The sequence below is a fragment of the Melospiza georgiana genome, chromosome 6 (genome assembly GCF_028018845.1).
Source record: "Melospiza georgiana isolate bMelGeo1 chromosome 6, bMelGeo1.pri, whole genome shotgun sequence".
In the NCBI taxonomy this organism is placed as follows: Eukaryota; Metazoa; Chordata; class Aves; order Passeriformes; family Passerellidae; genus Melospiza; species Melospiza georgiana.
In genome coordinates this window covers 56168831-56290726 of record NC_080435.1, presented here as the reverse complement: position 1 = coordinate 56290726, position 121896 = coordinate 56168831, and the positions used below count along the sequence as shown (strand labels likewise).

Below are 121896 nucleotides of genomic sequence, written 5' to 3'. Positions count from 1 at the left end.
GCTGGGCAAAGAACATGGCTTGGTGGAGTTTCTGATTAACAAAATGCAGCAACTTTAATAGGAGACTTCAACCCAGCATAACAACCCTCCCTCAGCTCTTCTCACTTTCCCCCTGCCGCCTTCTAAAGGTGGTTATCCCAGAGGTTATCTTAACCAAAAAAATGCTTGAATGCAGTTATCTGGGGAGGCACAGTTTCAAAGAGAGGACACATAAAAATAATTAAAAGCAATATTCACCTCTCCACTTCAGAGAGCTCCTGTTTGAGCTCCAGAGGGATGAGAGGGAAAGTAAGGGATGCTTCCTAGAGAGCAAGTAAGGTGAACCAGGACAGCAGAGGGGTAGGCTCAGGACAGTGGGGAAGGTAGGAAACTGGAGCAGATTGTGGCAAGTGGGAGACGTGGTGGGGAAGGCGAAGCAGGTCTGTAGGTGGGGAAGCAGGGAAGCAAGGGGAGCGGGGCGGACAAGAGGATTTTGGAGAGCGGCTAGCCAGCTGGCACACACATAGCAGCTGCTGCTGTGTCAGCCTAGGAGAGTAGCTGCAGCTGCACGCTGGCCATGAATAGCAGAGGAGCAGCGTGCCGGCTGGCTGCTGGAGGGACGGGGGCAGCGGGGCGCTGAAAAGGCAGGGGGAGGCTCTCTGAAAGCTTTTCTGCACGGGGAAACTTGACAGCCCTTTGATTTCTGAGCTGTTTGTTCTCCAATTGTCCACTCCAGTGGATGAGCAGCACGAAAGAGTTAAACGGGGAGAGGGGGGAGGGAGAGAAACCGTAGGAAAACTTGGGTCCTAAATGCAGATCTGGGCTTTGATACTGTATCCATAGCACGCAGTTGTCTGCATGTATAGCTTTCATAGTTGTCAGCGGGGATCAAAATCACAGGGTGCTTAAACTAAAGGAGAAATCTCCACGCAGTTACCCTCATGTTTGCTTGAGCCACCACTGGAGGAGGACATGATCCAGCACTTGGCCATCTGTTCCGTGTGCAGCACATGTCACTCCGCAAGCCCTCCCGTGGGAGCTCCTGCGGGGCTGTGGGTTCACGCAGGCTTTGTGCCTCCCCACGAGGGTGGGTGCTCACACCCCGTGCGCTGTGCCACGGCCGTGTGTGGTTCTGCACAGCTGTGGGTGCGTGCACCCCGCACACGCCTCTGGGGCCGTGGGTGTCGCCAGCCCCAGTGTTCCTCTGGATCCACGCGTGGGAGCGTCCACCCCACACACTCCACAGCTGTGGCTACACACACTGTGCGTGCTCTTTCACTGGCATGGATGATCCCATGCTCTGTTCTCCTCCATGGCTACATCTGCACATACCATGCCCCTACATCCCTGGAGGCACAGCCAACCATTGCCATCGTCCGTGACTGAGTGCACAGTGTTCCTCCACAGCTGAAGGTGATCCCCCCTGAGCACTCCTGCACAGCTGAAGGTGATCTCTGCTTGAGCACTCCTTTAAAGCTGTTGGTGATCCCACCCTGAGCACTCCTGCACAGCTGTAGGCAATTCCCCCCAAGCACTCCTGCACAGGAGTGCTAATTCCTGCATTATTGGGGTACTCCCACCCCAAGCATTCCCTGGCTGTATGTACCCTTCCATGCCTGTCTGCACATTCCCTGGGCAGTTCCACCCTAGCGTGGGCGCACACATCGCCTGCTCCCTTACAAGCAGAGGTGCACCCACCCTACGCCTCCTCTAAGCATCCCGTGGCTATTCCTCCAACACCGCGGGCTGGGTGTCCACCCCGCGGGTGTCCCGCATCTCTCATCCCCCTCCAGCACCTGGCGGGCCCTGCTGCGGTCAGCGCAGGGCGGAGCGAGAGCCGCCCGCCGCCCTTTAAGAGCCGCGGCGGGAGCGGCGCTGGCCCCACCCGCCGGCCGCGGGGCCGGGCCGTCCCCCTCATTAATATGAAGGCGGCGGCCGCGGCGGCGAATGGGTAATGAAGCTGTCACTCCGGCACCTACTTGTTGGGTGTCCGCGGAGCCGAGGCGCACAGAGGGCGAGCGGAGCCCGCGGGAGGGGAGCGGCGGCGGAGCGCTCCGGGCGGCCCCGCCGGCAGCCCATGCCCTGCGCCCCCCGGCGCGCTGCGGGCGGCTCCCCCGCCGCCCATGCCGCGAGCGGCCGCCGGTCCGTGGCCGGTGGGCTCGGCGGGCTCCTCTGAGGCGGCGGCGGCGCGGAGCAGCAGCGGGAGCAGGAGGCATGCGGGGCGCCGGCTGGCCGAGCCGGGTCCCCCGCGCCGCCGCGCTCGGCCTGGCGCTGCTCCTCGCCTCCTGCGTGCAGGTAGGGACGGGGCGCGGGGGGCTGCGCTCCGGCCGCGGGGGCCGCGGCTGCCTTCTGCCTGCTCCCTTTGCACCTTGCTCGTTTCTTATTTGTATTTCTGTCTATAGCGCTGTGTGCGTGTATGTATGTATATATATGTACACATATGTATATTGCCCCGGCGGGGTTCAACCCGCAGCCGGCGAAAGTTGTCGTGGGGAGCCGGGGACCCGCAGCACCGCGCTGCTGGTGTTGCCCCCGGCCGCGGTAGTAACGAGGCTGTCTCCCCTTCGGTTTTTATTTTTAGGTGTCCCGGTCCACGGGCTATTTCGAGCTGCAGCTTAACTCGGTGAGGAATGTAAACGGCGAGTTGTTCAATGGGGAATGCTGCGATGGCATGAAAAGCCCCGAGAACCTGGACTGCTCTCGGGACGAGTGCGACACTTACGTGAAAGTCTGCCTCAAGGAATATCAGGCCAAGATCACCCCGGTCGGACCCTGCAACTACGGATTCGGATCTACCCCCGTTCTCGGTGGAAATATTTTCTATTTGAATAGCAACAAATACTCGCACCAAGGCAGAACTCCCGAGACGGGCAGGATTGTTATTCCCTTCCAGTTCGCGTGGCCGGTAGGTCTTTTATCGCGTTCTCGTTATCAGCCTTTTTTTTGTGTGCCGTTCCCCCGCGTCTGCTCCCGTCGGCGCCGCTCCCGCTCCCCCGTTATTGAGCGGGGCCAGCTGCCGGGGCGCTGCCTTGGGCGCGGCCGCCGCTTCCCGGGGCTGCGGGGCACGGCCGGCGGCGCGGGGAGCGGGGGCGGCTGCGCGGCAGGAGCCACCGCGGGTGCTGCGGGAGCTCCGGGCTCGCTGCGGGAAGAGCCGCGTGCGGTGGTGGCCGGGCCCCAGAGGCTGAAGGCAGGCAAATCACAATACCGGGGAGAGCCCCCCCGTCCCCGCCCGCAGCAGAGCCCGACGGCGCGGCCGTGGCGCGCTGGGCTCGCTGCGGGGCTGCGCCGGCAGGGGGCGCTGGCGGCGGGCGCAGCGCGCGGGCCGGGGCGGGGGCGGGGCGGGGCGCGCGCCGGGGGGTCCCAGCACCTGCGCGGGGCGGAGCCCCCGCACCTGGGCCGGGCCGAGCCCGCCTCGAGCCCCGACACCGCCGCTGTGCCCGCCGGGCTCGGTGTGCTTGAGGGGCTCGGTGTCCTTGAGGGGCTCGGTGTGCCCGCCCGCCCGCCCGTGCGGGACCCCGCGGCCGTCCCCGCGCCGCTCTGCCTTCCGCTCCGCCGCTCGGGGCTTTCAGCGTGTCGCCCCCACAGCAGCGCGCTCTCCCCTCAGGCCGCGCCGCACGCAGAGTGGTGCGGGTCGGAAGGGACCTGAGGGACCGAACAGTGTGGGCTGGAAGGGAGCTTAGGCACCGACCGGTGTGGGTCGGCAGGGACCTCAGGGACCATCCCGTTCCAGCCCCGCTGCCGTGCGTAGGGACAGCTCTGCTAGCCCGCGTTGCTCAAAGCCCCGTCCAGCCTGGCTCTGAACGCCTTTAGGGATGGAGGACTGCAGGCAGCGCTGCTGTTGTCCTTGCAGCCTGCATGCATTGCATCCTCCTGCTTTTGGGGGAGCTGGGTGCGGACAGCGCCCGGCGCTGGGAGCGGCCGCAGGCAGGGAGGGAGGGAAGGCTGGGCTCCCTGCCCGGCTGCAGGCAGGTAGGATCCTGCAGGGAGTTTCACAGCTGTTGCCCTCAGCCCGTCCAAGTGGGCCACGGGGTGGAAGCTGGCAAGTTGCGAGGTGCTGAGGAATGGGGATGGTGCAGTGCCCCGGCGCGGTGCGGAGATGCGTATCGGAAACCTCGGTACCTGCGGGGTGCGTTTGGCACCTGGTGACTAAGAGATGAAATGGCCCTTGCTGACCTCTCAGACTGTAGCTGGCAGGATCTCGGTTACTTGGAGAATGCCTGCTAGGAATGGAGACAAAAACGCTTCATTTGCATTTCAAGCTAAAGGAAGCCAGTCTACATAAATCATTTCACTTTCTGTGCTACCAGGGACCCTCCAACCTCTGATGCTCGTGCCTCGCAAATTTAGGACTGAGTTTGCTGCAGTTAAATGTTTAAAATAAAGAAGGTAAAACGGATAAATTTTTCCATGCAGAGGCACTTAAGTTCTGGTTGCCAGGTTGGGGTGTTTTGATGGCCTTTGTTGGTCCTGTGCCCTCTTGAACTTGGAAATGTTCCTGTTAATGGGGATAGTCGATACCGTAAACCCAGGGTATTTAGAACTGTGTTCTTAAGTTATAAGATCAAAGAGAAAATTAAGATTCTTTCTCCTCTTTATTGGCTGTTTAATACAGACTTGATGAAATCGTAAACTCTTCAGCAGGAGATTTCAGTAACGTTAGCACCTCAAACTTTGTATGTTATCTGCATGAGGAAGTAAAGGTAATTTAACTCACGCTTTTATTTTGCCAGTTTCTAGTATTGCTACTTGAAACACAAGGAGAGTTTGATAATCCTTGCACTGCAGGTCCCTAAGCCCAGCCTCGTTTGAATTTTTCTCTGTTGGAATAAGCACATTCTTACCTTGCAGCTGCCGGATATTGTTCTGTGCTCACCCAGTCCCAAGTAAGGCTTGTTTGACCTGCCTCTTGCAGGTGAATTAACTCAGTGTCCCCAGCCCACACTGCCCTGTCTGCTCCTGTTTCTTGTACCGTTGGCTCCAGCATTTTGAGGGAATTGAAATACTCAGGGTATTTCTTTTTTCCACCATTTTTCCCCTGCAGCTGTTGCAGAGTGGGCTGTAATTTATTTAAACAGTGCCACTGCAGTCTAGTGGGTGGTTAGCTGATTTTTGGACGGTTTACTGAATACTCTCCCAGCCCACCCCGGGTTCTAAAAATAAGCTGTGGAGTAGTTTTACTTACAACAGCCTGTGGATACACCTATGGAAAGAGGTCCCTCCTGTATGTTGTAGTTAGGTCTTGAACTCGGTTCAGTCTGTTGATGGGGCACACAGCATTTTTGTCAAAGCTGTGCATAAGCTGTGTAGGCTTTGCAAGGAGAGGCTTAATTGTAGTGCTGGTTTATCACGAGGGGGTTTTGAAGTAGATTGAGTTCCTGGGTTAGGTTTCAACTCCCCGGGGTAATTTCTAAATTACTCTTAAATAATATTCTTTCTCTCTTCGAGTTTGCCACTGAGAAACAATAATATGGGCATAGTCTTTTCCTATGACTTTTATTTTCGCTGTACAACTGTAATGAAGTTACTGTTTCTTTAATGTGATGGCAAGGAGCAAGAGTAAAGAGCATTGGAAATTGTGTCCTTCACTTATGAAACAAATTTGCTTTGGCATTGGGAAGAGGATTTATTTCAGTAGTTCTAGCTGTAATTTTTGAGATTCATGGTAAGGAAAACCACCATGAGTATATGCAGAGTTTTTAGTGAACCTCACCTGAGTGGTAACTTCCTCACTTAGACACTAATGCAGTAATGTATAAATTGCTCAGGGTGGGAGGGAGTTTCTAAAGTCTGTGTGATACCACAGTGTCCCAAGCTAGCAGTAGCTGTAAAGCAACTAATTTCTTGAAAAGTGATTTGTTTTGTTTTACTGTTTTTTTTCCTTTTTTAATTTTATGAGGTAAATCTTTTAGTTTGGACAACTGTCTTTTCTGTAAAGCTGCAGTACCAGAGTTCAGTGACTTCCAGTGTTTGAAACAGTGTCAGTTATCCAGCTTATTCCTATTTCCTGTCCTTCTTTTTTTTAATATCATTAGTCTGATCTCTGATTTGCAAGAGGGAGCTTGGGATACTGCCAGAAAGTTCTTAAAATTGCTACCTTGGGATACATCATCCACAGAAATCTGGCAGTGGGAGAGGCTGAGGAACAGCTAGAACAATACAGCTGTCTTCTTCACCCACCTACCTCACATTTTTTTCTTTGCCTCCTGCTGTAAAACTTGAAGCTTAATGCTTGTTTGAGATTGTTAACAAACAAATGATGCAATTAAAATTTATGTGCAACTTTAAAACAAAGAAGACAGAAGAATTCAAGTAGCTTTGAAGTTGATTCTGATCAGTTACAGTTTAGGCTTGTTAGTCTTGAGCTTTTTTTTTTACCCCTAGCACAAAGTTGTTTGTTCAGACACTGAAGCTTCACAAATACCTGGCACATTAATATTTATCAGTAGCCATTGGCAGAATTTTAGATTTGGGGTTAAGCGAAGGTTGCTTCTGAAGATGGTGTTTTAAAGTTGGTTGTTCTGTGGGATGGGCTATGTGGAACCATTTCTTGTACTCCTTTGCAAGATGCCATGAAATGGAGTTGTGTGTGGTTTCTCCCTCCACCCTGTTCTTTCCCTCAGGGAATTCAGAGTTTTTCCTGTACCGTAAATGCTGGTATGGCATCCATGACTTCAGTTAATTAGTCATATAGAGGAATTGTTCTGACTAGTTGAGGATGCTGAAATCATGTATTGCAGTATGCACCATTGGCTCCTCTCAGCCCCTGTGTTTTTGAGATCCTGCTGTGACTGACAGCACACCCATGGGCACTGCATACTCTGAGCTCCCCAGGTGAACTTCAGCGTTCAGGGTCCTGGAGATAAGCAGAAACAAGCATTTTCACCTCTCCTTTTCCTTGGTGCTTAGCTAGGACTCTGTAACCAATGTGGAGGAGAGGTGGTAGAGGTTCAGGCAGCCCTTGCAAATTCCTTGGATAAAGGGTGCCTTCCCTGCTAGGATTTGGAAACTAATTGATTTTTTATTTTTTTTTTGGCACTTAGTGTTTTTTCCTATTTAGAGTGTGACCGTAGCACCACTCTGTAACCTTCTGAAGTAATGTTAACTCTCAGGTAAATAAAATATGTCAATAATTTTAAAGTCCAGGCTGTGTGTGAGTTTCATCTGTGTGCAGTCCATGTGTGGTTCTCATCCAAATACCTGGAGGGGTTGAGTCTTGATCTAAAACATACACAGGAGTGTGAACCATCAAATATGTAAAGCTGTTGAGAGGATAGCTTGGCTGCAGCAGTAAATGTTAAATTTCTTAGAAAGCAACCTGCCCCTTCCCTTGCCAAAACCTGAGCAGGAATACTTGACCTTGAAGCTTTTATTGCTTAATGGGTACAGCATTCTGCCTGGTACTTCCTCATGTCTGGTTAACTGTAGGACTCTGCATCAAGCTCTCCCAGTGCTTTTAATTTGAGAGATGAAGGTGGTTAGGGCCCTGGAAGACATCTAGCCTTCAAGCTCATTATCTGGGATCCTTGGTGCCTCTAGGGAACCAGATAGCCTGGCTGTAGGAAATGCTATTGTCTATTTTTGTTTGGCTGGTAGACCCACAGTTGGTCTACCTCCTGTCTCAACACAGCCATCAGTGCTCTCTGATCAGGATCTTGAGGCTTTGTAATGAAAATATCCTGGATTAGATTACTCTCTGCTCCCTGATAGAGTAAACATGCATCCTGTCATCTTGGATGACAACCCAGCAGGACAGATATGCTTAAATTAGGCAGGTTAAAGTTAGGCCAATTAGCACTGGAAAAACTTGGGCATGGCTGTACCAGGGGAGCAGGAGGTATGTTTTTTCTTATGAAAAAGGTTACAATCAGGAGAGATACACAGCAAGATTTACCTGTAATTAGTTGTTCTGTGCTCCATTAAAACTCCTTCTTAAGGAAACTGCTTGCAAAAGCACAGTTCCAAGCAAGACCTGAGGGCAGGGAATTAGAAGTGAGAGGAAGACCTTATGCCAAAATGTAAAATTCACGTGGTTGTGATAGGCTGTGATGTGCATGCATCACATCTGGTTAGCTCAGGAAATCAGGATGGAAAAAATAATCTAGTTGATAGCTGTATATTCATGATCTACATAAATGTTTAACGTCTTACTTATCAATAGCCTTTTTTCCCCAGATAGAAGGCTTTGCTTTGACTTTCCCTCCCCAAACTTGGTGCATGCTTCCTACCTCTGTCTGCTTGTCAGCAGGCTCTGGGACTCCTGTGGAACTGCCATGCTAAAATGTTTCAAATCTTCCAAAACACCTGAAGTCCTTGTGCTCATAAAGCCTTCCCCTGCTTGTTGCAAATCATGAACAAATACACTGTGAATCAGAAAACATGGATCCATGTTTCCTCACTTTTGGGGAGGTACCTAATGGAATTTATATGCTTTCACCTGCTCAGTACTGCATTTGCTTTGAAGCCTTTTTGATCAGAAACAAAAGGTTGAGGAAATGGTTTATTATAAAAATGATATCCATTTGGTTTCAAATGACACAAATGCAAAAGGTAGTTTTCAGGTTTTGTTTTGCTCTTTCTTAAAAGAAGATAATGGGATGATGTTTTAGAGAGTGACTTCAGCAATGCTGGGAAGTGACAACTCCAGTTGATTTCAATAGCAGCTGCAGGTGTCACCTCTAAAAAAGAACCAAGGCCTTAATGGTGACCACTTCAGAACCACTCTTTGAAAAAGGGATTTATTATTGGCATGCTGTGTGTGCCAGCAACTATTTGCAGCTTGCCCAGAATAGAAAGTCTAAAGCCTTAAGTTTCATGTAACTATAGGAAATCTGTCTTCTAATTTTAAGCAGAAGTGCTCTTTGCACTCTTAATCTTTCATGCATTCATGTCACTAAATCTAGAATTTCTTATGTCTTTGAAATAAATATGCCTCAAAGGACAGTATTCTGCTAACTATTTAAACTTTATACCTTGAAGTTCTGGGGGTTTTTTGAATGTCACAGAGATGGTCAGATAGTAAAGAACACTTCTATTTATACTCCTTGAAAGTTTCCTTAAATAAACATGTGCTTATTTATTGGAAACACTGAGGCTGAAGTCAAAACTTGCAGACGGAGTCCCTCACCTCCCAGCCTGACACACTGACAGTGTGCTTGTGCACCTCTTGTCAGCTTTCTAATCTTTATTCCAGAAGGTGCTCCAGGCAGCCTATCTGTGAAATGCTACACTCCCAGCCACACAGCTGGTGTGGGCATTAAATCTTTGCCTGAAAATGGAATAGGTATTAAAGCAGTCAGGATTACTCTTACACGAGAGGATGTGAGGTAGAAGCAGAGCGTGTTTGATTCACTGCAGTGCAGTACAGGCTTTGTGTCTGGGCTGTTTAAAGATGTTACAAATGCTGTTTTCTCAATTTAAAAAATCTGCTGGAGACATAACCACTTGTGGCTTTAATCTTTAAACAGTCGGGTTTATCTTGAATGTAGTTGGGGTGAAATTGTAATTGGTTTGTGTTATATCAGAATTGTGATATTTGGCCTAATTAGACTGTGTTCCCACTGTATTTTAGGTGGCTTGAATGATCCTGTGAAGCTCAAATGTGAGTGTAGATGTTGAGAGGCTCTGTGTGGCAGAAGCTGCCCTCTGTGTTTGAAGCTACTGCTTGTATTTCTTTCACAAATGCAGCTTGCTTTAGAAACTATTGCAGGTTCAGTGTTTTTCAGTACAAAAGCTGCAAAAAATTAAGCTTTTGTCAAACAATTAATAATGTAGAACGACTACCTTTTCATGAGACCAGAAATGATCTCATGAATTTTTAGTATATTTGTTAATATGTATTTTTGTCACAAATATTTTCTTGTATGAAGGGAGATTTGAGACAGATGTGTAAGGTAAATCATGATTTTGTTTTTTAACTTTGAAAATTACTTTTGTGCCCTGTGGCCACCTCTGTTGAGTAATGCCTTTGAGTCACTTCATGTAGATGAGATGAGTGGAATTCATCTTTTTTTGTGCAGTCTGACTCCTTTGCTTGTTTTTCCTCTAGGTGTTGCTTTGTGTTGGCTCTGAAATACGTGCTATGGGTGTACTTTAAAAACTACTCTAAGTTCATAAAGCAGCTATGATCACACTGTATACTTAGTCATCTGCAGGAGCTTTAGGTGACTGTGTGCCAGAGATCTTCCCTCCCTGCTCTTCTGAAAACAGGCCCAGTGTTTTGTCAACTCTCTGTGGGTCCTGCTTGTTGCCTGCTCTGTTTCAGCCCTGCTCAACCTGAAGAGGAGACATCATCAGAAAGTGACCCTGCCTTTTCTGCCAGCACACCCATTTGCTTTCCCATGTTCCTCTGCAGTTCTAGCTCAGTAATTCTCTGGTCTGGAAGGAGCTTGAGAGCATCAGCTGGGAAGGAGAGAGGCTGCTTCAAGGAGTGAGCAGTAAATACTGGCAGTGCTTCTCTCTCCTTGATGCTTATCCATTTGCTTACCTGAAGGAGAGTTGCTGCTGTTCCTTGGCAGTAATTCCACCATTCCCTCCCTCTCCTGCACTGTGCTAAACCTCTGATGGGCTTTTTGCTAGAAATCTGCTCTGGCTTTGGTCAGTGGGTGTCTAAAACGGGTCAGTCTCCGGTCAGAGGTGACGGCTGGAGGCATGTGCTGTGTCCATTCAGTGCTTTGGAGCTGCTCACAGGAGGTGCAGCCTGACCTCCCCACCCCGTCCCTGCTCTCAGGGCTGGGGCATGAACCAGTGTGGGTTGGTGAGAGCCTCTCTGCCTGTTCATGTTAGACACCACTCACCTTCTGTCTCCCTTGGGGTGGGCAGCCCCTCTGGGAGCTGCTCCTTCCCCTCTGTGCACCTGAGCAGACCTGTTGGGAGGGACAGAGCTGGGGAGAATGCTGTGATGGCTCTGGTGTAGATCACCAGAGTCAGGGAGGGGTGGCCATCCCTGATGTAACCACTCTTTGGTGCCTTTGCTTACTGTACAGGAAAAATACTCTAAATGATTGAGTGCTGTCTTCAACAGTCTGTCATGTGCCCATTGATACTGCAGACAAGCAGCAGTGCTAGACTAGGACTGAACAGATGAGTTTATTTTTTGATTACTCCAATGCTTTTGCTTTCTTTTTTATTTTTTTCTGGTCTGATGGCCAGACTGTGCTTGAAGATAGTTAATTTTAGAAGTCCAGTGTGTGCAACATAGTAGACACATTTCAGCATCACCAAAGACTTAAATGCTATTGAGCTTTGAGAGAATTGCTTGCTATTTACCTGAAATGTCACTACCACTGTTCTTGCTATTAACCATTTTCCCTGTTATTATATTAGGGGAATGATTTACAGTTATAAAATGTTGTTTAAGAGTTGAGCTATACCTTATGCTCATTTGTTAAACCATTCCCAAGGGTTTTCTTCATAGTTGTAACTAGCCTTTAATTTGTATATAAAGGAGAAAAATGAAATATTTATTTTATTATTACTGTTTCAGATGCTAAGCAAAGTGTAAAAAGCATATATAACATAAGGATCTTCTGATAACATGAGCTCTGAATCATATAGTAAGCCTGGATTTTATCTCTGGTTGCAATGACTGTTTGCTCCTCAGTAGGAAGCTACATTAGATGGAAGGGACAAGGCATTTCAAGGCTAAATGACAATCTTAGTCTTACTTGATTAGAGCTTGCAGAGGTTGCTAAGAAACAGCCTAATAGTCCTTGAGTAACCAATTATATGCCCCTAGGACAGATGCACAGGTGCTCATTCTCTGAAGTTGTTTTTTTTTCTTTTTTTTTTCAGTTGGGTTTAAATTTTTAAATCTGAGATAAGGCTGGAGTATTAGTACACAAACTGCAATCTGTTTACATCCTGCTTTGGGCTTGAAATTCCTGATTATATGTGTCTTGCTTCCAGCAGGATGTGTTCTGGTGGGCTTTGTTTAGTATGTTACAATTTGATTATTATTGTTACAGTGCTTTTTCTAGTTCCACATATTCCACTGTGTCTCTAGTCTCTCCAGTACTTTCTAATACTGTGAACATACCATCTTAAATAACTTTAAGCATTTAACGTTCAAACTGGATAAATTTTACATTTTCAGACTCTTAGTGAATCTTAATACTGATGCAGTATCCTATGGTGGGTGGAAAAATATCCTTACCCCTTCATGCAAATTGGAGAGGATTATTGTATGAGCTAACACTTAACTAAAGCATCAAACAGGGTTCTTCCTTTTTTTCTTGCTTTTTTTCCCTTTTCCTGAATATGTATGATGCTGTTTATAGCATTGCAAAGTTCAACAGTCTACTTTGCAGAGACAGAATCTATACTTTTAATGTAATAGGTCCTGGATTCCAGCTGGAGAACTTAAGATCTAATTAGGGAACTTGTTCATACTTGGAAGACATGATTGACATATGCTCTAAGCAGTAAGTTGAGAAATATTTAAATAGCTTAATTATTGATCTTCAGTTAATTTACTGAAGTAGAAGCATTTTAGAGTGTGCAATTTTTGATACTATTTAGTGTTCTTCCTACTGACTGAGGACAATTTTAACAGCACTTGTCTGGCAACCTGTGCTACTGCTTAATAGTTTTAGCTGCTGTTTCTTTCTTTTTTTTTTTTTTTAATAGTGGTGATTTTGACAGTTCTGACTCTCTTATCAATGACATGATTTTTGTTGTGTCACAGCATGGAATTTCTGCTGTAACTGGGTAGATGTAATCAGCAAAGTCTACAAGTCAGACCATGTGTCCTTAGACTGTTAAGGGCAGGTATATCCATGTGCTGCCCCTCAGTGTGACTGGTTTTGTACACCACAATGACCTGATAGCACCCCTGTGTTGGTTATAAACTGTTGTTTAAATCTTATGTTTATACATAGGCCCAGAATATTTTAGTGTTGTGTTTGGCTGTTGGGCACCTTTGTAGAACAGTATTTTTCCATGATTCATCCACACATATTGGTGCTTTCTCCTATCAGAAAGTGAGGAAGGGAAGGAAGTGGGGAAAATGAAGTGTTTGGACTTGCACAGACGTGTAAGGTGTTGGCTGTCAGATATTTAGTGTTCCTGCAGTGCCTTCTGATGTTTGCTGTTCAGCTGTGATAACTTCAGGGTTCTGGGGAAACTGCCAAGCTATAAACCACACATCTCTTGTTCTAGAAGAGTGAAGGTCAAGTGGTTGCCCAAACCCAGCTGGTGGCAATTCTTCAGAGGTTAATTTGCAGAATTCAGATTCCCTTTATCTAACACTGTGTGTCCTGGGCTTGGTCTGAGGGCTGTCAGAATGTTAATTGTCACAGGCTCAGGCAGAAGTACAAATGTTGTGTATCACCAGAGCTTCTCAAGCTGCTCATATCTACTCCCAGATCACTGCAGATGTAGGTTAACAAAATAAGCTTTGGCTGACAGGAAAGATAGTCTTGGCTTGTGGCAGCTTGCTACCAGTGATAATTTGTTTGTCCCTAAGCCATTAGGATGGATTGTGAAGATTTGGTACTCTGTGAATCTTCAGCTTGCCAAGGAATGTGGAGAAAGTTGGAACAGCAGGGAGTCAGTGGCAAATGAAGTGCTGAAATTGTAAAGTAGTCATTGGGACATATTTTTGATTTATGGCTCCAGCTTTGGACTTACAAAATTACTCTGGCTTTTTTTAATGTTGGCCTACTTTCCATGGCTTTGTTGTGTTCTCTATTGATACTCATGCTTATGAGGAAAGCTATAACATTGTTACCCACCAGAGGAGCAACTGGGGGTCAGCAATGAAATAAATTTGAAGACTTGCTGATATAATCTCCCTTTCATAGCTCCCAGATCCATGTTAGTGGGAGGAGAAGGGGGAAAATAGACGAGTGTTCTGAATTTGCATGCTTAGAGTAAATTTGCAGAGCCTGTGCTTACTTTCAAAGGCTGCTTCATGTGCTTTTCTACCATTGTTACAAAGTTTTCCTTCCAAAGGTGTTCCCATTTGTGGTTTTTCTCTGATTTGTAATAAAGTACAGCTATATCAGATCCCCTCCAGTTTACAGGAATCTGAAAGAGATGATTGAATATTGAAGTTCTGATGCTGCTTTGTTGGGATTGATCATGTCTTTGTTGTTGTATATTCAAATAGCTTGGAATTATGAGCTACATAGGTTATTTTATGCTTTGTCTCTTTGCTGCTGTAAGCAATTAATTTTTAATAGTAATTAAATCCAGTGTAGTGGTTGGTGCTGCAAATGTGATGAAGATTTACTGTAGCCACAAAGCATTGCTCGGAAGATTCAGCCCTGCTGCTGGGATATGATTGAAGCATTTGTCTCAGGAATGTGTTTATGAACTTAGTTTTTTCACAGCTAAACTCTGACTCTACCTTGTATATTTAACTGTGTGCATAATCCCTGTTTAATCCTTTATTCAAGTTCCTTGTGTGTGTTGATCTACATGAAAGAACTTGCACCCGCTCTTGGAGTGGTGACTCTTATTTTTCTGCTCAACTTATTCCTGTAAATTTGCAGAGAACTAAAATAAGGCATTTCATTTCTGATTGCTTCCCTACCAGCCTCTTTAGCATGTGCAGAAGCTGACAACTGAGCTGCTATTTTGCTGGGGGCTGAAATGAAGGACAGCTTAGGTGTGTTTTCCCTTTCTTTGCATTAATGACACTTCTAGGCATGAGCAGTTCTACGCTGTTTGATAAGTCTCTTGTGGAAATGTGGAGTTCAAATTGACTGAAGCTTTTGTGTGACTCAATGTAGCAATAAAAGAGAGACAAACAGAAACACAGAATTTGTGGTTTTATTGTGAGAAGGCCTGTGGTGATGCCTGTGCTGAGAACCAAAGCCATGGGAGGAAAAGAATGGATTTTGTTTAGAGTTGCATGAGGGTTTGAGCCACCAGCTGCTGCCACCACTGTGGCCAGTGGAGTCTTTGTTTGGTGTCCCCTTTCAGCTGTGGCTGCTGCTGCCCAAGGAGCTCTGGAGGTGACTCAGTTGGGTAGGACTGATGAGGGAATTGAGGACTTAAAAACAGTGCCACAATCTCTGCTCCCTTGGGAACAGTGGTTGAGCGTGGGCCTCTCCTCTTCCAAAGGCAAGACATCTAGAGCTCATTAGCTGCATTTGGTTTTGTGGGCATTTGCTTTTTCAAAAATGAAGGAAAAGATTGCAGTGCTATTAGCAGCTAATGTTATTTTAAAGGGTTAAGATTAAAATACTACTCTGTCTTCCTGGGGTCTTTGCATACATAGAACTTGGGGGCATATCTGGGTTTTTTATATATTTGCTTACCTTCTTAGTATGCATATTTCCAATACAAAAGAGAGTGCATGCAGGTGTTCTGTGTTTAGAACAATAATTAAAGTATGTTATTACATAGTTAGTTTAATTCCCTCTTGACTTCAAGTTGAAATTATAATGATGCATGGCTTCAAGTGCCCAGAGGACACTAATATCCATGCCACATGGAGTGCAGAGGGGAGGGGAAGAGCAGTATTAATTACTAGTTCATCTTTGAATTCTAAATATTAGCATAAAACAAGTCTTGCACTAACCGTTAATGGGTCTTCATGGTTGTTACATCCACTTCAAAAGAGACAATCTAGCAATGCTTTCATTAATGCAACGAGAAAGTTTGTGTATAATGGGCTTAATTTATCTTGGACTTCTTCCAAAACTTTAGGAAAAGAGTAGGATGTGGATACTTGGTTAATATCAAGTTTGTCTGAAACAGTTCAAAGGTGGTAGCAAGGCTGAAAGCTTCCTCTTAAATCTAATGGAGTGATGTTCAGATGATCCCCAAGTGTCTGCCTGGTACTGTTCTTGTACATGTCTCTTTATCTAAAAGTCTTTTGTTCCCTAATTTCATCAATACTTTCTTCTGTTCTTTGCTATTGGATTAACTGGGTGGATTTCTGGAAACTCCCAGTGCCAGCTCCAGCTGTGGTGGAAAGGACTGGAACTCATGAGCTATGATGTCATGAAAGTATCGTAAGATGTAGCTGGATTATTTTCTGTAACATAATGATTGGGCAAAATGTGTGTTGATACTTAATCCTGTGATCCTCTGTCTAAACCAGTGGATTCTGATTTTTTGTTTTTTTGGTCCACTAAAACTGGATACTAGCAAACATCTGCTGGAATTGCTACTCTGATCTTGTATATAATTTCTGATTTATTTTCGTTTCTAATCTCAAAAATCAACACTTTGTGTTCTCCCTGAATAGGATGGAAGGCTGTTATTTAAGGTTCAAGTGTGTTTTCAGGATTGATGCACGTGGGGTTAATTTCATTTTCCTTTCTGCTGCTTTTGCTCTAGAACTCTCAAAAAGAGAAATGCAACTGGGGGATGTTAACTAGGCTCTCCTGTTTGAGAGAGGCAGAATATAAACTGTGATATTTGTTTGACTGTTATCAGTAGGCTACTGGGATGTTGTCTCTTCCTTTTATATGATTGTAGTGTTCCATTCCAAATCCTATTGCTCTGGTTGGTAGCTGTTATACTTAAAATAGTGTTGGTAATTGGCTGCCTTCTCTACTTAATTTCTTCTAAGGTGTAGAGGAATATCCTGCTAATGCTATTTTATAATCCAATATACTTTTGAGAAACCACACTGGGACAGGCACAGTAACACCCATATCAAAGGATACCCAAATATTTAACTTTTAATCAGACTACACAGAGGTTTAGTATATATAGATATCTTGGGTAAATTAGCAGAGGGGAGCTGTGCCTGTAGGAAGAATGACTAGTGATTCTTCTATAACTATTTAGTATTCTGTGCTCATCATTAGCTCTTATCAACTACTTGAAACAAAGCAAAGTGATGAGCAGGGTGGTTTAAGACTGTTTTCAGCTGGATTTTACCTTGTGTACATGTCATTCTTCTCTATGGTGTTGATTTTTCTTTCACAGTGGCCATGTATAAACAGAGCATTGCTGCTGGGGCTGGGACAAGCTCTCCTTTTTTGAGGCTGTTTTCCACATGCCTAAAGCTTTTTATGGGATGCTAGGATTCTGCCCAGCAGATCTGAGGAGGTTGGAATAGAATTGGTGAGTTGGGCTTCCTTTACCTGGGAGAAAAGCAGCTTCACAGAGCTTTCAAAGGTTATTGAGTTTCTGCAAGTCTTTTCTCAGGACTTGTTGGAGACCTGCAGGAGAAGGCCTTATGTGCTTACTTGACAAAAAATTTAAAGGCATTTTTGCCTTACTGGAGAGTGTGAAAAAGTTGAAATGAAAAACATTACCAGCAGTTGGTTTACCTGTATATAGAAATGGCTCCAGAAGACCTGTAATGTCTTAATTCCTGATTCTCTACTCCTGTTTATTTTGGTCTAAAATGCAGTTCCTGAGGTCACTAAGGATTCTGATCTCTGCTCAAATTCCAAATTTGTGTTGTCTGAGGCCTGGGCTGAGCCTGTAGCAACAGCCAGGCACGCAGACATTGAGGCCCACCCAAATGGCTAAAAGGATGTATCTACTGTTTCCATTTATCAGGAGTGCTACAGGGGTCCATGCCAAGTATCTAGAAGCATCTTTTGGAAATCTGGCTAATTAACCTGGTTTGCTCTGAAGCGATTGGTTTTTCTGGGATCTTGTGTAATGACAAGGATTCCAGATTCCATGTGTGATTTAAAGTTGTGTTTTATGGAGAGTAGTGTTGTATTTGGGGTGGTTCAATGAAGTAAGGGAAGTCCTGCAGCAAGTCTTTGAGTGTTTTTAACTTTTTATTCCCTTTCATCTTTTAACTCCTAACAATTTTTAGCTGTAATTTCCAGACTGTCTAGGATGCTCTTGCCTTCACAGCTTCTGTGCCAGTCATGCTAAACCAATCTTTGCCTTTCCTATTCTATTCTTCCCCTAATTCTCTCTGGAGAATAAAGATGCTGTTTTGTTCCTTAGGCTGGTTCCTGAGTGGCTGAGAGGCCCAGCTTTTAATGGGGGAAGTATTTCTTGCTTACTCTTCAGCTGGTATGGAATAACATGTGTGGCTGGTGTGACACTTGGCTCAGTGACACACGTAGACAGTGCAGAATCACTTTCTCAGTGGAGGAAGGCTAATTAGGAATAGCACTACCCTTCATCTGTGCCATGTGGAAGCCTGTAGGGATTGGTTTTGGCTAGTGTCAATAGAATAGCTAAAGTTTGGAGAGGAATTATGAAATTATTTCAGTTGTTTTTCTGTGTAAACCTTGGTATACCAGTCTTCTCCAAAACAAGCAGTGTTTTTTTTTTTTTCTTATAGTTAAACCAGGATTTTTTGTCACAAGTGTGCTGATGAATTTTTGTGTGAAAATTGCTATGAAATCATTAAGCTTTATTTTCACTTGACACTTGTCAATCTTCTTCTAGTGCAGTAAGTGCTTGCTGTATTTGAGCATTTCTGTTGTCTTGCCTTGAATGACAGTATGTTCTGCTTTGTGTCACCTGACTTAATCACTATTAAAAGGCTGTCTGGATTACCATTTCCTCAGGGGAAGTTTCAGAAGCCTACAGTCTTCTAAACCTTTATTCTAAATAATAAGATCTCCCAGTTAGTAGATTTAGCTCAGCTTGTCTCTTTTATCTGAATAGCATTTGTTGCATTCACTGCAACAGGTACCTGACTGAATAGCATGCATGGGTTGGTGATTTCTGCATTTCTTCTATTTCATGTGACATTTCAATGTTGCAGAAAGGAGAATCGTGATTAGATTTTTCCATTACGTCTTTTTCTGTCATGGTTTTCAAATAGAAGTTCCAAGATAAAATTATAAATTTGATTTAGAATTGTGCTTTGTGTCTCCTGGCTTCCTTTTCTCCCTCAAACACTGCTTGGTCACAATTTTGATTATCCTGGATAGATGGTAATGGCTCAGGCAAGTGTGCAAGGTTCCACAGTGTAATTGTTTTATTAATTTTAGCACTGTCTTGTTTTAATGTCAGCCATCAGAAAAAGTGAAATGATTGCTTCAAAACCACACCTGTACTGGAACTGGAGTTCAGGGAATGTAAAACAATGTTCATAGGATGTCAAGGGCAAGAATATAGAAAACTGCTTGTCATTGTCCCTAGCTTTGTTTTCAACATGAGAGCCTCCAGAAATAGTTGTGGTTGCTCTCTCCAAAGTATTTGTGCCAGTTTGCCCTTGGACCCACAAAACTCTTAAAACCACTTTTCCCTTGGGTCACCTGTGTGTAGATTTTGCCAAGTTCTGCCTAAAAGTCTTCTCTGACTTCATTGCTTCTGGCCATGACTCCTGTTAGCTTCCTTTCTTATCTTTTAGTTCTTGCCAAGACCATGGAAATAGATTATCTATTCCTGACCCATCCCTGGTGCCTATTTGAAGCATTTCAGCTTTGGTCACATACTCCTGTTGTGTCTTTTCCAGGCTGAGGAGTTTTGGCCAATTCTTTCATTTTTCTCATGGAAATAACTTGATTCTTTATTACTTCTTTGTGCATTTCTCTGGACTACAATCCCCCTCCTAGAAGATTTTTGTTTTTCTCTAACTTCTTTTCCTATCCAAGGTGCTCTTTTCAACAGACTTCTAAATATTAAGTAGTCAAGACACAGAAAAGAGTGGGAGGTAGATCTCTTTCTGTGATCAAAGAACTTGAGTTTGTGAAGGGAACTCGCTTAGCTGGGAGAAGCTGCATGGCTTTGGTGGATTGAAGGACTAGCTGGTTATGGTTATCAAAAGATCTATTTAGTGAAACCTTGCATATCAGTACACATTTGCACAGAAGAGCAAGGTCACAGGTGTCATTAAGCCAGGGTTGTGATGGGCTCTATGAAAATTAGTTTACATTCAACAAGGTTGGAAGTTAAAATGAGATTTGCAATGCTGTACTCCTACTAAAGCAGAATTCAACAAGAATTGTGAAAGACACCATGGAAAGAGATGAGGATAAGAAGTTTTTGAAAGACCACCTAGAATTTTATTGTTCTAGTAACTAGAATTAAGTTACTGGTCATTCATCTAAGATGAAATTAGTTATTTTTTCATAAGCATTAAACTTGCTTGTTCATTTGGGAAAAATCACCTTTCCTCCTTGATGTATTGATTAGTTTTATGAGCCAATACTTTTGTTGAGACTTGTGTCACAGAGGAGGTGCCTAGGAGTGGCATAGGCAGAAGGCATTTGCAGTAAAATAGAAGTGTTTCAAGAAAACTGACAGCTTATAGCATGGGTTGGTATTAAACATTGATATTCTTGTTTCTTGCTGGAAAATCTCAAGAAAGGCAAGTTATCATGGAGTCCTCAGTAGCTGAATTTCCACTGATGGCTTCTTTTTTGTTGTTCTGAAAGTATATGGCAGATGACTTCTAAGTCAATCCTATGGTGTTTGCTGAAATTTAAGTGGCCACAGTTGGCAGCTCAGACTTCATAGTTGGAACTTAATCTCCCTGAACACAGCAGAGATGTGTACATGCTGGAATCAGGGGAAGGGGGATGGATAGGGTGGGGATGAACAGCAGACAGCTATAAAAAGCAGAGGCAAGCATTACTGCTGTTCCCTTGGACTAGCATTGCTGCTATGTGTGTAATGGTGAAAGGCACTGCTTTAAAACAGGGAGGGGCTCTTCCAGGAGCTGAGAGGAGTCAGCAGATGAGCTCCTCTTCAGATGAAATCCTCCCATGACTGCTGCCTGGTCACATATCCTGCAGGTTTTTTAAATGAGAAGCTGATTTCTTGTTTCTGGTGCTGTGAAAACTGTTCCTGGGGTGCCTGTTTCCTTTTTCCTCAGGGATGCTGCTGCCCTGGCTGCAGCAGCTGTCTGACAGGTGCTATCAGAGGTCAGGGCCAGTACTGAACCAAATGTGCCATCTCTGACTTGCCATTTGTCACAAGGTTGACTTGGCTGAGATGTGCTTTGAGTTTCTGTCTAGGGTGCTAAGTTACAGGAAAGCTGTGGAGTCTTTATTCCCATGGTTTAGTTTCCCATATGCAGATGGATCTCCTGAGGGCTCTCACTTTGCTTTTGTGTGGTCTGAGGTGACTGCATTAATGTCCTGCCTTGAGGAGCTCCAGTCTGTCATGGCATTTTGGGCTTTTGTGAAAATGTTTCTGTTTCCTACAGGCATTAGCTAAAGTTGTATGTGACCTGAGATGATTTTAAGAGTTCCACAGCCAAAATGTTTGATGTTCCTTGGTATATAAAGACCCCCTTCACAAAGGGAAACTCCTGCTGCATTCTGCCACTGCAGGAGGATCAGAGTATATTCAGACTTCTGAAGATCTTACTACAAATGTGTTCTCTGGTAAGATATGTCAGGATCCTGGTGGTTTGATCACCCTGGAGAGAAGCACACTGCTCCTGTTTTGTAAAACACTAGGCACTGCCAAATAGATGTTGTAATACCCCTTTGCATTCCTCCTTCAAGTTGTTTTATCTTTCAGATGCATGCAGCTGGTTGTTGATAGGATTACCTCCACCTAGTTGCTGGGTAATTTTCTTTACCTGAAGTGAGTCTCTACCTGGGTGTTAAACTTAATATATTAACTCCAGGACTGACTCTTATTCACCTGTTGTTTTTATTTGTGCTCTTTTTGCAATGAAATTATCTTAATAGTCTAGATTTCCCTCTGCCACCCCCACATGCACACACACACACACACACACACACACTCCTCCAGCTTAGGTTTTGCTTAGTTTGGTGGAGGAGTGGAATGAGTGTTCAGACTCATGTGGGAGGTGATATCAGCCTGTTGTCTGTTAACCATGGCAAAAAATAGCCCCTCTCAGCCCTCCCTGGTTTTGCAGACTTCCTAAAGATTGTCAGGTGGGGCTAATTCACAAAGAGTTCCCCTCACACAACAGTAGGGCTCCAGAGTTTGTAAACATCATCTTGCTTTTGTGACTGGGCCAAGAGGAGTATAACTGCACTAATTGCTCTCAAATAGAAAGCTTGAACTTGCTCAACTGCTTTCTGCTATCTGCTGCTGATGTTTGAAGGACTCTAACCCAGTTTTCCACTCCTAATAAAATGGGGTTGTTTGGCCCTGATTTGCAATGGGAAGGTTTAGGACTCACTATGCTCACTCCTTAAAAGAAAAATGAAGATGTAAAGGATGATCATCTTTCTGATTTTGGGTGGTGGATGGTCTCTGAATTCAGCAAACAAGCTTCTTGCATGCAAGTGGCTGAAATATCCTTCAAGTTTCAGAAAAAGCCCTCTACCCTGTTCCTGTCCCCAAACCCCCATGTTCACCCCAAATCAAATGGGGATGATTTACTCCTTCAGTAAAGGTTCCTATTATGGCTTTATAATATCTGTTTCTAAAAGATAAACCTGCACCCCTTAGACTTGGATTGACTGTGAGTCCTAGATCATCTCAGAATCTTTCTTCATTTTTTTCCTTATTCATTTTCCACCTCTGGGTTATTCAGGAGGAAGTTGTATGAACTTGCTGCAGAGTTCCTGGGGAAGGAAATGGAATATGCTTGCCTTGAAGTCAGCTTTTTCCATGGCAAGCAGGCTGCCTGGGGGAGGGGAGAGGTGCTGAAACAAAAAAAAAAGAGGGGGCAAGCCCTTAGACCCGTGCTTGTCTCACTTGGCTCAAAGTTTCTTATGAAAGCAAGTGTGAGAATTGACTGTGCTGATCAAGACTTAATGGTCTTGGCTGTGAGAGATATTGGTGGTGGCTTGTTCCAGAAGTCACAGAAGTTAACCTGCAGTAAGACTATGCTATCCAGTGTTTGGGCGGTTGAAATGTTTGAGTACAAATGTTTCCATTGAGGTTTGAAAAGAAACAGTATTTTCTGGAGATGAGACCCTGCATTTACTGTGTGACTGCAGATCAGGAAGATAAGGTGGGCTTGGGATTTGTTTAGGAGCAACACTTTTTTCTGCTTCATAGCTGGTTCCTAAATAATTTTGCTGTGTAGACAATCCAATCAGTCCTTTTATTTATGTGAAGTTAATAACTTCTTGCCTGTTAGCATAAAAGTCACAGTAGAATGTTATTGATGCGGAAAACTTCAAGTATTGATTTCATCTCATGCTTCACCTTTGGCATTTTCCACATTGTGGGTTGGAGACTCTTAAGTTCTATACCTGACTGAAAATGCTGCCATCAGATTGATCATCTCTCTTGGGATGAAAATTCTGACGTGACTGGTTTGCCAGAAAAAGCCCCTACCTTTTGAATGTTGATTTGCAGATACCAAGGTGATAGTAACAGTTCATGAAAAGACAGTGCCAAACCAATATTACAGGTCTTGTTTCCCCCCTCCCCAGAAAGAAGGTCTCTGGGATAGTATGGGGAGTGTTTTGTTTAGTGTAAACAGAGGAATAATGCTTTGAAGTTGCTTGTGTCAACACCAATCCTGAGGAAAAAAAAAACACAACTGAGGCAGCATCACCAGGATCAACAGACTTAATTTGTATCTTTCCAAGCTACTTGGCATATCTGTTTAGCTAACTCCTACGGAGTGGCTCTTGCATAAGCTCTGCTCTCCTGCAGAAGTGCACTGATGCTCTTCTGACTTGTAGCCTTTAACATCTTCTGAGTTTTGATGTGATGAGCACAAATGATGATGTTGTGTGTTTAATTCTTTCAAGAAATAAACTTAATCACCAGAGTCAGTAGAATCAAGTCTGTTTCCAGTGCTGTATGTTCCATACCCCCATCCCCTCCCCCTCAAATCAGTGCCATGGCCACTTTAACAATATTTTCTAAATATTTTGCTAGTACTGGTTGAAATGAGCAACAGATAATACTTCACAAAGCTTTTTGTAGAGATCAGAGCAGACTGGAATATACATGTCCTGCTGTTCTATTAGCCTACAGCAAGAGTTGTGTGCAAGTTAAAGCAGAAGGTGTGGTGGTGTGTGTGTATTATGTGTCAGGCTTGTGATTTTGGGACATTTTTAGGATACTTTTGTAGTGTTTTTTGTTAGATTTATGCATGAACTTGAGCACATTTACATCTCTGTGGAAAACATGTTCTTAAATAACTTTCAAGCAGGTCTATTAATATTTAAGATACATCAAAAAGCCAAGACACTGCTGGATGATGTGAGGGGTTAAATATTTGCTGTATAGGTACTCCTTAGGTTCTGGACAAGAGCTAAATTAATGCAAGTTCAGTTGCTGATTTCTGTAAGCACAATTTAATAAAGATGTCAGGTGTCAATGTCTCTGCTATGGAGGAGTTACTTGCAGCTGGTGTCAGTGGATGTGTTGGTTAGTTTGTGTTAAGACTTGCTGTAGAAGAGTGCAGATGTGACTAATGTCAGCTGATGGTAGAGTTTTCATAAAACGAGTATGGCCAGTGTGAAGCTGAAAATATCCTTTAAAACTTATATCCATTAGTGTTATTAAACTTCAGTTCTTACTCTGGTTATTAGGTAGGTTTACACTCAGGGTGAATGTATGGATGTTAAAATTTCCACTAATAAATCATTTTGGTAGTAAAATGTGTTTCTGATAATTCAGCCATAACTGGGAAGCTCTCAGTGCTGCATTTTATGAACATATTTAGTAACACAGATGCTTTTTTGTAAGTTTTCAGCTGTTGTTTTACAGTGAAGTGCAAAATTCAAAGACATGTAAGCAGATCTAGTGCAAGACTTGGTACATGTGGTAGTGGGAAGACTGAGTTTTTTGAACAAGTGGGTTAAGGACCAGTTTTCTCTTTTGAGGTGCAGTAGTTATGTGATGATCCATTGCACTACCACAGGGAGGAATTCCTCTTTCAAGTTATTGGCCAGCTGGAGATGAGGAAGGGTGACAGGTTGAGTTGGTAACCTTAACTATCTTCTCCAGAGGTAAAATAGCCATAAAAATCAGTTTTACAGTTGCATTCTTGCTGTGTCTGTTTGGGGCTTTTAATGGGTGGCTGCGTAAACTCAGCAGAGAGCAGAAGTTGCACAACTGAGAACTGTCCCAGCTGAAACTGACAGTCCAGTAAATACAGATTTGTCTATCAATACTGTGTAATGTCATTTGATTAACATCTCTTAATCTCCTGCAAGTGTGACTGCAAGCCTTCCTGAAAGCTTACACCCCAAATGCTTGCTCATGTGTGAACAGCCAAGTGCCAGCCTGGTCACCCATAAAAGTAGGCACAGGGAAGTGAAAGGATTTAAAAGGCTTGGTCTTCTCTTTGCTGTGTAGGTTCTTTAAACTTATTACATCTGGGCTGTGGTTCTTGACCAGTTGGGAAGAAGGTCAAAGCAAATGCTGGGGACCAGGCCTGTGGGACCTGGGGCTTGCAAAGCCACGAGGAGGCAGCATGAGCTGTGTGGGCTCCTCCACATTTTGGAGGAGCAGCTCTGCACCAGAGCCATAGCTGCTCATGATGTGCTATTAAGTTTTTATTAGATCATAAAGCAGTATTTTCTGCTCCAGAGACTGTGCCAACTTAGACCATGAGGTTTGCCAGCAGAGCTGTGGGATTTCTTGTCTTAAGCATCTTAAAATGCTTATTTATCCTCATTCACACTGTCCAGCACAATTGTGCTGAAACAGTGCATTGCATGCAGCTCTTTACCCATCAAAATTCCTTAGCATCCTGAGTACAGATACAGCTCTGCTTTCAAATGCTATGATGGGAAAGCATAGATGACTGGTCTGTTTCTTAAGACAGCACATCCATGTTAAATTTTTGCTGCCTTTTGTGGGCAGTCAGATGTAACAGCCAATTTGCAGTAGGAAAGACCAGCCCTCACATAAGTAAATGGACATCTTGGAAGGACTTGAGCACTGGTCTGTACTTCCAATACAAATCAATGGAACAAGGAAAACTGAGGGATATGTTAGTAGGTGAGTAGTTAAAAGTGGAAGATGTGGATAACTTTGGACTTTGCATTGATTTGCAGAATTTTGGATTAGTTAATAATTTTGATACAACATAAGGAGACATGCTGTTGCCAGAAGATGATGTTAGGGCAGTATTATATAGAACTTATTTTTTCAACTATTCAATCTGTGGGTGTTTTTTTTTCAGGTAGCAATTAGGAAGAGGGGTTGCAGGTAATGTTTTCAGAGTACAGTAGAATCCTGTCTGCTTTCCTAAGTGCTGAGACTGGGGAGTGCAGGGATTTGGAGGGTGAAGCGACTAAAATGATCTGCTAGTGTTTATCTTTAGAAGTTGGATGGAGTTGAGCTGTGCTGTCTTTTGCTTTCTTTTGCCCTTTGCTTTCTCAACTGATCTCTCTCAGTTCTCCATTTCCAAGGGCAGTGCAAGCTCAAGTATGTCTCTGTCCAGTATGGTCACTGCTGAGCTCCCTTTCTCCTTCCTTTCTTTAGTCTAATCTAAATAATCACCACTAAACCTGTTTCTGTTTCAGTGATGTAAAATTATCTTCCCTAGTATATGTCTGAAGCTTAAAACACAGTAGAAAGACTTATTTTCTAAGGCTGAGTTGTGGTTTGTATGTTAATGTAACTGAGCAGTGGAAAATAAACACTTAAGTGCATTAGTTCTGAGTAGAATGATTGTGCTGCAGTCATGGAGGACCTCAAACAGGGAGCCCTTCTGCTTGGGGTGCTGCACTGATCCTATTGCTGCTGCTGCTCTAAAATGGGGAGGTTTCAGTGTTATGATCAACCCTCCTTGGTGTGGAGTTGAGGGGTGTGTAAAGCACATAAGGAGCTATCTCAAAATTAAAACACACATCTCTTGATGTAGCGCTAAAATAGTCCTAATGACCCTGTGAAAGATGGCTGAATTCTTACATAATCCTCTCCCAAAGAGGGTCCTTGCAATTTCTTGGCTGAATGTCCCCATACCCATGTAGATTTATAGAGCATTAGGCTGTGAACTGTGCACACATCAGAGCTTGGCTCTGTATGAAGATGTGTATAGGAGGATTTTAGGATAGTGCTGCAATGACTCTTTTCTGTTCTTGATGGTTTTACCTTGATTTTGAATGTATGTGAGGCTCTCAATGTTACTTGTAGCACTTGGAAACTATCAAAGCTGAATGGTTTGACAGCTATTCTTGTTCAACTCAAAGCAGTTAAAATTTACCTGTATGCATAACTTTTTTCTAAATAAGTTTAGTATTTGAATATTAACATCTGTCCTACATTTTTGATCATAAACCAAGAAAAATGCCTGAAGCCTTGGTTTAGTGAAGTAAAGGCTTCTTGTTTTTTCTAAATCATTTAAGAACTGTCTGAAATCATGGGTTTTTTCTTTCCTCAGGGAAAAGTACAGTGCCAGGTGTGCTTACTGTAATAATTGTTTCTGCTGTGTCTTTTGTAGTTCTGTTTTTTATGCTACCCTTTCATGAGAAAGAAGTCTAAATTTTTGATGGATGCAGGGTGAATTGTGTATTTCTTCTTTTGATATGTTTTTCTGTAAAACAGATCTGGTACAGACTTAGTCTTTCATGTGCTTTCTAAAGAATGGCTCTCATTCCATTTTAGGGCAGGTGGTTCAGTTGTTTAATTCTTAAATATCCCAGCTGTTTCCCAAGGTTCAGAACCTCATTTCATTTAAACCTTTTAGGGCTCCTTCTGAAGAGCATTTCTGTGGCTAAGCAAAGCTGAGCATTAGATGCAGTGGGAGGAGAGTAATAATAATTCAGTCCTCAATATGTGTGTGTGTGTGCATGGAATGTTTTTGTTTTGCTGGTAGCATGGCTTGTCCCACAATGTTTAATGCTGTTATATTTCATGCTTTTGAGAAGATGCTTTCAAGGGCTTTCACATGACAACAGAGAAGTGAAATTTGGTACTGCTTTCAGTTGGCTTTCTTGTAGCAGTAATATCTGCTTATTTCAAATCAGTTTGTCTACTTATAACAGTTTTTTATTACTGTCTAATTGGTGTCTTGTTTTTTTTCAGAGGTCGTTCACATTAATATTAGAAGCATGGGATTGGGATAATGATACAAAAGCTGGTGAGTATTTATGTAAAGCTTGGAGTTTGTACTTATTCTGTGCTGTATGTGTGCAGACTGGGGAGAGGGGAAATTGTATCCTGCTGCAATCAGCCATCCCTCCAGATCAGCTCTAGGCAAAGCTGATGTCAGTAAAGGGCATGTACAAATCCAAACAGTGAGTATTGGGTTAGGAACTGTGAAAAATTATTGCTGTATAGGAAAAAGAATGGACAGTTGTAACAAAAGGATGTAATTACAATGACTCTTGATAATTAGCTCTAAAAATGTTTACAGATCATGCTAGACCCTTAATTTTTTTAGAAAAGGGAAGATAATCTGTAGAGTTGCACTTCAAATTCTCCTCAGTCTGCTTGTGATCAAGCTATGCAATAATTTCCATGATCATGTGAGCAATTAAACGTTCTTGCTCCCCATAAGAGAAGTACTCGATGTTTTTGTTGAAATTGTTCTAAATAATGGTATGATCCCTTCTCTGTTTCTTCTCAAGTACCGGAGCTCAGCATTTGCAGACTGAAAATGCAAGGTAATACTCATTGTCAAGGCAGGGTTATTGATCTGAAGTGAAAGCAAGATTATTTTATAAATATTTCAAAGTCAGATCAAGGTGCTGATTGCCAGAATGCTGCTAAAGCAGGACTCCAGCTTGAACCTACACTCTGTAAATGGTTTACAAATATGTCCTAAAATAACCAATACTTCTGGCTACAAGATAGACATGAACCTCAGGCTTGCATTGTGGTTATTGATGGACTGTTTCATTTCAGTTGGGATCAGTGTAGGGGAAGGTGTTTGAGCATTAAGATAGTGAAAAGGTTACATATGTCCCAAATCATCATCAGATTCTGTATTAGTAATGGTAAGTTTTTAGTTTAACTGCTACCTGAACCCCTTTTCTGTTGGAGTTAAACTTGTCTTGTTTAACAGCTCCTTTAGCCTTTGTCTATTGGCTGTGTTTTCTTTACATCTCTGATTAATGTTGCTGTAGCCCTTCAGTTGAGCTTGTCCACAGCCTTCTTGAATGGCACTTCCTAAAGCTGGGTGTGGTATTCAAAATGAGATCTTGTGTGCTGAGCAGACTAAGCCCAAATCTTGAATAAATTTAGACATCCTACATAGTAACAGATTGGAGGAATTCTCTTGAATGCTTTGTTTAAAATATACTATGTGGTGTTAATTAATATAAATGATTTCCAGCTTGGGAATAATTTATTTAGGTACAGCTAGTACAGCAAATATTAGAATATTCATGTCTTGTTACAGAGGGCAAATCAAGTCATGAGATGTTGTAGAAAGGACTGAACATAGAGACAGCCTATCCTGTAAATCATCTGTATGCATTCAAGTGCTGGATTTAATTTTTTATTTACCTTTGTAATAAATAATAGTATTGTTAATTTCTTAGAATTTGCTGAATCCTCTTGCAAATCTGTAGTTTTAAACTCCAGATTTCTTTTGAATACACTTGATAAGAAGACAGTCATCTCAGGCTTGTGTTAGGTCTTTGTTATGCTTTTTAGTTAAACAAGCTCTAACAAATCTCTTTACTTTCATTCTTTTTTTTTTTCCCTGAACTTGAGGCCAACAGGATATAGAGTGTTTTCTGGAGGCCCAGTGTGCCATCTCCTTAAATTAACAGTTTCTATGAACTGTGGGAGAGTATATAAGTGTCAGATTACAGTTTAGCTCTATGAGAAACTGCTGATGGAAAGTGAACTTCCCTTTAATTTAGGCTGCCAGAGAGAGGTACTGCAAAGCTGTATTGCAGCTGAAAGCTTGAAGGCTTGTCAGGTGAATTTAGGAAGGCTTTCTTGGCCTGTAATTTGGCAGAAGACTAGCGAAGTGCTTGTCTTGGTTTAATGTTTCTGTAGTCAGTTTTCTGATTTTGTGATAGAGATGTGTTTTTTAGCTGTGCTTCAATTTAGATTTGCATATAGGATTCCTAGGAAGAATTCCTTAATGCTGAAGGTTTTCTCTTTTTTGAAGGATCTTGGCAGTAGGTTTTGCCTTGTGAATCTGTCGAGACGCAAAGATGCTTCAATTCAAAGATGTATTTTTGCAAGCACCACCCAACTGCCAAACAGGCACAGATCACTAAAAATTCACATGTTAGAGAAGAGGAAAGGGAATACAGCAGCTCCTCCGGAGAAAAGACCATATCTGGTCCTGGAGGGGTGAAGTGAATGTCTGTGGAAAGCTTAACTCCCTGTCAATCCTGAGTGCTGTGCTGATCTGGGGATCAGATTACGTGGATCTTCTGTTGCTACTGTAAGATAGATTAATCAAAGTAATTGCCAGAGTCTGTTTATAAACTGATTAATTAGTTCTAGAGTCAGGTTTTGCTTTCCTTTAATGGGGATGAGTAAGGCTGAAAGTTAAAAGTAGGGTCTGTGTTCCAGCTTGGATTCTAAAGTGGGTATTAAAAACCAAAACAACAGCAACTACAAAAGTAAACAACAAAACCCAAACAAGAAAACAAGCAAACAAAAAACCTCCCCTAAAACCTAGAGAGGCTTTCACTGAACAACTTGAGGGTTCTAGAGCATTTGTCATTGTTCCCTCCCTGTGTCCAAGCATCCTGCATTCTTCTTGCACTCAGTAAGGGGAGGGGGACTCAGAGCTGACCTGTAAAGTACCATCTCAAGAGCAAGTCTGCCACAGCAAATGTTTCCCCTGTACAAATTCCTAGAGGGTCTTTCACCCCCAATTCCTGAACTGCTGGTGTGTTTTTCTCCTCCTGTGTGCAGCAGGGTTGGCTCAGGGGTAACCTTGTGGCAGTGTAGCGTTACCACTTGTTTGCTTTGGGAGGGTGGAAGAGTGGGAGAGGAAGCTGGCTTAGATACAAAGTCACTGCAGAGGGCCTGCTCACTGTCATCTGTCACAGCAGCTCCACTTCCCAGGTAAGTCACTTGACCTGGCAGACTTCAGCAGAGCTCTGGGCAATGCCCAACCCAGCCCTGCCTTGACAAGGCAAGCTGGCATCTTCACATGGGAAGTAACTTTCCATTTGACTCTGTGTCTGCTGCAGGCATGCAGTGGTTGCTTTGGTCCTTCCCATTAACCTGTAGGAGACTCATCTGTCCATAGTGCTCAAAAGATATTGCTGAAGAGAATGTGCTTCCTGAGAGGGGCACCTCCTGCTCCTTTGGGTGTGAAGTTGATGTGATGTCGCTGTGTTCCCTTACAAACAACTGCCAGCATCCCCTTTTGTACAGCCCTGTTGGGAATGTCTGACCTCTGCAAAGGGTTGGGGTGCTGATGGGCAGTGTTCTTATTTGTGTACTGCACAGTTAAATACTCTTCAGACAAGGCTTTCTATTCCAAAAATCAGGTTCTCTGGGAATATTAATTAAAGAAATAGCTTTTAGGCATTATCTCCTTTTATGCAAACATCTGTACCAGTATCTGCTTTTCTAGAGAGGCTTGTAGAAAACCTGTTAATCAAGGAAATTGCTTGCGGGCTGTTTGTGTGTATGTAAATTTGAGTAATGAATGATGCTTTTTTGACCAATAAACAGAGAAATTCAGTTGTGCCTTTACTGAGAGCTAAAATAAGAAGTGTGAACCTCTTAGGTGAACTTCTATGGCAGAGTCAGATGCAGGGAGCAAACTTGTCTCATCAAAACAGTTAGGTGTGAGAGGCTGGATCTCTTCAGACACGCTCTGGTATTGTGGGGGAGGAAGGAGAAACCTTGACAAACATGTTCCTCCCTGTGTTTACAGATCTCTCAGGAAGATGCACCTTCTAACAAGGATCAGTGTTAAATTTGAAGTTAAACAGAACTCTCATACTTACTCTGGTACTTAAGAATTTAGTATTAGAAATGAAATGACTTGGAGCTGCTTCCCTCATGCCTTTTGTGGCTCAGGGTAAATTACCTGGCTTGCTTATTTAGGCTGTTAAACCCTACTTGTACTGATACAAGCTTGAGGAAAAACCCTTAAGACTCTGAATACATTCCTTTTCAGAGGAGCTTGTGAAGATAAAGTTGGAGTGTTCAAAAAGATAAAAAGAGCACTCTTGGGTTATTTCCCTTGTTCTTGACCCCTGGTATCAAGAGGTCTGTTCTGCATAGGTATATTTGCAGTAGCTGTAATGCTTGTTCCAGTTAACTGGGTCTGATGAATCTCCATTAGCCTGAAGATGCCTGATAAGAATTTTATTATATGAGCCACTTCTTTAATCTCAGGATCTGTTCTTCAGTCCATCTGATGCACTTAGAGGAAATGCTTTCACAGCAGTGGATGCTGCAGCTGTTTATAAGGAGCCTATGTTGCTTTTACAGCAGAGAAGCAGCTCCACAATGTGTATTTGGTTCAATTTTGCTTGACCATCCAGTGATTCAGCATGTTTTCCTTTATAGTTTCTCCATAGTCAATGGAGGAAAACAAGATTATTAAAGGATGCTGAGATCTGCCTGGGGAAGTGGTGGTGTCACCATCCCTGGGGGTATTTGAAACACGTGTGGATGTGGCATTTGGGGACATGGTTTAGTGTTAGCCTTGGCAGTCCTGGGTTGATGGTTGGGCTTTGATGACCTTAAAGGTCTTTTCCAACCTAAAAAATTCTGTGATTCTATCTAATAATTCAACTTTTAGTGGTGACTGGTGTGGTAAATATTCTGTTGATCAAAAATAAAATGCAGGCAGCCTTTTCTATCTTGCACATGCTGCTGGATGACAGAGCAGTTTCTGCACAGGAATGGGAGTTAAAGAAGGGGGATAGGCCTCAGTGTGTCTTGGCCAGCCATAAAATGTTTCATGCAGTCTAGTCCAAGCAAGCATGACTTACAGCTTATACATTGCAATACCACTTTTAATAATAAAGCAGAGAGATACTGTGAGATCTTAAAAACTGGAGTACCTTTCAATGCTTAGTTAAAAGGGATTCTTTTTAAGTTCAATGTTTTTTAATTTCAAGAGGAAGCATTTTTATAGAAACAAGCTTGGAAAAGATGCCAAGAAGGGAAGATACTTTGGAGAGTCTGATACTTCTGTAATTATTCTTTTCTCTTAATATTGGAGCAGCTGAAAACACTTTACTAAGAAATGCACAAGATTCCTCTGAACTGTCAATAATGTTCTGGTTGAGAAACAGTCACTCCTTGGGTTTTGTTTTCTAAACATATGAGGTTAATGAGTTCTAGAAAGCAACTGGGTAGGTAAAATGAGTTTGCTAAAGGTAATAGCTTAGAATTGCTTGCTGCCAGCTTGACTTGTTCTATACTGTTAATAATTTGAAATTCAGGCTTTATCTCCCTATCATCTCAGCCTCTTTCTGTGTGCAAGTTTTTGATTATTCATTTCTTTTAACATGTATTTTACAGAGTCTTTAAATAAAGAAAATGAGTGCTGAAGCTCTAAGCTGGCAATATTACAGCTATTTCATAAATGTGTATGAAATTAATATGTTCAAGTGAAGCTTGTGTACCTTTTTCTCATCCTTGAATAGCATTTGTAGTTCCAGATGCAATTTGCAGTCACCCAGAAAAGCTCTACAGCAGGGTGGTACCAGATTTGAATGGTGAACCCGTTAGAAAACTCCTGCCACTGGAGTTGCTCGCTGTCTGCCTTTACCTCAATCCCCAAGCTTTGCTTATTCTTAATATTTGCTGAAGCAATTTTGTCATTTCATTGTACTGGCTATAATTGTCTCACCTCCTGGTATTGAAGCTTCTATACAAAGAATTACATGGATAAAGATACAAAATGGATATTTATGTAAATGACAATACTTAGTGTTGGCAGTTTCTGTAGTGTCGCAGCCTAGAATCCTCTTTTCCCCTGGGATGTGTAATTCTTGGTGCAGGTTTGGCCTCAGTGAGAGGAGCCTGGCAGTAGCAGAGCTGCTGCTTTCCATGGGGACAAGGCAGGATGCTCACAGAGTGTGCTGCAACAGGGATCACAGTTATCAGGAGTTCCCCTGGGGCTGAGGATAAGGAGGATGCAGAGCTGAGAATGGCCCTTGACAATCCTGAGTTCACTTGTTTATTTCTTCTCAAAATGTCAAACACTAGCTGTCTAGTGTTCTATGGCATGGTTGTTAAAGATGTTTTGCCTTTATTTTAAAGTGAATAATAAAATGGGAACAAGCTAGTTTATGTATTCAATGCAAGCCTAAAGGAGCATTCACTAATGCTCAATAATCTTGCAGCAAATTTAAAGATTGTGGTTTGCTTTGTTTTTTCAATTAAACTCACAGCAGAGAACTTTATCTCAGCTATGAAATTATGCAGATCTTGCAATTTTATAAGAACAAAAAGGAGGCAAGAAGAGCCTCAGATCAAGATAAAGCTGCTAGTTGTCAGCATGTGGGTGTGGTATGTTTGGCTGCCTTGAAAAATAAGCTATTTCCTATGGATTATGTTCCAGGGTTTTTTAATATTTCCTTTGGGACACTTTTTTAAATTGGCCTTCCTGTAATGAACTTTGCAAGGCAAAGGAAAATTCAGTTATACAGTAGATCTTTATCATCTTAACATTTTCTTTGCTTGGTTTTCCCTTAACCAGTTGAGTACTTCTGATTGGATTCCATATGTCCTTGTGTGCTGTCAGACTTAACTCCCTGTTGAATTTACCTTTCTTTCCAAAAAGGTGAAAACTTGTTGATAGAGCGAGTGGCACATGCTGGCATGATCAACCCAGAAGATCGATGGAAGACCCTGCAGATCAATGGTCCTGTTGCTCACTTTGAAGTGCAAATAAGGGTGAAATGTGATGAAAATTACTACAGTGCTCTGTGCAACAAGTTCTGTGGCCCTCGAGATGACTTTGTTGGTCACTACACTTGCGATCAAAATGGAAACAAAGCCTGCATGGAAGGTTGGATGGGAGAAGAATGCAAACAAGGTAAATATGTTTGTTTTGTCTTGGATTAGCCCTGGTGTTTGTAGAATAGGTGTAAACTGCAGTAAGAATTTCTGTGGTGTCAGTACTGTAGCATATTAATTTTAGGACTTACAGGCTTTGTCCTATCAATACAAATCTTTAATTTAAACATCCTCAGTGAAAAGTGGAGCACAGGATACAGTGCTTCTGATGTATGCTGTGAATATACCTGAACAAATCTAGTATTCAGGGAAACATCCATTTACTAATTGACTTTATTCAATGGTGGTGTTCTTTCAAAGCAAAATGATGCATTACATCTGTTAATGTAAGATTTTATTGAAGTGATATCATCACTTACACAGTAGACTTCAGTGCTGTAACAATGCACCCATAACACTGTTTCTGCAAATGAAACAATTTTAAGTGAAAAGTGTGCAAAGCTGAAAGCTTTTTGATAGCTCTTAATGGGAACAGAAATTCAAGTGTAGTTGTGTCTTTTAATGTACCACTCAATCAAATAGCTCTGCATTTTACCTTCAGTAATTAGGGCTAAAATTATTTGATATAGTCTTCTTTCTGCTGAGGGCTTTTTGGTTTTGTTTTCTGTTCCTTTTCAATAAAATGCTTGTTAATGATGGGAAGGACTGTTTTTACAGCTTACTCAAGGTCATGTATCACTTAAAGTTTGGGATTTCCAGCACAATACCAGTCTTACACCAGGTTTTAAAAAAACAGCTGCATTTCATGAAAGTTTGAGTGCTGACACTCCTGCTGCAAAGCTTTTTGGCTGTAATGCTGCTGTGTTCTGTGAAATAACTGTCTGGAAGGAACAACTATTGGAACATGGCAAAGGCAATCTGCTTTGCACACATAACAGACAGGCTAAATGACAGGAGCCCTGCCTGAGGAGCTCCAGATTGCTGCTGCACTAATGGATACCTGGCTGCCCAGACTGATGCCCAAATCTTTTTGTGTCTACAGCTGTGTGTAAACAAGGATGTAATTTGCTCCATGGGGGCTGCAGTGTACCTGGGGAATGCAAGTAAGTCTGCATGCTTGGGTATCTTTTTTTGGGGGGAGGGGGGGAAGCACTGATCTCTCAAGTATCCTCGTTGTATATTGCTACTTCTCAATAAGTCTACTTTAAAATGGAAAAATTCTGTACAAGAACATGGATAGAAATGGATTTGAAGTAGAGGTCTTGTGTCTAAGAACTGCATATACTCTGAACTGTTTTGTGATGCTATGCTATTTTTTGCCTCTATAGGACTAAACAGATTTGCTTCATGTAGTTCAAAACTTATTGAATGAGAAAATCAATATTTTTATTATTATTTTCAAAATCTTTAGGATGTTTAATCTCTATATATTTGTTTCTCTCAAATGGAAGGGGAAAGCTTGCTCTTTGGACTGTTAGAGGAGCAAATGCTCACAGTCCTAGAGCACTCAATTACATTTTGATGGCCAAAATATAAATGTTGCTGTTTCAAGAACAAAAGAGGTTTGGTAAAATAGAGACACAGTAGCAACCCCAGCTTAAACTTTCTCTGCCAGGTAAATTTTTTTGGTCCCTAAATGTGAGAGAACAGAGTGAAATGTTCCCTTAACTTTGTGGTGCAGCTGAAGCAGGCTGTGATAGCAAGGGCAGTTGATTGTTTTCCTGTAAAGGTTCAGGCATTCAATGTAGTAGGTCAAGGGGAAGTGGGTGTTATTTTTACTCTGGCTGTTGAAGAAATGGGACAGGTCCACTTGCAAGTTTGGGATCCTGTGTGAAGTTGAGTTTATTTGTGGTCAGAGTGGTATGCACCATTGTAAGGGTGGATTCACACGGTGGTTCCTGATTGAGCTGTGTTGAACCTGCTTGATTGGAACGATGTGAAACTGAGCTGTGGCTGCCAGAACCCCTGAGAGCTGACAAATACCACTTTGTGACAAGCTGTGACAGTTTAAGGCAATTTGGCTTCATCCCTCTGGCTACTGCAGCCTCCACAGAAGTGGCAGAAATGGGATGCAGATAGTCCAGCTTAGCTGGGCTTGAGCTGCCAGTTCATGAACTGTGGTAGGTGACACGCAGACAAGTCTCATCCTGCTGCAGAACCTCATGTTTTTAACACTGGGGGATGGCAGATAACAAAGCAAACCTTAAATCCTTGCAGCACAGAGTGGTTTCTTACTGCCCTGAAACTTGCATCAGATGCTGCTGACTTCTTGGAAGGTTTGTAGTCTTGTAGCCCTCTGGTCTGACTGAGAAGTGTAAATTTCAAGTGCAGGGCTTCAGTTTGTGTGTGGTTTCACTTCTCAAGCTATAAAAATGGCTTAAAATTTTTTTTTCAAGGAAGATGTTTAAATGATGGGTTCCCTTTTGTGTAAGAATATTTATATATAAAGTTATTTGTCATTTTTCCATATCACTAAGTATCTTCCTTGTGATTTCAAGTATTGGGTGCTCCTACTGCTGTTGGGCATTTTTTGTTAGAAGTAGAGATTGTTGTTGAGAGCTGGACCAGTATCATTTCTGCCTGAAGAAGAAACACTCCTTCCCTTGAGCCTTCCAAGAATGCATTTGTTCCCCTTGAGCCTATTTTAATGAATTTTGATTCATGTAGGGGTTTCTGGTGTCCTGTAGGTGTCAAAGTAGCATCCTAGGAGCCTGTGAATATTTGCTTTTTGAATGCAAGAAGTCTTTGACTAAATATGTAAAAGAAACAGATTTAAACAAGTACAAAGCAGTACTTTTGGTTGGGTGTTTTTTTTGTTATTTTTTTTTTTTTAATGGGGGTTGGTGTAGTTTCCTTTTTAACTTCCTTTTCTCTGTGATACCTGCTGGACGTGAGAAGGCAGAAGCTGGAGAGAAGGTGGGAGGTTTCAAGAAGGGAATATAAAACCTGGGTGCTGTTACCTTTTCAAGGGGGCTGTCAACAGGTGATCTCACATGGCAAAGCCTTTCCTTGCAGCCTGGAGCTGATGGGAAGAAGCATTTGGGGTTGTAAATCCAGGTGTTCCCCTGCAATCCACCCAGTTAAACTGAGCCCACAAAAATAACCCTGAATCTACTGAAGAACTCTGTCCAGGTATCTTGCTATTGTGATGGGTGATTCTCTCACCTGGAAGAAAGCACTGAGGGAAGGAATAGTGGATTATTGTGTGCAGTTTATCTCATTTCTTGATGCCTGTCTGCTCAAGTCAGAGCTGTGATCAGCAAACTGAAGGAAAACAATGGCTTTTCTCTGTGTGGCTACTCTTTGTAATATTGCAGAAAGGTCTTAGCTATATTTTTAATGGTGATTTGGTAGCTTGAGTGTGTTCACACACAGGCTTTAAATTGTGTTTTTAAATAGTACTCTGTCATAGCTATTAGACTATATTGGAAATGTTGCTTTTAACCAAAATGGATAATATTTTCTGTAGAAAAATGATGCTGGCCTAAAAATAAACAAGGCTTACAGACATGACCTTTATCTTCAGCTGTACAAAGGAAGCTGTTATTTAAAAGAAACTGCTATGTTTGGTGCTATTGAATTTTAATCTAGATTCCTTCATCCTGGTTTCTGGACAGCTGCCACTGTAATTTAACAGGTGAAAACAATGTCCTTTTTTAATTCAGAAAGAAAATGAAAATGTGAGAAAAAATATGGGTGTGAGGTAGTTGGGAACCAGCTGGTGCCAAAAGCTACTTCATTGCCAAAATTTGCAGTGCTGTTAGTAAATAGAAAAGCTGGAAAATGGCTTCCATCTTCAACTTGCATAAGTGTGGAGTTAACTTAGAGGTTCCAAGGCTTCAACCAAGGTCTCAAGAAAAGATGTGTCCTCCATCTTTTATGTTCCAGTGTAATTTAGAGGAATTCTTGGATTAAAAGTTACACTACAATCAGAAGTAGCTGAATGACCTGAGACTGTTAATAGAGGCTGTGTCACTGGTTCTGGGTGTGCATTATCTGTTGGTCAAGTTCATGTACCCATATGCTTTTACAAAGTTACACTGTTGAAATGTTTTTCTATTTCTTCTTTGTTTCCATCAAATGGAAAATAACTAGGGATGACCAGAAATCTCAAAATGACCTGATGTAGGAAATGATTTTGTGGTGTGGCTGGGTCTAGGTGTTGTATTTTTGTCATTGTAGAGGCAATTCAGCAAAAATAAAAGTTTCCTGAATAAAGATGAAAAAATACATCCTTGAGGAAATCAAAAGCAACTTAGCTGATGTTGCAAGGATGGAAGAATGCCACCATCCCAAAGAGAAAACAAACCAGTCTTTACCACAGTGCATAAAGAAAGACAATAAACTTTGGTCTGTAGTGGCAGGATAAATGGTCTTTCTTTTTTATTGACTTCACTGGGCCAAAGAAATAGGAGGGCTTATCAAAGACACAACATTGCAGAGCCTTGATGCTGATACTCTTTGTATGTTTTTGCATCATTTAAAGTACTTTGTTAAATCCCATTAAGCTGTCTGGAGGAGAATGAAGTTTGATCTAATGGCTCATATCTGGCTTGGGTTCAATGACCTCATGAAATTAGCAGAGTTGAATGTAAAGAAACCACCAGTGACAGTCTCTTTCCTTGATTAAAACTGCTGACCTGGGTATGTTTGGTACCACTCATAAGCTGTCACTAGGCTTAACAGCTCAATCTTTCACTTCCTTGTTATCCAGAGTGCTATGGCTTTGGTTGAGGTCCAGATAGGCCTCATATCTGGCTTACATTGTCATAGCCCTGCCAGGATGTGGTATTTTCAGAAGTCTTTCTACTTTTCTTATTGCCTTTGAATGTTGGTTTCTCATCTGAAAACAAAACAAGAGACGTTGAATCCCTAACACTGCTCAGCTTGTGTTCTGCAGCCATGGTAAGAGCCAGGTTTTGTCCTGGGAAATGCCAGTCTTACTTTCCACAACTGATATGAAAACTTCTTTAGAGTGTGCAGACTAACTGAAATGAATTAGAAATGGGGTCATTAATAGTACTCTAATGTGAATTCTGTGCAAGGTGGACCAAGCAAGGGCACTATTTTTAAAAGAACTTTTAATATAAATTAAGATTTGTGTGGTTTGAACTGACTTGTTCTAGAACTATCTGTGACAGTTTTAGTTTTACAGTTTTGGTGATTTTATGTTTGTTTGGTTTTGTTTAAACATGTACCTTATCTTTGCCCCATGGAAAAAGTTTTCTCAAGCTTTCTGCCCAGTGCCATGCCTTTTGTAGTCCTTGTGTTCCCCTTCAGCAGTCCTGCAGTGCCTGCAAAGGCTGTGGGCATCTCCCAAGTGATTTTGCTCCCTTCATCTGTCACTTTACACACCCTGCTCAGCTGTTATCCGGTACTTTCTTTAGAGATGCAGAAAAGCTGGAGCTGCAAAATGAGCTACAACTACCTGGAGTATTGGTGGTGTAAAAAGTGTTCTAGTGAGTCTTTGTTAAATCTTAGACTTCTCAGAGGCTATCCAATATCACTGATGTCTCACTTGTGGTTTGTGATAGTTGGGTGGATAACATATTTAACATCAATGCTGGGCAACTATGTCTAAATATTTTATTTAAAAAAACCCAACATCTGGATTCTTGTAAATTCCTTCTTGGGTATAAAGTGATCTGGTGAGGCTTTTCAAAACAGGTTGTTATTGAAAGACTGTAGAGGACTAGCAGAAGGTCCTATCGAGCTGAAAGAAAAAGGAAATAAAATTCCAGCTTCTAACAATTGGGAGAAGGTAAGAAATGGGGATCTTCCACTGGTGTTCCTGAATGGAATTTTTAGAAATCTCATAGGCTGCTCTGAGCAGTAAACTAGAAAAAAACTTGGTTGGAGCAGTGTGCTTAGCTGCTTTGGCATCTGACCAGCTCAATTCCAGCAATGCTGCACTGCCCATGATCCCTAAAAAGTGTGAGGCTGCTGTTTGGCCCTGCAGGAATGCACTTGGTACCATGACTGGGACATCTCCTGTCTCCTTTTTGGTGTAAGATATCCTATCACAACTTCAGGTCTCCAAGATCTTGTAAAAGTCTTACCATTGCTGTGTCTTTGCACATGTTGAGTTCTCCTGCCTGGTGTTACAACTAGTGTGCTTTTTTTTTTTTCTTTTATGTCCTAATGGTGAGGCCTTAGGGAATGTTGGCAAGCCTTTCACAAGTAGACACCTTAAGTTACATAAAGAATCTCATGTTTTGCTTCTTTATTGGTCAAGGAACTGAGGCATGCTCTGCATGAGTGGGTTGGAGGGTATAGAACATATCCTAAAGGTGGATCTGCATCCAGGAGAGGTGAGTGGGTGTGCAGGAAGGAAAAACATGTAGTGCTTGAACTTGTGTCTGCAGCAGTGTGGAGGAGAGCAGCTGAACTAGAACAGTAGATCAAAGCAGTGCAGAGAACTCAATATCACACTCCAAACACTTCAGGACTTTTAATTTTAGACTCTCTAGTCTGTTCTTGTGGCCTGAATGCCTGTTTGCAGCTGGAACATATTGGGTGTGCTCCTGGCATACATTGTCTGATGTTACCTTAGTTTAACCTAAGAGGAATCCAATTCCTTTGTTCCAGAACAGCTCTGTGATGTGAACTAACACACCAGCAAGAGGAATGATCAGGCAGTTCACGTAAAAAGCATGTTCCTGGTGTGAACCAATGCAAATACAGGCACACCCTTAGAGCCACTTATGTAACTTAACTGAGCGATGTTTTGGCTAAAAACTTTTGAACCATCCCCTCTTTTAACTTGTTCTCAAACTACTGGAGTTCTACAAAGTACTGGAGTGAGACTGTTAGCTTTCAATAACTTCCTTTATTAGAGGAGAAAAATGTTTGTAGGGAAAGGTTTGTATCTTTTGGTGTGATAAGAAGGCTGGGGGTGAGAGGAAAAGATAACAAGCTTTCAGGTAATTAAATTATTTGAGCTCATTAATGAGTATGTTTTCCTTTGCTATTCACAAAATTATCTTGCCTATTTTGAAGGTAGGAAAGTGGGCAAAGTGCTTTTGTGACAAGTTTTAGTGAATGAGTACTGTACTGCTTATTAACATTGAATCCAGATGGCTCAGAGTTGTAGGATCTAACAGCTGGGCAATATTGCTGCCTGCTGTGCAACAAGTAATCTCCTAAAAGTTTAAACAGACTTTCTTATGGTTATTTTAAGTAAATAACTAATATAAAGCTATTGTTCTGGCCTATGCAACACCATCCTGTTCACGTCACTAGAAAATTTAGTGGTTTTCTATTTAAGAGGGCTATTTCTCCCCCACCCCTGAATGATGCATTTTGCTTCTGCTCTTAATGTCACTGTTTTTGCTTTGTTTTCCTGTATTGAGATTTTTGGCCCCAACTTCCACTTGAAACATGATTGGGAAGAGGCTCCTTCCAAAAAGTCTGCTTATCAAAAGGTGTAAGAATACCTCACAATGATGTTGTCTTCACTCTTTGTATGATGAGCAATATATCAGTGAGGTGTAACCTGTGATATTTAATGGTTTGAACCACATTGCCTACATCCTCCCTAAGATTTTTTTAAAATTTATTTTTAGGCCCCATATTCTTGCAATGACTTCAGGAATAGACTTCAGTTTGGTGGTTCAGGTGTATTTCTGCATGAAGTGCTGACAAAGCTCTGTAAGTAGGTGTAGAACAGAATTTACAGAGCTTTTTTTTTAAGGTTAACAAGCATAGATTAGTCATGGGATGAGGTGTGCAATACAAAGTTTCTCAGTTGAACTTTCTGCACAGAAGGATCAGGATTCTCAAATAACCAGGAGAATAAACCACATATGAAGATAGTACAGAAGAGCTGAGTTTAAGCTGACCACTGAGGGCACCCTGATTTTCTGCTGTGGTGGCAGAAGCATCCTCCTTTTGGATGAGGAGGAGTTAATCATTCAAGGTGCTGAGGAGCCATGGTTCACAGACCTTCAGGATCTGAGTACATCTCTTCACCTTTCCATATCACTTCTATAATTGCCACTGTAGGATTTGACATAAATTTATGGAGTCTGGACAACATCTCCAGGGTCATGTAGTCCCCTCTTTCCCCAAGGAGGTCTAGTTATTCCTATCTAGTTAGTTCCATCTGATTTGGAAACGTTCAGTTTCAACCTAGCTCTTACTAAATAAGAGTTGTTGTCAAAACAAACTTCCTCAAAGGAAAGCAAAGGCCACTGTCAGCTTTTTCCTTAATTAGATCTCTTTGAGAAGAACATAAGGAAAGCATATTTCTATAGAAAAATTCTCTATTAGACTTGATAAGTTTTGGTTTTGAATGACCCCAGGAAAAAATAAAAACACCAAATGTTCTGTTTCATGCTTTTTTCCCCCACTTTCCCCACCTCTGAGTACAGATGTGACTGTGAACTGTGTGTTCAAAGTTCTGACTTTGAAATGTGTGTAGTGATGAGTGCTTTTGTAGGATTCCCTGATGTCAAATTTACCTCTTTAAATGCACTGAAATTTACTGTAGAAAGTCCTTTATCCTGAAATTTAGCTGTTTGAAGCCCCACTGAGCTGAATTATTGTGGCTTTTTCTGCTTGACAATGACAGTAGTATTTTTTCTGCACAGTTGCAGTTTTTCTGATCTGCCTATTGAAGGCTTGTCTAGAATTTTTGCTCATGTTAACTCCTGCCCACCCCCACCTCCAGCCTTTTGTTTGAATTCTCATTTTTCTTTTGCCCCCAGACTCTCATCTAAGGAAAATGGATGCTGTGAAGTGTGCCTGTAGAATTACCAGATCTCTTCTCCAAGTTGTTGGTTTTGAGATAACCAACAATTGTTCTTCTCTCCCAATTACACTCTGTTGTGACCCAAGGGGATGCTTTAGTCTGGGAGCAGATGCCTGTGCTTCAGCCTTCCATCAGGAAGTTACTAAACTGTAACAATCTATTTATGGTAGCTTCTTTGTACTGCTAATAACCCAGCAAGGGCTAAGATTAAGCCAGGTCTGATTTTTGTTTTGCGTGTGCTGGACTGTGAAGACAACTTTGAGCTGATGAAGTCAGCAGAGGGGAAGGACAAAGGAAGTAGAATCTTGATTCCAATAAGAATTTTCTTTGTCTGTTGAACAATGAGAATCCTTATAGATTCTCTATATTTGGCTTTCTTATTTTGTCAGATGTGAAGAATTTAGAATTGCTTTTTAGTTGATTCTTGACTGGGATGGGAGGGCAGGGAAGAAGTAACTTTAGCCCACTATTAGCTGCACTGACTGTTTCCTTTTGGCTTTTGCACAAGTAGTTGGTACTTGAAAAGGAATTCTGGTTTGAATTTTTTTGGTTTTTTTTTTTTCCTAAATGATGTTGAATTTGTGTTTATACCATTTGGACTTCTCATAGTAAATCATTAATAATTTTCATCTTTGTTTTTTTTTCTTGATATTTTTGTCATAAATGACACGTTCATACCCATAAATGACATAGAACATACCAATTTCTGGGTAGGTTTACCTTTATTGATCCCATCTTGCTCTTGGGGTGGGCTGAGATCCATATCAGCTCTATCTTTTCAGAAGGAAGTGGAATTAACGCTGCTCTAGCACCTGTTAATGTAGGATGCGACCAGACTTCCTGTTCAAGAGGAAATCCTAATTTACTCTTCCTTGTATACTGAAGGCTGATCAGCTTACCACATAGTAACCTTTTGACTTGTAAACATTATGTTCTTTTGGACTGCTTTTAGCCTCTGGAAATCATTTCCCTCAGGCATGGTGGTAACTCTAACAGTAAACTTTGGCTGTGTTGAATATCATGAAAAAGCAGCAACTTTTTTTTCTGCTGAAGTAACTTTAATGTCACCAAGCATAGCTAGAAACTCAAGTAGGTGCTTAAGATGCCTTCAAGTTCTCGAAGGTGGCTGTACTTTTCTTTGCATTCTTAAGCACTGCTGCACTGTCAAACAAAGAAACTTGTTATCCATGGGCTATGGAGAATAAATTGAGTTACTGTGATTATTTGCTTTGTGATGCAGACTTTCAGCTCTTGAAAATGCTTGTTGTATGTGGGTGGGGAGTTGGCTCTGGCTGGGATAGTCATGGTGAATCACTGGCAGTAGTGCCAGGTTTGGCATGGATGAAGATTTGGGTCAGGGCCAGTAAAGTAAGTTGCAGTGCTTTTTTTATTATTACCATCCTCTGAAAAGATTTTTCTGTCCTTGAGGAGGAAGGAAGAGATCAAATTTAGCAAGAGCAGTATTTGTTTCCTCTTGCTGCTGCTGCAGCCAAAGAAAGAGGCTTCTAAAATGTGAGTGTTCTCCAGGCTTCTGCCAGCCCTGCTCAGAGGAGCATCAAGGCCTCTGGGCTGGGTTCTCAGCTGAGGCTCTCCTTGGAGATTTGGAGCTTTTCAGGGCAGGAGCTGGTACTGGGACAGGAGCTCAAAGTAACTCTAGAACTTGTATGAAAAGAATGGTCTTGCAGAGATTCTGCATCTAGAGTCCTTACTTCCAATGTAAGCAGTAAGGGTTTAAATACTGTACTTCCATCACAGCTTGTTCTGCTCCTCTGGGGATTGATCCAGGATACTGAAACAGTGGAAGGGGATTGATTCACAAGGAACCAAGACTCCTCATTTACCCTTCTCTTCCTTGTCTTCTCTCACTGCCCCCCCAAAGACTTATTTTATGCTCTTTTATACTATTTAAATCACATGGATAATAGAATGGTAGTGTCCAATGTAAAAAATGTAGTTTCATTTCTAATGTTTTTTTTTTCCTCTAGACAATAGGGCTGCACTGCTGTGCATGTGCTCAACTCTCATTCAATGTGATCTCTTTATTGCTAGTATGTTTTTTGAATTCTGTATAAGAAATAAACTCTTAACAGACAGAGCATTTCTTTTGTTGGCCCAAAAGAGCAAGCTTAATATTTCTTGGTAATTTAAATATATGTGAAATATAAATATGTTTTTAAAAATCATTAGCCTATGCCCTTCCCCCCTGTAGCATAAACAGTTGCTTCTTTTAATGGAGTTCTGATACAGATTAACATAAAGATACCAGTCTCAGAAGAAATCTTGTGGGGAAATTTCAACTCTAAACCAAATGAATTATTAATGGCTTTTGTTTCTGTTCTCACTCCTCCTTTCTCCAAAAAGTACTTTTTCCATAGTGCCAGTAGAGAACACTGAGTATATAATGGAATAAATCTGTGAAAAAAGGTTTTCTTGAGAAACCAGGCATTGAGAAAATTGTCAAGACTGCTGCTTTTCTGGCTGCCCTGGCCTTTTAAGGCTGTAGCACTCTATAGCAAATTGGCTATTATCTTGAAATCTCTCTTTACAGAAAAACACTGTGGTGCTCAATGCAGTAAGCCAGCTGTCTCCTGAAAATCAATTTCAGCTTTCTTGTATCAATCACAAGTTTTGTCCTAGTGTGAGATGATTATGTGAAGATGGGACTTCTTGTGAAAGACCAACTAATTCATGTCCAGTTCTCATAACGTGTAGTGCTTGGTGGTGTTTGTTGCCATTGTGTGTAACCCATCTGAGCAGGATGAGTTCCCATAAAGGATGTTCAACAGGACTAGTTGTGTCCCTTCTAAACAGGATAAAGTGTTGTTATCTGTTGCACATTGAACAGTTGGCCTTGTTCTTGAGAATGGTAAGTGTAGTGTTGTAAATACATGTAATGCTGATGATGAAGCATCATGTTGCTAACTTTTAACATGTGAACTTACATCTTAGGTGTCATTATGGTTGGCAAGGACAGTTCTGTGATGAGTGTGTCCGCTACCCAGGCTGTGCTCATGGGAGCTGTAATGAACCATGGCAGTGTAATTGTGAAACCAACTGGGGTGGCCTGCTCTGTAACAAAGGTACTTAACATTAATGTACAGGAAAAATAAGTTAAATTGCATGATTAACTGATAACTCATTAACCCCTTTTCTTTTCTGCTAGTGTGCAACTACCCGAGTGTTTCTGTGCCTTAATTCTTGTGTGGCAGATGGTGCCTAGGCATCAGAAATATAGGAAGTTCAAGACAAAAGGCTTGGAATTGTCCTGACTCTTCTAACTCCTGCAATTGTCTCTTGTTCATTCTTCCCTGTTCTGTGGATAGTTACCAGATCACAGGCTAGGCACTGGAATATGGGGATGATGTGGGTGAAGGATGTTCGAGCCAGAAAGGCATCTGTGTGTCTGGAATGGTGCGATGTGTGTTCCCTGCTGACTGAGCCTGTTCTCTGTGCAGATCTGAATTACTGTGGGAATCACCACCCGTGCCTGAACGGCGGCACCTGCATGAACACGGAGCCGGACGAGTATCGCTGCGCCTGCCCCGACGGCTACTCGGGCAAGAACTGCGAGATCGGTACGTGGCACACCTCTCTGGGACACCTGCACTGCCCCAGCACTGCTGCATTGCACTGGGATGTGCTCAGCCTCTCCTTTCTGGGGCCTGAGCATGGCTGTTCACAATATCACCAAACACAGCAGAGATGCTGCACCAGTTTCCCTTTAGATAAGACTGAAACTATTTCTTCCCTTTGACTTCTCTTCCTTAATCCAAATATGCAGTTGGGCTGTAGTCTCATGAAATAGGGAAAGCCATATGTCTAACCTGTTGCCTTACTCCCTGCTGCCCATTTTCTTGTCTTCTGGCTTGCTGGCAGGCATGCATCTTTTCCAAGCTGGGGACTAAGAAAGGTGGTGGTGATGGACACCTCAGCTCCTACTCTGATGTGGGGCTTTGGCCCCATTTTTAGTTTGCTGAATGTGTTGACTATGCTTTTTAATCAACTGAAACTTAATCTTTTAATGTGGGACTTCTAATATATTTAGATTAGTAATGAAATGTTAACTCCTATGGAAATGTGCTCAAACTCTCTTACAGAGTCACCTTGAGCAGTCTGAACAAAAAGTGTCTTCCTTGTGCCTATTGGCAAAATGGAGGAGAGCATTTAGACCACATTTGTGAGGAAGTATGGCTTTGCCTTTAACAGATCTGTGTCTTGAAAAACTGCTTCCTATCTCAACCACATACAAAGATAGCATGTTGCTTTTTTCTATCTGTGTATGTGTTACTCTGTTACACAAAGACCAAAATGTTCATGTTCTAGGGACAGTTTTGGTCTCTGGAGACTTTTCTTGGTTATTCTCACTTTGGAGATAAATGGACAGCGTGCAGTTTCTAGTTCTTTCATATTTTGCTTCATATAGTGGTTAGTTGGGTGCTCTTTTTCTTTGTCATGATGCATTGTTTAATCCTTTTTTGAAATGTGATATTCACAGCTTCTCACTATGAGTTTTGCTGTTCTTGATAGTTAAAATTTTAGGTGGAAAGAACCTTTTTTTTTCCACTTCATTGCTTGGCCTTAAGTTCACTAAACTATTATAAGCAGAAGGTTTTTGGAGTTAATCAGGATACAAATCTTTGAACTTCCTAGAGCTCTATGTGGTATTAAAGATACCATCAAAACTTAAATTTTGCTTCAGCTGGTAGATCATGATGTAAGTTTAGGCTAAAATGGAGGAAATCTTGCCATAGCTTGTCCTGAAAGCTGTGGGGGAGTAACTTGTCTTTTTAGTGAGGAGACAGTGAAAAGGGAGCCATATACTTGTTGAGATCTACAGTGAATTTTAACAGTAGGTTGGTGTGTGAGCTGCCTTAGGTGCTGGTACAAAAAGACTTCCTTGGCTTCTGAGAGGGGAAGTTACCAAAAAGAAGTTACAAAAAGCTTGTCCCTCCTCAACCTGATGGTTTTGTGCAGCCTCTGTACTGTTACAGCCCTACATGGAGTGACAAGCAGCATCACTGCCTGTGAGCACTTCTATTCCCTGCTGTTTCCAAGAGCAGTGCTAGAATGAAGCTAAACAGACCTTAAACTACTACAGCTCAGACCTCTGCAACAGACCTCTGCATACAGGTCTGTTTTTTCTCACTGAATTTAAAAGAAGTGCTGGAGTGCTCTGGAGGTGGAAGTGCATGGCTAGAAGCAGAGTGTCAGTGGGGAACTTTGCTGGAATTTAAATAGAGTGAGTTATCTGTGCTTAGGCCTTCAAGTCATTAGGTGGGAAGGATGATACATCTTCAGTGAAATCCTGCTTCATTTTCATCCTGGGAATCTTAACTCTCTGCAGGTGGAAGAGGAAGGCTCCAAACTTCTGTACTGGTATCTCTCCACTGTTATTTATCTAAATTACTTTTACCCAATGCAACTTTTAACTGCAAGTTCTCCTTAATTGGTACTGGAAGAGTATTTAGCAAGAATTTCTTTCCTCCTTTCTCCCCAGCTGAGCATGCTTGTGTATCTAATCCCTGTGCTAATGGTGGAATTTGTCACGAAATTTCGTCAGGCTTCAAGTGTCACTGCCCATCGGGGTGGAGTGGACCAACATGTGCTATTGGTGGGTATGGGTTTGCTGGTGACTGACCTGTTGGGTTGGAAGGGTTGATGCTTGGTGATAACATGCTCTGTGGGTGTGGAATTTGGTGGTAGTCTTTCACTTTCCCTGTCTTTTAACAGCTGAGCATTGGCAGAGTGAAAAGAGGTTGGGTTCTGTGCAGCCCACAGTATTGACTCAATGCAGCTGAGATCTGTTATCAAAAAGTTATCAGAAGAATAGCTGGACTCTATCCAAAGAAATGCCTTTTGCCAAAGCTTCTTTGTCAATTCCTGACTTAGCCTGTCTGAAGCAAAATACAGAATAGTTCCATTTTGAGAAATATAAATGTGAAGGTCAAAGGTTCTCCCTTTCTTTAATCACAGAAAAGTAGATTTGCACACTTAAATGCTTAAGTGTCTGGTTCAGAGGACAGAGAAGTGGTTGAAATGTATTGTGGGGCTGCATTAGGTTTGCATGTTGCCTGTAATTTGAACACAGGTGGCTTACCTGTTTTCAAACAGCAACTGTCCTCAAAAAAAAAACAAAAACCAACCCCAAAAACCAAACCAAAACCCTGAAAATTACCAACCACTGAACCAAAACTAGCTAAATATGTGTCACAATCTAAAGACATGACTTTCAATGATCATGCAAATCATAGGTAGGTTATCTGATTCTTGTTTGAAGATGTTTGCTCATCTTCTCTGTCACAAAAATGTGAGAAATCCTAACTAAAAAATTGGGTTAGCTGTGTTAGTCTGTGCCTAGGCTTCTTTGCACGTTCTCCCCCTTCATCTCAAGCTAACTTTGAAGCAGAGCCTGTGAAGCCAAGCTTTAGGCTGTGTGATGGAGTCCCCCTTTGCCTTTGCAGATATTGATGAGTGTGCCTCGAACCCCTGTGCTCAGGGAGGGACCTGCATTGATGGTGTCAATGCCTTCGAGTGCATCTGTCCACAGCAGTGGATTGGAGCAACTTGCCAGCTTGGTAAGTAATTCTACAGCTTTGGAGACCACTGGAGATTATTCCTAAACAATGAATAACTCTGTGTGTTTCTGGCATGGTTTTTGTTGAAGAAAATGTAGAATATGTGTGTTGTTATTGGTATCTTAGCTTCTCTTTAGCAGATCTCAAAGCCAGAAGTTTCAAGTGGATCTGTAAATATTTAAGCCCCAATTTAAGCTTACTTGTAATAGGTCTTTTAGAATGCCCCATAACTTTTCTGTTGCAAAATGCAGCACTGGTGATGGTAACTCCTTTTCCATGGTGGCAGAACAGTGACTAAGCTTGTGGAGGCCAGAGAGGGATTTTCCCTGACTAACAAATTGCCTTTTTGAGTTTGGCCAAGGGAAGAGTAAGATAACATGCATGTGCTACTATGGGCAAGTGTGCATTAAAATCCTGTGGTATGTAAATGGTTTTAGTGCCCTACCAATGTTTAATGTGAGCTTCTGATGCTGGGATTGCATGGACACTTTGCTTGGTGCTGTGGTAATCTGTTTCTGGGTTTGTTCTTTATTCTATTCTTTATTTTCTCTTCTTTCACAGATGCTAATGAGTGTGAGGGGAAACCCTGTGTTAATGCTTACTCTTGCAAAAATCTCATTGGTGGATATTACTGTGACTGCATTCCAGGATGGACAGGAGTAAATTGTCATATCAGTTAGTATTTCTTTAGTATGTATGTTGACAGTAGGATGCTTTGTTCTTTAGAAAAAAATATTATAAGTGATAGTTTACGTACTTTAACAAGAAAAAACACCTGTTGTCAGGATTTTTCTAACTTATAGCAATGTAAATTGAAAATAGTATTTGAAAATGTATTTTGAAAGGTAATTAGTATTAAAGTGATCTTAGAGATACACTTTAATAAATATTTTGACTCTTACATGTTTCTGAATAATATATACTGATTCCATTTAAAATACTTTAAGGCTGAAATGTTTGATATTAAATTATATTGATATCTCATGTGGTAGAAGTATAGAATGTCATTTTCTATTGGTTATTCTCAAAAAATAAGGATCTTTTTAAGACATCGAGAATCTTTCCTTTCCATTGGAACATGTAGAAAAGAAGCCTTTTTGAAAATCACTTGTTCTCCATCTTTATGCTAAACCTATACTTTACAGCTTAGTCTTGCAGTCTAAATTCTAATGCTTTGCATATTTTATCCATAGATATAAATGACTGTCATGGACAGTGCCAGCATGGAGGGACTTGCAAGGTAACTCTTGTTCAATACATTCCATGTTGAAAATTAATCTTTGTCTGACTGGTTATGAGTTTTATAGTTTGCAATTAAAGTTTGGTTAAATAAGTTCAAATGTTTAAGATGTAACACTGTACTTGTAGAGTCTTGCACCCATTTCACATAATAAAATTCTGTGGTGCTACTGCTGTTCACAAATCCAGAATACAGAAGTAACTTGCATTTTTGTGTGCCAATTTTGTCAATAAACAAATCCTTCTTCTTTTTGCTTATTTTCCCTGCTCTGTGAAGGATGAAGTGAACGGATACCACTGCTTGTGCCCTCGTGGTTTCACAGGAAAAAACTGTGAGATAGAAACCAACGAGTGTGAGAGCAATCCCTGCCAGAACGGGGGCCGCTGCAAAGACCTGGTGAATGGATTCACTTGCCTGTGTTCCCAGGGATTCTCAGGAGTCTTCTGCGAGGTGAGGCCAGTGCAGACATTGCTGCAATGCTTGTCATGGACTGAATTCCTGAAAGAAATATATCTCTGAGTTTAAATGGGAGTAACCCAGAGCTGGAGCGTCACTGCCTGCTGTAGCTGTTACCTGATACTCTGAATAAGCAAATTTGTTGTGCAGTGCTGTCATAGTAGCTGGAACACTTGAATTTGCAGCCTGATAAACTGCAAGTTGTTGTATGTAGGTGTTGGCCTTCCTAAGGGCTTTAAGGCTGTGCAAGTATTCCTTAAGCTTGAAATGTTTTCTTTTGCAATTTTCAGGACCTTTTATCCTTTTGTTACACTGGAGTGCTTTAGGTTCTCATCCTAATAATGCTGAGGCACATAATTGAATTACCCTTCAACTAATCCTACTGCTATTGGCAGGAGTAGAATAATTATATATCAATTATTTGTATTATATGTAATGGTGATGATTAACATAATTACTAAAGGAAGGCAGATAGACAAGTATTAGCTCTCAGAACTCTGTCTGAGATCATTATAGGAACATGGAGTTCTAGTGCTTAAGGACTCAGATCTGAAATATTGAAGTCTTAGTGGTAATTCCTGAAGTAATTCATGGTAAAGATATTCCTCTTTTCTTGGGAGGACATTAGGCTTTTCAGGGTAAAATTATTTTGCATGAAGTATTCACTTTCTGACTTTTGCTGATAGTCACATTCATCTGGATGTTATGCTTAGTATCAAGTGGAGGCACTAGGCTAGAATTTTGTTGGATTAGCTCCAGAAATTTTTTGTGGAGGATATTGGAGTGATATCTCTTAAACACTGAACTAATTTTATTCTATGTTATTTGCATTATTAAAGAAGTAGGGCCCTCATTTTAGTCAAAATTTAAAAGGACTGTAGATACCAACCAGTTTAATCAAACTGGTGCAGCACCTAATAGCTCATAAACTGTTTCTGCATAAGGATCATAACTTCAGTGCTGTACTCTGGGCTGATTCATACAATACTGTGTAATTAAAGTTTTAGCAAATGTGCTTGAATAATAGGGGGGAGTTGGCTGCTTGCCTTGTGTGCTGCAGGAAATATCTACCATTGATTCCAGATGCTAAAGTACCAGCTACTGAACTTGCATTGGGAAGGGGAAATTTACACTAATGGAAGGAAACAAATGGAGACATCTGATAGAGGAGATCTGAGAATCTTTCTCAGACCATAGCTATATTTTTATAGCTTGCTTTGAATGTTGTGTGGGAGCACGAAATGGTTTGCTAAAAATTTTCTGTTGTGACTGGAATTGTATGTGCTTCTCTGAATTAAATACTTAACACCATTTGTGTTCCTTCTCCTTTGGCTAGTTTGGCATTTTTCTCCTATTTAGGTACTGAACTGCTAAAAATAGGGATTAAAACCTCTATTGGCCTTAGCTTTTCAACTTTACAGACATGAAATTATCTTTCTCCCAAGAGAGAGATGTGAAGAAGGAAAAACTAACTGGAGGGGGAGAAAAGCAGTCCTTAAGAAAAATAATTTGGAAGAAAGATATGTGATGTAAAAATGTCCCTTTTGAGGCTGCTTTGTGGATTTTGAGACCAATTTAGGGCATCACGAATCAGTGATCTTGTGTGTCAGTCTAAAGCAGAAAGCAGCAGAATGGTTTTGCCACAGCAATGTTCATGTTAAATGTTGTATTATGAAGGCAAAGTTTAAATTTTGCTCTCTGGATCAGATGGTCAGATTTCAAAGTGCATTTCATGTAACTGTGTAAAGTGGTGTAGTGATGGTACTTTTTAAAATAAGACCTTGAGAAGCTGAGTCTAACTAGACCTACTTAGAGCAGGAGGTGGGGAGTAGCTGACCTCTAGAGGTCCCTTCCAAGCTGTGTGGTTTTATAATAAATTCTATGTGTTAATTGAGATGGGAAGAGAATTTGCTCTAGGGGATGGGGTTTTATTCAGGTTCTCTGCATTTTAAGTCTCTTGCAGACAGAAAGCTGACAAGTGCACTTGTGTTTAACTTGCCTTGTGGCACTTGGTATGTGGGTGTGAAGGACAGACAAGTGACTTATAATGATCCTGAGAAGTTGCAGTAAGGTGTCTCCTAATGGCTTAAGTAATTATTCACTGAGTTATTGCAAATGTGCTTATTCAGCCTCCTCCAAAGGAGTACTTTTTTAGCAGTGTCAGACATGCTTTGTATTAGGATAGACTAAAGTAAGCTGAAGTTTCTGTCTTGCAGGGTGGAATGCAATATTTATGATTCATAAACCTTAAAACTTGAGGTTCCTTGTACATTCATCTGTGTCTCTGGCAAAGCAGATAATGCTGCTTACTCCTGGGAAATGAAGCAGCTGCTGCTAACTGTGGTCTCTCTCTTACAGATGGATATTGATCTCTGTGAGCCTAACCCTTGCCAGAATGGGGCTAAATGTTATGATCTGGGAGGAGATTATTACTGTGCCTGCCCTGATGACTATGATGGAAAAAATTGTTCTCATCTCAAGGACCACTGCAAGAACAATTCTTGTAAAGGTAACTGCTGTTGTCCACAAATCTGTCTTGGTGGTGGTACATTAAAAAAAAAGGCATTTTGGGGAATAGTATAATGCAGAAATGTTTTTATTTCACTCACTTAGACTTCATAAAATAGTGAGGCAGTGAGAGGAAGTGCTCTTCATTTATGAAGAGCTTGATGGTGACTTATAAAATCATAATTAGTTTTAATTCTTGTAAAACTTCTTTTAAAACTAAAATCTGGTTGGTGATAGAGATCATTAGTCTAAAGACCTCACTTCTTTTTCAGTAATAGACAGCTGTACAATAGAAGTCTTCACTAATGCTACCCAGGAAGGAATCCGTTTCGTTTCATCCAATGTTTGTGGGCCTCATGGACGGTGCATTAGTCAGCCAGGAGGGAATTTCACTTGTGCCTGTGACAGAGGCTTTACTGGGACATACTGTCATGAAAGTAAGTAGGAGCTCGTAAAAGATTATTCTTTTTGCTATAAATTTATTTGAAAGTTAGTGTTATGAAGGTTTACAACATAAAATAAAACATTTAGATGTCAGTAAAGTTGCAAAAGGTGCTGTTTCAGATGTACTGCTTGAAATTGTTTCTTCTGGTAGCAGTCTTTGTAGAGTAGTGGTTTGCATTTCCTCTGTGATAGAAAACTGGTTTTAGTCCAGCTTCAGTGTAAATGTGTTTGTAGCCACTACCTTTATGCACAATCTTACAAGCTACAGATTTCTCCAAAATGAGAACACAAAGAGGGGAGCAGAACTTGTATTGCTGGTCTGGGTGTTTTTAAACCCCTGAATATTATTGCCAGGTAAGTGTAATGCTCTGGTTGGACTTGACTTGTTATATGTGAGACAATACAGCCAGAAACCCTATCAGGCTTGAAAACAGATGTTTGAACTTTTTTTTTTTGCATGTACAAATGCAGCAATAACTCTGTGCTGCTTTTCCTAGAGACAAAAGTGTAGATCAATCCTCTGAGTAGGTGAAAACAGCTTTGAGCAATAATTGTTGACTTTTTGTTGCAGATATCAATGACTGTCTTGGGAAACCTTGCAAGAATGGTGGGACATGCATTGATGAAGTTGATTCATTTAGATGTTTCTGCTCAAGTGGCTGGGAAGGAGAGCTGTGTGACACAAGTGAGTACTGCTCAGTGTTGCAGGGCCAAATGATGCAGCCTTGTTGTAACAGAGATGGTTGGCATGTGCTCAATAATGGGGTAGTTTCTCTGTTCCATAATTGTTTTACTTGCAGAAGCATTTTCAGAAATACCTCTAGGTAGCTGCTCTAAAAGCCTCAGCTCCTTTACTAGGAGCAGAATCTGATTCTTTGGTATAGTTCAGCATTCATTTCAGGAGGAGAAAACTTTTTGTCCTGGGGACAGGCAAGAGTGCTGGCCAGGAAGTGAACTGGGCCAGTTCATGGTTAAGACACCTCAGAGGAAACTGCAGTTGTTTCTTTTTCTGCTCTGAACGAAGCCTGTTCTAAAACATGATGGCAAGGACTTGCTGAGACTTATTACAGGACATGCATCAATTAAGATGTGAAATACTTTCTGAGCAGCTTTTGGCAGCTATTGCTGTCAGAAGAGCCTTTTGTGTGGTCTAGATGAAGTTTGTTCTGGAATAGTTATGTTCCCCCTATTAAAATGTTTATTTCAAGTGAAAGGAGCTTTCTCTAAAATCCATAATTGTGTAAGTATGTCTAATGTGTGCACATATGTATGTATGTGGTTAAGCCACCTCTAATGGCTGTAAATCTGTATTTTAAAACAGAACAAAGGAGCCTTAGCTGGCTCTCTCATCTCCCAGCATGTCCTGTGCTGGGGCTCCTTTTCTAGTGGTCCCTAGTAGAAAGCTCTTTCTGAAGTTCAGAATACAGCTGTTTGTAAAAACCAAGCTACTTTTGGTGCTTTAGTGGGAAGCCATACTGAATGCTCCTAAGCTGTCAGAAAGTCATAATTCATGTTGTTCTGTATTAAATCAAAGTATTTTCCTTGCTTGTATAAAGATAACCTCATAATAATGAGGATTGCTGTCTTCCTAGGTAGTACAAAATGTATTTTCTTTATAAAGAGATTTTTTTTTCTGTTTTCTCATGGCCTTGGCTGAGCTAGATCATCTAATTTGAATAACTGGATTTTTTTTAGATTTCAATGACTGTTCTCCTAACCCATGTCACAACGGTGGCCGATGCATTGATTTGGTAAATGACTTCTATTGTGAGTGCAAGAATGACTGGAAAGGCAAAACTTGTCACTCACGTAAGTGTTCCTTGCTTTGATCTTTTAGTACCCAAAGATTTATTTTCTTCTCGTGGGACTGGAGTTCCTGAAATTTAAAATAAAACAATCACAGTGGAAAAAATAGGTGCACTTTCCTTACCCCTTCCAGTTTCCCAGTCACAAAATGGAACATTTAAAAAATGTATTCCTTCATGCAGTGAAACAGTTTCGTGAGAGATGTCCTTAGCTTCCATTCTTTGGGTTGTTTATTGTAATACAGCAAGCAGAACAATGTGTTTCTGATACTGGTGCATTTAAATACAAAGTTTCTTTAATTTTGTGATTTAAAAGTACCTTCAACAAGACCAATGGAAATCAAAACTGCTTTGTTGTGCTGTGTAGGTGAATACCAGTGTGATGCAAACACTTGCAGTAATGGTGGGACGTGCTATGATGATGGGGACACATTCCGCTGCTCATGTCCTCCAGAGTGGATAGGAAGTACTTGCAACACTGGTAAGCTTTTAAAATTTTCTACAGATGAAGCAGAGAAATGTTTATTTAAGCAACTGTTTAGTAAACAGACACACTGTTCAGGCTGGCCAGTTCAAAGCTGTTCTAGTTGGGTGGTGACTGAAATTTAAATAATTTCTTCCACTCACCTGACATGATACTGATTTTTAGGAAGCAGTTCTTCTCTGACTTCTTATATGGTCTTTTCCATAGCTTCTCTCCTAAGCAGTTTTAGAAAACTTGGACTTGTGTCTTGACTTTTCTCTTGGTCTTTAGAGGCCCTATATAAAGATTTTCCTGGGAATTTATTGCAGAGTCCCCAGGTTTGTGACTGTGAGGTGTATGAGCAGGTATACCAGGAAAAATGAAATTAAGCAGTTCTTCCTGAGGGATTTGCAGAGTTAATGCCTGCTGTAGTGAACTACTTGATTTTTTTTTTTCCCCTTTGGAGACTGAATGTAGTATCTGTGGTGCATCTTTCTGAAAATGAAACTTCCATTATGATCAGGAAGTCGAATGAAGATCATTTAATGGAGTTTTTCTACTTTTTTAGATACAATTGCAGCTTTTAACCAAAACCTGAGCTTTAAGTACTTGTGTTTTATTGCAAAGAACACCTCACAGCCCTGGTAACTCACTGCCAAAGTAATAATTTAGCAGTACTTGAAGAATGCTTACACAAATGGGGCAGAAAGGAGGTAATTCCTTTTTATTAAAATTTCATGGTTCAGTTAAACAATTGAATTGGGACCATGGTGAAGGTGGGTGAGAGACTGTCATGTGATTGAGTATTTCTGAAGGTTTTTTGATATTTTGTAAGTTTTTAACTGTTGACTTAAATGCTGTTTAGGACTGTGACACTGACATACCCAGATGATAGGTACTCTTTGTTTTCTGGGCTAACAGGCACTTTTTCTGTTTTCAAAGCTAAAAACAGCAGCTGTATTCTGAACCCTTGCATGAACGGTGGAACGTGTGTTGGCAGCGGGGATTCCTTCTCGTGCATCTGCAAGGAAGGATGGGAAGGACGCACATGCACACAGAGTGAGGCTTTTCTCCTTCTTCCCCTGCATCCCCCTGGGATATTGGGAGTGTCTGGCAGAGAGCTGTTAACTGAAACAAAGCAAGTTTATGGGGTTCATGTGCCAAAATATCTGAATCATTCAGAGTGGGAGGTAGGTAAAGAAGACGATGCTCGAGTAATGAATGGAGAGTTTGTTGTGCTGCTTTTTGTATCCAGTCTCTGCCAAAATAAGACTCTCGACATTCTATAAAAATATAATTTTGGAAATGTGTGCAGAGCAGAAAAAATCCTCACAGAAATAATAATTTTAATAATGAAGAGTATCTGGAAGGCAGGCAGTAGTGTATAAGCTGTTTTCTCTGAGGATAGCAGTTAAGTACTTTGGCATACCAAGACAATGAATTGGCTAGGTGGAGTAAAGCCTGCAACCTCGATTTTTATTTTTTCCCCCAAGGTGTGACTTTGGGAGTGGGAGGGAAACTCTAAATTTGAGTTCTGTTTTTATGCTGCCTACTGTTGATATGATAATTGAACTTTTTTTTCAAGTGTGGAAGAAAACACTCATTTCTGTATATTTCTTTATTTATCAAATATAGTGGCTTCTGAACTATAGTGTTATATTTTAGAAAATAAATTGTGCCACTATTTACACTAGCCAATATTCTTTTTTCTAGATACCAATGACTGCAACCCTCATCCATGGTAAGTACGTGAACTCCAGTCCTGTACCTATTGTGAAAATACAAATGAGCACAGTAATACGGATTTACATTACAGATTGGAACTAATTTTACTCTAAAATAATTGAAGCCAGCCTCTGTAAAATATCTTATAACCATTTTTTTTTTTTTGCTGTGCTGTATTCCTTGACAGCACCAAAGACCACAAAACAAGCTGAGTTGATTCATGTATGAACAAATAAAGTAGTCTCCATGGTGGAACTGACCAGTAAATTACAATGATAGGAAGTGAATCACATGCAATAACATTTGAAGCATTTGTAATTGGGTAGAGTAAAAAATGAGAAATCAAAACCTGTTAGTTTACTGTAAATAATTTTAAATAATATAAAAATGTCCTGTTGAACCAATTACTATGTATAAACATTTTTAAAAACAAAACTGAATTTTTGGGAGAGAAAATGGGACTATTTTAAATACAGAGGCTGCTATTTATGATTGAAGAGGGAAAAAACTGATGTGGATGAAACAATCTGCCTTATCTTTCTCAGTTATCTGCTCTGATGCCATCATCTGTGCTTCATGTATTAAAAAAGCAACCAAATTTAGAAAGCCTTGGACTTTCTTTGTATTTCCTTGAAAGTGCTGTTCTACCTCTCTGAATTCTGTGGATGTGCTTCCTCATGCATCTGTAGGATGTTGCTGTTTAGCTGCAGACTTGCTAAGCAATATTGTTTATCTAGCTTTATGCTTTTGCTCTTGATAGAAATACATTGTCCCCCTAAAGAGCAGCAGAAACTTTAATTAACAGAGCTTTAATTGACCAGTGAAGCAGTGTAGATGGCTTTTTAAGCACCTTTTTTATTCACAGTTACAACGGAGGGATCTGTGTCGATGGAGTGAACTGGTTCCGATGTGAATGCGCCCCTGGCTTTGCTGGTCCTGACTGCAGAATCAGTAAGTACCTGGCTGGTTGTGCCACTCTGCACAAATTGGAAAGAACACCTGGTGAGCCTTTTTACATTAGCTCAGCTGAATTCCAAATAATGAAGCAGAAGCCACCTGTTGGCCAGGTATTGATACCTTGTAAATAATAGCAGGTTATGGTCTGTTACTCATTTCATTAAATGGCACTGAAATGAGTTGGCTTAAATCATGCTTAAAGACTTGATTGCTAGATTTTCTTGGATAATTCTGAGGTTTCTGGGGTGCTGGCTTCAAAGAAGCTTAAATTTTAAATATTTCTCTGTTGATAAATATCTTGTTGGTAAAGATGACATATATCTGAATGTGTTCCACCTAATGTAAGAAACCAGAATGCACTGAGACATTCCAAATGGAAACAAAAACATTGAGTGTAGTGCTGGCACATGAATAACAGAAGTATGATAAAGGTCTTTCAAAGCTAGAAAACAAACCTGTTACACTGCAATTATTCTGAAGGGTAGAGGCCAAAAAGAAGGAGAAAAACAGACCCTAAAGTATTTTGAAGTGTTGTAGAGCAAGCTGGTGGGGGATTTTTGTTGTTTGGTTGGTTTTTTGCCTAGTTTTGGTTTTGTCTTTTTAAAGGAATTTTACCATTTTAACTTTAATGGATATATACCTTTTTTATTTTTTTTTTACTTTCTGCTTCGGAAGCTCAGACTTTGTATATTCTGTAGCCTCAAGGCTTCTGGGCTTGGTCCTTCCACTCCTTCAGTGTGATGATGTGCTTTCAAGTTCATCCTCATTCTGGCATAGAGCAAACAAGCCAGCACTTCTGGGTGGAAGGCAGCACTTGTGGAAGCATCAGCTCAGTGGTGTCTCAGTTCAGAACCAGGCATGGCAATCATTGTGTGTCTAAATCCAGATACCCAGAAAGGGATATTGAATTCTCCTTGCCTGCTCCTTTTCCCCTTAAGGCTAGGATGTCACAAATACAAATACTTTGCATTTGTAATGGAGCTGCAGACATTTTTTTACTTGTTTAGACTGGTATAGATGGAAGGAGTAGCTTTGAGAAAAAATGCCTTTTGTGACTGATTCAAAAACAGAGTTAAATCACCTTTTTCAGCATACAGAGGCTGGAAAATCTTAAACTTATATAGTGTGAAGACAGGAGGAAAGAGTAATTGAACCCTGTTGAAGTTTAGATCTTAGTTAGAAGATCTTAGAAGTTTAGATCACTTTTGAAGGAAGTTAAAATAGAACCAAAAGCCCTCCCATATCTGTTGGATTGTTGTACATTGCCTACAAGTGTAGCAATCTCACTATTGCCATTTTTCATGTTCATTTTCAAAGTCCTGTACTTTAAAATGAGCTGATATCATGTATTGGACCAGAACTGGTGTTTAAACAGTTTTCTCTGGGGTTGGAAAGGGAATTCATACTCAATGGAAGAAAACTTTCAAAAGATGCTTTGGAAGAGAGATGTTTCTGGTTGAAAATGAAGCAGTTGGTGCCTGTAGCTCACAACTTGATGTGCTGGTTTCTGTTGCATAAATCAGTATTGGTCACTTCCCCAGGATAACAAATGACACATTGCTGTCCACTGAATGGACCATGCTTCCCTGCCTTTTTCCATTGGTTTCTGTGGCTAAGCCTCTGAATCTTTGAAGGTTTCTTAAAGAGGGCTTTATGCTAAGTATCTATGTATTTAATTAATCTACTCAGTATTTCAAGGTCATTAATGTTCATCAAACGTGTGTTACAAACTAAACTGTTACTCTTCTGCCTTTTGGTCACTTGTATTGTGGCAAGTCACTTCTTTGAGCATTGTTGAGCAAGATCATTGTTCAGCTCTTGCACTCTGATAACTTCATGAAAACACATGCTTTTTTTTGTGTGAAGCCTAAATGTCTGAGATTAGTGCCAGAACAGGATGTGGGACTTGTTCTGTAGCTGAATGTGGACAAGGCATTAACACCTTCAGCTGTCCAACACCTCTGCTCTGTGAGATCAGTCAGCATATGACTGCTGTTTTGATTACCAGAACTTCAATTAGAGTGCAATTATGAGAAATCTGTTGCAGTGTATTGCTGAAATGGCAGGACTGTTTAATTACAACATTAATTCTGTAGCCATACTGTCCCCTGCTTTTAACGAAAGGAGGTACTGTTAGATTACACCTCAGTGAATTATTAATTACAATGTCCTGTGTCCTTGTCACTGAGTTTTACCTATTTTCTGTCCAGATATTGATGAATGCCAGTCTTCTCCTTGTGGGTATGGTGCCACCTGTATAGATGAAATAAATGGATACCGATGCACTTGTCCTCCTGGAAGAATTGGTCCTAGATGCCAAGAAGGTATTCTGATATCTGCTATCAACCTTTACCCAAAACACAATAGAGCACAATGTAGACAGTATAAAGTTTATACAATAGTCTGATATGTAAGGAATAGTAGCTAATATTTTTAATTTAAATTTGTATAGTATTTATTATATAACTTGAAGTGTCTGAATGTGCTTTTTGGGTTGTTTTTTCTCTTTAGTGATTGGAATTGGAAAGCCTTGCTGGCTTAAAGGAATGACCTTTCCCCATGGCAGCCGGTGGGAGCAGGAGTGCAACAGCTGCCACTGTTTGGATGGACGTATTGACTGCACCAAGGTAGGCATTTTGGCCTATTTTCTTAAAAGCTAAAACAAACTCATTGTTCTTGATGCACAAGTTAGTCTTTGTCTCCTCTAAATTTCCCTTGGTTTTTTTTTTTTTTTTTTAAGTTGCTTCCTGTAAAAGCAGTTATGGATTGTCCTTAGTATCATGAGTTACTGTCCTGCTGTCAACCTGCTAGAACAGGCTCTCTAGACCACTTGTAGAAAATAAAATATGAGCTGGAATAAAGAATAAATAAATCACGCTGCTGAAGCTTTGCAAACACAGTTTTAGAACTCCTAATTCTGTGAAATTGAGTGAGTTCCATAGGTGGGGGACATATAGGAAGAAATTTTTCACTGAGTATTAACTGCCTTTTTGTATTGTTCTTCATTAGCTTTACTAATTGAGAGCTTTCAACCTTTGTATGTTTAGTGTGAACTAGATCCTAGTGGTTTTGTGACTGAGGAAAAGACCTAAATGCAGTTTGAACATGTGCCTTAAATTCAACTCATCCATGTGTGGTATTTGATTTCTTCCATGTGTAATGGAACACTTGCAGACAATTGTGTTTTAAGAAATCCCTAAGTTCCTAATAGCTGTGCAGTATTATGTAGGCTCTTAAAGGCTTTGTGGAATTATAGAATATCTTGAGTTGGAAGGGATCCCCAGGGATCATCCAAGTCCAGTTCCTGGAATGGAGCTGTGTTTGGAAATTGCTGCACCCCAGTAATTTGTGGGTACCAGCAAACTGTTACCATTTGGGAGCATGGTTGGAGTGGTTGTGCTTATCACCAATGTGCATCAGCTCTCAACATATTCTGCATTCTCTGGCAGGGTCTCAGTTGTGAATATCGAGGAAATTAATCTTCATGTTGATATTGCTCTTTCTATATTGTAGAAGCCTAGAGGACTAAATTGAAATAAATACTTTAATTTCTGTATAACTCAGTTAAGTGGGACAAATCTATAAACTTCAAGGAGATATGCCCAGTCAGTGGTTTCTCAGATTATCTTTACACAGATTTTTACTCCTGTGTCTGTACTAAATGTCCTTATTTTGTGGAAGAGCAGATCCATCTGCTAATGAACTACAGCAGTATCAAAAGAGAGATATTTTTCTGTGTGAATTGTTGATTTGGATTTGATGCATGAGAGCAACTACCTGTAACAGTGCTTCATTCTTTTTATTTCCTAGGTGTGGTGTGGAAAAAAGCCTTGTCTGTTACACAAATACTGGGATAATTCCAATAACCAATGTCCCATGGGTCAAGAATGCCAGGAGAAGTATATGAAATGCTTTCAGCCACCATGCACAGACTGGGGAGAATGCAGTGCCTCTGAACCTCTGCCTATCAATATCAAGTGTCTGCCTAATTCTGGGTACTTGGACAATGACTGTGCTAGAATTACTTTAATTTTTAATGGAGACAAAGTCCCCCAGGTGAGAATGGAATTCTTAATGAAGTGTGGCAGTATATGTAGGGATCTATTCTATGTCACAGCATGCAAGATTAAGGTTTCTAGTATGAATCCTTGCTATTATAAGCTTGGAAATTTTATTACTAGACTCCTGTTGCTTTTAATTGAGCTTTTTCTAAAGGGTGAGGCAAAATTTGGGTTTGTACTGAATATTCCATCTTCTTGAGTCTTGAAGAACTATTCACATTTCAAGCTCAGACTGTACTAACGTATTCATGCAAGCTCAGTTTTTTGCCCTTCAGTCAAAACCCTGTTCTTCACTTTTCTGCCCTTTCTTGCTCCCCTCTTTGCTGTCTTCATCAGTTCTTAGCAACTGTAAGAACTCTGAAGATCCTTATTTTTACGTGCTATTTTTTACTTGAACTAAAATCCCACAATCTCCCTTGCTTCTAACAGGGCACTACAACAGAAAATATCTGTTCTGAAATCCGGTATTTACCAGCTACAAGGACTGTTTCTAGGGACAGAACTCTGATAATATTGTGTGATCCATCTTACTCCACAGAGAATGCAGTGGAAGTTGCTATTGTAAGTATGAGACCTGTGTGTATATATATATACAAATGTTTTCTTAATAGTTTTTACTGGGGAAGAAGTTGTTCAAGCTTGTTTCACTTGAATGCAGGTGGACCAATCTGTGGCCTAGTCTTGTCTGCAAAGCAATTTTATGATCTCACAATTTCCTACACTGCCAGAGAGCTGAAACTGCAGGTTTTGTTAATGACAGATGGCTACTACAAGCTCATGATAAATTACTTTAAGGACCAGTTCAGCCCAAATTAGTGAACAGGTGCCTACTTGTTCTGTCAGAAATCTTGGGCTCTTGACCTTCTCAGTAAGGAGATATGGTTACAGGTGGCTGGATTGTTCTTGTGAAGAGGTTTCTGCTGTGCATTCAGTGTATGACTGCTTCAGGGACGTTCTTTAAACACAAGGTACTAAGTGAGAAGTGAAAGAAGGTGCAAGTCAAGTAGATGAAAGTAACTTTTGCCCTAATGAACTAAAGACTTATTTTAGATGCATTTAAAGCTCAATCTTTCCATGCCTGTGTATAGCTTAGTTTTCAAGAAAGAGTTAATCTTCATGGTAAATGTTTATCCAGGCAGAAGCTGGACTGTATGTCTCTGCTAGTACTGTAAAGAACATGCTGAGCCATGATGCAGGGACCAGAGTGTATGGTATAAATAGAGCAGACTGTTATTAGTCCAAGCTTCTATCTAGATAATCCACATGTCTTGAACTGCTCCAAACTATGACTAAGTTTAGCTCATCAGTTTGAGTAACATGGAAGTCACTGCTTATGCTTTGAGGTATATTAAATTAACAAGTAGGTGTGCTGCCCACCAAGTCTGACACTGCATCTGCAGTTTGGGTAGAGCCAGCCATGCTGTTGCTGTGGTAAGCTTTTACAGAACTGTTTGTAGCTACTGTCAGGCAAATTGAGTGAACTCAATTAAGATATTGCTAGATTTTAAAAGTACATTTCCATGGTTAGGTGACTGCAATAACTTGTTGCTTTCCCCCTTCACTCCCTTTAGTCCTTTGTCCCACACCAAGATGAACAAGATAACAGCCTCATTCAGAATGCTGCTAACACAATAGTCAATGCCATCACCAAGCGACAGAACAGCACGGTCATGCTGGCAGTAACTGAGGTCAAAGTGGAGACCATCGTTGTTGGGAATTCATCATCAGGTAAGGTTCCAGTGCATACCTCCTCTGTGGTGTGTTTTTTGTTCCCCTGCTCTCAGACTTTTCTTATCTTTCTTTACATATTGGAGAAAATTATCCACTGGGTTGTGTTTTTAGTTGCTGTTACTAACTGAAGAGAAAGCGCCTTTGAGATCAAGATTCTGTGCCTGTGTGCTCATTTAAACTTGACCTCATCCCTAAGTGACATGCTCAGGTACTCTTGCCATGGTTTTGGCTTTGACTTCCAGCCCAAGCACACCTTTCATAAGATCAGGAGTTGTTGTGTGCAGTTCCAAGCCTGTCCAATTCTCCTACATTAACCTTAAACCAGCCTCAGCCCTTGACGCTGCTGCACTGAGGCTGTGAGGAAATGAAAATTCAGGGAGAGAGAAGGTGTGGTGTGATCCCAATCTCTTCTGAAGTGCTCATGTGCTATTTATTTACCTCAACCAGAGTTAAAGATGTCTAGTTTCTTCCAATACTTGGCCATGATGTAAAACTTTGCTCTCTTTTTCAACATGTGTTTCTCACTAGTGCACAGCTGGCTTGAAATGTAGCATTCATTCCTCTTCAGGAGGATATGGTGTGATTGGAGAGCTTTATCTCCAAGAGCTGTGCCAAACTGAGTTGTTGCAGGTTTTGCATGCCTGTGTTCCTGCCTGGGGAGGCAGGAGATGGGCTTGTGGAAGACCGCTGGTAGGCTCAAGTTCAACCAAGCCCCAGAGTGAAAATCTTACAATGGTAGGAGGCTCTCCCAGCTTTTTCCTAGACCTCCCCAACATAATCTTCTGGAAGATCTTCCATCCATAGCCTAAACAATTGCCTGGTTCCACTTCCCTTGCATTTTCCTTCTAGGAAATGCCTTTCATCTGTTAAAGTCTTGGCAAATGCACTGTTTCCTCAGCTCTCCTGAAGGAGTGTGCTTGCCTTAAACAGCAGTTGTGTAGGAGATAAGGATTTGAGCTGGGATTTTGGCATGCCTCAGCCCTCTGGCTTTTCTGATTGCTTATTAAATTCTAGGGCTAAAGGGCTACAGATTACTTTGCCTCCCACCTCAATGAGATTTAAAGAGTCTCCCAAAATAGTGAATTAATTTGGGTTCTCTTGCAAAATGGTTTCCAGACTCCTCGTTTTAATATGGGTGTTCAGTATTGACCACTGGCCCTTAGTTCTTAAGTGAAGTTGTTATTTTTGGTTTGGTTTATAACCTGGTTTTGGTTTTTATTTGTTTTACTGCTGCCCCTTAATTGGTTGAGGTGGGTGAAAAGCTGTCAGAAAATGTGCTTGAGAGCCCTATGTGTTGAGAATCTCATTTCTGTGGGGTGCTCAAGTGTCTAGGTGGAGCTGATAATTTAGATGCTTCATTGGCTTCTCTAGCTTTAAGAAAAAGTAGTCTGAATTTAGAATCTGTATGCCAAAAATTCTGTATAAAGAACCTGTTATTAAGTGAACTTGGATCTATGGTCATATGATGAAATAATAGATGTGATAGCAGTGAGAATGCAAGCTTTGTGTTCTAATCTTGGAGAAGCTGTAATAAAGAGCTTCTTTTTCTTTGAAGTATTTCTCCCATTCATGATTTAATGCTAGGTTGCTTATGAAAAATCAGGAGAGAATAGCAGTTACTCATGTGAGTGCAACCCTTCCCATAACTGTTAAAATACAATTTTGACATCCCTTGAGGCCAGCCATGTTGGCAGTGTACTCACCTTCCTGTAGCAAAAGGAAATGTTTGAGAATGTGTCACATTCCACATAAGAATGTGCTCAGAAGGCATTTGAACATTGGAGGGGAGGACTGTGGTGTTGAAACATTGCTTGTTTTTGTATAGTCATTTCCAGGTTATTCTGTAAGCAGATATCGTAAAACTGCTGAGGGAATTTGTTTGGACGAGGCATTGGAGTGGTGGGTTGACAGCATTTGTCTGCAGAGCTGTTGAACAGCCCTGTTGCTCTCTATAAAAACAAAGCACCTCATCTGTTGTTGCCCCTTACCATGTGTGAGTTTTTGCTTATCAAGAACAGAAAAAAGCTGTTTTACTCTCCTAGCTGTACAGCTCTTGAGGAAGGGGGGGCAGAAGAAATCCAAATATACATAAAATTTTCAGAAATATTTTCCTAGAGAAATAATCTGTGTCTATGTGGGAGAGTACTATAGTGAGATTTGGATTGAGAGAGTGGAGAAAAGCAATTGCCTCAACAACTTTAGTTTGTTCATTGAGCAGTGAAGACTCTTCTCCCTAGGGCAAATATTCTGGTATTTCATCCTGAGGTAGAACAGGAGTTTGCTGAAGAATTCATGACCAGTTCGGTTACATAGCCCTAACCTGGATGTTTTTGGAGATTATTGATACATAAATGTCTGTAGACACTGATGGTAAAGGACTGTTCTTTCTGATGATAAATGCAGGTGCAAGTGCCAGTACTTCTAGGTGCACAGTACTCCATTGTCTGCCTGCTGCTAGGATAAGGTTTTTCTTAGCAGAAATTAGCAGGATTACTCAGGTTTTCTCAGACAACTTTGCATAGATGCTAGAGAAAGATGCTACTTAACAAAACCAGTTTGTCTGTTGGAGGGGACAATAGATCTCAAATGGAGCTTTCCTCCCTCATCATTAATCATGTAAAACTAAACTAGTAAAGAGCACTTTCAAATGGACCTGGTACATTCAGGTAGTTATTGTGCTGTAAAAACATCTTAATTCTTTTCTCCTAAAAATGGTTCAGGTGATCACCTGTAGCCAAGTATGGCTCCTTCTCTTGCAAATGTCCAGTGCTATATATCTTGTTCTGTTAACACAAGACTTTTATTTCTTTCCATTTGCCCTCCAGATTATTTGGTTCCAATTCTTTGTGCGGTGTTTAGCATTGTGTGGCTGACTTGTATCATCATCTGCGTGTGGTGGACTCGGAAGAGGAGAAAAGAGAGAGAGAGAAGCCGTCCTCCCAGAGAAGAGGGTGCCAATAACCAGTGGGCACCTTTAAATCCCATAAGAAATCCTATAGACAGATCTTACAGTAACAAAGACATTCGTTATGAATGCAAAAACTTCATATCTCCTCAAAAGAGAACTTGTGATGCGGTGGAGGAGTATGTAGAGTATGAGGAAGAGGAGGATGAAGAGGAGGAAAGAGATGAGGAAATGGACAAATTCCTCTCTCACAAACTCGCAAAGCCTTTGCCGATAAAGGTGTCTGACACATCAGAGAGCAGTCCAGTAAAGAAATCCCACCAAATAGGCAAAATGGACAACAGATCTGTAAAAAATGTGAATGCATCAAACTTTGAAGGCAGTAGAGACTAACCTGTATTTGGGATGTAGGCAGACTGCGCCTGCGCTTGCTGGGGAGGGGAAAAATTGACATCTCCACTTTGCATCAAGGACTAAAAATATCTGGAGTCAAATGTTCATAGTTTCTTTATTTTCCGTAAAAAAAATAAATAAAAATAATAAATAAAATTTATTTTGTTTCTTTAGCCTTGTATAAATTATTCAATGACTGTCAGATGAAAAAAAATGAGTAATCTTTGATAGTTGCTATTTTTGTAAAGTTTACTTATAATACACTCGCTGTGTGGCAGAGGAGAGGTTGTATTTTCAATATGTGTAAAGTTTATTACAAAAGACTGTACACTGTTTACAGAATGTATTTCTTTTTATTACTTGCTCTAATTTAATGGTGGCTTTAAAACCTCCTGGTTGAGGAAATTGTGTGAACTTTAAACTGCTTTCTTGACTTTGAATCTCTATTAATGGCAGCTCACTGCACTTGTTACGTTAGTAGCTTCTGTAAGATTTTTTCCAAATTTGCCTTACACACTTTGTAATAGGAACAGAAAAAAAATTATAGAGATCTTTCAACTGTGGTTTAAAAGTGGCCTTTTTATTTCTGTTGAATTACTTTAGAATTGCAGTATTGAAGCATGTGACAAGTGCCTTGAGATTAAACTTTTTCTATAGCAACTGTCAAAGACTGCCATATCAATATAGTAAAATTGTGAGAACTCTAGGTTCCCCAACTGACACAGTTTATTTTCTAATAGTGAAAGTGCTTTTTTGTAAATATGTAAATATTAAATGAATCACTCTGTATATTTGATTTAATAAGTTAAATATTTTGGTCTTTTTTTTTTTTTACATGTCATTCCTTTTAATTTATGTTGCAGAAAAGGAGGTTCTATGGCAGTTTATAAGACTTTTTTTTGGTATTATGTCCAGATTAGAAAATAATGTTAATACAATCAATGTTAGGAATCTGTTGGTCATTTGTATTTACATAGGAGCATAACCACTTATGTGTAAATAGATCCAGAAATGTTTGTTTATCCCCATGTTCAGCCCATCTCAAGAACACTAACGGGTGCATCTACTGTACAGTACCAACATAGAGAGGCATTGTTTTTTCTTTTGTGAATATGTTAATTACATGTGGTATTACTTTTTTTGCGTTTAAATACAGGCCTAATGAAGGGAACAATATTTTCCTCAGTCTTGTTTCTGTTGTGCTTTATTCATCTTTCACTCTAAAGGAAAAAGGCTGGCAAGCTCAGAGGATGGGAGTACCTCAGTAGAAATGGTTAAATGTTTTGGAAGGCTTATGCTTTTTTTTTTTTTTTTTTTTTAAGGCTTTTATTATTGCTGTTATCTGGGCAGACTATAAGTTTATTTTAATTACTGAAGAAGCATAACACTACATACACCTAGTTACCCTACCAATGAGAGGAACGGATGTCTGAGAGTGTAAACTCTGGCCCACGAACAATGTAAACATGAATGTTTTGAAACCAGTTATTTTATACAGGAATGCAGGATTTGCTTTGCAGGATCATCTGTTTTAGTACATTTTTTTGACATGTTCTTAAAAAAAAAAACCTTTCAGAAAAGAAACTATTTATTAAAGCATTTTATAATGATGTTTGTTGTAACTTTTTTACTTGTGCTAAATATTCAAAACTTATTTTGATAACCTGGTTAGGAGTTAGTTTAGAAAAGGGTACTATCCTTCTCATGTTCCCCAGTATAATCCTGAGTATTTAAACCAAAAACACTTTTTTTCTGCTACTCTTGTAACTTTTTGTACTGTAATGCTGCTGTCTTCCATAATCTAATAAAATTATTCCCTCATTGTGTGTAAGATACTTCAGATTGTTGTTTGCTTTCTAAGCGCTTGGAGCTCAGATGAGACCAGGCTAAAGAGAGGAGGAGTGAAAGTCCAGGTTTAATTCCCAGTATTTCCCATAACCCGAGTGTGCAGCACTGATCTCCAACATTTCCTGAGCCACAGCCAGCCTGTGGAGGAGGTGCTGTCCCCTGGGCCCCAGGGACACCTCCAGCTCTCCCTGCAGAGCACAGGGCTGTGTTTGGCTGCCAGCAGTGGAATTGTGGATGATCCCTGTGGGTCCCACCCAGCTCGGGATGCTCTGTGTGTTCCACGTGCCTGTTCTGCAGTGATTCTCCTCCTGGCTGCTCAGTGAAGCCTTCTCTGAGCAGGGCTTGGCCTCCTGGGTGAGAAGAGGGCTGGCTGAGCCTGCAGGGGCCTGAGGAGGTGTCCTTTCCCAACTGAGTTGGATTTTGAAGTAATTCCTTTCTCTACTGTGCAGCCATTCTGAGTTTTTACATGTCATGCTCCAATCTCAGTTGAGTTCTATTCCTGTTTGTCTAACAATTCCTTTGTATATGATATTTTACATAGTAAAAGATGAATTCCTGTAAGATAATATGGAATATAAAAGATTAATTTTTCCTAGTAGCTATCAGCATTTGAGAAAGAATTCTAGATTCTAGCAAAGGTTTTATTTTAGTCATCATACAGCTACTTTTTATTGCTTTTTCTTGGAGTATTTGCTTGTCTTCATTGTTACAGAAACAACTCTCAGCTAACTCAGTCCTCAAAATCTAATTCTGTTACCTTTCTCAAAAGAAGAAATAAGTTTATATGTGTTTGGAATAAGGTCACTGCTGTTCTGTCATCTGGTCATGAGCTGTCTGACTGCTCCCAAAGGTGCTAATTCTGCTTCTTGCCAGTACTGAAGTAGCAAGGGGGCACACCAGTGGTCATCACCCACTGTTTAAACAAAGGGACTGATCCCATGTCCAGGAGTTGTTCCTCTGTGGATTCACAAATAAAGCACAGGCAAATGTTCAATTTTGTAGTGCTCTTTCCGTGCCAAAACCAAGAATGATTTGACGCCTCCTTGATGTGATGAGTGAGTTATGTGCACTGAGATACGTGAAACACGATTAATAAGTTTAGGAGGATAAACAAACAAAAAGTAAACTTTCTGACTTCCACAAATTAACCTTGATCAATTTTATGCAGATCTTATTTCTATGCTGCTCTTAAATTACTTGTATGTCTCCACATGCCTCATCTCACCTTATTCAGTAGTTTTGTTTCATCTTGATTTATTTTTACAGATGTTGCTCTTGCATCTCAACTTCTTGCTGATGCACATGTGCTAAGCATTATGGTGCTGCCAGAATCCTCTCTGCTACAAGAACTACATAATGAGGCACACTAATAAATGCACTCTTGTGATTTTTCTAAGCCATGAGTAGTTCTGGGTTAATTTTTCTTCCCTGATGCTCTTTCCAAGACCTGATGTTAACCTGAAACACCTGCTGAGCTCAATTTTTCTTTTGGCCATTTGCTGTTGTCTGGTTTGTTCTCCAGCAGGCCACGTAATTATTGCTCTTCAGATCAGACTGTGCTTGCATGGCAAGTTAATTTATCCAGCAAAATAACTCACTCTGCCCATACCTTTCCAAGAACAAGCTAAGGGTTGGAAGGCATTTCAGTCACTGCCCTGAAAGCTGTACTTCTAGATATGGGGAAACTTAAAGGGATGGGGTTAGCATGTAACAAATTTGCAGAGGAATTTGTTTTAGAGATATGATGTGTGTGACTGAATTGAACTCTCATTGTCATTGAGTGCTGGTGGGCTGCCCTGGTGCTTTGGATGCACTGGAGAAAGGATGAGCCTGAAGAACAGTCCAAGTAGCTTGTGAGCTGTCCTGGGCAGCCTAGTAGTGACCTTTAGGAGGTTTCTTGTGTCTGAGGGGAGTAGAGGTTGTCTATCCTCAACACTAAGGCTGGTGTTTGTATCAAGCTTAGATTATTGCTCTTGCTGTGAAAAAATTATGTGACTCTCTGACCTGCTCTGTTCAGTGCTGCAAAGCAGTCTCTGACTAGCCCTGTGTTCTTATTTTACCTCACAGGTGGTGAGGTATAGAATGGGCTTATAAAACAGTAAAGGAACAAAGGTCCCCTTAAGAGATGACTAAATCCTTCCCAAGTCCATCCTTGTTTTACTATGAATATGTGGAACTCTTTGCTTTTGCGTTGTATAAATGAAACTCTGTATATTTTTCAGTGTGACAGAGACTTAATCTAAGTGCAAAAGTGTCTCTTCTTCAACCACTTGATTGTAAACATGTGCTTGCAATCAAAAGTTTATAAATTAATTGTCATAGACAATATTCTGAAGTCGGAAGTTTTGGGGTTTTTATGAGAATCATAAGGTTTCATGGTTCATTGGGTCACCTTTTCCCTTGGAAAAGCTAGATTGCATCCATCTAGGAAATCTGGATGGTTTATACAAATCTCCTTTTTATATTGTATTTACTATTTCTAGAGCAAGAAGAAACAGACAATGTACAGGGCAGTGTACATTACAAATGAGCTGAACAGAGACCCACCTGTCCTGCTTCAAAGTTAATAATCTGGGGTTTCCTGCAGACATCCAGCATCATTTTGTAGAAATCCTTCTCAAAGGATACTTTGCACTGTCTTTATGAAAGGAGTACATAAATCAACTGCCTTGAGGGACCAATGAGCCAGTCTTTAGAAGCTCAGAAGAAAAGCTCTGTTTATTTTTCCCTGGCAACAAAGCTGCTTCGGGTTTTGTTCTAGATGGGGAAAAAAAAACCAGGGAAAATTTATGCAATATTGAGGAGATGTCATGTTTTTGCTCATATTACTGTACTCCATCCATATTACTCTTTATAAGCACTGAGACACAAGGAATGAATGTGCTTTGCTGAAGTCAAACTAAGACTTCTTGGTTTGCAGTGGTGGATAAGGCAGAAGGATCACTTTGCAGGTGTAAATGTGATATTCTGTAAGGATACAAGACTATGAGTAGGGAGGCACCATGTTTTCTGACCTCTGGGTTCCCAAGAGAGGCTGTTGCTTTCACATATTCTGGCAAAAAGAAGAACCAGCAAGCCAGCCAAAGGCAAATCATTCAGCCCTGTTGGTAGGGAGAGACTTGTTAAGCTGTGGGTCTTTCTCAGCTGCTATCCTATCTTTTCTCCCACCCATCTGAAGGAGGCTTGGTTGGAGGGGATTCTCCCTGTGGCAGATGTGCTGTGCTGATAGGCTGTGAAAGGAGGCTGGGCAGGAGCAGTGGAGCAGGTTTGGAAAGTGCTGTGGCAGCGGTCTCAGAAGGCCTTTGAAGGCCTGGCCATCAGCCTGCAGGCATAACTCTGGGCATAACCCCACCTGCTCATTAGTGCAGCCCCACCTGTGGGTGGAAGGTGCTCAGCCAACAGCTGCACTGGTGCACATCAAAGGTCCATCTGCTGTAGCATCCTCTGTCCTGCAGTGGCCAGTGGAAGATGCTTACAGAAAGTGCAAGGCAGCAGCAAATTGCAGCATGAGCCCTTCTCACACCCATCCAGCTCTTTCAGTTAGTAGTTTAGGGTCATATTTGATAGGCATCTCTCCTCTGTAGCATTATGTTATCCTTTTTGTGCTTTTTTATCATGTGGCATTGAGTTCCACAACTGCACCATGAACTGGGTGGAAAAGCACTTCATTCTGTTTGTTGTGAACCTGCTCCTCAATAAAGCGATGTAAAACCAGAAAACAGTTGTTCCCTCTCCATCTCCACAACATTTGGGAGCCTACAGTACAGACAGCACTTTCCCCCTAAGTCTTGGAGTTCAAACTCACAGTCTGTTCTCTTTCCACTTGCAGGCCTGTTCCAGGTCTCTGGCTGGTTTTCCTATATGACCTCTGTGCCCTTCTAAATTATTCTCTGTCCCTTTAGAGTCAGGTTGACCAAACTGACCAGTATCTGATGTGTGGGCACCCCACAAAGGCCAGCACTGTTTTATACTCTGCTTAGATCCTTTCTTGACCATCCCTGGTGCAATGGTTTCTTTTTGATCCATGTTGGCCTCAAGGCTGATGATGAAGAAGAGGTGATTGTTTCATGCCTTGGCTCTGCATGCTCGTGGTTCTTGTTAGAGCAAAGCTGTCTGAATCCCAGTGTTGTGAGTGCTGGGATCCCTTGAGAAGCTCTCTCTGCCATGTCTGTCTGCAAGGAGCAGCACTGGGATGTGGGGGTCCACAGTGGGCCTGGGAATTGTGATCCTGTTTATCTGGGGCAGGGCTGGAGTGGGTGGATATGCCAATGACAAGGATTTGTGCACACCAGGCAGTAGAGGAACAAGCCCTGCAGCCTCCCCAGCAGCCAGGAGGCTGAAAAGGATGTGGGCCTCAGTGAGTGTGGAAGAAGACTGTGTTTTGGGGAATGCTACATCAGTAAGATCTAGAGGTGAGGGTTACATGGGTACCACACTGCACTGGTTCATCCCTCTTCAATTTCCCTGCTGCTGAGGAGCTGTGCCACAAGTGACAGCTGGCACAGCCTGTCCCCAAATGGTGAACCCCCAGCCCTTCACCCTTCCAGGTGAGGCTGAAAGGGCCACAATAATGCTGCACCACCATCACCATGTGTGGTTTGCTGCTGGGGAGGCAGCAGGGAGGAGGAGGAAGGGGTGGGTGGCTGGTGGCCACTGCCCTGTGCCCAGCCCTGTCAGACCTGTGGCTGCTCAAGCTGGAGGAGCACAGCCCAGAGGCTCCTCCCCACCATTATCTATCAGCTCTGGTTCATCACTGGGCTGCCTCTTGTGGAAAGCTTACCCATGTGTGACAGCTGCTTCAGACAGCTCATTGCTTTAGGAGCAGAAGGAATCCTCTGGCAGGGCTTTTCTAGATCCTGATACCTGCAAGTGCTGCAAAAAGCAGCTCAAGATTAGTTTTGTGTATCTCTTTTCAAATAAACATGTAGGTGTAGCATCATTTCAAAATAGTGCATGATAGCTGTTGGGAAGAGGGGGTTGTCCCTCTTTTGTATCTTTTTTAGCTGTGGGCCCCGGGCCTGACCTCTCTGTGGGTTAGAAATTCTGGGACAGTTTGTATCTGTTTCTCCTTTTGCCATGTGGCTTGTCTGAGTGCTTCCCTCTTTGGTGGTCCCCTCAGTGATGTGTCTGCATGGCTGGGCTCCACTCCAAGATCCCCCATGTGTTACTTACAAGGAGGTGGAAAGGGCTGGGAGAAAGGGCTGCTCAGTGCTGGACCCCCACTCAGCCTGGGCAGGGAATGTGCAAACAGCCCTTTTTCTGGCTGAGCTGGTGTCCCTGTCCTGCTCTGCCTTTTGTGGGGCTGAAACTCCCCAGGCAGGGCTGTCCCTCCACAGGGCACTGCAGCTCAATGGCTGCTGCATTTTCTCATCCCCACCTCCCAAAAGAAAACAAATGGTGAGTGCAGCAGCTTCTCAATGGGAGGTAAAACTGCTGGAGTTGAACACTTGGACCCGTTAAAAGGTGAGTGTGGTGAGGTGTGCTGAGTCTCGGTTTCTCTTCCTTTTTTTTTTTTTTTTTTTTTAATTAAATGATGTGGCACTTGGTGCCATGATCTAGTTGAAGTGTTAGAACATGGGTTGGACTCTATGATCTTAAAGGTCTTCTCCAACCTAAAAATTCTGTGATTCTGTGATAACCAAAAAAAGAAAGAAGAGAAAAAATTGAACAGTGAAGAGCTCTGCTCTCTCAAGACATGCACTGGGAAGTGCAGGGGTGCTGCCTGGGCTCCCTGGCCCACTGGGATGTGCCTGGATGCCACCCTCAGCCTGGTGAGACTCCCTGGCATGGTGGCACAGGGACATCCCTCCTGCATGGCCCCGAGGCCCTAGGACAGGGCAGGTCCCCAGGGGAGTTCTGACAGTCTGCTGACATCGCTTTCAGTGCAGATAAAGCAGTGAGGTTATCTCAAGTGCAGCAATATCCTCTGCAAAAGTGAGGAGGAGAACCCTCTTTGCACCGTGTCACCCTGGATCAAGCCTGTTAGTGGGCAGGGGTGGTGGGAGCAGGGAGGCAGCACCTTCTAGGGGCATCCTGGCTGTGTGGGACCCCCAGCACAGGGCAGTGCAGGCAGCACATGGCAGACATTTCCCAGCCTGGCTGTTTGGATTTTGCTCTATATTTAGTGCCCCAAAGCAGTGCTTTGATTCGCAGTGCTCCCCAGCACCTGCTGCTCCCAGGGACTCTGGTGGTCTATATGGGTCCCAGCGAGGCTCGGGGTTCAGCTGCTCCCTCTGCATGCCTAAATTTGGGTACTAAGGGTTGGAGCTGCGGGTGCTATATTCTGCTGGGGTTTGTGTTTCTCCTGCTGCGGGGCACGGTGCTAATCTGGGGTTTGTGGGCAATGTGTTTTCAAAACAAGGGTGGCTTTGATTTGCCAGTTTCTGGTTCAGCTCATCTGAGCCATTAATCGTTTTTCAGAGCACAGAGAGATTAAAACTTATAGAAATAAAATCTGAATATGGCTAGCTGCTTCTTCCCAGCAGCAGATGCCTGCTCACACAGTGTGTCTGGTGCAGGACATCCCCCATGCAGTGGGAGCACTTTCCAAGGCCTGTTCCCTGCCCACCAGTGGAAAGGCTGAGCTCTGATGCTGAGTGTGACCACCCTGATGTCAAAACCTCCAGCTGGCTGTGACAGCTCAGTGGGACACTGCTACAAGTGGCCTTTTAAAGAGCCTGGTCTGGGAATGGGCATAAACACTTTTCCCTTTCATGCTCATTTCCAGGACAGGTAATTTATGTATCTTAGTAAGAACTGGCAACCATGTCCATGCTTCTGTCCCTTTGTAATATCCTGTTGTTGCTTTCCAGAGAAAAAATACCAGCAGACATCCAAGGTTACTTCCTTGGCATGCTCTGTGTGTTTTCAGCCTGATTGTATCTGTGCTGTGTGGATGTTTCCTGACGTGCTGCATCTCCCCCGCTCTTGCATCACAGGCTGAGCATTAACTGTGCATGCTTTGCTGCAGCAGACCTTTCCTTTCTGACCACAGCTGCCTCTCACAGCCTTGCTCCAGGCACATCCCCTCCTTTGTCCAGCTCCCACATTGCTCCTCAGACTCCTCATGGTGCTGGATGGACCTTGGAGCAGAGCAGGAATGATGAGTGACTGTGGCACGGATCAGATGCCCACACAGCTGCTGGAAAGGGCCCTCACTTCTCTTATTGCAAGACAAATGAGGTCACTCAGAGGTGGCTTTAAAAGTGGCCCTCATGGCAGGCTGACTGCTCCAGATGTTGTTCTGGGTGCCTGCAGCAGCTGGATGAGGAGAAGTGCCAGGATCCTGGTGCACTCCTGGTTCACTGAGCTGCTCCTTTTGCCCATCCAGACCCTGCAAAGTGTGAGCCCAGGTTTGTTCCTCATTGCTCCAGGATGCTTTGGCATTCCTTGAGGACATCAGAGCTCATTCCCCTCTCCACTGCCAGGCCTGGGCTGTGGCAGCATGGTCCAGCCCCAGCACAGGGCCTGTGTGTGATGCTGCAGATGAAAGCTGTTGTTTGTTTACAAGCTCTCCTCAATTAGAACTCATTTGCTGCTCACACACTATATTTAAAAGCTCATGTTTAAATCAGCACTGGTGATTTAGGAGTGCCTGTTTTGTTTTCTTTCCTAGATACATATGATAATTCCTCCACCTGTTAAAAATCTGTTGCTAATATTTGCCGTCAGGTTTTATTTATTTATATTTTTTAGTCCCCTGCCAGGATAGCCAGAGGCCTGCAAGTGTTTATTTAACTCTAGCTGTTTACTTCTCATAAATCTCTCTGCCTGAAAATCCATTTGGGATCAGGCAGGAAAAAAGCTTTGCAATCACGCTGGATTAGATTAAAATAGACAGAAAGTTTCAGTTTGGGCATTTGGGCAGCCCTGGATCTCTTCAGAGGAACTCTCAGTGAGGCTTTCCAACACACAGCCCCATGGTATGGAGGGGATGAGTTCATGTCCTGGTGCCATTTTGTCCTCCAGTGTCCTGGCCAGTGCAGGTGTCCCAGGAGATGGGACAGGGCAGGAGCTCTTCCCATGGGGTGCTTCCCTGAGCACCCTCCATCCTCAGGGAACTGCTCCAGGCAGAGCCACCATCCCACTGGGGTGTATGTGACCTCTTAGCCTTAATTTCTACAGGTCAGCTAAGTAAGGAAAAATAGGATTTTAAATTTTTTTCCTCAAGGTTATTGTTTTTTAAATTTTCCTGTATTTTTTTTTATTTTGTTCATTCTTCATTAATTTTGTTAATTCATTGCAAACTTATCATATAACTGATGTCTATGTATACCTTTTTTCAGAATATCAAATCGGTCTGGTCAGATTCACCCATGGGAGGACAACTTTAGTCTTTCAAGGAAAGTTTTGTCCAGATTGCAAAACCCTTGCTGTAAAAATTGTACTGGGTGTGGGCACTTGTTTAACTGCACCTTTACATGGATGAAATGTGTGAGAGCTCCTGAGCCAAATTCTGGTTTAAAGTTAGGAAACTCAGGGTAAGCCCAGGACGAGAAGACAAACCTTCCTCACCGTGCAGATGAGCTGATCCAGCAACTTTCCAAGGAACAGGATCATGCCCAACGTTTGAAACCTGTGGCTTTGGGTTCCATCAGTCATCTCTTTCAACAAAATCCTATCCTGTCATGGAATTATTTGTAGAATTATCTTTTTCTATAACTTTTTGTCCACCTACTGAATTTTTATGAAATAGAATGTTTGCGGAGACCAAGAGGAATTTTCCAAAGGACTACGGACTGGGATGCTGAAACAAATGTTCCCATGTATGTATCTGATTGGGACACACATTTCTTTCCTCCAGACCCCTGGGCCTTCACTATATTTCATGCTTTAGCCAAGGGCCAAATGTCAACCCCAATTTCCCCAACTTCTACACTTTGGAAATCAGCAGAATCATTCTGGATTCTCTGCAATGTGCATGAAAAAATTTCTTTTGTTCCTTTCATAATTTTTAGAACAACTCAAATGTCTTCAGGGATTCAGTCAGGAAGCATAATCTTGAATAAGATAGAAACAAGAAAGTCAAGTCCTTGTTGTATCTTCCATGCTATTTCCATCTCCAATGTATTTCCTCTCTCAAATTGCTTCTCTCCAGAGTCACACTCTGCCAGAGATAACTAGGTGGCAGTGAGTGAAGAAAGGAACAGCATTGTCTACAGCTTTGAACCATGAATAGCCCTTGGAAAAACAGCAGCAGAGAGAGATACAAGTTCAGGTTGATAAAGCAGGTTGCCAAGTGACTGAAGGCTTGATCCTGTTTCGCTGAGGCTGGCGGTGCACTCCCATGGATGTCGCGTTTGTCGCTGCTCCCAGCCCATCCTGGGTGCCATCCCCAGCAGCCTGGGCAGAGTGGGGCTGTCAGCAGCTCTCTGGGGATGGGGATGGGGCTGGGTTTGCTGCAGCTGCTGGTCCAGGGTGCCAAGCACCCTCATGAAGCAACGTGGGTCAGCTGAGGTTCAGCATCATGCTGGTTCTGTGCAGTGCCCTCTGGCTTTGTGCTGTTGGCAGAGTGAGCACAGATGCACACACGTATTTACATCATGTTTATGTACATCAGGGCCTCAAAGCTGTATGGAAAAATCCCAGAAACAGCTGCCATTTGGCAGAACCCAGTGATGAAGACTGAGACCCTTGATAATCTTCATCCTCAGCTCTGGCTCCATCAGCCAAAGCCCCCTGGCTGTACGAATCCAGGCCCTGGTGCACTCCTCAGACAGCACCATAGGCTGATCCCATGCAGAGGGATCCCCTCCTCAGCCCTGTACGAGACCCACAACTGTGCCTTCAGCAGGTGATGGAAGAAAATGAAGCCATTTAAGGCCATTTTAACAGCTGCCCTCTTCCCTACCACCCTCTTCTGCCTGCTTGGTGCACATGACATGAAACATGGGGCAGCCCAGAGCACAGCCCCTCACTGCTGTCACTGAGACCAGCTCTCAAAACCCTGCCCCAAAGAAAAACCACTTTATTTCAGTGCCTCCGAGGGGGCTGGATGAATAGCTGAACTGCAGCAGCCTAATGGCCTTTGGAGGGGGGTGGGAAGCAGGATGGGACACGCAGCAATTTGCAGGGAGGCGTGTGGGGAAATGTTGTTGCGGCGATGAGGAGCGGGAGATGGAGTAACAATGGCTCCAGTTTACATTGTGCAGCGCCGGCGCTGTGATCTGCTGCCAAGATCAACCCTGCAGAGAGGAACTTGAAAATAACACGAATAGTGTGGCAAGAGAGATACCCTACAGCATATCCTGCTCCCTCGGACTTTGCCTTTGAGTCAGGAGTGAAATATTGGAGCTATTGTGGTGAAGGGAGACTTAAAAATAGAAGGAAAAATTGCCGCTTTTTCTTTTTTTTTTTTTTTTTCCCTCCAAGGGGACATTGTTTTTAAGTTGTGCTACTTCTAGTTTGAGTCAAGAAGGAAAACACTTGAAGGCATTGAAAGGGCTAGAAATCATGTCACTCATCAGCTGTGGTGTGAGAGCTGCCCCTTATCTCCGTGGCCATAGCAATGCTGCTGCTCTGGTTACTCTCCCCAGTGGGTTTCACACTGCTCCTGCATTACTCTTCACACTCAAGATCCTTTCAGAGGAGGCCTGGTTAATACCAAGAGTCTCACAAAAAACTAGTGCTGAAACTCAGGTGAGTTAGCAGCATTTCTGTCTGCACATGTGTATTACCTGCAGGGAACAGAGAGGGCTGGTGCCCGGGACTCCTGCACAGGAGGCGAACCTGAATTCCAGACAAAACCTGGAAAATCTCTTCTGTCTTGCAAGAGCAACAGTCTGGAATCAAAGTGGGTTTAGGGAGTTACAAAGTTTATATTTCTTGCAGGGCTTTACCTCATTTGGATTCTTTTGCTATTACAGGGATCCGTGGGCTGGTAAAGCTTAGGTTTCTCTGGGTTTTCTAAGAACTGCATTTATATCAATGTGAGATGAAGCAGAGCAACATCAGATCTGGTCACAGCCATGTGAATGCTGTTTGTCTACTGCCTTCAGAAACAGCACTGCCCTCTGTGTTAGGCTCCTGGCTGGGTGCTCCGGGATGCTGCCAACACCAGACCTATTGCAAGCGCCTTTCTGGGAGCACAGAACGCTCCCTCTCTGCTTTTGAGCTTCCTTGGGAGTGGAGAGGCCAGGCTGGGATGCCAGCACACCACAGACAGCTGTGGACAGCTTCCAGCCACGCTCCCAGGGACTGTCCCCCCATCCCAGACTCGCTGCTGGCCTTTGATGAGTGACTGCTGCCACATGGGGACAGGGCTGCTCCCCTACAAGGAGAGAGCTGCACTGTTTGTATAAATATAGTACGTGACATGGATGTCTGAGTTTACCAAATTCGGCCCTTTCCCACTGGTAAACTGTGAGAACCAGCAGGGTCGTGGTGTTTATGGCCAGAAGCGATTGCTAAATCTGGATTTACACCGATCTCTGAGCTCAGTCACTCAAACCCAGCAGCTTGTTTCACTGAAGCTCCTGTTGCTCTGAAGGCAGTGGGAGATGGAGCACCTCTTTCTCTTTGTCCCACAAACTGGTCATCATCATTGCTCACTCATGTGCTTTCCTTCTGGCTCAAAAATCCTTCTCCTTCTCTGCCTTGGCAATGTTGCAGACCCATGAAGAGCTGGGAATATATTCACCTCTTCAAAGCATATGTATCAGGCTGTCTCTCAATCCTCTTTGCTAAAATTAAGGAGGCTATGAGCCCCTAAGGTGTGCCTTTCTCCTCTGCCTCTTACCTCCATGACAGATAGCATATATCCCTGCCAATCAGCACCAGAAACCTGGTCTCCCACAAATGATTTCCAAAACTCAGGATGGTTCATCCTTTCCTCAGACCTGTCACCAAACTTTGGGGCAAAACCCTCCTGTGGCTGAGATCCTATGGGCAGCAGGGGCTGGGCAGGCATCTCCAGGGTCAGTGGCCACCCTGGACAAGGAGCCAGGATGGTTTCTGTGGGATGGTGCCCAAGTGCAGGGCTCCTCCAGGAGCTCAGAGGAGCCACCATGCAACGGCTCATTTCTGCAGCAGATTAAATCAGCAAAAGGAAATGAATAAAGAACAAGCAATGGGTTTCAAAAGATGGAAAGAAAAGATAGTTTTTTTATCTGTGTGGAGCCTGACAAAATACCCGTGTGCTGTTGGGAGATGGCATGACTTGATAAATGTGATGAAAATACAACATGAGGGCAGAGAAACAACTCAGGGCCCAGCACTGCTCTGGATATGGGTGTTGGCATCTCAGACGTTATCCTTGACCAGCCAGGACAGGTTTGAAGGCAGTGCTGTGGGGAGCAGCCTGTGGTGTTTTGAGTCCATGCTGGAAGGACAGGCATTGACTCAACACTGAAGGTGGAGCAGGCTCTAAGCATTACTGTGAGGGCTTTTCTAATGCCATCAGAAAGGAAAAGGATAAAAACACCAACAGCATCTGAATGCTGGAGGAACAATGTCTCTCCATCTAGAATCTGACTATTTGTGCACAGTTATAGCAGTGCTTTTAGGGACTAAATCTCTGAGAGGAGACTGGGGTGAGAAAGTTCAAGATGTAGGACTTGACAGCCAGTGCTGCTCACTGGAGAAAGAGGTCTCCTCTCCATGTGTTTCTTAGCTCAACACCAAAAGGAACCCCTCATGAAGCCTTCTTTTTGTGTTCAATTTGGTGAGCAGAGTGGGCAGACACCTTCCAGCTCCCTTCCACCCCAAGCAAAACCCAAGTGCTGCACTCACCTCACTGTGCCTTTGGCTTTGCCCGGGGTGGAGAAGAGCCAGGAACACTGGTGATGTGCACCAGGGACAGGGAGAAAAGCCCCCTTGCTCCCTGGCCAGGTACTGGTATCCACTAGGACAGAACAAATAGCAGCTCAGCTCATCTCCATTTCTATTCCCTGGACACAATTATTGATCCTCACTGAATTGTCCTTTGAATTGTCCTTCCTGCTACAGAAAGTCCTCTGTCAGGTCCTTTGTGAAGTTTTATTCAGTTCAAACTTAGGCCACATGCTGGATTTCTCATCAGAATGCACCTGAAATTCTGACAATAAGCAAAAAAACAAACAAGTAAAAAAAAAGGGAAAAAAATCTCAAGGCCAAAAAATCAAAAGCCCCAACAAATCTCTCCACCCACAACTTGCCAAGAAAAACCCAAGGCCATAGTCAATAACTCCAAGGAATTCTGAGAGACCTTGCTCACAATCACCAAACAAATTCTTCCTGGGAATTATTAGCTCGGTTGGAAGTGTTTTGTTTGCCTCTGTGCAGTGTTGGGTCTCAGGTGACAATTTAAGAATCCTCTGAATCCTAAGAAAGAACATTTCACCATTTGTTCCAGTGAAGAACATTTCACCATTTCATCCACCAATCCACAAAACAATGTCACTGAAAGGAGGCATTATATGGGGTCTGTTGGGTTATCAAATCATTCCTCCTTTAAAATATAAAGCCTTTGCACAGAAATACTCACACTTACCTTGCTGTGAATCCTTTGGCTTTCAGAAAAAGAAACATTTAATATTTGTTGCTTTCAGTCTGGACAGGAGACCAAGAAGCCTTCTCCTGCAAAGCTGTTGGGATGCCACAGAGCAGCCCATGGCTTACAAACATGACAAAATTGTCTTCCTTATGAGTAATAAATAATAAAAAAATACCTCTCTCGGGTAAAGGATGGAGGTGATTCAGCAAGCACTTCAGCAATGGCCTGGGTGGCATTAATCAGCTCTCCTGTCAGAGATGCTGTGTGTAGTCATCTCACAAACCAGGCTCGTGGCAGCAGCTCCTGCACCTCTGAGTCAGACACAGCTTTGAAACCTCAGAGTGTGAAGTTTCCCAAGTGACCTCAGAGTGGTTTCCCAATTGGGGAGTTGAGTGCAGAGGCTTTGGAGCCCACACATCTGCAGTGGCACTGGGACACCATCCAGCTGGTGAGTCAGGGCTAAAGGGCTCTCTATGCAGGACAGAAAGGCCCAGGAGAGGAACATGTGTTAAAAACTTACTGCATAAGGCCAGCTTTTAGTGCAGCTCCTTTCTCCACCTTCCCCATTCTGTCCAGAATCTGAGTTCTTGACGGAGAGTTAATGAGAACTTCTGAGAGCACCTGCTTGGCATCTGCCCATGCACAGAAACATTGCAGGCTTGCTCCCTGGGCCTGGGCTGGGGTTTGGGTGTGGGACAGCTGTGAGGGAGGGATGGCCAGCCTGCCTTTGACCTCAGAGCATGCCCAGCACCCCAGCTCTGTGCTGCTGATGTGGGCCAGCCCCCATGGGCACTGCTTTCCACAAACATTGTGGTGTGCAGATGCTGTATTCATGGAAAGCCCTCAAATTCTGGAGGTGCAAATGAGAGAACCTGTCTGGCAAGTGTTCCATGGCCCAGGAATTTGGATCCCCTCTAATCAGATCTCCCCTGTGTGCCTGCACTGGTCCTTCAGCTGTTATCCTCTCTGCAGAGTCTCCTTCCTTCCAGTTTGTACTGGTCAGCCTGCAGTGAGTCCTCCCAGTGCCAGTCTGACATTTCTGGGAGTGCAGCCACTCCAGGAGCAGCGGAAGAAAAGTTCCTCTGAATATTCTGCTTTTCAGGAGTTCTTTCCTCCCTATTGTGTTGTGCCATGAAAATTGATATCCCCTGGTTCACTCTCCAGCCATCCTCTGCTTCCATTTCTGCCTGCACTCCCCAGGGATGGCAGCCAGGTTGTCTCCTGTCAGAGGTCACCAACAGCAGGGCTAATACAGCCACAGATCTGTGGCACAGCCCTCCTGAGCCTGAGCCCAGACCCCAAAGAGCCTGTTTGGGGCACTGTTTGGAGAGAACTTGGAGAAGGCACCAAGGGATGCTCACAGGGTCTCTGCACCCTCCTGCCTCCCACTCTTCTCACACATGTTCCCCAAGGAGTTCTCCCTGCAATCATATTGATGATAAGTCAAGTGGATGCACATATTTGCAGCCCTGTGTCCTCAGTTTGGATACCTGTGGCCTTTTAGTTTAAGAATGTCCATGAAGGGGGTGGGTGGTGCTTGTTTCTTTCTCTCAGGCTTTCCCATTCCTCCCAGCCCACAAGTGGCTTCTCTCAGCTCTGCCACTCCTTGTCCCTCTTCCTGGCAGCAGAAGTGATGACACACTTCACAGGTCTGTGGGAGAAGTGAGTAAAATTATACAGGACAAGAATTTCCTTTGCTGATGATATAGAGGGACACAATTTACTTATCTGAGTTTGAAATATTGTTTCCAAACCAAAGCATTATTAAAAAAAAAAAAAGTTTGAAATCTCCTTGGAAAGGTACAAGTGGGACTTCAGATGTCAGAAGAACATTTTCCATCAATACAATCAATGCTCCTTATTCCAGGCTTAGTGTTTTCTGAAGTACACTGCTGTTTGTAATAGAATCTGCATTAAAAATTAATGAAAAGTTGTTTCAAAAGAAAAAAAAAAAAAGGTTCTTCTTGATAATCAAGATAATATCTTGACCTTGGCAAGAAAATGCCAGTGCAACTTCCTGCAAAGTCACTTTTGTTTGAAAGCTACATGTTCCCACAGAAAGTTTGAATTTATTTAAGGAATGGCATTTTCTTTTCCTTTCCTTTTTTTTTTTATGTTACTGACAGATTAGGACTCAACCTGATTATTTGCAGGCAGCTGTCTAAATAAGCTATGACAAAAATGTCTTCTTGTGACACTGAAGAATGAGCAAAAGTATTTTTAGTCACTGAAGTGGATGTACTTAATATCACACATTTTCCCTCCACGCTTTTTCTAGTGTATTTCCCAAAGCTACTGGGCAGCACATGTCTCTGCTCAGGAATTTCATCACAGGGATTTTTCTTTCCCACCTGAGCATCCTGCTGCCCAATTGTCCTATTCTCATTCTCTCTTTTCTGCCCCTATGTGAGTTGATTGCTTCTTCCCCCTCTTTTGTCAGCCTGATAACCTTTTCAGGATCCCAGTCATTTGTTCACAAAGTATGTATTGGTGCCCACAGGCAAATTTTAAGTCCCTAAATCCCCTCTTAGATGCCTCAGTGGTGCATTGAATGTGGTTCAATAGCCTCTTAAGAAACAGACCCTCCATAAAGAGCCAGGGGACAGGCACATCCCTTTCTTTCCACTGCAGTTTGCCCTCCAGGATGAATGGGAGCATCCCAGCTTGCAGCTGATTATTTTTTTAACACTTGGACACATCTGCCTGGGAAAGTGACTGCCTCCCTGGGCTCTGCACGTGTTTGTGCACCAGATGTAAGTCAATGGAGGGCAATTCTCCAGAAAAGATCCTGGGCATGTGTGTGAGAGAAAGAAATTGCAGGGAGGCCCTGATGAAGCGAGGAGAGAGGCCCATGATTGACCTTTTCCAGAGAAGGAGGAGGGGAGGGCAGTGGAGAAGTGGAAGCCAGTTCAACCACAGTGCCCTTCCTCCTCCTGCAGAAAGGAAAAGCAAAGGAAGATGTGAAACTCTGCTTTCATTCCCAAAGACAGGGCAGACCCAGTCCCTGAGCGACTCAAGCCCTGCAATTGTCTCCCCACCTTTGTGCAAACAGCTTGTCCCTTGCTCAGCACGTCCCCCTGTGGCTCAGCCACCATGGCAGGGCTTGGCAGTGGCTCTCCCTGCCCACATGGCTTGTGCTCACTCACAATGCCTCAAAGGAACCTTATAAAAGCTGGGGCAGGGATGGTGTTTGGCCCTGCAACCCCTGACCCTCCAACAACTGGGTTAATGATTGTGGTTATCAGATACACTGGCTCAGCAGTGCATCCATCACTGGGCTGACAGGGATTCAGTCCCACAAGGGGAGGCCCTGAGCAAACACATTCAATCTCAGCCCGGCCAGCCCCCAGCGTGCCTCTGCCCCTAAATCCAAGAACAAACAGAGAGTTTCCAGGGGAAGAGCTGCTGTGATTTATTGTCAAATAATAGACAAGATGGACCTGTGGATGCTGACAATGCCTCAGAGGCAGGACCAGCCCATGAGATGCAGCTTAGCTGTTGATGCTCCTTGCAGCACACTGAGAGGGGGGCAAACCAGCAGTGGTGCTTCTCTTTCTCTTTTGCTTTACTGGGTTCAATCCTGCAGCCCAAACCTGAAGCCAGCAGCTTGCTTTGCTGAATCTAAGGCTTATTCCTTGCATCTGTACTGCTCCAATGTCCCAGCTCTGCACTAAAACCTCCTGCCCCATTTGTTTTCAGTCTCTGTCCAGGACACTGTGACCCCCTCTCCCCAACCTGACAGTTCTTCCACCCATTTTCAATAGATTATTCTGCAATAAATCACAGCAGTCCTCACTGATGATGGAAAACTGTTTGTTTTTTGATTTGGGGGAGGTCCATAAAGATGCTGCCAGCCACAGCAGCCCCAGGGGTACCAAAGGGAGGAAGATGAAGTTGGTACTGTGACAGCAACAGTCCTGGGTCAGTTCATCCATACTTGGACCCAGCACAAAGCTTGCAACTGCTGGCTTCTCCCTGTGTTTTTGAATATCACAGTATTTTCATGGTGAGAAAGGTCTGAGGCAAAACGCTGAAATACATTTGCTGAGCTCAACAGCTTTTTTTCTGAGAGGCTTGGAAAAATCTGGAAGCATTTCCTCTGAAGAGGCAGTGCAGAAAGAAGCCTGAACCCAGAGTTTCTAAAGACCAACCTCTCCTTCTGCTCAAATACCACAGAAATTCCCACTCCTCTTTCATTTTCTTTCCTCATCATGTCACATGTGCATGGAGCTGACAGCAGAGAAGCATTGGGCATATCTCAGAGTGGGAGTTTCCACCTTCACAACCCCTCCAGATGAAAGGAGAGGTCCAGATGAAGCACCACCAAAGCCTGGCTGCCCAGGAGCACCAGGAGACAACTGACAAAGTGGGGTATGCATTAACCAGCTTGGTGTGCCTCTGCTTTGAATAGCAATTATTTCAAATATGGCCAAGGTTAATTAGCTGCTCCTGGTTGCCACTGCCTGGTACAGGCCACCCTCTGTGACAAGGGCTGAGTACAGAGCAGACCTGGCACTTGCCCTCACTCCTGATCAGAAACTGGGCAGGCAGTACCAGGCAGGATTTGGAGGGATAGAAAACACTGTGATGAAGTTTTTATCTTATCTTGGATCCTTCAAGCAGTCCAAAACTTTGGCTCAGCTTTCTCCAAGCTCACTCCTCAGCAGATGACAAGAAAGCTGGCTGTAGGATAAGGCAGCACAGGCAGATCGTGGCTGATGGGTGCTCTATAAAGTGCCTCATGCCAAGGTGTGTTGATGCTCCCTGGGCAGGCTCACTGGTGGCCAAAACCCCCTTCCCTGGGGTTTACAACATGACCAAGTCCAGTTTTTGTATACTGTGCTGCTTGAAGGGAGCAGCTGGCCTCAGATTTGGAGCTGCAATGAATGCACAGGATTTCCCCTACACTTCTCCCTTCTCTCCATGCTTTCGTGGGATCCTCAGGGAAGCAGAACACGGCTGTCAGCACAGGGAGGAGAGCCTGATCCATTTCTGGGTAGTGATGCTGGAGTCCCTGGTCCCACGCTGGCAGGGTCCCCAAGGATCCGCTGTGCTGGGGAAGCTGCGCAGCAGCGCTGCGTGATAAGAGCAGATAAGAGAGTTCCTGCTCTGATTACAGCATGACCAAACAAGTTTCCTGATCCCATACCTAGAGCAGCCACTCCTTGAGACAATACTGTTATCCCAGCAGGGAATGTGCAGGCAAGCAGGAGCAAACCAGAGCTGCAAGCCCTGATGCCCCATGGCAAACAAACGTCACGGTGTGCCCTCATCCCGGGCAGCGTGCAGGCTCAGGGACTCAGGCAGGGAGATTTCCAGGGGAAACAGCCTGGCAGGGCATCAGGCTTGGAAGAGACAGGGAGAGGAGAGCCTCAGTGAAAAGAGAACAGGATGTGAACCAATGTGGAAAGTATGACAAAAAGCAGCTAAGATTACACAGCAGCAGTTTGCAGTTGGGTGCCACAGGGGAGCTGAGGCTTACAGCCATGCAAATGTTCCTCACTCCATCAGCTCTTCCCTTCTCCTCCAGGGATGCTATGACTGCACCATTGGGGTGGTCCAGCACACCCCCAAATAGCTCCAAACCACTATGGCCTGACCACCTAGTCCAGGAAAGCTCTCTGCAGCTTTGCAAGTGTGCTGTGGGCTTTGTTGGCTTGGCTTCCAGGGGAAAAAAATGGCAAAATGGATCAAGCTCTGTCACTGCAGCTCCTGCTGTATCAGGACAAGCAGGGCTGGGAAGTTCTCAGAGATGGACACTCCATTTGCATGGGCACTGAGCTGGGAAAATGTTCTTACTCAACATTAGACACATCACTATCAGGCTGATATTGGTATTTTAGGGTAGATCATATGCTGACCTGTGGGGAAAGACTTTGATGAATTAGGACCCCACTCACAGGGTTTTGCCTGATTTCCCTTGAGTCATTGAGGGAAATCATCACTCTCCTTTTAAGTGATCACAGGGGTTTCTGGTAATTCATAGCATGAATTCATAGCGTGACCCAGCAGCAGACTGAAGCAGAGAGCCCCAGACCTGCTCAGGACTGTGCCTCTGTTTTTGTCTATACAGTTACTTGAAGTAAACAGGTTTGATTTTAGGGGCAGACCTCTTGTGCCACTGTTGTATATTCAAGTAATCACACAGACACCATGGGATCCTTATCATGTTCATATGGCAGTGAGGCCATCGGGGCTAAGGCAGTTGGGAACTGGAGCACAAGTCTGATGAGGAGCAGCTGTGGAATCTGGAGTTGTTCCGAAGAAAAGAAGGCTAAACGGGGAGATTATTGCTCCCTACAACTACCTGAAAGGTTGTAGATGGGGGAAGAGTCTCGTCTCCCATTTGACAAGTGATAGTGTGAGAGGACATGGCCTCAAAGTTCCATAGGGGAGGTTTAGATTGGATATTAGGGAAAATTTCTTCACTTTAAGGGCAGTTGAGCATTGGAACAGACTGCCCAGGGAAGTGGTGGAGTCACCATCCCAGAAAGAATTTAGGACACGTGTAGATGTGGCAGCTGGAGACATTTTAGTGGTGGCCTTAGCAGTGCTGGATTAGTGGTTGGACTTGATGATGTTAAAAGTTTTTCCCAACTTTAATGATTTTACGACTTTATGAAACCAATGCAAACACAGCCCGAACAAGACCCATGCCTGTGTGACTCGGTGTACAGCTGAATGTGGTTTATGAACCTCTTGTTCTCACAGGCCCAGTGAGTCTGTGCTGATTTAATTTGGGTGCCCAAGCTGCATCCTGGACAAACAGCACCACGTCATGCCAGGTGGGCAGCCAGGACAAAGGAGCACACAGGGACCCGTAAGACCATGGAATTTAGCAAAGCCCACAAGAAAGAGCTTTCCAGCTATCTCAGAGGGCTCATTTGCATGGGGAGAGCTGGTTTCCTCCTCTGAACTCTTCCTGGCCTGCCTGAACAGTGCCACCCCAACAGCTCCCCAGGAATGTTTTAATAGGGACCACTGGGTAACACTTGGCAAGTCAGAAAGGTGACCAGAAAAAACACCCTGAAGTTGTTTTTTCTCCCATTAAGAGCTGATTTGCATACAGAGGGATCACCAGGGGTTTCTGCTGTTCCTCAAGCCGACTTCTGCAAGGGACTCATGAGGCAGAGGCAATCTCTTCCCCTCAGCAGCAGTGAAAGTTCTCTGCTAAATACCTCTGCAGCTGTCCTGAGATGAAATGGTTGAACACAGGCTTTGTCATGAATCCCCATGGGTTGCTTAGTCCTGTGAACACCTGCTGGGTGAGGTACCTCCTTTCACCCTGAGAGCTGGGTCAGCAATTGTGGTAGACCTTCTCCTGGTGTTTTGTCTCTTGGGAATTGCACCTTGGCAAGGGGCTGGGAGGTCGGAAGAGAAGAAAATCGTGTGTGTCATTTGGCCAGCTCAGACCTAGGAGATGAGGAGGTGTGTAGAAGTAAAACACATTAAGGAAAGACTCAGATGGTGGCAATGATTTCTACTTTACTGAGGAACCACCTACTGAGTTTCCTGATCCCTACCACTGCTCAGCAGATAAGCAACTCCAGTGTCAGAAGCTTAGCAATGGTAATTTATCATGTTTGAAGGTGCAATAGGTCTCTCTAGATGTAATTAAGTGCTCCCTCAAAGGAAGGGACTATTGCTAAGCCTTGCAGGCATGTTTACTTGACCACAGAAGGCCCTCATCAGAACATCCAGTACTAATATATTATCACTAATGATGACAACCAACAATTTCTTCTCCACATGAATTACAATTACACATTCTTACTTGGCTGGAGAGTCCAATTATCCACAAGGAAAATTTTTCTCTCATACAGGACAAGAAATATTAGCAATACCTACAGGTTGCTCTTTCCTATCTTCTTTTTTTTTTTTTTTTTTTTTTTAATTTGCCTCCTTGTTTTCCACCTCTAATTTGTTTCAAATTATTTCCAGCATTATTAGATTGGTATGAATGATCATCCACCACTTTTCTCTTTTCCCAGCCCCATGTGCCTTTAGATTCTCCACATTTTTACAGTTGGCCTGAAGGCAATACTTGATCTCTCAAACTAGCCACCACAACAGAGTTTACCAATCTTTATTTCATCACCAAACACTTCTTCAGCACAGCATTTGACATCTGAGCTATGTGCTCCTCTCACATCAAGTTCACCTTCTCAAAATGTTCCTTTTCCAACAAGCACATTTTAAGGACCTCTGCCCTGGTGTCCCATGCTACATCCTACACTTGACATAACAAATTGCTCCATAAAGATCATAGGAGGCTGGAGCAGTTTGGAGGAAGGCTGCTTATCTCAAAGCAGCCCAGTGAGCTGGAGGAGGATATTCCCCATGTGTAGCAGTGATATTGTGACAGAGCCTCCAAAAGCAGTGCCTTAGGAGGCCTGTGACCCAAAGGAACAGCAGCAGCTCCTACCTGTTGGAGGTGAAGTGTGTTAAGAGGCACTAGTGTGAAGGAGTTTTGACTAGACCACAAAATGGGCGAGCTGACACAAGAAGGAGGCACTAGGAAGGCCTGAAACTGCAGGAGAAAGTCATGGCAATCTCAGCAGCCTCTGACAGCACTGATTCCCTGAGCTGATGTGGGGTAAATGGGGAAGTGCTGTGTTATCTGGGCACAAACCACTTCCCCAGATCCTCTGTGAATCATCTTCTGAAGGGCACAGCCCAGAGCTCAGCAGCGCCTGCTGCTACATCCCTCTGGACTGTTCCTGAAGGAGGACAGAGGGCTGGAACCACCCAGGGAAAGCACATCAACACCCAGCATGGCAGCCATGGTCCAACCTCGCTGTCCCTGGTAATGAAACTCCTTCTGAACAAGATTTTTACAAGAGAATCTACAGGCAAGTCAGGTTTGCTCTGTTACTCTGCTCCATCACTCGTCTGTTTCCATCTGAGGGATGGAAACACAAGTGTGTCTCCCTGTGACCAAGCTGCCTTCTGCTGTGATGCAGAGCCCACACCTCAGGTGTGCTCTGAGATGTAAACCTGCTCTTAGGTTGTGTGGATGCTCATTCTAGGCCTCTCCTAGTAAAACTCCTCTTTTATTTCTATCTTCCCCACCACCCCCAAATTGTTACATGACTAAAAAATGCTTAATCAAGCAAACTGGAGCAGAGCCAGCACTGGGCCCGTTGATTGTTTTGCTGTTTTGATGTAGTGAGGAGAGCTCATCTCTGAGGGCAAACTGAGGTTTATGTGTCCCCAGCACCCCCAGCCACAACCAATATTCCAGCCAGTGTTACACTCTCTACTCTGATGATTTTGCTGCATCTTGTTAATCAAACCTGCCTCTCTAACACTTCCCTGATTAACAAAACTCTGCAGCTTCATCCTGCCATCATTCCCACTTCAGTGCACTGAAACCTGCTGGCAACCCATCCCAATTTCAGCCACGCAGCTGGCTCTGACCCTCAGAAACGGGGGCATGGCAATGAGGAGGGGTTGTTGCCTACAAAACAGACCTGGATGTCACCCACATTCCTCTGGGAGCCTTCCCTTGGCTGGCAGGCCCTCCTCCAGGCCAGCCCGGGGCCTGTCCTGCCCAGCAGTGTTATTAGTAAAAAAGTTGCCCATTTTTTTTAAAGGTTGCAGAGTTCACAGTTTGGGCCAATTGCTGCCACAGTGGAGTTCTAACTGGTTGTTGTTGTAATCACCTGTTGTTAATAGTTTTTCTTTAACTACCTGCTGTTGATGGTTGGGAATTCACCATTTTGGTCGAGTGGCACCCTGCTGCTTCCTGGAGGATGGCACCCAGGACGGTGAAGAGGAGGGGACATCGGGGTGGCATGCAAATGAAGAAACCCCTCACCAAACCTAGCAAAAACCCCTAAAAACAACAAGCCAACACGGAATTGAGGGGTCAAAGTGATATCTAGAACGTGAGGAACAGAATCCAGTATCCGCTAAAACCCTTTTTACCCCTCACCCTAACCTAGGAAAGAGGACCTTGAATGAAACACTGGAAATCTCCTGATGCTCTCATGAGGACGGAAGCCCCAGCTCTGTCTGCAGACCAGTGGACAAAGCTGCACTTTTCCTCCTCCTCCGTGCCACTCCTGGAAGCAGCGGCAGCAGCAGCATGAGCGTGACCTGTTGATTCTTCCCACCCGAGCTGATTTTAATAAAGGCATTAAAAGGAGAAAGGTCTCTTGCCCTATTTATTTCAAGCAGTGCCCTCCTTCCCGCCAGGCCGGGGCTGGGAGCGCTGGAATCTCATTCATGCATCTGCTGTAGCACCACTGCTGCCAATCCAGTCGGGCTTTAGGAGAGAAGAACATGATCACTTCAGGGGAGCTGCTGGAGTCACTGCACAAGCAGAGGAGACCATCTAATCCTTGCATTCCTGCAGGAAAGAAAGCCCCCAATGAGCTAAACATAAATGGCCAACGGTGTGTGTGTTATTTTTAAGTCCAGAAGCCTGAAAGCAAGGTTTAAAGGAGACTCTCATGGCATATTTTTCATGAGCTGTCTTAAGTCCCCTTGTCTCTTGCCTGGATTGCGTCAGCCAGCAGTGACATATTTTGGTGCAGGACCTGTCTCTGTCCCTGCTCTCAAGGCACTTTAAGCCTGGCTGGAGCAGGCAAACTGAGACACGGAGCAAATGCTGGCTTCCATCTACATATCCTGTCATCCAGGATTGACAGAGACCACAAAGTGGCCTCATAAAGGGATAAAGTTAGATGATATGGCTGCCTGATGTTCCATGTTACACCCTGCCTCTCGTCCCCAGAGCTGAGGGGAGGCTCACTGTGCCCGTGGTGATGTCCCTGCCAGCAGCCAGCTGTCCCTCTCCAGCCAGAGGCACTGAAGCAGCTCTGCTGTGCCACACCACATCTTCCCTGCCACCCCAAGCACTGACTGGGACCTGAGGATGCAAAAATTCAGCACATATCCTCCTTCCCCTGCCAGCTTTGCTGGCCATGGAGCACCAGAGCTATGCCAGTGTTCACAGCATCATTGCTCCTGCTCCTGCCTGCTCAGCTCCTATGGCTGCCAGAGCATTCTGTGTGTCCTGGCCAAGACAAAAATGAATGAATTCACACTATGGGTGTGTCTAAGTCCCATGTTCAGCAGCTTTGTTGCTGTGTGGGGCAGAATTGGGCGGTAAAATATGAGCTGCAGCTGCAGAAGGCTGAGGGAATGCACCCAGCCTAGGCAGCAACCTGCTGTCCTTGTGCTCTCTCAGCCATAACTGGGCATCCCAGTAGGCACTGGCACTGCATGGCACTGAGTAATGGGTTCCTGTTCAACCTTTTCTCCACTGAAAGCAGCTGCAGAAGCAGTGGAATGGTCCCCAAAACTCTGACCCACTGGTGTTTCTATATCCCAGTAATTATTTCTGACAGCAACATTATTTTGGTGAGATGGCTTCAGCCAGCTGACATAACCATAAAGTATAACCAGCTTTGGCTTTTGCAATGTTTCCTGATCTAAAATGAATATTTTTGTTACTGTGCAGATGACTCTTGCTGAAACAAGCAGCTATTCCATCTGGGATGAAATCCAGAAGGTAGCTGGGATTTTGGTTTTTTGGAAGGAAAGATGACTTCTGGGGACAAAGAAGCCCAGGTCTCTCCACATATAGAAAGGATTGGGGCTGAAGTCAGAAACTGTCATGTCCTGGTGTCAATGAATGTGAGAGGTGATGAGAGGCAGCCTCAGGGCTGAAGGATGAGTGTGGTTTCAACCCATGTTTCAGAATGGCCTCACCAGTGCATACTCAAGCATGTGCTGACACTTTATCCTTAAATCCCAATATCCCTGCTCTGTGCATGCTGCTGCTCCCACCCATACTTCTCAGTATAAAGAAACAAAGACATATGACAATGAAATTGTCATTAGTGCTTTGTTTTTGTATGACAAGCCTCCTCAAATGAGCTTTTTGATCTTTTTTAACTTTGGCTGCGACATCCTCCCAGTTGCTCCTCTTTTCAGCGACCTCATGTTCATTTCTGCTTTTCCTAATCCACCTTTTTCTGTCCTGTCTTTGATCATCTGACCCCAGCTCTCACAGTCAACACAGATTATAGGTTGGGAAATAAGGTACACATTGCTCTAGCATCAGACCAACTTCTGAAATTCCCTTTCCTCCTCTACTGCATCAGGCTGGCACCTGTGGGGCAACTGGCTCAAAAAGGGCTGATGTGGAAGCAGCATCCCTGCATAGACAGGGTAAGAACCTGATCATATGGACCAGTCCCTGCATCTCCAGAAGTGCATATCTAAAAGCAGCAGAGACTCAAGGGTGGCAGCACAGTGTTCTGCAGAAGCATTAGAGCTTCTAATAATGGCCTCATCCCTGCTGGCTGAGACATTGGACATCATCTTCACACTCCCTTGGAACAGAGGACTGCTTCTGATAAGATGAAGGAAAAACAAAGGAAAGGAAACACCAGCATCATTTTGGGGACGGAGGTGAGAGGGCCTTGTGTCTGAGTTTTCAAATTAGTTGAGTCATGAGAGTGAAAGAAAATCAGTTTAAGGAAGCCAAACTGATTTAATTAGCAATATGATTATGAGTGCACTGCCTTCCCAGGCATAGGAAAGGTTCTCATCTTCACCAGTTTCATTAAAATAATGACTCATACCCCCTCTTCCTCCCCACCACCCTCGCCACAGGTCCTCCCTCTCCCATGCCTGTGACCGTGCTGGGATATGCCCTCGATAATCTTCTGCTATCCTGGGGGCCTGGGAGGCAGGAGGGCCATGGAAAGAATCCCAGCGTTTCCATCTGTCGAATTCCCGAGCGGCAGAAACCCGACCCCGCACGGAGCGGGGACGCGCTGCATTATTGCTGCTGCGGCAGAGAGAGCCCTTGTCATGCATTATTAAGTGAGCTCAGAGAGGGAGAGACACCGACGATGAGAGGGTGAGTGAACCTGAAAAGTGGAAAAGTCAAAACTATCCTCGTAATAAAAAATAAATTTAAAAATAAATCCAGCCCCTCAGCAGCCGATGCGGCAGCTGCTCCCACGGGCAGGGCAGAGCAGGCACAGCGACATGACAGCCATGCTGATGGTTTGCTGCAGTAGCCTGGGGTTTTTCCATGGTTTTAGCCAATTTGTAGCCTGTGTGAAAAATGAGGCAGTAAATGCTAAAGTCTGTCATACACTTGTTTCTGTCCTAATTTGCTCAGTGCTGAGGGAGCGGGAATACTTTGCTATTGGATGAGCTGCTCCAAATCCAAGCCTCACAGACATGGGGTGGCACTGCTGTCACCCAAGGCTGCTGGACACTGTGGATGGTCAGCACATCCCCTCGGTCCCAAAGCATAGGTGGGAATGGTGGCAGGGCCCCTGTCCCTGGCAGAGCCCTACCATGGCCACAGCACTCCTAAACCATCTGCTGAAACTGCCTGGGACATTATTGAATGTGTTATGCAGAATACATTTGCCTGATCCCAGCCAAGCTGCTGCCCTGTGAAACTGCACAGTGTGAAGTACAGAGGAAGGGTGTGGATGCAGGGTTTGCCCTCTGGGACTCCATCACCCATAGAGGTGGATGGGGTCTGATGTGGGGTGAAAAGGAGACCCCAAAATTCACCTGCTTCTGCAGCACTGATCAGTGTCACAGCACTGGGGGCTTCAGGAGGGCTTCAAGCAGCAGCCACCACTGAGCCCACCTGAGGGGAAAGGCCTGGATCAGCCATGTACTGTTGGGCAGGTATGCAATCTCATCCCAGTCTTTCCCTGAGCCTGTTTAGTGATGTTTTTATGGATGCTTTTGCCAATTTTCCAGCCCACTGGCAACTATTCCTTATATGGAAAAGCAAGAGCATGGACAAACTTATTGTATTTCTAGCTGCTTTTAATGAAATTTAATAACTTCAGCAAGGAAGCAGAATCAGCCCAACTAATTTTTTGTGAACCCAGAGCCTGTAACTGGAAGGCCTGTCTGAAGCAGAGCAAAAATGGCCTCTCTTGTTATTTGCAGAAGAGGCAAAATTGCAGAGGGCCAAGTATTGCAAAACCCCAGGTTCTGCAGAAGGTGATTTATAGTTACCTGCAAAGATGTGACTAAGGAGCTCAGGAATCCCAAGCTGAACAACAGCCCATTGATAAGCCCCAAGACACTGCAGGCCAAACTCTTGGCTACCCCCCAGCTGACCCCTGGCAGTGTCCTGCACTTGCCTGAAAGGCAAATGTGTGCAGGGGAGAGACTGGGGAGCCCAGGGCACTGCTGCAGGCCAGGGGCTCCACACGCCAGGCACTCCACATGACAGGGCTGGTTTGTTTTTGTCAGCAGAGGATGGACCAAACCCATTGCTGGAGGCAACATCTCTGTCAAGGGGCTGAGGGTCAGACCTTGCTAATAGTGTTGTGAGTTTTTTTCAGGGATGTTTTCTTTCCACTTGTGCTCCTGGAAATGCAGAGGCACATAAATAGAAAAGGACAAATCAATAAGCCTTTATGAGCCATGAAAAAGCTTTCTTCTCACTCAGGTAAAATCTTAGTTGTGCTCTTTATGTGGCTGGGATGATTCATTGAGCTTCCCTCTCCCCCACAGGCAAGCAGAAATAAACAGGAATGCTTTCCAAATTCAGGAAGGGCATCCTCCCTCCTTCCCTTCCTCCTTCCCTCCCTCCCTCATTTCCCCAGTATAAGTAGATTTTTCTGCAGACAACTCAAATGGTTATCTCTGAAAACTTCTAAATTCCTGGTCACTTCACTGCAGCACAGCCTGGAATACTGCTGGATGGTCATCCTGACCATGGGTATGTCCCTTCATCACACATTTCTCTGTGTGCCAAAACACCCCTCCAGTCCAGTCCAGTCCAGTCCAGTCCAGTCCAGTGCCCTGAGCTCCACTTTTGCTGTCGCTGTGGTCAGAGGCTAAACTTCCCCTGGCTGCAGCGGGTGCAGGAGCAGGTTTCACCCAGCACACCCACCCCTATCACCATATGTTGCTTTCTCTGCTGCTGTGTTTTCCTTTCAGCCCTATCTGCTCCATCAGACGGAGCTGGTGGCGGTGGCGAGCGCTGTTTGCACAAAGGCGGTAATTCAAGCCCTGGCGGGAGCTGTTTTGGCAGCGTAGCCAAGGCACTGCTCCTTGCTCCAGCTGACCTCTCTCTGCAGCCCTGCCTGCCCTCCTGGCTGGGTGCAGGTGGCTCTTAGCCCAGCCTTTGCCCCTGCTGTGCTTCCTAAAACCTTTTTCCCGTGACTCACTTGGAGATGGAGCAACTCCTGCCCTGCTTAGTAGGACACCTGAAGGTGCTGTCATGGGACAGTTCACACCCTCAATTATTTTTAAGACCCTGTGGGGCCAATTGTGCAAAGGCAGCAAACTGAGCCATTAACATAACACACTTATAACAGCACTCAGAGCAGGTGCTGACAGGGATTTGACTGGTGTAGGTCTTGGCTTGGGCAGGAGAGTCAAATGTTGCTCTCCGCACATCGTGACCTGCTATCGGTGCCTCCACCACCTCATGCTGCCAACAGGTATTGCAATTCAAAGGAAATCATGGCTTTTTTGTCATGTGACTGCCCCATTTGTTGGTAAATCCTCACATGGATGGTATCCAAGCCCTTTTGCTCATCCTTTGCAAAGGCCTGGAGCAGTGCTCCCTGGCCTTCCCTTTGCAGAGACTTTATTTTGAACCTCTTGCCACCCTCCAAGGTCTCTGCAGTGGATTTGCTGCTCCTGACAAGCTTGGAGAAAGTACAGAGTGAAATTCCCTTCAGTTGCACAGCTCAGTTCAGTTTATCCCTGCTGCAAGAATTTCCAGGATGGAGAACAGTCAGATCAAAGAGAGACAATCCCAGCTGAAACATGCACGATTTGCATATTCCATTAAAAAAAAAAAAATCAAAGGGGAGGGTGTGTAAAATATTTGTGCCCTGGAGCATATACATTGTATGCCCCAACAAGATGCTCCATGTAGGCCTTATACTTATTTACTCTGATGCTTAATAACAAAAAAAAAAAAAAAAAAAAAAAAAAAAAAAAAAAAAAAAGCTGTTGTAATTTGCACATCCCCAAAAATTCTGGCTCATCTGATAGGCAGACCATACCCCTAAAAACTCAGGCAGGCTTTTGACAAAATGCTTACTTTTGAAGGTCAAACTAAATACATTCCTTGTGCAGTGGGAGGTCCCCATTGATAGAAATCTTTATTGCTCTGGTTTTGCTGTTTCATTTAGCATTTTATAGGCTCCAAACACAGGGGAGGTGAGTGGAAGATACATGGATCTTTCTCTGCCAAATTTTAGAATGGCACTGTGAAAAGTCAAATTGGCAAAGCTGAGTTGGTTTTAGGCTGAGGAAAGCGTGGGCTAAGAATTTAATTCTGCTTCTGGCTCTGTGGCAGCCAGCTGGATGACAGTGACAAGGTCACTGCTCTGTGCCACTGTTTCTCCATCTTTTAAAACAAAGTTATTGATCCCTTTTTATAGTATTTTGAAACCAACTGCTGGAAGATCTGTGTGAATCAGACACCATTACCATTAGCATTAATATTGTTGCTGCCTTTTATTGCCCCAGTGGTGGCTTCTAAGGCTGTGAGCCCATGTTGCTCTACCCAGGAGTCTGAGCACAAGGTGAGTGATATTCCTGAGTCCATGACTGTGTCCTTCTTTCCACCTATCAATTCCAGCTTCTCAGTGTGCACTGAGTGGCACTGCCTTCCAGCAGGAGACAACAAGTAAAAGAGCAGGTTAACTGGAGAGGTGGGTCACGGGGCTGCTCTGTTGACCCCTCTCCAAAGCCTTTCTTCCAGCAGTGGTTTGCCCATCAGCAGGCCCTGGGGGATGCAGGAAGGCTGCAGGGTGGCACACAGAGAGGAGAGGCAGCGGAAGATGATGAGTGCACGCCCAGGTGGAAAACACCACTGTGTACAGAGCATCTCCTCCCCCCTGGGACTGCCCCAGCCCATCCCCAGACAGGAGCACAGCCCTTGGCTGTCCGGTGCAGAGCTTTGGGCTGAAGGAGACACAGTTCCCCTTTTCCCTGTGGGGGTTTTCTCTGGGTAAAGTCCTCCTGTACCAACGCCCCACACTGAAGCACCCACCCTGCCATGCACTCATCCTGCAGTCCCATGGCCCTTCTCCTTCCCCTTGAAGGGACCAGGCACTGCAGCCATGCATGGACATGCCCTGGGGAAGATGCTGGCTGCCTCCCATGAGTGTTCCTGCTCTTGGCACTCCACAGCAGCCCTGCACTGATTTGCTTGAAGGCGACGGTCGAGTCCCTCATAATTTATTGAAAAGCAGCCGGGTGCTTTTTGCTGACTCCCACTTCTTATGTGGCTCACATCAACCCGGTGCCAGCAACAAGTCATTGTTGGGAATACAATTCCTCTCACAGAGCATCTTCCAAGAAAAAAAATAATACTCAGGAAGAATGTACCTTGAGCCATCAAGCGTTTTAGCGCTGGTTTGTTTGCCTTTTCCCAACAGCCTGCCTTTAAGGTACATCATTTCTGGCATCAGGTTTCCTCACGTAGAGACCATTTAAGTACTTAAGGTGCTCTCTATGTACTCAGCCAAATGTTTTGCCAAGAAACCTAGAATTTCTTTGCTTTAGAGGCATAAAGTCTTCCATCTGAGTCTTAATTACAGGGTTGAATACACAACGAAACGGCAGCTAAGCCCCTACATGTATGGAATGTAACACCACTTCACTGCGCCTCACCTGAAAGACAACTTGTAAAAAAGCCACAGATGAGTAATAAACTGGAAGAACACTAATAAGAAAAGAGAAAAGATTTAAATAAAAAATCTCCCTCCAGTAAATAATTAGATTTTTTTTCTGATTTCGCTACTCCTGATAAAAGACAAAGAGCCCCGTCAGGAAGTGACTCCATCTGAGAATCTACTTCCAGAAAATGTGGTTTTAGTGGTCTAGACCATCTTGTCATGGCCAGGGGAAGTGAGTCTGAAGCCATCTGCATTTGAAGCACTCTGATGTGGCGGGTGACGAAGCTCTCTTGAATCATGCTCCTGGAGTGGGTGTCCCAGGGGAGGCAGAAGGAGCAATGGGGTTCTAGACCTTCCTGAGGAGGAGGAAGCCCAAAAGCCACTGCTGCTGGGATATGTCCTTGGTGCTATTAATGATCTGTGGTGCTGGAAGTCAACAGGAAATTTTCCTGGGTTTCTGTGGGCCGGAGGTCAAACCAATCTGCAAGTCTCATTCTGCACCTGGGCAGGGGCTGAGATATCCTTGAGGATGTGGCTAACACAGATGCTGCTCCAAGGCTGTCCTGAGGCTCTCCAGGGCACAGCAAAGCTGTGGGCAGTGGTCTCATGGCCAAGCTTGGGCTAGCCCTGACCATGGTGGCACTGTGCCCACCTGCCTCCAACTCCCCACCACACCATTTCTGTCTCAGGAGCTGTGCCACAGCGTTTTGGGGTGATAAAACACTGTGGGTAAAAGGGATTGCCCAGCTCCAGGGAAAAGGAAGGGGAGTAGGGAGTCCCCATCCCCTGGGAAGGCGAGGGGACAGGCTGAGCTGAGGCAGTGCATGGGTGGGGAGCTCTGGAGAGGCAGCTGGGCTCCTCCTGCCACGGCAGCCAGCTTTGCCTTTCCCCTCCTTGTGGGTGCTGTGCCACATGCCACAAAGAACCCAGTGCCAGAGTGAAGCCCCCTGGATAAACACCTGGCATGGCTGGCCCATCTGCTCAGAGGCAGGCAGGAAGACAACAAACAGCAAGATAAAGTTATTGCTTCACAGAAATGTGTGCTGCGTTTCTTAGCTGGAGAAGCCTCATCAAAGCATACCTTCAAGCAGGGAGCATGCTTCACCCAGAGCACACAGTCTTCATATTTAACCTGTAATTTAGTTGGTTGTTTTATTTTTTTTTTTCCATAGAAAGATCAAATTAGCTGCTTTAGCTCCATCCCTAATTAAATGTCTTTCCTTTTTCCTTTTTCCAAATGGCAAATTCCTGCGAATTCAAACAAGTTATATCACCTGGCAGAATTAATTTTTAGTCAGGACATGCCTGTCATTCCAAACAAATTAGATATCTGAAGGGGGAGGGTTTAGCTGCATTTCTGTGCACTAACCAAACCAAGCAGTTATGATCCACATGGGGCCAAAAACTATATTCTTCAGGTGACAGTAACCCTTATGCATACCAGCACCTTGCTCAGTCAGAGTAAACACCCATTGTGCCCAGCATATAGTGCTGTGGGTCTCTGAACCCATGTTTAATGACCTTGTCAGGGAATGTGTGTGCTGTACTCTTACATTTTTAAGACAGCATAATGGTGCTTTTGTCTTCTGTTTTTTCCTGTGTGGCAAGCTGCAGCTAGTCTTCAAACTTAGCTTAAAAACTTCACTTATTACTTCTGGACAGTTCTCTAGCCACTTCTGTGCTTACGTTTTTTTTTTTTCCTTTTTTTTTCTTTTCTTTTCTCCTTTTTTCCCATTTTCTTTTATTTTCTTTTATTTTTTTCTTCTTCAGCTGAGTGTCTTAGCAGATATCAAACTTTCTTTTTGGTGCTGTAATTGATACTTTGGGGTCCAGCTGTGAGTCTGTGCACATGTCTGTGCACATGTGCATCTGCAGGCTCACAGGCTCCAGTCCATTGGACATACATATAGCAAGAGCATAACCTGAATACCTAAAATAAACACTAATGCTCCATTCAAAGGGCCCAGGTGTTTAGTGTCTCATTCAGGAGGGAGGTTCACTAAGTGGCTGACTTTTAACATGTGTGAAAGTCCCACTAAGTTAAAGACTCTGCAAGGTTTTATAGACACTGAGAAGACTGAAAATGCAGGATTCATGACTGAAGTGAAGTTTTCTCTCCTCCCCACCTGTAGAGGCTGTTAGGAGAAACTTGAATATGGAATGATAGGAAAAGGGGAACGAGGGAGAATGGCTTAAGCTGACAGAGGGCAGGTTTAGATTAGATATTGGAAAGAAATTCTTCCCTGTGAGGGTGCTGAGGCCCTGGCACAGGTTGCCCAGAGCAGCTGTGGCTGCCCCATCCATGGAAGAGCTCAAGTCCAGGCTGGATGGGGTTTTGAGCAATCTGCTCTGGTGAAAGCTGTCCCTGCCCATGGCAGGGGGGTTGGAGCTGGATGAACTTTAAGGTTCCTTTCAATCCAAAGCATTCTGAGGTTCTTTGACGCCCTTTTTGCCTGTGTTTGTCCTGGTGTGGACATGGGTGTGCAAAGCGCAGGTACAGCTCATCAGCCTGCCCTGAATTCATGGCTACAGAACAGAACAGCTGCTGTTTCAGGCATGCAAACCTGCAGTTCTGCTAGAGAAAAGGACACTTCATTACAGATAAGATAACAATCTGTGTGTATAGCCCCAGAAAATGGATACAGAGACTCCATAAATTTCTTGGGGCTGCCAGTGGAGCTGGGAGGTTCAAGAGGATGTTTGGAATTAGGAGGAAATAAGAACTCTTCAATCAGAGCAATGAGAAAGAAGACAGATCCTTTGATGACTTTTCTTAATGCAGCTGGGGATTTTCCATAAATCCTTATATTCTTTTTAAGCGGTTTTAATTACCTGAGAACATGAGAGTGTCTGTGATTGTGGCATGAGAGTAGGATCCACCTCACAGCATTTCAGATGTTCACACCACTGCTGTCCTATCAGAGCTCCCTCCACAGCCCTGTAACACAGACTAAAGGATGGCTGGAATTATTTTGGGCACCAATTTCGGCATGAGATAGATCCTTCTTGAAGCCATTGATTCTAAAAAGACAACAGCAGGTTAGATGGTAACCAGATAGATGGAGGCACCTGGAGCTAGGGAGATGAATTTCACCCTAGGTACAATTTAGGTGTTGAACAGGTCTACCAGCCAACTGCTTTGGCAGCAAAATTTGTAGGGAAATTAGTCAGGGAGCTGGAGGAATCTGGCTCTAGGCAAGGAACATTTCCATCTCCTGGCAGGAAGAGAAGGCACTGGGAAGCAAACTAATTGTGGATGAATATTAAAATCCTAATGGCTCCTGAGGTGCCTGTTAACTTTGCTAAAACCTGAACGCAAGGGAAGACACAGAATGGGCCTTCTGAGGATGAGTATGAAGGTAAAGGGAGCTTTTTTGTTTGCTGATTTTTCTTCATGCCCTCTGATGCCTTTTGGGAGCCAGCATCCCACTGGAGGGGAGCTGAAGCAGAGGGACCCAGAGCTGAGTCTCAGCCATGGAGGGCTGCTCCCCAAAACCACCTGTGAGCATGCTCAAGCATGCTGAAGTGAGGGAGGGGGAATCCTGGGAAATCTTCTTCTAGGATATGAGATTAGCAGTGATGAAGTCCCAGATCAGCTGATTTTCCAGGAGACTTTTGCTCCCATTGCCTGCAGGACAGCTGTGCAGGAGGCAGGGAGGAACCAGAAAGCAGGCCTGAGGAACCCATGTCTGTGCTCACTGCTCCATCATAGAGTCTCCTGAGTTGAAAGGGACCTGCAAGGATCCAGTCCAACTCCACCACATGCCCGAAACAGGGGTGTGAAACACAAACAGCTCTGCAGGACACAGGCAGGAGATGAGGTGGAGGATGGCAGGACAAACGTGAGTGTGGGAGCAAGGCCCTGGATGGCTGATTTACCCTGTGGAGTGCTGGGAAGAGGACAAAACTCCATCACTCACACTTCAGCTGAGTTCTTCACTCCCAAACCCCTACTCTCCCCTCTGGATCAGGAGCTGCTGCTTCCACACACCACAGCCCCTTGCTGCCCCATGCCATGAGACCCTGCCAGGAGCACCACACCAAGCTCCAGGGATGGACACACAGCTGAGCCCTGGGACAGGCACTGTGGACAGGATGTGTCCCTTCTCCCAGCTGGGATGCAGGTGCCTCAGCAGCCCCCATATCCAGCTCCCTGCCTGCTGGTCACACCCCAAGGCTTCCCATCTTCCAGGGGTCACAAAATGCCACACCAGGCAGTCTGCACCTGTGTGTGAGCACAGGGCTTCCTACATATCTACAGACAGAGCTTTTCAGGTTTATCGAACCAAAAAACCCCTAAATCTTCCCATAGTGCTATAGGAGACCATTAAATATCAGGTCAGTGCTTTGAGACCCTGCACAAGTGCCCCACATGAAGATAACCCTTCCCATCCCAAAGCACTTACAATGGAAACATAAGAGCAGAGGCAACAGGTGGGCACAGACAGCCAGGCTGTTGGGAAGCACTCAGCAAAAAAGGAAATCCAAAAGTTCAGGAGGTGCTTCTGAAGCTGCACATCCCTGTATTGAGATTGCTTCTGCCCATTTCATTGCATCAAAAAATTCACACGCTGCATTCTGGGTTGTACAGATAGTGCTGGAGACAAAAATGGATCAGCCATCACCATATGCTCAAATATGGTCAAACACTGGCAACTCATAAGGATCCTGTACAGGAGATCCCAAATTAGCTATTTTTGTTTAAATGACACTTCTGCCCTTCCAGCTTTTCTCAGCAGCTGTCCTTTGCAGGACTGTGTTCTATATCCGTTTGTTTACCTACTCTGCTGTAGGAACCGTTCCTATGGCAGCTCCTGTTAGAGGGAACACCTGCAAGTCTCAAACCCTGTGCCCCTTGGCTTGGAAATTAATTGTTCATCTCTATGGGCTGAAGCCTGAATCATTTAAAAAAGGGAGAAATGAGAATTTCCAAAGAGTGGACAGAACTGCATATGGGGAGCTGCATCTAAAAGATGGCAGCTTCACATAATGATATCCAAAATTACCCTCTGCCAGTGTATTAGGTGATGGATTTGAGATGGACTTCTGCAGTTGCCTTCCTTTGTTAACTGTCTGATGATAAACTTTTCAGGATCCCTGAGCTTGCTCTAGCACACACTCTGCAAACATATAGAAAGGACATAGTCCAGAGTTTACATTTTCATTCTATTCTGCTCTTTTTCCTTTCTTTTTTTTTTCTTTTTTTTTTTTTTTTTTTTTTTTTTTTTTTTTTTTAATTCTGCTCATTAATTAGAGCTGTGAAAAGGTGACTTGCAGCTTCACACAGCTCAGGTTCTGTGATTCTGTGACAAGGCCAAATCCAGAAAAACAAATCTCCCACTGAGATGTTCCTTCTGCATTGCTGAAATTAAACTGAGGCCAAAGATATTTCCATAATTTCCTAGAGTACAAAACCAGGAAAACACTTTTAGATTTCTTTTTCCTTGTTTGTGGCATTTTCCACATGTTAGAACACTGCCAGCACATCTCTAGAAGGATGTCATGACAGGAGCTTTATCAAGCACAGGTAACAGGAGATAAACCCTGCTGGGGACCTGAGTAAGTCAGGTGAAAGCAGGGTCAGGATGCTGTTGCGTTTTCCCATTGCTGCTGTGAAGTAGATGAAGGCAGATGGGACATTTTGCAATGACCACTTTGCTCTGCAGCCTCCCCCAGTGTTTCACCTCTTAGCTAGAAACTCCTCCTCACTGGGGCTTTCTGTGCTCCCAGACTGGAATGCTCTCCTCCACCACCTTTCTTGTCACTCCTGAGCCCCATGGAGGGAGTAATCAGCAAAAAAAATACAATTCATTTAAAATTCTGATTTCTGCTCTCACCTGGTAGGGTTCATGGCTCAGCTCCTTAGGGCTGTGTCTGCAGCTGAGCAGCTCAGGGCTGACACTTCTTGCTGGGGGATGACAGCAGGCTGAGAGCAAAGGAAGCTTCTGCAAACAAACTCTTCTGTCTTAGAAGCATAAACCTAAATGTTATTTAACATTTTGGCTGTTAAAGTGATACTTCTGAGTCTCAGAAGCATGAAACACCTTGACCAGGGCTTGTCCCAGAGCCCAGATTTCACGAATGACCCAAGAGGCCCCTTCAACTCTACTCCCTCCTACAAAAGCCAGCTTGGGAAAATGAGACCTAGATATCAGAGTCAGAACCATGTGTTTGAATGCATCTGGTGGCCCAGCAAGCTGCTAAAGCAAACACAGGCAGCAAGCACTACCCCTTGGCTTGTCCTGTAACACAATACAGAGAGCTCCCAGCACTGATGCTTGGCAGTCACCCGAGGAACCACTGGACTCTGCTGGAAAATTAATCCTTGTGGTGAGGCCAGGGGGCGAAGGGGAGAGGGGCTCACTGAGGAGGATAATCCCCACCTCCTTTAAAAATTAAACACTATGTTTCATCACTGGATAGCACTTTTCTCTGTGAAAACACTCACAAGAGCCAGGAAACTTGAGGTGTGCAAGCTGTGTGTGTGCTTCATGTAGATCCTTGCCTGTGTCCTATGCAGGCACCATGGAGGACCCCATGGTCCCAAGGAGGAAAAACCCCTCCCAGAGAGACCAAAACATGGAGAGACATCCTCAATCATCCCACCCACCCACGGACAGCAAGAGCCTGCTTTGCTCAGAGAGCTCTGTATTTCTACTTTCCAGTATCTTATTGGCACCTGTGCTTTGAGTGACACTGCCCCATCAGGTCTGGGGCTTCAAAGCCTGTTCCACAAGCAGTGCTGGAGATCTTGCAGTGCAGGGATGGCAGCCAGGGCTCAGATGGGACCAGAGCTGTGCCATGTCCTGGGTAGCTGCCCCTCTCCAGCCTCTCACAGGCTGCCACATCACCCAGGTTATATTTAGCGAGGCATCTGCAATGACAGTCGTTTTTCCAGTATTTAGGAAATGCTAGTGCTGTCTTCTGGTTGGCTGCCAGGTGCTGGGAAACATGTGTTGGGATGGATTATTTTCAGTGCTCTCACCAGCACAGTGCCCATCAATCACCCCTGTGGGGCTGCTCCGAGTCTGGCTGGACCAGGGCAGCCTCACAAAGTCCTCCTGCCTCCCCAGGGCGGGGGGAGCACAAGCATGAGGAGGCTCAAGGGTAGCATGCAGATCATTTTTTAAGGAATTCCTGTCGTGCCAGGCTTGGCTGAGCCTACCCAAGCCTGCTGCAAAGCCTGGGGTGACGTTTAAAAAGAGTGGGCCAGAGCTAGGGGAGCACGCTCTGGCTTCATGGTGAAGGCTTCCTCCAAAATGTTTCCCTGGAGGAAAAGCTGAGTGAAATGCTCTTTTTCCTTGATGTGCTGGCTTGCAGCAGGGGTTTCAACAACTGGGATGTTGCTTCACTTCACAGAAGCTTCTCCCAACAAGTAGCTCTGAGTTTGGTTTCTGCGGGGAACTTCTTGCCCCTTAGAAAGTAAAATGCACCAGGCAATTGCTCATGACTAAGTGAGGATCCAGAGACAAGCAGATGGTTTTATAAGTATTGTCATTATATAATTGATACGCTCTGTTAAGCTCTTTATTTTCTTTTAAACAGGGTTTTTCTTTTCAATGTACTTTGGCCACAGCAGCATCAAAGAAGTACAGCTTGAACAAACACTTCTGCCAGGTCATGATTGCTCTTTCTCTAGGATTGCAAAAGCTTTCCCTCAGCATTTGGAGGATTCAGTCCTGCCCCAGTAGCCACTGCTTACCCCTGGAGCTTTTCCTTCAGGGTTTTGTTGATCATGGATATTCCATCCCAGCATCTCCCCTTCCTCCCAGCTATGCTTCCCTCCCTGCCTGCTCTCCCACACACATTTCCTTGCTATGGGCCAACTTCATGCTGAGGTCAGCCCAGGAATGAACTTCAGGGAGGGCTTTTGCTGCCCTCAACCCTTGGCAAGGTCTGGTTCTCCTGTGGGTTCAGCACTGCTGGAAGCCCCTGCAGGCTGGGATTGGGGGTAAGTTCTCCATCCCAAACCAGGGCACCCCATCAGCTGGGGAAGGGGTGCAGCAACAGCAGCTGCCCCCCTGCACTGCTCCATGGGCTCCTGCCTTCTGTGCAAAACCCTAGGAAAACACATTGCAGTCACAATGTTTAAGGAAAATCTGCACCCAGGGAAAAGGAGAGGGTTTCCCAGCTGGAAGAAAACAGCAGAAATCACAGTCATGGCTCAGGTCTTTGCTCCAAAATGTCAAATGAGTTTTCTCTCTTTCTCCCACCAAAACTTTCTTCCATTCCTGTTGTGCCTCAATAGTCCTAAAACAACATTTTAATCTTTGTGTTTTGCTTGGCTGCTCCATTATTTTTTTCACTGGAATATATACATATATCAAGCTGCTGGTAACTGCAAAAATATCTTGTGAATAGTGTCATTAACAGTCATAAAGTGATGGCTGTGAATTAAAAATTATTTACAAAGGAAATCTGGACACTGTTTAGAACAACTGATAAGATACAGAATTTTGCAATAGGTGAGACAGAAAAAGGCAGAAAATTTCCCAAATACATTGCTGGCAGTGGATGGATGGATTCATGACTGTATTGTCCCTTTTATTCCAGATTCTGCTTTATGTGGGCACAGAGAAACACCTCTTTATGAAAGTGCTTATAAAAGTGTTCAGGTTTCCCTGATGGGAATGCTGATCTGCATTACATGTTATGGCAAAAGCTGATAGGGGATGGATTATTTGGATGCTGGGGGTGGGGAGGTCCTGTTTGTGCCAAGACATTAGAAGCAAATCCCCTGCAGCTGATGTTTTTATGATTCAAGTGGGTATGCAGAGGTCCCTTTAGCTATATGTGGTGTGTGCCAGTGTCACAAACCAAACACACTGGGCTACTCCCAGCAGACATCACTGAAACACAGAGTTTGCTCTATTTAAAGCACCCATGCAAGCACTGAAGCAGTGTCCACATCACCTTTCCACATCTGACACTGATTCCCACATCTCCCTTCTGCTTTGTTCTTGACAACAAATCTCACCAGTTACCAGCTTTACATGAAAGGCTTGTTCTCTGAGCAGGCAGGCAGAGGCACTACCAGGGACAGAAAGATCAGTAAAAGGGTGACATTTGTACCTGTTTCCCACATCTGAGCAGCACGAATGATCATCCTTCAGCTTGTGGGTCAGAGCAGTTGTTCAAAGCAGAAGATACCACCCAAAGCAGGGTGGGAAGACCTTTGGGGCCATCCAGTCCAGCCCCACCAATCCTGTGAGCATCACTCAGCTCTCCAGTGATGCCTCTGCATGTCACCACCATGCAGTGCAGGATCAGGGCTGTGCACAACACCTAAAAGGCTCCCAGTGAAAAGCCAGAAACCCTGGTGTGCCAGAGGCAGAAAGCAAGAGGAAACAAGTTGTCACCTCTGTCCTGGCCCCACACAGTAGGAGGGCTTTATGGGTTGAAAGTCAAACTAGTGGGTTTTGGGTTTGACCCAAAAGTCATTGCCAAACCTCAGACAGAACAAACCCCTCCCTGGTTATCATTCCCCCTGGGATTTTTGCTGAACTCTCAAGAAAAGAGTTTCTTATCAGCCTCTTGCTACCCCTCCCCGAAATGCAGAATTTTGGCAACAGCCAAGTTTCTTCACAGCTTCCAGGAGCACATGGGAATGTCTCTGCAGTTCACATGCACTCTCCCACAGGAGCCTGCAGAGTGCTGACAGCACCCCAAATCCCACAGGCCAGCCTTGGTCACCTTCAGGCTGTACATGCAGCACATGGTGAATGCATTGAATGCACCCTGCATGCCTCAGACCTGCTGTGCACAAAGGTGGAGGAGGTTTGTGTGTGGTCAGGAAGCTCCATGTGCTCTGAACCCATCAGATTTCCTGTACAGAGCCTTTTCCAGGAGCTGACTGCCTCCTGCCCCACTGCTGGACCTCCCTGCGCTGTGCAATTTCTCAGTGCATACCCACTGCACCTTCCCCAGGCAGCTGGGACAAACCCACTGCCCTGCCTGAGCTGCAGATCACCAGCTGCACTTTGAAGCCAATCTTTAAAAACCCAAGAGATTTATCCTGTTCTTGCAATAGGAGCATTTACTAACCCAGCCTCGATGCTGCTGCATCCATGCCTGCCCCCAGTACCAGTTGCAGCAGACATCCAGAGAAAATCAGCTTCAGGCAAAATAATCTGCATCTTGATGGTTTTTAAAGGTTGGCAGCCTATTCTCCTGGGGCTGGAGCTCCCAAGATTGCCTAGCTCACCTAGAGAGGGCTGTGAGCAGTCAGGGTGCATTGCTGGTGTGTTGCCTGTTCACCAGCAAATTCAGTTCCTGGAAAGACTAGTGGTGGTTTGAATCTAAGAATGGTGATGTTCCTGGCCAGAATGGGAAGTATTTTATTTTATTTTATTTTATTTTATTTTATTTTATTTTATTTTATTTTATTTTATTTTATTTTATTTTATTTTATTTTATTTTATTTTATTTATTTTCTTTTATTTTAATTTTAATTTCAGGTTTCGGATGCTTCTTGGAAAAACATTTAAAACTGATCTATCACCTAGAAAATGAGCATGAATGACTTTTTACTGGAGTAATAGAAACTGAAACATGAACATTCAATAAAATATTTTGTCTACAGGAACTGCAAAGCTGCATTTAAAGCAAAGTGTTCAGTGTGTATTCAGGTGTCCTTTCTCAGCCAGGTACTCAGCTTGCTTGTGCTGTCCTGGGGGAGGAAGGAGGGACAGGGGGACATGGCAGCCTCCAAACCTCCTTTGCCATGGGGAAAGCATCAATTCATCATCCTTGTACAATATGTACATGGGCTTGTTTGATCTCATCTTGCAGCTGAGAAACTGCACCACAAATTTTCCCCTGAGTGGGTTTTCACATGTCATTAGCAAATCCCACAACATAAAATCAATCATAGAAAATATTCAGCAAAAAATAATGGGGAGGAATTTCTCTGCTTCCCTGTTTGTGATAGCTTTTGAATCATGGCTACCCACTGCAGGCAAAACTTGTGGAGTTGCATAAGTTTCCCTACTCAGGGAAATCTCCCCACAGACTTCAGAGGGATTTTTGCATGGGTAAAAGTCCAGAATACATCCATCATGGTGAAAGAAGGAATCCTTCTGTTTACTTGTCCAGGTTTCATATGAAAAAGGGGAAACCAAAACCTGCTTTTTTCACATTAAATGGTTATTATGTGACATCCAATGAGCTAATTTCAGGGCTAACTCTGTGTGTGTGTGTGTTGTGTGTAACCCTGGTGAGTGACTGCCCTGGAGCCCTTACATGTGAAGACTTCAATCAAGATTAGTTAAAATGTAATAAATCTAAGTAGGCAGAGTGGTCTGCCCCGACTATTAATAGCAGGAGTGGGGAACTCAACAACTGCTGGTTGCTCAAAGGGCTTAAATGGATAAAATGAAACAGAAGGTATATGTTTTATTACAGGGTGTCACCGTGTTATCAGATGCGTGGAAATCATCCTTGCAATGCTACTGCGCCACTAAATCTTGCATGCAGGCTGAATGAAGAGGATTACTTCCAATATCCTTTTGCTCATGCTGCTGTCACAGCTTTTCCATATTTGACTTTGGGAAAAGAAGAAAAGAGTTTGCAAGAGGAAGAGTCATGGCAACGCTGCGTGTTAGCACCAAATCAGATTGGTCATGGCTGATCTCAGCGGGACATCAGAAGTTACAAAGCCAGCAGAAATGGCCAAAGAGCCTTTGCAGGGATCCACTGGTATTTGGGTTTATATCCATTTCAAAGGGAAGAAGATATGGGTAAAGCTCTTTATGGCTGACTGACGTAAAGCATTTATGAATGTAAGAGAGTAGGCAACTTGGCCCAGTGTGCCAGAGGAGAAGCGCATTTAGAACTGGGTTTTATCTTCAACTCTAAGGAGTCTGACTCCAGTTTGGGCACTGCTTCTTAATCCTTGCCCACCTTTACACTCTCCTGGGCACTGGCTCTGCCAGTGGTGTGGCACAAACACCATTTCTCAGCATATGTTTGTTCAAGGACTACCCCAATGTGCCCAATCTTAGCATCTGTAGGAGGTATCATAATGCTAATATAACCTGTGGGCTGGCTGGAAATATTTTAAGACATGCTTCTAATATGAGTCTCCCTGTGGGTGTGTAGCTGGGATTAGCAGGTTTTCTGCAGATATTACTAGAACTGCTAGAAATGAATAATGGAAAATGAAACCTAATTTCCATTATATTCTCTCTCCTCTTCCAGAAAAATGACAAAATACATTAGAATGTTGGAAGTGGGACACATTTATTTGAATAGAGCTATACCACTTCCCGTAATAGCTACTAGAGAACTTCCAAAGTTCCCTATTTTTCTTTCAGCTTCCAAATTCATAGTACTATGAAGGATGGCAAGTCATAATGCTGACAGGGATTGGATTTTTTGTTGCAGCCTGAAATCATGTATATCCTGCTCATTTCCCCTTACAAGTTTAGGGGTCTGCTTTGCACTCCGTCTTCCAGATTTGAATATGCATTTACAAGTTGAACCTTTCATCCAGTGACCCTTCCAGATAATGCAACTTCCTGAAAATCTACTACAGCCTTAGGAAAAGCAAGAATGGGAACCATTGAAGCAGTGGTTGCAACGACAGCAGCCTTACAGTGCCTAAAGGGAGATACAAGAAGGCTGGAGAGGGACTTTTTACAGGGTGTGTTGTGGGATAATAGCTTGAAAGGGAAAAATAGCTTGAAACTGACAGAGGGCAGGTTTAGAATAGATATTGGGAAGAAATTCTTGGCTCTGAGTGTGATGAGACATGGGCACCAAACAACAAAAATTGACTGTGTCCACGCTCCATAGTATTTGGGAGCAGGTCTTCATTGGGCCCCATGAGATGACCCTCCAACATTAATATTTTTTACCTATTATTGCAGATGAAAAGAACACTGAGGCCATCCTGTCTCCAGTCAGAATGGTTGAAATGGAGGGTTTGCAATGTGTGTCCTGGAGAGAAGCTCTGGGAAGATGGAAGAACACAGGGCCACACTCCATGCTGCAGGAATCAGCAGCTGGACAGGTTTATCTATATAATCACTTATATAAGGGTCATTCTGCCAGCTACACCATGTCCTGCATAGTCAGGAGACACACAACAGGATGATCCCAGAAAGGGAAAAATGGATTGCCTCTTCTCCAGGCTGCTGGGGCTGCTCCATAGTGCCTGCACTGGGATATCTGTCTGTCTTCCTCTGGCCATCTGGAACCAGGGGGAGCAGCACAAAGCGTGTGTGAAGGCAGATGACAACAGCTGAAGCTGGAAAGGAGAAGCAGAGAAAGACAGAGGAAGCTGTTAGTAATGCCAGGATCTATTTTGGTAGATGCAGGGGTTTCATTTATTTTGCAACATAGAAATTGGGAAAAACTAGAAACAAATCCTATAATGACGAAGGTAGACTTGTGAGAAATCATGAATTTTTTACCAAAAAACATCAATAATTTAAGCTATTGATATTGATCTATTAAAGCACTCGAAATTGCAATTCTCTTCCTTATCTTTCCCCTTTTTACTCTTCATTCCAATTCCCTTTGTTCTTTACTTGTCACTCAACATCACATAGATTTTGTGATAATCTGCATTTTCTTTTCAGCTTTCTTGAAATCATCTGTTTGCCCGTGTCTTGTTTCTCTTCAGTCACTCTGGGTGCAAATCATCTGACACAATTTCAACCATTTGAGAGTCAGGTACTCACCCAGGCTGCTCCTCTGGGCTCCATTTACAGAGGGCAGAGGGAGACCCAGCTGGCAGTTTATCCCACGCTCTCTAGGAAGGGGCCAAAGGCTGAGCTTAGCTTTCACTGGACATCTAAATCTGAGAGAGAGAAAGAGGGTGACAAGCCCTGTCATCTGTGACTTTCCAATAACTGCATGTTACTGGGCTTACAAGGACAGAAGGAGGAATAAAAAAAAGACATGACGTAATTTGAAAGAAAAAAAGTAGAACATCACAACTCTCCACTTGTCAGAAAAGGAGATTTATTTTTTTTAAGGAATGCTATGTTTAGGAAAATCCAAAACTTTTCACATATATTCCAAATTTAGAGCAAAAAGGGCATTTTAAGCAGAAAAGTACAAACCAGATTTCGTAAAATTATAGACATTATTTCTCTAAACCTTCCCAGCATGTAGTTGCATACTTCATGAAAGGTGAGAGAATGTTTTAAGCCAGAACAATCTTCTAGCAGCTATGAGCAGATTTGTCACTGACCAGGGAGCAGATGTGTTCTGTGATCTGACAGATGTTCCAATGACAAAAGGGGAACCCAACACATGGATCAGAAACATATTTTATCTGGAGCCCTGGTGCATTGTCTGAAAAAAACCATAAAGCCAAACCAGGTATTAAACTTACCAGAAAATTATCTAAAACTTGAAGAAAGTTCTAGTATTTTCTTCTTTTTCAAATTAAAACAAATCTGTAGAACTTCATGTGACATTTAAGTGCCTCTATCTCCACTTCCCTGTCAGCCCCATATCATCCCTTGACATCTCTTCATTTCTCCCTATTTGTCTCAATTAAAAGATCAAATGTAATTTTCCAACTGATTTTCCTTCCTGAAATTTTTAATTCCATTTTTCCAACATTCTATTAAATGTCAATCTCTCCACACACGCATAAATTACTTTATAAACTTGGGAGGTGGGGGGAAGGGAAGAACAGAAGCATAGATAAAACCCCAAATAATTCACAAATTGAGGCTAAGGAATTAATGCCATGTGGAATTTAATGTCATGGGGTGTTTTGCTACCTAAAGCCTGTCCAGTCACTCTGCCCCTTCCAAGGAGCTCTGTGCACAGCTCTTTCCATGTGCCATTGCAGGGAGCTGTGGACTGGAGGTGGTTTGATAAGATGTTCAGTCTGGGGTTTCAGGCCATGCACCTTTCTGCTTTGTCCTGAGAGAAGCTGCCCTGCAATAATGCTCAAAATCTGGAGAAGTTCCCTGTATAACTGGAGATCTGCTCTGTTTAACAGCATCTCACAGATTCTGGCTGGCCAGCTGAGCCCCAGCACTCCTGTGTGATTGCAATGAGTGGGAGAAACCTTCTTTCTCCTCACTTTAGTAGTAATTCATTAAACTGGAAATTACCCCAGCTGGAAAATCGATATGCCCCTGGCTTATTGGGGCATATGAATGCACAGCCCCTTCTGCAAACAGAGGTTTAATTTACCTCCCAATTGCCATGAGCTGAGGTGATATCAACTGCAGCAGTGTCCCATGTAATCGTGGCTGAGGTCAGGCTTTAACGTTTGCAATTCCTGTGCAACAAACAGTTCTTTTGGCAGTGAATTTGTTGGTAGAGCTGTCAGAAAAAAAGCACTTTCTTCTTCTAAAAGCACTATTCCTGTGATGGAGATGGGTCACTGTCATTGCAGGCTTGTTCTCCTTATGAGAATTCCCTGAGATGCTCAGACAGACCTGTGAAAAGAGGGATTCTGCACATGGGGACACAGAGGCACGAGGTGGCAGCATGGCCAGGGGGATTTCCCCCTTCACTGTGTTGTCCTGACATCAGTGTTTGGCAGAACTGGCAGTCAAGCAAGCAGTAATTACAACTCCCAGGCCATGCCTCCATGGTCCTTTCTTCCCCAAGGAATTTCCCCTGTGCTGATGTCCGAGTTCAGGGTCGTGTGCTGGTGACCAGCAGATCCAGGTGGCAGTTTTGTGAAGCATGTTGGATTCCCCTTGGCATTCTCAGCTGCCTCCAGCCACTTTCTGCTTCCCTGCTATTTGCCCCCAGGTCTTTTTCCTCACCTTTAAGCTGGTGAAACCTTGTCTGTGTCCAAGTGCCTCTGTGCTAAATTCATTTGTGTTCACAAACATGTGAAGGCAACTATAAAAGTGCAAAAAAATGAATATATGTTAATGTATTCTGCGATCATAAAACCAGAAAAGGGAGAAAAGAAAGCAGTGATTTTATCTCTGTAGAAAGAATAATTTAAGAAACATTACCAAACATAGCTATAGAACACAGCTAATGACTCCATTTCAGGTCTTAACCTCCACAGTGACCTGCCCATAAATGAGGTATTTTTTCAACCTCATGTACTTCCCAAGCTGCAAATAATCCATAGTATCAGTGATTCCAGTCTCATTTATTTCCACCAGTGTGACTTTCTTTTTCAAATAAAAAGCACAGTGCCACACATTCTGCCTACAGCTGGAATAACATGAGAGCTGCTAGCTGTTAGAATTCACCCGAGGGGAGCAGTTTAAGGTAAAGCAGCATTAGCCTGGAGCACATGTCACAGCACAAGAGAACCCCTTCAAAATGAAAATAAAAATGCAAATCTGCTCTCTGTGTTGCCTGTTACACCATCTCTCTAGGTTTTAAACATTAAGAGAACAGCTTTGTTTGACTTTTTTTACTCCCAGGTTGGTTCTTTAGCTCAGTGCACAGATATTATTCTGCCAAATAACTCCTGTGTAACTTGAGCTACGCCACAAGATTAATCCCTTGGTTTTTTTAGAGGACAACCTGATGGAAAGAGCTGCAGTTAGCAGGTGGGCTTGTGACAAAGAAAAGAGAGCAAGGATCAATTATAGCCTTGAACGTGGCTGCTCAACTATGTATCAGATAACCACCAATTCCCTGAAAATCTGTCACTATCCAGCAGTTGCTATGCAAGGGTGAGTGTGGGGCTGCTGAGTTCATGTTCATAATCGGGCCAGGTGGGTGATGCCTTTTAAGGAGAAGTGGCAGGAGGAATGCACAGAGACCCAGGATGAACAGCCCTGCCATTTTTGCCTGAATGAAAGGCACTTGATGGCCTGGGACATGATGGCCAGTTTTGTCTGCAAAGGGTTTTTCTGGGGTGACAATATAGAAGCAGAGCCCTGCCAGTCAGGTTGTGGTGCTGCTTTGGTGGCATGGATATGTGAAGGATAAGGAATGGGTCTGATTGCTTGCTTTCTCCTGGACACAGCCCCCTTTTGGATATCCCAAATTTTTCCACTGTAACATATGTTTCTGTGCATCTCCAATTTCTAATTTGTCCTCCTGCTGGCACGATTGCACAGACATTCTCATTTTGATACAGGACACAAAATCTGGAGGTTGCTTTAATCAGTCAGACAAGATTATCACATGAAAACACTTCAGATTGCTCCCTTATCTGCGGGGATACATGCAAAGCTCTTTGATGAGAGAAAGAACATGCTGGTTCCACATCTCGCCCCTCCAAACAGTCCTCAGAACCTGGTGAAACATCTGGCTGATCCAGCTGCCACACTTACCAGATCTTCATGTTCACCAAGACAAATCCACCTTATCCCACCTCAGGCTACCAGCCCTGAGTGATTGCAATGAGTGGGAGAAACCTTCTTTCTTCTCACTTTAGTAGTAATTCATTAAACTGGAAATTACCCCAGCTGGAAAATCGATATGCCCACCTGGCAGCAGTTGTACTTGCACTGCTGAAACAGTCACTGGAAGAGACCAGCCAGCATGAGCTTGAGACCCACCAACATTACCAGGTATGGAAATGGCCCTTCAGTAAAAAAATCTCATTTCCTGTGGTGTGCATTTGCCAGGGTTACCCAATACTTTTCACCAAGCTATCACAAAGTCTGAATGAAGTTGAACAACAGGTGAAGAAAGGAAGGGGCAGTGGGACACATCACTCATAAGGTGACCACAGACGAAACTGTCCCCACAGCTGGATGCTTCTCAAGTGCTCTGCAGACCCATTCACAGCTGCTCCTCAACAAACCTTTCTATATCATGAAACTATATCATACAGATGAGAAAATCCTGCTCAGAGGCCAGAAAAAATAACCAAGCAAAACAAACACAACAAAACAAACAGATATTTTAGTGCCAAAAGACCAGTAGATTTTAAGTGTCAAGAAATGAGGCTGTTTTCAGAAGGGACTAAAAAGATTGAGGTAATGGGAGCTCAGGGACTCGTGGTTGCCACTACACAGTGGGACAGCTGAAGTCGGGGACTGGTCCCAGCTGTCCTCTTCATGTTCCCCATCCAGGGAGGCAGGATAACTGCCTGCCTCAGCCACTGCATTTTTAACTCCATGTGAGTCAAGACCCTTAGGTTCCTCCTTTTGAAGATAGGGTGTAAGCCCTTATGTCTCTTAGTTGTGTATAAAAATACTCACCAAGAACCAGACATGGAGTTACAGGGCAGTGACTCACAACTGCCTATTATTTACTAAATAATTTTATGGTACACTAAGCACTTATTATGTTCTTCTTTGCCCTCCCAGGGGAATTGCTGCAAACAAATTTTGGGAGATGGTGCTTGTCCCAAAGCACCTGTAGTCTGGACAGAAAAGACACATGAAGTGTGCAAGCATAAACAGTGGGGCAGATAAGAGATTTGCCTGAGGTCACAGCATTAAAACTGGGATTTGGTTTTCCTCATGCCCCATTCCCTACCAGGTATTTTGTCCATTCAATTCTGACACTGCTATCCCTGGTGATGGAAAAAATTAACTGAAAAATATGGCAGAACAGAATATTACCAATGAATGTAGGGGCTTTCACCTGGTACCTATTTACAGGAGCAGTTATTACAGAGGAACTAATCCTCAGGATTCCCTGGTCCATGAAAAAAAGGTTGGTTTTCTTTGACACCATTTTTATTTTCTCTCTTCTTCCAATGAGAAATGGTAGTTTAGGATAAGAGAAGATGGGATGGAACATTCATTGCAAGAGTGCTTGATACAGATCCCACTGCTGTCCTGTGTGTACAAGTGATGTATCCATGGTATTCCAACTCCTCTGTGCAGAGGGGGAGGTGGGTGAGGCAGGGATGTCTCCAACAGCTGAGTGGGGATGAAGAGCAAGTCCCCTGGCTGCTCCCCTCAGCCATCAGCTTTGCAACGCTACCCTTGGTTCATCTGGTGGTGGCTTTTGGGGTGACCACTTGTGCTCTCCTGTGAACTCAGGGTGCTCCACACACCTGTCATGCCTCCATCCCTGCTCTGCTGTTGCAGAGGTGCCATTCAGATGTTTCCCATTTTACCAGGAGACAACAGTGATGTGAACTCAGAGAACAGAGAGAGCTGTGAAGGGAAGCAGAGGGGATTGCATCTGCTGCCTGGAAACCTCGAAAGAGGCACTGGAGAAGCTGGAGCAGTAAGCTGAATGTTAACACCTGCCTCTGAGAGCTCCCTGCATTGTCTATAATTGGAATATTTGTCCTTGAAGCAGCTCAGCTATGTCCCTGAGGAGGAAGAGCGGGGAGAATGTCTCAGGGAACTGTAACAGCCAGTGAGCTGCAGGAAACATAAATGTGTGTATCTTGGGCTTTTGTGTTCCTGTGACATCTTGCTGGATGTTGGAAAGGCAAAAGATTTCTAAGAACAGCAAAGGATCCTGATACAAAATGAGTAAAAATTCAGGCCCTTTGGAAATCATTTGCATTTTAATAGCATTTATTCCTACAGACAGGCAGCAAAGAGAGTTGTTCTGGGATCACAGGATTATTCCATATGAACATGCTTCCTATGGCATTTACTCCTGATTACCTAAACCCACAAACGGATGTAGATGGCAAGAAGGGAGGGGAGCTCTTGCGGGAAAGAAGAGCACTGGTGGTAAGGTACAACCAGATCTGTGGAGGGTTTCTTATCCTTGGGACTACTTTGAGGAAATTTTGTGTGGACACAAGTATTTGCACATGCAGCAACCTATCAGTTTAAGTTGGGGTGTAGGAAAACCATCAAATTTCCACAGCCTCTGGCTGTGGAAGCCAAGGAAAGGGAAAGGGTCTCTCCAGGTGGACCAGAGACACAGTGTGTAAGGGTAGGACCTCTGCATGGGTCAAAATTGGGTTAGATTGCAGGGAAGAGGTGAATCTTGAAGCATTCCTAAACCAAGGGAGGATGAGCTGAATCCCTCCAGTCAGTGCAGTGGTGGGTGATGGAAAAAGGCAAATCCCTCAAATGCTTTGCCCTTCACAACAACAGCCTGAACCTTCAACATCAAAAGCTGAAGAAAAAGGCAAGATGAAGAGAAAAATGGCACTGGTGTCCCTTGGTGCAGACCACAGTGGATCTTCCAAATGGGTGTGTACAGAAACAGGGCTCAACCCACGACAGCTGCTCAGCCAAGCTCCAGGCAAGGGTGGGAGCTGAGCACCAGGTGAATCCCTCTCTGTCCTGGCAGATAACACCTTCCCAAGACACCAGGAGCAGCAGAGGAGAGGGCACGAGCAGCCCTTGCCTGGCTCAAACCCTCGGTGGCGCGAACCCAGCGGAGCTGATGGCTCCGCTGCTGCCGCCAGCCCCGTGCCAGCAAGCCTGCCCGGCCTTGCAGCCCTTTATCATTTTAATTTAGCTCTGCAAACCCTGAGCTGTTAGGGCAGGATTCATGCCTCTGGTATTTGCTCTTGGCTCCAG

General features: G+C 43.5%; 1 protein-coding gene across 1 annotated transcript; it reads left to right on the top strand.

Annotated features, from left to right (window-relative positions):
- The first annotated feature begins 1926 nt into the window (after positions 1-1926).
- On the top strand, positions 1927-70413 carry JAG2 (jagged canonical Notch ligand 2). Its single transcript, XM_058025913.1, has 26 exons — positions 1927-2274; positions 2561-2884; positions 27739-27793; positions 34388-34642; positions 35606-35666; positions 46265-46395; positions 46771-46890; positions 48813-48926; positions 49777-49890; positions 50452-50565; positions 51084-51130; positions 51407-51580; positions 53945-54095; positions 54367-54531; positions 55110-55223; positions 56234-56347; positions 56711-56824; positions 57749-57865; positions 58520-58547; positions 59397-59482; positions 61699-61812; positions 62000-62115; positions 63299-63544; positions 63979-64110; positions 65121-65277; positions 68106-70413. Exons 1-26 carry the CDS (start codon positions 1927-1929, stop codon positions 68576-68578), a joined length of 3984 nt encoding a protein of 1327 aa, XP_057881896.1. The 3' UTR covers positions 68579-70413.
- Positions 70414-121896: the final 51483 nt, after the last annotated feature.

Excerpts from the sequence above, each read along its gene's own strand:
- JAG2 (XM_058025913.1), top strand. The coding sequence starts at position 1,927 with ATGGGTAATGAAGCTGTCACTCCGGCACCTACTTGTTGGGTGTCCGCG. Across the intron at positions 2,885-27,738 it reads CCTTCCAGTTCGCGTGGCCG|AGGTCGTTCACATTAATATT; the intron begins GTAGGTCTTTTA and ends GTTTTTTTTCAG. Across the intron at positions 56,348-56,710 it reads AGGCAAAACTTGTCACTCAC|GTGAATACCAGTGTGATGCA; the intron begins GTAAGTGTTCCT and ends TGTGCTGTGTAG.